Source organism: Microtus pennsylvanicus, chromosome 1 (assembly GCF_037038515.1).
Source record: "Microtus pennsylvanicus isolate mMicPen1 chromosome 1, mMicPen1.hap1, whole genome shotgun sequence".
NCBI classification, from domain to species: Eukaryota; Metazoa; Chordata; class Mammalia; order Rodentia; family Cricetidae; genus Microtus; species Microtus pennsylvanicus.
In genome coordinates this window covers 138,168,918-138,310,174 of record NC_134579.1, presented here as the reverse complement: position 1 = coordinate 138,310,174, position 141,257 = coordinate 138,168,918, and the positions used below count along the sequence as shown (strand labels likewise).

General features: G+C 46.8%; 7 protein-coding genes across 19 annotated transcripts; 3 read left to right on the top strand and 4 right to left on the bottom strand.

Moving 5' to 3' along the window:
• Positions 1-63,053: 63,053 nt before the first annotated feature.
• Positions 63,054-73,730, bottom strand: LOC142854404 (cell adhesion molecule CEACAM2-like). The gene is made up of 3 exons (XM_075979961.1): positions 73,541-73,730; positions 70,532-70,606; positions 63,054-63,316 (listed from the first exon to the last, which is right to left on the bottom strand). Exons 1-3 carry the CDS (start codon positions 73,728-73,730, stop codon positions 63,054-63,056), a joined length of 528 nt encoding a protein of 175 aa, XP_075836076.1.
• Positions 73,731-80,113: 6,383 nt separating this feature from the next.
• On the bottom strand, positions 80,114-81,527 carry Erich4 (glutamate rich 4). The gene is made up of 2 exons (XM_075988298.1): positions 81,348-81,527; positions 80,114-80,822 (listed from the first exon to the last, which is right to left on the bottom strand). Exons 1-2 carry the CDS (start codon positions 81,519-81,521, stop codon positions 80,583-80,585), a joined length of 414 nt encoding a protein of 137 aa, XP_075844413.1. The 5' UTR covers positions 81,522-81,527; the 3' UTR covers positions 80,114-80,582.
• Positions 81,528-86,303: 4,776 nt separating this feature from the next.
• On the top strand, positions 86,304-93,141 carry Dmac2 (distal membrane arm assembly component 2). Of its 6 annotated transcripts, none has more exons than XM_075988246.1 (6): positions 86,304-86,365; positions 87,677-87,870; positions 89,259-89,339; positions 91,286-91,422; positions 91,505-91,667; positions 92,222-93,141. In XM_075988246.1, exons 1-6 carry the CDS (start codon positions 86,348-86,350, stop codon positions 92,397-92,399), a joined length of 771 nt encoding a protein of 256 aa, XP_075844361.1. In that variant the 5' UTR covers positions 86,304-86,347; the 3' UTR covers positions 92,400-93,141. The 6 variants fall into 6 exon arrangements, with proteins under 6 accessions (XP_075844361.1, XP_075844353.1, XP_075844390.1 ...); XM_075988238.1 differs by having other exon boundaries at positions 91,502-91,667; XM_075988275.1 differs by having other exon boundaries at positions 86,341-86,613.
• Positions 93,142-96,090: 2,949 nt separating this feature from the next.
• On the top strand, positions 96,091-97,893 carry B3gnt8 (UDP-GlcNAc:betaGal beta-1,3-N-acetylglucosaminyltransferase 8). Its single transcript, XM_075958383.1, has 2 exons — positions 96,091-96,179; positions 96,564-97,893. Exon 2 carries the CDS (start codon positions 96,596-96,598, stop codon positions 97,760-97,762), a length of 1,167 nt encoding a protein of 388 aa, XP_075814498.1. The 5' UTR covers positions 96,091-96,179; positions 96,564-96,595; the 3' UTR covers positions 97,763-97,893.
• A 578-nt stretch (positions 97,894-98,471) lies between these two features.
• Bckdha (branched chain keto acid dehydrogenase E1 subunit alpha) lies at positions 98,472-123,470 on the bottom strand. The gene is made up of 9 exons (XM_075988225.1): positions 123,352-123,470; positions 109,952-110,131; positions 109,770-109,856; positions 106,901-107,009; positions 101,862-102,023; positions 100,138-100,344; positions 99,852-99,993; positions 99,506-99,677; positions 98,472-98,943 (listed from the first exon to the last, which is right to left on the bottom strand). Exons 1-9 carry the CDS (start codon positions 123,457-123,459, stop codon positions 98,773-98,775), a joined length of 1,338 nt encoding a protein of 445 aa, XP_075844340.1. The 5' UTR covers positions 123,460-123,470; the 3' UTR covers positions 98,472-98,772.
• Positions 123,471-123,864: 394 nt separating this feature from the next.
• On the top strand, positions 123,865-132,692 carry Exosc5 (exosome component 5). The gene is made up of 6 exons (XM_075988139.1): positions 123,865-124,097; positions 127,115-127,228; positions 128,070-128,191; positions 129,402-129,542; positions 130,384-130,473; positions 132,432-132,692. The coding sequence occupies exons 1-6, from the start codon at positions 123,950-123,952 to the stop codon at positions 132,522-132,524; spliced, it is 708 nt and encodes a 235-aa protein (XP_075844254.1). The 5' UTR covers positions 123,865-123,949; the 3' UTR covers positions 132,525-132,692.
• A 2,432-nt stretch (positions 132,693-135,124) lies between these two features.
• Tmem91 (transmembrane protein 91) lies at positions 135,125-140,404 on the bottom strand. Of its 8 annotated transcripts, none has more exons than XM_075988179.1 (4): positions 140,267-140,404; positions 139,009-139,250; positions 136,388-136,537; positions 135,125-135,483 (listed from the first exon to the last, which is right to left on the bottom strand). In XM_075988179.1, exons 2-4 carry the CDS (start codon positions 139,216-139,218, stop codon positions 135,301-135,303), a joined length of 543 nt encoding a protein of 180 aa, XP_075844294.1. In that variant the 5' UTR covers positions 139,219-139,250; positions 140,267-140,404; the 3' UTR covers positions 135,125-135,300. The 8 variants fall into 8 exon arrangements, with proteins under 8 accessions (XP_075844294.1, XP_075844326.1, XP_075844277.1 ...); XM_075988211.1 differs by having other exon boundaries at positions 135,125-135,334; XM_075988162.1 differs by having other exon boundaries at positions 136,388-136,623; positions 140,267-140,377.
• Positions 140,405-141,257: the final 853 nt, after the last annotated feature.

The window sequence follows — 141,257 nt, the reverse complement described above, 5'->3', positions numbered from 1 at the left end:
CTGGACACAAAGAACCCACAGAGAGAGGACTGCTGAACTTGCCTAAAGATGAGATGGTCTTTTGGGGTTCCTGATTCATGAAAGAGTCTACGAGACATTCTGCACAACACAGCAGATAGTGACTGAACTGTCTTTGGAATTTTCCTGCTTCATAGAAATTTCCGCTGGATACTATGGGCCTGAAGGCCGAAGATGGATGCCCCAATGGTACAGAGGAACTTTGGGTGACTGTACAGGCAGCGAGATGTCTCTGTGATTTCTAGAGTTTTATAAGTTGCTTACTTCTCATTTGTTTAGGTAATATTATATCCTTCTGGAGTCTTTGATAGAGTTGAAGAATGGTTAGTTATAGTTAGTTTTCCTTAGTTATGATAAAAGATAAAGTAGATATAAATATTGTAACAGTAATTCTTGCTTGATAACTGTTTTGTTATATGTAATTTTCCTATGTTAAAGTTAAAGCCTTCCTTTTTTTGTTTAAACAGAAAAAGGGAAAATGATGGAGGAAGATCATTGGCTAATAAAGAAACTGCCTAGGCCCATTTGATAGGCCAACCCTTAGGTGGGTGGAGTAAACAGAACAGAATGCTGGGAGAAAGAAGCCGGGTGAGGAGTTGCCATGATTCTCCCACTCCAGACAGAAGGAGGTTAAGATCTTCCCTGGTAAGCCACCTCATGGGCTACACAGATTATTAAAAATGGGTTAGATCAATATGTAAGAGCTAGCCAATAAGAGGCTGGAATTAATGGGCCAGGCAGTGTTTAAAAGAATACATTTTCCGTGTAATTATTTCGGGTATAAAGCTAGCCGGGTGGCGGGAAGCAGCCCACTGCTCCTATTACAACAGGAAATGATTATGTGAGGGAGCTCCAAGTCCCTTGGAATCCGGATGGAGACAAGGCTACAAGACTTGTTCAGGTCTCAGGGAGCTTCCCTGTTGATTATGTAGTTTCTTGTCGCCCCCTGGTGTCCATGAGGAGACCTGCAGCTCATGTCTGTGCTGTCACAAGCTCCAAAGGCTGTAGTGGAGCTGAGCACCAAGTTTCCCAGGGAAGGTCCCAGTGTGCAGCTGCCTTTGAGGACCTAGGTAGACTTTTGCTCGAGACTGTAACAGCTGAGGTGAGACTCACTGCCACTTTGATCTGCAGTTCCCTGAAGGCTGATGGTTGAACCCCTTTTCCCAGATGTTTATTGGCTTTTTGTACATCTGTTTCAGGGATAGGAATATCCAAGTCCTTTGCTCACTCTAAAATAGTTTTGTTATGATTTTTAAGTTTCAAAGGGAAGCACATTCATCTACCCAGAAAACCACACTTTAGAACTAGAACATAAAATAAAATGAAAATCAAAGCAAACCTTATCATGCCAGCTTCTCAATGTTGGTAATTCCTGGTTGTGCTAGTTTTGAGACTCAGGGCCAGTAAGTCAGCATTCCCAGGAGTTCAAAAATTCCCCAATTAGGGGGAGATGATTGGCGGAGGGGGAGGGAAATGGGAGGCGATGGCGGGGAGGAGGCAGAAATCTATAATAAATAAATAAATAAAAATTCCCCGATTATGATGATGTAAGCATACTTTGGACAGCTTTCACTCTCTACAGCTTTTATAGCTAGAATTATTGTTTAGAGAACAATGCACCTAAGTTGGTAGTACTTGTAAGAATTGCACTGTACAGAGACATTTAAAGGATGAAAACCATACCTTCAAACACGGTCCTCCCAGTAAGGTGGCAGCATAGAGTCACATGTGGATATTGCTTGTTAAGGGCCTGTTTTACATCTGAACCATGCACATGTTGAGAGAGCATTCAGAGGACCCACAAAGTACAGCATGTATGTGAACTCATCAGGGAGTGTTTTGTCTCTTTAAAATTTCATGTTCTCCTTCCTCAATGTTGTACTGTACCTCTGCATATTTAATTACTATGTACATGCGTACATCATAGGCTAGGATCCACATACAAGAAAGAACATGTGTTTTTCCCCCTGACATTGGTGATCTCTCTTAACTTTATACAGTTAGTCTACCAAATTTCCTTAAATTTTGTGGTTTCATTTTTCTCTAGAGACGAATAATATTTCATTTGGTATATGCACTAGACTTCCGTTATGCATTCATCTGTTGATTGACATCTAGATTGGCTCCATCTCCTTGTATAGTGAATAGAGCAGCAGTATTCATGAGGGTGCAAATATCTCTATTGCGGGTACAGGATCTCTGGGTATATGCCCAGTGCAATAGCTGTGTCACATGGCATTTCTAATGCTGTGAGGGACTCCCACGAGCTTTAGAGAATGACTGCATCAATTTGCACCCCCTCCAGCTGTGAACTAGTGTTCCTCTTTCTCCACATCCTCTGCGGCTCCGCTGTCAGTTATTGGGGTGACAGCCATTCTACCTGGGTGAGCTGGTGTCTCACAGAAGTTTTATTTTGCATTTCCCTGATGAGCAGGGGTCACTGTTTTCCTGGGTTTTACAGTTGTTTACTCTGAACACAAAAGCCATATCATACATGACTTACAAACATGCTTTTCTGTTCTGTAGGTTGTCCTTTCAGTTTGTCGTTTTAATTCATAAACGTGTTGTCTGAGGGTTGCTATTGTTGTGATGAAACACCATGATCAAAAGGAACTTGAGGGAGGAACAGGTTTATTTAGCTCTTACTTCCACATCACTGTTGATCACTGAAGGACATCAGGACAGGAAGTCAAAGAAAGCAGGAACCTGGATGCAGGAGCTGATGCAGAGACCATGGAGGGTACTGCTTACTGGCTTGCTCCTCATGGCTTACTCTGCCTATCTTCTTACAAGCCCAGGGATGGCTCCACCCACAATGGGCTGGTCCCTCCCCATCTGTCACTAATTAAGAAAATACTCTTCAGGCTTGTCTACAGCCCGATCTTTTGTTCCTTTTATTTCATTTATTTTACATACCAACTACAGTTTTTCCTCCCTTTTCTCTTCCCACTCCCTCCACCTACTTCCCATCCATGCCCCAATCTACTCCTCCTCCACTCAGAACTGGGCAGGCTTCCCATGGGAGTCTACAAAGCATGGCCTATCAGTTGAGGCTACTCTCCCTGCGTCAAGACTGGGTGAGGCATCTCAGCATCGGGGAATGGGTTCTGAAAAGCCAATTCATGTACCAGGGACAGGTCCTGATCCCACCCCTAGGGACATCACAAACAGACCAAGCTACACAACTGTCACACACATGCAGAAGGCCTAGGTGGGCTTTTTCTTTTTTTTTTTTTTTTTGTCCCCGGATCATCGGGCTATCAGGCAGCCCTGTTTAGGTACTGAGGAGTTCCATCTGGATGGGTGAGTGTGTGCTATCCAGGGGCGAATTGTCCCAGAAGAGAGCACAAACCCCCCTCCCCCAGCTCCTTCTGCAGGGCTGTCTTTCTTATGAAAAACCCAGCCCCCCAGCACACCCTCCAACCCTGCCCTGCTGTATGCTAGAACCAGTGCTCAAGAATAGTTTTCTGCTCCTACACTAAGGCAACCCACCCAGAGCGGTGAGTGCCTGCCTACCGGGCAGGCCTCAAGCTCCCCTGTAAGGGAGCCCGGGCACCTTCAGCTTGTGCTCCAGGGGTGCCTGTGCTCTTCTGGATCTCGCCCAGCCTGCCCGGTTTTTCCTTTTGTCCCCATATCATCGGACTACCAGGCAGCCCTGTTTAGGTACTGAGGAGTTCCATCTGGACGGGTGAGTGTGTGCTATCCAGGGACAGATTGTCCCAGAAGAGAGCACAAACCCCCCTTCCCCAGCTCCTTCTGCAGGGCTGTCTTTCTTACACACGACCCTCCCCCCAACAAGCCTGCGTTTTCTGCTAGGTCCTTTGCTCAGGAACAGTTTTCTGCTCCTACACTAAGGCTACCCACCCAGAGAGGCCTACCGGGCAGGCCTCAAGGACCCCCCCCCCCGAAAGGGAGCACGCACACCTTCAGCTTTTGCGGCAGGGTGTCCTGTGTTCTACTCATCCCCGCCCTGCCCCCCAAGTTCTCCCTTTTGTCCGCGGGTCATTGGACTACCAGGCGTCTATGTTTAGGTGCTGAGGAGTTCCATGTGGACCAGATGGTTCTTGCTTCTACACTGAAGAGTTACACCCAGAGAGTCAGTCACAGCAAAGACTGGACCAAGACACCAGGCCTCTCCTGGCTCCATTTGAAGGAAGAGATGGGAAGGCGCCAAGGCAAGAATCCCTCCAACACCCTGAAAGGCAACATGACATCACCAGAATCCAGGGATCCCGAAATAAGAAGAATTGTACACCCTACTCTAGAAGAATTAGAAGAAATTGACTCAAAAGTGAATTATATGAAAATAATAGAAGACCTTAAACAGGAGGTGAAAAACTGCCATAAACAATTAGAGATCACAAACAAAAAGGTAGAGGAAATGAATAAATCACTCAAAGATACCCAAGAAAACCAAGAGAAACAAGAAAAAGCAATCAAACAGGTAAGGGAAGCGGTTCAAGACATGAAGAATGAAATGGAAGTAATGAAGAAAACACAAACCGAGGGAAGGATGGAGATGGAAAATCTGGGTAAACGAACAGGAAATACAGAGACAAGTACTAACAACAGATTACAAGAGATAGAAGAAAGAATTTCGGACACTGAAGATACCATAGAGAAAATAAACACACTGATCAAAGAAAACAGCAAAGCCAACAAATTCTCATCACAAAACATTCAGGAAATATGGGACACAATAAAAAGACCAAACCTAAGAATAATTAGGATAGAAGAAGGAGAAGAAATACAGCTCAACGGTCCAGAAAATATATTTAATAAAATTATAGAAGAAAACTTTCCCAACCTAAAGAAAGGTATTCCTTTGAAGGTTCAAGAAGCATACAGAACACTGAATAGACTGGACCAAAAAAAAAAAAACATCTCCTTGCCATATAATAATCAAAACACAAAACATACAGGTTAAAGAAAGAATATTAAGAGCTGCAAAGGAAAAAGGCCAGTTACTTATAAAGGTAAATCTATCAGACTTACACCTGATTTTTCTGTGGAAAGCCAGAAGGTCCTGGATAGATGTTCTGCAGAAACTAAGAGACCATGGATGCAAGCCCAGACTACTATACCCAGCCAAGCTTTCGTTCACTATAAATGGAGAAAACAAAATTTTCCAGGATAAAAACAAATGTAAACAATACGTAGCCACAAATCCAGCCTTACAGAAAATAATAGAAGGAAAATCACAAACCAAGGAGTCCAACAATAACCATAATAACTCAAACATCTAGAGACCCTTCACCAGCACAACTCAAAGAAAGGAAACACACAAATTCTACTACTAAAAAAGTGACCAGAGTTAACAACCACTGGTCATTAATATCACTTAATGTCAATGGGCTCAGCTCACCTATAAAAAGGCACAGGCTAAGAGATTGGATACAAAAACAGAATCTAACATTCTGCTGTTTACAAGAAACACACCTTAACCACAAAGACAGGCACCTACTCAGAGTAAAGGGATGGGAAAAGGTTTATCAAGCAAATGGACCTAAGAAACAAGCAGGTGTGGCCATACTAATTTCTAACAAAGTTGACTTCAAACTTAAATCAATCAGAAGAGATGGAGAGGGACATTTTATACTCATAACAGGAACAGTTCATCAGGATAAAGTCTCAATCCTGAATATCTATGCCCCTAATATAAAAGCACCCACGTACGTAAAAAAAAACATTACTAAAACTCAAGGCTGCCATCAAACCACACACACTAATAGTAGGAGACTTCAGCACTCCTCTCTCACCAATGGACAGGTCAATCAGACAGAAACCTAACAGACAAATAAGAGAATTAATGGAGGTAATGAATCAAATGGACTTAACAGACATCTATAGAAAATTCCACCCAAATAGGAAAGAATATACGTACTTCTCTGCAGCTCATGGAACCTTCTCGAAAATTGACCACACACTTGGTAACAAAGCAAACTTCCACAGTTACAAAAAAATATTCATAACCTCCTGTGTCTTATCAGATTACCATGGATTAAAGTTAGAATTCAACAACAATGCTACCCCCAGAAAGCCTACAAACTCATGGAAACTGAACAGTCAACTACTGAACCACAACTGGATCAAGGAAGAAATAAAGAAAGAAATTAAAGTCTTCCTCGAATTCAATCAAAATAAAGAAACAACCTACTCAAACTTATGGGACACTATAAAAGCAGTCCTGAGAGGAAAGTTCATAGCACTAAGTGCCCACTTAAAGAAAACAGAAGAAGCACACATTGGAGACTTAAAAGCCCACCTGAAAGCTCTAGAAAAAAAAAGAAGCAGACTCACCTAGGAGGAGTAAAAGACTGAAAATAATCAAACTGAGGGCTGAAATCAACAAAATAGAAACACAGAAAACAGTCCAAAGAATCAATGAAACAAAAGGCTGATTCCTGGAGAAAATCAACATGATGGAGGAAGGTCATTGGTTAAATAAAAAGAAACTGCTTGGCTCTCATTGGTTAGGAGATAGGTAGGAGGAATAAACAGAACAAAACGCTGGGAGGAAGAGGAAGTGAGGTCAGACTCGACAGCTCTCCTCTCGGGAGCAGACGCCTCAGAGAGACACCATGCTCCCAGCTCCCAGGCAGATGCAAGCAATGAAGCTCCAACCCAGGATGGACATAGGCTAGAATCTTCCCTGTAAGCGCACCTAGGGGTGCTACACAGATGATTAGAAATGGGCTAAATTAATATGTGAGAATTAGCCTAGAAGAGGCTAGATAGAAATGGGCCAAAGCAGTGTTTAAATGAATGATGTGGGAGTGATTTCTTATAATAAAGAAACTGCCTAGACCCATTTGATAGGCTAACCCTTAGGTAGGCGGAGTAAACAGAACGGAATGCTGGGAGAAAGAAGCTGAGTCAAGGAGTCGCCATGGTTCTCCCACTCCAGACAGACGCAGGTTAAGATCATTCCTGGTAAGCCAGCTTGTGGGCTACACAGATTAATAGAAATGGGTTAGATCAATATGTAAAAGCTAGCCAATAAGAAACTGAAACTAATGGGTCAGGCAGTGTTTAAAAGAATACAGTTTCTGTGTAATTATTTCGGGTAAAGCTAGCCGTTCAGGTGGCCGGGTGCGGGGACTCAGCCCGCCGCTCCTACTACTACAGAGTGGCGCCCAGACGTGATGGCCTAAATCCACTTAAAAACCTGAGAGGGCTTTAAAAAGGAGAGAGAGAGTGTAACACAGTTTTTTACTGCTTATGGGTGGTGTGCTGCAGAGAGAATTTCCTGACTCAGCAGCCACAACAGGAAAAAAGCTGCAGTTTTAAACCACCACTTTCTGGGCTGTGCCACCATTGCGATCTCTGTCTGGCCCCTGTGGGAGACAGAGCTTTTGAATGGAGCATTTGGAGAAAAGCTCTACGACTTGCTTGATGGCAATGTGGACTGCTGTGTGCCTGGAACTGTGTGTGGCTCAGGGGCACCAAATGGCTCTGAGGCAGGAGCGGCTCAGTTCTGCCATGCTAAACTGTGCTGGTCTCAGGCAGGAACTACCGTAATTACTGTAATAACAGCGCAGTTAAGGTTTAGACTTGGCAGTAAACAGGCAGTACCATATTACCCCTACATGGTGCAACTTAAGTTTTTAAGAACTGCTTAACATTTTAAGAAATGCTCCTGGATAGTAAAAAAATGTTACAGATTCACAATAAAACAGATTCAGACATAAAAGACCACACTGTTGGATGAATGTGCGTAGGCTTGAGAGAGAGAAGAAAATAAAATAGAATAAAGTTAATGGTTTAAAAAAAAGGTAAAGTCTTTAAAGAGACAGAATACAGATAGTTAAGAGATTAAAAGAAATAAAGAAAAATAAGCCACGTAAAAATGGAAAATTCACAGAGAGTCTGGATTATGTACATTGTGTTTTCTTTAAGATTTTTGACTGTAAAGGAGCTAAGTACAGAGAGACATTTCATTATATGGGCTGCTAAGCTGAACCTGAACATATGTTCTAAAGGTATCTTGACTTCGGAATTTGGGTCTAAGGATATGATGCTTTGGAAAGGGTCTTCTTTTATTTTCACAGAGGACCAGACCCTTTGGATTGCATCTATCCCAATTTGGTTTGATAGACCACGACCTCCCGAAAAGTTGCTGTGAACATCTTCAGAAAATTACTTCGCTCAACTGCCAACTGAGATGAAACTACCACACAGGTTATACCATGAAAGACCTAATTAACGACGCCCTCATTCAGCAGGAAGCAGTTTGGAGAGAAAAAACTGCGCCCATGTTCCCAAAATATTGTTTATAAATGTTCTTTTTCACTTAAAGGGGGAAATGATATAGGTATGAGTAATTTGCATTGATGTGGATTTTAAGGTCAATTTTGTTATATGTATATGTATTTTTGATCTTGAATAAGGTGTGATTGTGTAGTTCATTTTTAAAATGTAATGTATAATTAAGAAATATAGGTTAATGGATAATCATCAGTAATAGTCAAGCTTGTAGTCATGTTAGTTAGATTTTCTAGATATATAGAAATATATTTCAGATAGGCATTCTTCATTTCTTTCAAAGACTGCAGAATATGGCATTTAAAATATTTTAATAACTTAGGACTTTTTATGACAATGAGACATGTCTGCTCCTGGCGGCACCAATCTACTTCAAGGGGAAGATGGGCATCAAAGAGGATCCTTATGGAGTTTGATAGCCATTTGGGCAAGAAACTGCTCTTGCCTAGACTGTTGCATAAAATGGACACAGAGAACCCTCAGAGAGAGGACTGCTGAACTTGCCTAAAGGTGAGATGATCTTTTGGGGTTCATGACTCATGAAAGAGTCTGCGAAACATTCTGCAGGACACAGCAGAAAGTGACTGAACTGTCTTTGGAATTTCCTGCTTGATGAAAATGTCTGCTGGATACTATGGGCCTGAAGGCTGAAGATGGATGCCCCAACGGTATAAAAGAACTTTGGGTGACTGTCCAGGCAGCAAGATGTCTTTGTTATTTCTAGAGTTTGAAGTTTCTTAGTTCTTGTTTACTTAGGTAATATTATATCCTTCTGGAGTCTTTGATGGAGTTGAAGAATGGATAGGTAGTTACAGTTTTCCATTGTTATGATAAAAGATAAAATAGATATAAATATTGTAACTGTGATTCTTGCTTAATAACTGTTTTTGCTATATGTAATTTTACTATGTTAAAGTTAAAGCCTTTCTTTTTTGTTTAAACAGAAAAAGGGGAAATGATGTGGGAGTGATTTCTTATTAATAAAGAAACTGCCTAGACCCATTTGATAGGCCAACCCTTAGGTAGGCGGAGTAAACAGAACGGAATGCTGGGAGAAAGAAGCTGAGTCAAGGAGTCGCCATGGTTCTCCCACTCCAGACAGACGCAGGTTAAGATCATTCCTGGTAAGCCAGCTTGTGGGCTACACAGATTAATAGAAATGGGTTAGATCAATATGTAAAAGCTAGCCAATAAGAAACTGAAACTAATGGGTCAGGCAGTGTTTAAAAGAATACAGTTTCTGTGTAATTATTTCGGGTAAAGCTAGCCGTTCAGGTGGCCGGGTGCGGGGACTCAGCCCGCCGCTCCTACTACTACAAATGAATACAGTTTGTGTGTAATTATTTCAGGGCATAAGCTAGCCGAGCAGGCAGCTGGGGTGATGGGGACGCAACCCCGCCGCTCCATATTACTACATCAACAAGATTGATAAACCCCTATCCAAACAAATCAAACGGCACAGAGAGAATATGCAAATTAATAGGATCACAAATGAAAAGGGGGACATAACCACAGACACAGAGGAAATTCAGAGAATCATTAGATCTTACTACAAAAGCCTGTATGCCAAAAAATTAGAAAATGTAAAAGAAATGGATACTTTTTAGATAAATACCATATACCAAAGTTAAACCAGGACCAGGTGAACAACCTAAATAGACCTGTTAGTCGCGAAGAATTAGAAGCTGTTATCAAAAACCTCCCAACCAAAAAAAGCCCAGGACCAGATGGTTTCAATGCAGAATTCTACCAGAACTTCCAAGAAGAGCTAATACCTATACTCCTTAATGTATTTCACAATATAGACAGAAGAGTCATTGCCAAATTCCTTTTATGAAGCTACAGTCACTCTGATATCAAAACCGCACAAAGACTCAACCAAGAAAGAGAATTACAGGCCAATCTCACTCATGAACATTGACGCAAAAATCCTCAACAAAATACTGGCAAACCGTATCCAAGAACACGTTAGGAAAATTATCCATTATGATCAAGTAGGCTTCATCCCAGAGATGCAGGGCTGGTACAACATACGAAAATCTATCAATGTAATCCATCATATAAATAAACTGAAAGAAAAAGACCATATGATCATTTCATTAGATGCTGAAAAAGCATATGACAAAATTCAACATCTCTTTATGATAAAAGTATTGGAGAGATTAGGGATACAAGGGTCATACCTAAATATAATAAAAGCTATATACAGCCTGCCGACAGCTAACATCAAATTAAACGGAGAAAAACTCAAAGCCATCCCACTAAAATCAGGAACACGACAAGGCTGTCCACTCTCTCCATACCTCTTCAATATAGTGCTTGAAGTTCTAGCAATAGCAATAAGACAACATAAGGGGATCAAGGGGATTCAAATTGAAAGGAAGAACTTAAACTTTCGTTATTTGCAGATGATATGATAGTGTACATAAGCGACCCCCAAAACTCTACAAAAGAACTTTTACAGCTGATAAACACCTTTAGTAATGTGGCAGGATACAAGATCAACTCCAAAAAATCAGTCGCCCTCTTATACGCAAAGGATATGGAAGCAGAGAGGGAAATCAGAGAAGCTTCACCTTTCACGATAGCCCACAAATAGCATAAAATATCTTGGGTAACTCTAACCAAGGAAGTGAAAGATCTATTTGACAAGAACTTTAAGGCATTGAAGAAAGAAATTGAAGAGGATACCAGAAAATGGAAGGACCTCCCCTGCTCTTGGATTGGGAGGATCAATATAGTAAAAATGGCAATTCTACCAAAGGCAATTTATAGATTCAATGCAATCCCCATCAAGGTCCCATCAAAATTCTTCACAGATCTTGAGAGGACAATAATCAACTTTATATGGAAAAACAAAAAACCCAGGATAGCCAAAACAATCCTATACAATAAAGGATCTTCTGGAGGCATTACTATCCCTGACTTCAAACTCTATTACAGAGCTACAGTAATGAAAACAGTGTGGTACTGGCATAAAAACAGAGAAGTCGACCAATGGAATCGTATAGAAGATCCCGATTTTAACCCACAAACCTGTGAACACCTCATTTTCAATAAAGGAGCTAAAAGTATACAATGGAAAAAAGAGAGTATCTTCAATGAATGGGGCTGGCACACCTGGATGTCAACCTGTAGAAGAATGAAAATAGATCCATATCTATCACCATGCACAAAACTCAAGTCCAAATGGATTAAAGACCTCAATATCAGTCTGAACACACTGAACCTGATAGAAGAGAAAGTGGGAAGTACTCTACAACACATGGGCATAGGAGATCGCTTCCTATGTGTATCCCCAACAGCTCAGACATTAAGGGCAACATTGAATAAATGGGACCTACTAAAACTAAGAAGCTTCTGTAAAGCAAAGGACACTGTCACTAAGACAAAAAGGCAACCTACTGACTGGGAGAAGATCTTCACCAACCCCGCAACAGACAAAGGTCTGATCTCCAAAATATATAGAGAACTCAAGAAACTAGACTTTAAAAGGCTAATTAACCCAATTAAAAAATGGGGCACTGAACTGAACAGAGAATTCTCAACAGAAGAACTTCAAATGGCCAAAAGACACTTAAGGTCATGCTCAACCTCCTTAGCAATCAGGGAAATGCAAATCAAAACAACTTTGAGATATCATCTTACACCTGTCAGAATGGCTAAAATAAAAAACACCAATGATAGCCTTTGCTGGAGAGGCTGTGGAGGAAGGGGTACCCTCATCCATTGCTGTTGGGAATGCAATCTTGTGCAACCACTCTGGAAATCAGTGTTTCGATTTCTCAGGAAATTCGGGATCAACCTACCCCTGGACCCAGCAATACCACTCTTGGGAATATACCCAAGAGATGCGCTATCATATGACAAAAGCATTTGTTCATTTATGTTCATAGCAGTATTATTTGCAATAGCCAGAACCTGGAAAGAACCTAGATGTTTTTCAATGGAAGAATGGATGAAGAAAGTGTGGAATATATACACATTAGAGTACTACGCTGCAGTAAAAAACAATGACTTCTCGAATTTTGCATGCAAATGGATGGAAATAGAAAACACTATCCTGAGTGAGGTATCCCAGACCCAAAAAGATGAACATGGGATGTACTCACTCATAATTGGTTTCTAGCCATAAATAAGAGTCACGGAGTCTACAATTGGTGAACCTAAAGAAGCTAAATAAGAAGGTGAACCCAAGGAAAAACATATAGTTATCCTCTTGCCTATGGGAAGTAGACAAAATTGCCGGGGAGAGAAGTGGGATCTTGGGGGTGGGTGGGATGGGGGTAAGGGGAGATGGGGAGAGAAAAGTGAGAAGGGGAGGATGATGGGAACTTGGGGAAACAGGATGATTGGGATAAAGGAAGGCTGGATAGGGGAGCATGGAAGCACAATTCTTAGTTAAGGGAGCCACCTTAGGGCTGGCAAGAGACTTGAACCTAGAGTGGCTCCCAGGAGCCCAAGGCAATGTCCCCAGTTAGTTCCTTGGGCAGATGAGGATAGGGAGCCTGAAATGACCCTATCCTATAGCAATACTGACGAATATCTTGCATATCACCATAGAACCTTCATCTGGTGATGGATGGAGATAGAGACAGAGACCCACACTGGAGCACTGGACTGAGCTCCCAAGGTCCCAATGAGGAGTGGAAGGAGGGAGAAGACGAGCAAGGAAGTCAGGACCACGAGGGGTGCACTCACCCACTGAGACAGTGGGGCTGATCTATTGGGAGCTCACCAAGGCCAGCTGGACTATGACTGAAAAAGCATGAGATAAAACTGGACTCTCTGAACATGGCGAACAATGAGGGCTGATGAGAAGCCAGGGACAATGGCACTGGGTTTTGACCCTACTTCATGTTCTGGCTTTGTGGGAGCCTAGCCAGTTTGGATGTTCACCTCCCTAGACATGGACGGAGGGGGGGGGGCGGACCTTGGACTTTCCACAGGGCAGGGAACCCTGACTGCTCTTTGGACTGGAGAGGGAAGAGGAGAGGAGTGGGGGGAGGGGGAGAAGGGTGGGAGGAGGGGGAGGGAAAGGGGAGGCTGGGAGGAGGGGGAAACTTTTTTTTCCTTTTCTCAATAAAAATAAAAAAAAGAAGGCCTAGGTGGGACCCATGCAGGCTCCACAGCTGTCAGTCCAGGGTCTATGAGCTACCACTATCTCAGGTCAGCTGTCTCTGTGGGTTCCTCCAGCATAATTTTTACCCCAACCCCTTGCTCAAACAATCCCTCCTCCCTTTCTTCAACTAGATTCCCAGAGCTCAGGCCAGTGCTTGGCTGTGAATTTCTGAATCTGCTTCCATCAGTTATTGGGTGAAGGCTCTTTGATGACAATAACAGGAGGCAGCTAGTTCACGCACACTCTCCACTATTGCTAGGAGTCTTCACTGGATACATCCTTATGTATTTGTGGGAGTTTCCCTGGCATAGATTTCTCCCTAACCCCGAAATGGCTCCCTCTATCAAGATATCTTTTTTATTATTCTTCCCCTCTGTCCTGGTCCGAACTCAACCCAATCTTTCATGTAACCATCCCCTCCCTACTACTCCCCATCCCCCTGCCAGTTTACCCAGGAGATCTCATCTATTTCCCCTTCCCAGAGAAATCCATGTGTCCCCCTTAGGGTCCTCCTTGTTACCTAGCTTCTCTGGGGCTGTGGATTGCAGCCTGGTTATCCTTTGCTTTACATCTAATATGCACTTATGAGTGAGTACATACCATGTTTGTCTTTCTGGATCTGGGTTACCTCACTCGGGATTATTTTTCTAGTTCCATCCATTTGCCTACAAATTTCATGTTATCATAGTTTTTACTGCTGAATTATACTCCTTTGTGTAAATGTGCCATATTTTCCTTATCCATTCTTAGGTTGTTTCTTAGGTTGTTTGTAATTGACTATTACAAACAATGCTGCTATGAACATAGTTGAACAAATGTCCTTGTGGTGTGATTGGATTGTGCTTCTTTTGGGTATATGCTCAAGATTGGTACAGCAGGGTCTTGAGGTAGATTGATTCCTAATATTTGAGAAACTGCCATATTGGTTTCCAAAGCAGTTGTACAAGTTTGCATTCCTCTCCAACATAGGCTGTCATAAGCATCTTTGATCTTAGCCGTTCTCACAGGTGTAAGATGGTTTTTTTTGTTTTTTTTTAGTTCACTCTGCATTTTTATTTATGGCTAAATAAGCATCAAACAAGGGCCTATATATATAATATAGTGTATATATATATATATATATATATATATATATATATATATATATACTACCGTGGTAAACCCCAGTGATACGAACTCTTGAAGTTCATGTTGACATTATGCAGCTCTGCTAAGGACACCCCCACATACTGTCAACTCTGTCTTTTTTTTAATTTATTTATTTATTAAGGATTTCTGCCTCCTCCCCGCCACCGCCTCCCATTTCCCTCCCCCTCCCCTGATCAAGTCACCCTCCCTCATGTGCTCGAAGAGCAATCAAGGTTCCCTGACCTGTGGGAAGCCCAAGGACCGCCCACCTCTATCCAGGTCTCATAAGGTGAGCATCCAAACTGCCTAGGGTCCCACAAAGCCAGTACGTGCAATAGGATGAAAAACCCACTGCGATTGTTCTTGAGTTCCCATTCTTCCTCATTGTCTGCTATGTTCAGCTAGTCCAAATTTATCCCATGCTTTTTCAGACCCAGGCCAGCTGGCCTTGGTGAGTTCCCGATAGAACATCCCCATTGTCTCAGTGTGTGGGTGCACCCCTCGCGGTCCTGAGTTCCTTGCTCGTGCTTCGTCTCCTTCTGCTCCTGATTTGGACCTTGAGATTTCAATCCAGTGCTCCAATGTGGGTCTCTGTCTCTATCTCCTTTCATCACCTGATGAAGGTTAATATTCAGGAGGATGCCTATGTGTTTGCCTTTGGATTCACCTTCTTATTTAGCTTCTCTAGGAACATGAATTATAAGCTCAATGTCCTTTATTTATGGCTAGAAACCAAATATGAGTGAGTACATCCCACGTTCTTCTTTTTGGGTCTGGCTTACCTCACTCAGGATAGTGTTTTCTATTTCCATCCATTTGCATGCAAAATTCGAGAAGTCATTGTTTTTTACTGCTGAGTAATACTCTAATATGTATATATTCCATACTTTCTTCATCCATTCTTCCTTTGAAGGGCATCTAGGTTGTTTCCAGGTTCTGGCTATTACACACAATGCTGCTATGAACATAGCTGAGCATATACTTTTGTTGTATGATAGGGCCTCTCTAGGGTATATTCCCAAGAGTGGTATTGCTGGGTCCAGGGGTAGGTTGATCCCAAATTTCCTGAGAAACTGAAACACTGCTTTCCAGAGTGGTTGCACAAGTTTGCATTCCCACCAGCAATGGGTGAGTGTTCCCCTTTCTCCACAACCTCTCCATCAAAGGCTATTATTGGTGTTTTTTATTTTAGCCATTCTGACAGGTGTAAGATGGTATCTTAAAGTTGTCTTGATTTGCATTTCCCTGATCACTAAGGAAGTTGAGCATGACCTTAAGTGTCTTTTGGCCATTTGAAGTTCTTCTGTTGAGAATTCTCTGTTCAGTTCAGTGCCCCATTTTATAATTGGGTTGATTAGCCTTTTACGGTCTAGTTTCTTGATTTCGTTATATATTTTGGAGATCAGACCTTTGTCAGTTGCGGGGTTGGTGAAAATCTTCTCCCAGTAAGTGGGTTGCCTTTGTGTCTTAGTGACAGTGTCCTTTGCTTTACAGAAGCTTCTCAGTCTCAGGAGGTCCCATTTATTCAATGATGCCCTTAGTGTCTGTGCTGCTGGGGTTATACGTAGGAAGTGGTCTCCTGTGCCCATGTGTTGTAGAGTACTTCCCACTTTCTCTTCTATCAGGTTCAGTGTGTTCAGACTGATATTGAGGTCTTTAATCCATTTGGAACTTGAGTTTTGTGCATGGTGATAGATATGGATCTATTTTCATTCTTCTACAGATTGACATCCAGTTTTGCCAGCACAATTTGTTGAAGATGCTCTCTTTTTTCCATTGTATACTTTTAGCTCCTTTATCGAAAATGAGGTGTTCATAGGTTTGTGGGTTAAAGTCAGGGTCTTCTATTCGATTCCATTGGTCGACTTCTTTGTTTTTATGCCAATACCAAGGTGTTTTCAATACTGTAGCTCTGTAATAGAGTTTGAAGTCAGGGATAGTAATGCCTCCAGAAGATCCTTTATTGTATAAGATTGTTTTGGCTATCCTGGGTTTTTTGTTCTTCCATATAAAGTTAATTATTGTCTTCTCCAGATATGTGAAGAATTTTGATGGGATTTTGATGGGGATTGCATTGAATCTATATATTGCTTTTGGTAGAATTGCCATTTTTACTATATTGATCCTCCCAATCCAAGAGCAAGGGAGGTTCTTCCATTTTCTGGTGTCTTCTTCAATTTCTTTCTTCAATGCCTTAAAGTTCTTGTCAAATAGATCTTTCACTTCCTTGGTCAGGGTTACCCCAAGATATTTTATGCTACTTGTGCCTATCGTGAAAGGTGATGCTTCTCTGATTTCCCTCTCTACTTCCTTATCCCTAGTGTAAAGGAAGGCAACTGATTTTTTGGAGTTGATCTTGTATCCTGCCACATTACTAAAGGTGTTTATCATCTGTAGGAGTTCTTTGGTAGAATTTTTGGGGTCACTTATGTATACTATCATATCATCTGCAAATAACGAAAGCTTAACTTCTTCCTTTCCAATATGAATCCCCTTGATCTCGTTATGTTGTCTTATTGCTATTGCTAGAACTTCAAGCACTATATTGAAGAGGTATGGAGAGAGTGGACATCCTTGTCGTGTTCCTGATTTTAGTGGGATGGCTTTGAGTTTTTCTCCGTTTAATTTGATGTTAGCTGTTGGCTTGCTGTAAATAGCTTTTATTATATTTAGGTAGGATCCTTGTATCCCTATTCTCTCCAAGACCTTTATCATAAAGGGGTGTTGAATTTTGTCGAATGCTTTTTCAGCATCTAATGAAATGATCATATGGTCTTTTTCTTTCAGTTTATTTATATGGTGGATTACATTGATAGATTTTCGTATGTTGTACCAGCCCTGCATCTCTGGGATGAAGCCTACTTGATCATAATGGATAATTTTCCTAACGTGTTCTTGGATTCGGTTTGCCAGTATTTTGTTGAGGATTTTTGCATCAATGTTCATGAGTGAGATTGGCCTGTAATTCTCTTTCCTGGTTGAGTCTTTGTGTGGTTTTGGTATCAGAGTAACTGTAGCTTCATAAAAAGCATTTGGTAATAACCCTTTTGTTTCTATATTGTGAAATACATTAAGGAGTATAGGTATTAGCTCTTCTTGGAAATTCTGGTAGAATTCCGCATTGAAACCATCTGGTCCTGGGCTTTTTTTGGTAGGGAGTTTTTTGATAACAGCTTCTAATTCTTCGTGACTAACAGGTCTATTTAGGTTGTTCACCTGGTCCTGGTTTAACTTTGGTATATGGTATTTATCTAAAAAAGTGTCCATTTCTTTTACATTTTCCAGCTTTGTGTTATACAGGCTTTTGTAGTAAGATCTAATGATTCTCTGAATTTCCTCTGTGTCTGTGTTTATGTCCCCCATTTCTAATCTTATTTATTTGCGTGTTCTCTTTCTGTCGTTTAATTAGTTTGGATAGGGGTTTGTCGATCTTGTTGATTTTCTCCAAGAACCAGCTTTTTGTTTCATTGATTCTTTTGACTGTTTTCTGTGTTTCTATTTTGTTGATTTCAGCCCTCAGTTTGATTATTTCCAGTCTTCTACTCCTCCTAGGTGAGTCTGCTTCTTTTTTTTCTAGAGCTTTCAGGTGTGTTGTTAAGTCCCCAATGTATGCATTCTCCGTTTTCTTTAAGTGGGCACTTAGTGCTATGAACTTTCCTCTTAGCACTGCTTTCATTGTGTGCCATAGGTTTGAGTATGTTGTCTCTTTATTTTCATTAAATTCAAGGAAGACTTTAATTTCTTTCTTAATTTCTTCCTTGACCCAGGTGTGGTTCAGTAGTTGGCTGTTCAGTTTCCATGAGTTTGTCGGCTTTCTGTGGGTAGCATTGTTGTTGCCTTCTAACTTTAATCCGTGGTGATCAGATAGGACACAGGTGGACACTGATATTTTTTTGTATCTGTGGAGGTTTCCTTTGTTTCCCAGTATGTGGTCAATTTTTGAGAAGGTTCCATGAGCTGCAGAGAAGAAGGTATATTCTTTCCTATTTGGGTAGAATGTTCTATAGATGTCTGTTAAGTCCATTTGCTTCATTACCTCCAATAATTCTCTTAATTCTCTCTTAGGTTTCTGTCTGATTGACCTGTCCCTTGGAGAGAGAGGTGTGTTGAAGTCTCCTACTACTAGTGTGTGTGGTTTGATGTCTGCCTTGAGTTCTAGTAATATTTCTTTTACATAAGTAGGTGCTTTTATATTGGGGGCGTAGATATTCAGGATTGAGACGTCATCGTGATGAATTGTTTCTGTTATGAGTATAAAGTGATCATCTTGGTCTCTTCTGATTGATTTTAGTTTGAAGTCAGTTTTGTTAGAAATTAGTATGGTCACACCTGCTTTTTTCTTAGGACCATTTGCTTGAAACACCTTTTCCCAACCCTTTACTCTGAGTAGGTGCCTGTCTTTGTGGTTGAGATGTGTTTCTTGCAAACAGCAGAATGTTGGATCCTGTTTTCTTATCCAATCTTTTAGTCTGTGCCTTCTTATAGGTGAATTGAGCCCATTAATATTAAGTGATATTAATGACCAGTGGTTGTTTACTCTGGTTATTCTTATTGCTTTTGGTAGCAGAGATTGTGTGTCACCCTTCTTTGATATGTGCTGGTGAAGGGTCGCTAGATGCCTGAGTTATTGTAGGCAGTGTTGGCAGTGTTGGATTCCTTGGGTTGCAATTTTCCTTCTATTACTTTCTGTAGGGCTGGATTTGTGGCTACGTATTGTTTAAATTTGTTCTTATCCTGGAATGTCTTGTTTTCTCCATTGATAATGAACGATAGCTTGGCTGGGTACAGTAGTTTGGGTTTGCATCCATGGTCTCTTAGCTTCTGCAGTACATCTATCCAGGACCTTTTGGCTTTCATAGTTTCCATAGAGAAGTCAGGTGTAAATCTGATCAGTTTACCTTTATAAGTAACTGGCCTTTTTCCTTTGCAGCTCTTAATATTCTTTCTTTAACCTGTATATTTTGTGTTTTGATTATTATATGGCGAGATGTTTTTCTTTGATCCAGTCTGTTTGGTGTTCTGTATGCTTCTTGAATATTTAAATGAATATCTTTCTTTATGTTGGGAAAGTTTTCTTCCATAATTTTGTTGAAAATATTTTCTGGGCCTTTGAGCTGTGACTCTTCTCCTTCTTCTATTCCTATTATTCTTAGGTTTGGTCTTTTTATCGTGTCCCATATTTCCTGAATGTTTTGTGATGAGAATTTGTTGGCTTTGCTGTTTTCTTTGATCTGTTCGTTTATTTTCTCTATGGTGTCCTCAGCATCTGAGATTCTTTCTTCTATCTCTTGTATTCTATTGATTATGCTTGTTTCTGTAGACTCTGCTCGTTGACCTAGATTTTCCATATCCAGCTGGTCCTCAGTTTGTATTTTCTTCCTTGCCTTCATTTCAGTTTTCAATTCTTGAACTGTTTCCATTACCTGTTTGATCATTTTTTCTTGGTTTCCCAGGGTATCATGTACGTATTTACTCATTTCTTCAAACTTTTTGTTATACTTCTCATCCATTTCTATAAGGGCATTTTTTACATGTTGTTTAAGGGACTCTATTGCCTTCATAAAGTCAATTTTTTCCACTTCTTCTGTGTTAGGTTGTTCAAATACTTCTGTTGTAAGATCGTTGGGTTCTGGTGTTTTCATGTTGTTTTTCAGATTATTGGGTGAATTCTTGCCTTGGCGCCTGCCCATCTCCTCCTATTGATCCTATCTAATGGGTCTTTTAAAAACCAGATCAGTTTTCCCTGCTGGCCAAGGGCTCCGCTTACGAAATGCCCTCGCTCTGTTTCCTGGTTCCTGCCGCAGGCCAAGAACCCTCTCACCCCTCCGAAGGGTCTTCAGGACAGGACTAGGCTCCCCGTTTGCCAGTGACCTGGCTAACCAGAGGCCTACCTCTTTGATTTAATTGTAGTAGGGCGATCTGCTCTCCTTATTGCACACCTGCCCCCGCTGCTTGCATCTGCCTCCGCGCCGGTCCCAGCTACGTCTGCCGCTGCGCCGGTCCCCCAAAGCCTCTTCCTGAATGCGGTGCCTCTCCGCCTCCGTGCATCTGGACGCAGCTCAGCTGGATGCCGCTCGGCCTCTCCACCTCCGTGCGTCTGGACGCCGCCTGTAAGATGGTTTTGATTTGCATTTTCTTTTTTTTTAATTTATTTATTTATTAAGGAATTCTGCCTCCTCCCCGCAACAGCTTCCCATTTCCCTCCCCCTCCCTCATCTGCTCAAGGTCCAAATCAGGAGCAGAATGAGACGGAGCACGAGCAAGGAACTCAGGACCGCGAGGGGTGCACCCACACACTAAGACAATGGGGATGTTCTATCGGGAACTCACCAAGGCCAGCTGGCCTAGGTCTGAAAAAGCATGGGATAAACCCGGACTAGCTGAACATAGCGGACAATGAGGAATACTGAGATCTCAAGAACAATCGCATTTTCTTGGTAACTGAGAATGTTAAGCAATTCTTTGTTTCTCTGTCATTTGAGAGTCTTCTGTTGATAATTCTCTGTTTAAAACTGTACCCCATTCCTTAATTGGATTAGTTGGTATTTTTGATGTCTAGTTTCTTGAGTTCTTCATATATTTTGGAGATCAGCCCTCTGTCAGATGTGGGGTTGGTGAAGATCTTTTCCCCTTCTGGAGGCTGTCGTTTTGTCTTCTTGACCACGTCCTTAGCCTTATGGAAGCCTCTTAGTTTCAGGAGGTTATTGTAGAATATTATTTTAAGGTGCATTACTTCTGTTTATACTCTGGAACATTTGTCTAGTGATGCAAAGATGTGTTAGATTAAATAAAATTTATCTGCTGGCTGGAGGCTGTCAGCAACTAGCTGACAGGAAGTTGTAGGGAGAAGCCAGGGGGAGAAGGGTTTATAAGGAGGGGTGAGGAGAAATAGGAGAACTTCTGGGGAGACACAAGGAGGCCGCTAGGTGAGCTGTTTATTATTTAGCTTCTCCGGAAAGCAGGATTTTACTTCAACCTTTGAATCTTGAGTTCTTTAGCGGGACAGAGATTTAGATAAGTTATCTTAGTAGTTTTGAAAGAGTTGGTGCTTGAGGGAACAGAATTTCTTCAGGCAGTGTCTCTTGCAGCCTAGCCTTAGCCATGGAGTTGCACTTGCTGACTAGGATAGACATAGTTTAAAAGGTAGGCAATTAAAAAAGAGGACAACAAGGAGATTCCATTTACTAATTATCTATCTCAGTGCCTGTGTAACTGGTGTTATATTCAGGAAAGTGGCTCCTGTGCCAATGCGTTCAAGGCTAGTTCCCACTTTCTCTGCTATCAGTCGGGTTCAGTGTAACTGGATTTATGTGAGGTCTTTGACCCACTTGGACTTGAGTTCTGTACAGGGTGATAGATAAGGATCTATTTGCGTTCCTCTACATTTGAACATCCAGCTATGCCAGCACTATACATGTCAAAGATGTACAGCCCGATCTTATGGAGGTATTTTCTTAACGGGTGTTCCCTCCTCTCACATGACTCTAGCCTGTGTCAAGTTGACATCAAATTATCCAGTATACTTACTGAGTAAATTTGACTAAAGCATTAAGTTCAGTACTTGTTTACAAAATCAAATTTAGTTCTTTTTTTTCCAAAATATTTATTTATTCACTTATTATGTATACAAATGTTCTGTCTACATGTATGCCTGCAGGCCAGAAGAGGGCACCAGACCTCATTACAGATGGTTGTGAGCCACCATGTGGTTGCCAGGAATTGAACTCAGGACCTTTGGAAGAGCAGGCAATGCTCTTAACCACTGAGCCATCTCTCCAGCCCCAAATTTAGTTCTTAATAGTGAATTCTCCTAGAATTTAAAAGCAAATTAATTTTTCACATTTTAAAATCTTTTAGAAAGTCTTTTTAAAATTTTAAAAGTATTTTTGTATCCTTTTGCTTCTCAGAAAGCCTTTGGGAGGTAGACCAGTTCTCTATTTTTTTTCTCTCTTTCAAGGTTTCAAATAAAGGGCCATAGGAGGCAATTTTGTGTTCTAAGTATTTTTCTTTTTCTTCAAAAAGTAAAGAGAATTGAAACCACTACTTTACAAAATATTTAAAATTTATTATTTGACAATTCCATACACATACAGGTGCACACACATATCAATGTATTTCAGTCATGGGTAACCCCATTACTCACACATCACGCTGCTTCCTACTTCTTCCCATCACCACTCCCCCACACACACCCTAGCCCCTGACTCTGGAACCTTCTATCCCATCCCCTGAAGGAGTTCTTTGTCCAGTGCCAACCCTTCCATGTCCTCTGTCCACACTGGCAGCTGTCCTCAACCTGTGGGTCTTGACCCCCTTGAGACCCAGGATTATGAACACTTTCAGAGGGGTCACATATCAGATATCCCGCATATCAGAATTTTACATTATGACTCATAACAGTGGCAAAGTTATAGTTATGAAAATAATTTTATGTAGCAAGATTAATAAAACCCAGAGACAGAAATCGGGGTTCAACCTGAAGGTCAGAAAAACAAAACAGCCAGCCACTGGCTCTTACCTCTACCTCAGTCTGAAATGGTGCTTCTGCCTCCAGGAATCTCAGAAGGAAACTTTGTGTGAGAGCTGTCTTCTCCTGTCTTATGTTCCTTTCTAATGCTGGGATTAAAGGAGTGCAAACATTATACCTGATTTCTAAGACAAACTAGTGTGGCTTCTGGGATTTAAGGTGTGTGACACCACTGTATGGCCAGTAAGGCCAATCAGTGTAGCTGTTTTACTCTACCAAGTTTAGGAAAACTTTATTTATTAAAATGCAAATGAAATATCACTACAGTTTTATTGTCGGGGTCACCATAGCATGAGGAACTGAATTAAAGGGTCACAGCTTTAGGAGGGTTGAGAAACATTGCTCTAGAATACAAGCATGCTCCTTTTTGATATCATATGACCCTGTCATCCCTGAGACAAGTGTGGCTGCTTTTACAGCCCAATCTCTGTTCTCAGACAGGCACAGTTGCTGACGCACAGGGCCTCATGTGGAGGGTGTGATGGCACAACCTGCTGATGGGGAACCAAGGCAAGACCCAGGTCACAGGGAGGGGCAAGGGTCTAGACACAATGGCTGGACACTCAGAGCCCAGCACTTCTGTCTGTAATTATGAAGCTATGCTCCCTAGGGCTCAGTCACTTCAGATCTGTGTACATGAGTCTGGAAGGGATGGTATGGAATATTCTAGACAGTATCTTAAACAGTAGGAGCACGGTCTTCCCAAGAACACGAAGTAGTACCCTCACCTGGAAGATCAGAAGGATGTGACAGCCACAATGGGACAGATTCTATCTGGGCCTGAGGGAACACTTGGCTTCTGGGTGTCAGGGTCACCCTAGAAGGGGGTGACTTGCTGCACACTCCACCTCAGCAGACCCTGATCTTAGTTGTCTGTGAACAGCTGGGTTTCCCACCACTCCCTTGAGGGCAGAGGAGGAACAGGATCTCCCCAGAGTCAGACAATGGAGAATGCAGCTGAGTTTCAGCAGGTGGACCTGAGGAGTGGCTCCAAGTCCTGGTGGTGGGAGCACCTGACTGATAGTTACCCAGAAGTGCACAGGTTCCTGGGTATTGCAGGATGAATCTATTGGCAGAGTGGCCTCTTTGAGAATACAACCGTGTGCTGCCAACATTAAGGACCCCCTTCCTGCTCAGTGCTTCTGTTTAAGGCTCCCTTGCTCTATTTGAATCCTAGGTACTCTGTCCCCCAACAACTGAGATTCCTTCACAAGTCATGTTCTCCCATCCACTGTGTGTTCTGGGTGACTACCACCTTTTTGCAGACCTTCAAGTCTCCATAATGGCCATCATCTTGCCCCTGTTCCTAGCAGGGTGACTGACTGGTGGCAATGTAGGACAAGCTCTCAGATCCTGAGTCCTTTTGGTAGTTTGAATGTAATTGGTCCCTATAAGCTTTTCAGGGGTAGCACTATTAGGAGATGTGAAATGTGGGAGTAGGTGTGTTCTTATGTGGAGGAAGTGTGTCACTTTGAAGTAGTCTATGCTCAAGAGATACCCAGTGTCTCAGACTATTTCCTATTGCCTGTGGATCAAAATATAGCAGCTCCTTCTCCAACACCATGTCTGCCTGCATACCACCATGCTCCCCACCATGATAACAGACTAAAACTCTGAAACTGTAAGCTGCCACCTCAATTAAATGTTTTCCTTTGTAAGTGTTGCTGTGTTCCAACCTTGGAGAACCTAGACAACAAAGAGGGCCCTAAGAAAGACATACATGGATCTAAATAGGAAAAAGACATGCTCTCTTAAGGAAAGTGGGAGTGTGGGGGGGGTCACAGGAGAGGGTAGAAAGGGAGAGGGAATAAGGTGACAGAAGTGGAGGAAAATGTATAGCACAATAAAAACAATAAAAATTTTAATTTTTAATAAAAAAAGAAGTGCTGCGGTCATGGTGTCTCTTCACAGCAACAGAAACCCTAACTGAGACAGAAGGTGGTTCTAGGGACTGGAATATTGTTGTGATAGGCTGGACCATGTTTCTACTTGGAGTAATATTGACTTGGGGAGTTTGGGTTAGAAAAGCAGTAGGATGCTTTAAGTTGCATAACGGGCCAGACTAGTAGGAGCATGGAAGACAGCAGTGTTGAGTTATTTGAACTGTGGAGAGTTATTGAAACTGGAACAAAGGATTTCAGATGAGAATAATATTAATATGTGGACATGAGATTTTTCTTGTGATATTTTGGTGAAGAATGTGGCTGCTTTTAGTCCCTGTCCAAAAAGTATACCTGAAGCTAAAGCAAAAAGATTTGGATTTGTTACCAGAGGAAATTTCAAAGCAGCCTAGTATTGACTCTGTTGTGAGGTTATTACTAGTCACTCTTATACAAATTTATAATGAAAAAATTATAATGAGAGACTGGGCAAGGAAAAATACAAAACATATAATTTGAGGGGAAAAAAGAGCACCAGAAAGTGGAATAGAACTAATTCCTGTATTCAATGAGATAAACAGATTAAGAAATGAAATAAAGGGAGTGGTGACCTTGGGGCAAGATCCCCACCCCACTAAGTTTACAATCTGTGAACAGGAATTAAAGAAAAACTTAAAGCAGGGTGTGGTGGCGTATGCCTTTAATCCCAGCAACTGGGAAGAGAGAGGCTGGTAGATCCCTAAGTTTGAAACCTGTTCTACAGAGCGGGTTTTTGAGATAGTCAAACTAAGGCAGTGAAGGAACCATCAAAAAACAGAAGATTGATGAACATGGAATAGAACAAGGGGGTCATGTTCCAGCCCCACTAAGCAGCATACTTGGCATCTTCAGGCATGTGGTTCTGGAGTTAAGGACAAAAGAAAGGAGTTTTGGAATTTGCCTCCTTGACTAAGGAGAACAACTGAGGCCAGGCATGTGTCAGGGGTGTCCCTGAATGGAGACCCAGAAAGGCCACTGTGTGAAGCTATCAAGGTAAAGCCTGGATTGACTTGGAGACCTCAAGATATTAGAAATGCCAGAGCCCTGGAATACCTGCTGAGAACTGCTAACAAGGAGTAGAACCAACCCCAGAGAAAGAAGTGTGGTGTAGTAAAAAAAAGCTAGAAGGAATTGGAGATCTGAAGAGCAGTTTAACATAAGACAGCTGGTTTTCAGTCTTGCTTTGGTCCAGTATTTCCTCACTATTCTCCCTTCCTTATGTTTTGGAATGGTAATATATATCCTGTGCAATTATATGTTGGAAGTATGTGATTTGTCTTATTTTGATTTTATAGGGTATTACAGTTAAGATATTGTATGAATCTCACAACAGACTTTGAACTTTTAACATTGTTGAAATTGTGATGGAGTATGGGGACTTTTGATGTTGGACTAAATGTTTTCCATTTTGATATTGTAACAAGCTTGTGGGAGCCAGGGGGTGAAATATGGTGGTTTGAGTGGTACCCATAAGCTCATAGGGAGGTGTGGTTTTGTTGGAGTAGACATGACCATGTTGGAGGAAGTGTGACACAGTGGAGGTGGTCTTTGAGGTCTCCTATGCTCAAGCAATGCCCAGTGTCTCAGTTTACTTTCTGTTGCCTGTGGATCAAAGATGTAGAATCCTCAGCTCCTTTTCCAGCACCATGTCTGCATGCATGCCACCGTGTTCTACCATGATTATAATGGACTGAACCTCTTAAACTATATACAAATGTTTTCCTTTATAAGAGTTTCAGTGGTCATGGTGTCTCTTCACAGCAATGGAAATCCTAAGACAGTCCTGATTATCAATCATCCTCCGAGAGGTGGCAGCACTGGGGCAGGAACCAATGTCAGACACCCTGTGGGTGCATGTCAGGCAAGGAAATGCTTGAACTTGCTCAGTCAGAAGGTGGTGGCTTGTGCTGTAGGAACTTGAAATACAATGGAAAGTGTGAGGTTATCTTCTCTTGCCTTAGATTTACTTCTATTCTATCTCTGTGTCTGTCTCTCTATGTGTACATATAAATAAATGCCATGTGTGTGCAGGGTTCCTATGGAACCACTGGATATGAAGTTACAGGCAGCTGTGAACCTGCTGGGTATGAGCTGGTAACTGAGCTCAGGTCTTCTGGAAGACCAGCAAGTGCTCTTGGCTGCTGAGGATGTCTCCAGCGCTGACAGCTTTTGTTTTATTTTGCATTTGGGAGGTTTTGAGTTTGCAGGTTCTCTTTGCATGGCACTATCGATCTCATTCTCGCCCGCCTGTGGCACAAATCTCACATTCCACACTGTTATTGCTGCAGCCAGAGCAGCCTGGACAGCCGAGACTTGGCAGTGGGGCGCTGGGGTGGAGACACAGAGGCTTCTTTTCAGGTGGAAGAACAGCAACCTCTACTCCTTCTGTGGAGACCCACCGGCCCCAAAGAACACAAACATCCTTGTCAATTACAGACCACAAGGAAGTTCCATTGTCAGTCAGGGAGAGTGACTGGATCACAGCAGTTATGAGGCAGACAGTTGGGCCACCGTCGGCCTGTCCCTATGCAGGGACCATCAGTTATGCCCCTGTCGTTGAAATGTGTTAAGAATAGTCACCTTCCTCCAGGAGTCAGAACTGCTTTCTCACGCTCATTGCAAGCCATCTCCTCTGCTAAACCCAAGGCCACTTCAGCAGTCACAGAGCTCTCTGAGGTGGCTGTCTCAGTGCCACTGGGTTACCGTGTGTTTGTCCCTGGTACTGGTCAAACAATGTATATCCCCATAGGAGAAGAGAAGCTGTGCGTGGCTGCATTTGAATGTGGGTGCATGTACCTAGACACACGTACAGTCTCAGGGTATAAGAATTTGAGGACAACTCAACAAATTATTTATAAGTAAAAATGTGAAGGCTGGGGTGTAGCTCAGTAGGCAGGGCTTAGCTAGTGTGCACAAAGCTCTGGATTTGACCCCCAGGGCTGGGTTCACTGATGATGCACGTAGGAGGATGAGAAGCTCAGAGTCACCCTTGGCTATGTACTGAGTTTGAAGCTAGGCTAGGCTGTGTGAGACCCCCTTGCAAAAAAATAAAAAGAACAAAAAATTAATGAAGAAAGAAAATTTAATAGTAAATAGTGGTCACTGAATGGGTGGTTGACACACTTTTGTTTACTTTCTCCTAAAATGCTTGTCCTTGTCCTTATAGCTCCACCTGCCAAGAGTAGAGCCTGCTCCCCCATACTGCATCTCACTGGGCCTGACCATGAAGCTTGGCCTCAGTGACTAAGAGGACTTAGCACAATCTCACTCTTCCAGTCTGACACAAGAAGCCTACCCTATGATTGGTCCCTCTGTATTTGGTTTATTCACAGTACCTACTGCATGTCACAAACCTGAATTGACCTCAAAGTCATTGATAGCTCCCCTGGAAAGGCCAGAGCACTGGCCTACCTGTGAGTCCTGAGCCTGGCCCTCCCTATGCAGAGCTGGCCTCCCTTAGACATGCTTCCCCTCTAAAGCTCTAGTCCAATGTGGATTCTGCTCCCCAGCCCTGCTCCCCAGCTCTGGCCTCAGATTCTGCATGCTCTGGGAGTCAAGTGGGGGCTCTGTGCTTTTCTGATGTTCCCAGAGGCTAGCCAGGGAGAACGTGTGTAAGAGGTGGGTATGTTGTTAGCAGGTAGTTTTCTTGTGGGTCCTCATTGACCCTGATACTCACTGTATTATGTCAAAGGGCAAAATAATAAACATGGTGAAAGATAGACACTGGCTTCTCTTCCTGTTTCTAGATTGAGACTATCCAGAAACCCATGGAGCTGCAGTGTGCATTGGAGGATTTACAGGTAGGAAACAGGAGTGAGTTATCTAAAACTTAAGGGTCACTTAACCCCATCTGATTCTCGTGGCTAACACCTATGCCTGAGGGAAGCCGGCTTCTCTAAGCAGCAGACATGGGTTCACAGGCAACACACGTACACTACTAAGAAAATTAGTCTGACTTACTGTGACTCCACAGTGATCTATCTGCCTGGGGTCTTAGTCCAAATCCACCGGCTTATCACAATTTTAATGTCATGTTTAGTAGATATCTACATCATTCCCAGGGGTCCCCTTCCTTCAGAATCTGTTTCTTTGGTGCCTAAATCACAGGTGGTTTTGACTCAAAGGCAATTTTCCTTCTTTTCAAATGATCATAGTTTTCTACTTAATGTTAATTTTCTCAAAGGCAGTGGTTGAGTTTCCAATGTTAAACTCACCCACATTCCCAAGGAACATAGTTAAGGTTATAATTCTGAAACACATTTTGGTGGTATTTGATTTAAGGGTTTTCCTCACCTCCTCGTTTGTTCTGGAATGGTTCTGACATGGTTATAAGCCCTCGGGAAATGAGGGCTTGTGTAGGGAGGGCACAGACTGCTCCTTAATGCTTTGTGGAAGGTGCTTGTGGTGGGATTTCAATCAGTTTAGCCGATGACCTTTAGTGCAGCAAGCCCTGGAGCGTGGACACTGGGTATTCAAGGTTCACTGGGAGGCAGCAGACACCCAAGCAGACAAGACACATGGATAGAGGAGTCTGGAGAATGTGAAGAATATTGTGCCTTAAAGAAAAGCAGGTCAGAAAGAGCAGATGTTAAGGTCCAGCATGGTCGGTATCTTATGCCTCCTGGCCAAGCAGACTGACCCTCTTTGCACTGGGCTTCGCACTAGCCTGCCCAAGCAGGCTGGTCCCTCTTTGCACTGGGCTACCTGGTATGGGACAATTCTGTATTCTGTCAATTACGGGGTTTTTTTGTTTTTTTAAAAAAATATTTATTTATTATGTATACAATGTTCTTTCTGTGTATATGCCTGCAGGCCAGAAGAGGGCACCAGACCTCATTACAGATGGTTGTGAGCCACCATGTGGTTGCTTGGAATTGAACTCAGGACCTTTGGAAGAGCAGGCAATGCTCTTAACCGCTGAGCCATCTCTCCAGACCCCCTGTCAATTATGTTTTAAATGAACACTGATTGGCCAGTAGCCAGGCAGGAAGTATAGACGGGACAACAAGACAGGAAGTAGAGGTGGGGCAAGGAGAACAGGAGAATTCTGGGAAGGAGGAAGCCTATTCCTCCTCCAGTCCTGCCCAGACACAGAAGAAGGAAGATGTGACCTGCCCCACCAAAAAAGGTACCCAGCCACGTGGCTAACATAGATAAGAATAATGGCCTAATATATGTTATAAGAGCTAATACAAAGCCTGAGTTAATGGGCCAATTAGTTTATCACTGATATAGACCTCTGTGTGATTTTCTTTGGGACATTCTTGCTGTGTAAACTGGGCAGGACAGAAACCCCAACAAGCAGGCCCTCATGTTACTGGCCAAGCAGGCTGGTGTCTCTTCGTACTGGGCTGCCCACTAGCAGCAGCTTGTCTGGTGCCTGGCAATTTTTCCTTTGGGTGCTGTGTAATTGGTTTGTGCTACCCCAAAACTCAGCCCTCAGCTGATAAAAATGGCTTCCCAGGTCTAGCCATTTGAGAGTGTTAGCTCCTTTTGAAGGTGTTGGAGGCACATGACTGGGAAAACTCTTAAGTCTCCTCTAGAAAATAGGGTATCATGCAAAACAATGGACCAACCCCAAAAATCACCATGGAATTTGGATATTATCTCCTTAAGACATATAGGAAGTTGGGCGGCAGTGGCGCACACCTTTAATCCCAGTATGCAGGGGCAGAGGCAGGTGAATCTCTGAGTTTGAAGCCAGCCTACTGGTCTACAGAGTGAGTTCCAGGACAGCCAGAGCTGTTACACAGAAAATCCCTGTCTTGAACAGTTTTTCCCCCGAACAAAAACTCCACAAAACAGGAAACACTTTGACTTTTTATCTGTAGTAATAGAATCCATGCTGGAGTCATTCTGGGTCTCCCAATCCCGTGATCCCATTAGGAATACAGGAAGAGGAAATTAAAATAGAAAAAAACTAGAAGAGGATTGGGATGTGGCCCAGGAAGACCTAGGAGTGCAATGATCCTCTGAGGGAGCAAAGATACTGGCCAATATTCTGATGATGTCACTAAACAAGATAATGGCCAAGTCACATGGTCACCTCTATCTTGATGAAGTCCCCAGCCAAGATGGTCACAAAGTCACTTGGTTTCTTTCTGTGTGGTAGCTCAGCTCCGTGATACATGAGCCCATTCCTCACCTCGGCATGACTCCACGGGGATATAGAAATGTGAGTGGCCATTCCTTTGTTTCTCAAACAAGCACCTGAGTTAGAAGAGCATGAATATAACAAAAGAAAGTACCCCAAAGAGGGCAGATGAAAGAAAGTGGCCCCAAGCCGGGCGGTGGTGGCGCACGCCTTTAATCCCAGCACTCGGGAGGCAGAGGCAGGCGGATCTCTGGGAGTTCGAGACCAGCCTGGTCTACAAGAGCTAGTTCCAGGACAGGCACCAAAGCCACAGAGAAACCCTGTCTCGAAAAAGCAAAAGAAAAAGAAAAAAAAGAAAGTGGCCCCAAAGAGCAAAGTAAAGAAATGGAGGAAGGGCTTCCACGGTCTCAACCCAAGACACGGGGTGCATATGTATCAGCACAGAGGTAACTGTGACTGCAAACTGGTGTTGTTTGGATCTTCATTTCATCTCACTCAGCTCCTAGGTAGAAGCTAGGATGCATAAGCCCATCTATAGGACATTTACTTAGCGGTCACTTCTCTGTGTTTGTATAAACTCCGTGTGTGTGTGTGTGTGTGTGTGTGTGTGTGTGTGTGTGTGTGTGTGTGTGTTTGGTTGTAATCATGTTGGTGGTAGTGACTATGGTGGTGGTGGTTGTATTGTCGTTGTTGTTGATAGTGGTGGTGGTGGTGGTGGTGGTGGCAAGTATGTCTACGTGTCTATATGTATGTTATATGTCTGGTACCCCCTGAGACAAGATGACATCACATCCCCCGAGACTACAGTTTAAAGATTCTGAGCAGTATGGTCGATGGGGATCCAAGTCCTCTGGAAGAGTGCAGCCAGTGCTTGTATTCACTGAACCGTCTCTCCTGTTCCATCCCTGGCATCTCTTGAGTACGCTCTACTGTATGAGGTCAGGTGGGGACAGGCTTCTAGTCTTCTCAACTGCCTTCTTTGCTGACTCAGCCTTTTCTGTTTCTACTCTCCCACCACAGGAGTGGGGCAGAGGTGTACAGGGAGACAGATGACGTTAGAATGGAGAGTCACACAGAGACTGGTGGTGAGGAAAGTGCAGTGTGAGCAAGAGAACAATCTGGAATATGTGATAGTGCACTGAACATTCCCCAGTAGGAGAAAGAGCTAGCTTCGGGGAGCTGAGGAGACAACAGCGCGTGCGAGGGAGATCTGAGAAGAGAGTGGGTAAATGCCGAGGAGTGCTTCGTGTGCTTGCGGAAGTCTTGGCCTCTTAGCTTTGTGGGACGAGGGAACAAGTCGCAGCTGAGAGGTAAAATAGGACACCGAGTGGACATGCATGGGAGATTGTAGCTCTCCACCATGGACATGCATGGGAGATTGTAGCTCTCCACCATGGACATGCATGGGAGATTGCAGCTCTCCACCATGGACATGTATGGGAGATTGTAGCTCTCCACCATGGACATGCATGGGATTGTAGCTCTCCACCATGGACATGCATGGGAGATTGTAGCTCTCCACCATGGACATGCATGGGAGATTGTCGCTCTCCACCATGAACATGCATGAGAGATTGTAGCTCTCCACCATGGACATGCATGGGAGATTGTAGCTCTCCACCACGGACATGCATGGGAGATTGCAGCTCTCCACCATGGACATGCATGGGAGATTGTAGCTCTCCACCATGGACATGCATGGGACATTGTAGCTCTCCACCATGGACATGCATGGGACATTGTAGCTCTCCACCATGGACATGCATGGGAGATTGTAGCTCTCCACCATGGACATGCATGGGAGATTGTAGCTCTCCACCATGGACATGCATGGGAGATTGTAGCTCTCCACCATGGACATGCATGAGAGATTGTAGCTCTCCACCATGGACATGCATGGGAGATTGCAGCTCTCCACCACGGACATGCATGGGAGATTGCAGCTCTCCACCACGGACATGCATGGGAGATTGTAGCTCTCCACCACGGACATGCATGGGAGATTGTAGCTCTCCACCATGGACATGCATGGGAGATTGTAGCTCTCCACCATGGACATGCATGGGAGATTGCAGCTCTCCACCATGGACATGCATGGGAGATTGTAGCTCTCCACCATGGACATGCATGAGAGATTGTAGCTCTCCACCATGGACATGCATGAGAGATTGTAGCTCTCCACCATGGACATGCATGGGAGATTGTAGCTCTCCACCATGGACATGCATGGGAGATTGTAGCTCTCCACCATGGACATGCATGGGAGATTGTAGCTCTCCACCATGGACATGCATGGGAGATTGTAGCTCTCCACCATGGAACGGCAGCTGTGACCCACCAGGACAGTTCCTGTTGGCAGGACCCTGGATTTTATGGTCCGCATTTGTACAGCAGAAATCCCATGACAGGAAATAGCTGCAGAGTGGATCCCTCTAGACTCCTAGAACTGTACACAAGCCAATCTGCATTGTCACCTTGTAGGCCCATATTTCTGTATGGCACAAGAGCCATTAGCCCGGTCTGAGCTGATCACGTAACTCTGCAGACCAGCTGTCTCTGTTTAACAGTAGTCAGGACATGCTGCTCCTAGTTTCTTTTGTTATAAATGTAAATTACCTGAGAAGAGATGTTGGCTGAAGCCGATGACTTAAGAGTTAAGAGGTTTGGTGCTTCCTCCCTTTGAAATTTGGAAGATGTCTTATAGAGATGCTAATTCATGGCCTAACTGACTGCTAGCATACACGTAGATGAGGACATGACTTGAGCCCATGCTCCTCGTTGCCTAGGAGACAGCCTAATGTGTTTTCCCGCTCATTTTATGTGATGATATATAAGGTATTTGGTGAATAAACAGGAGATCTTTGGAGAGAGATCTGGCCCTTCCATGATGACCGTGTAAACTGTGTCGGTTTATTCCTCGTGACTCCGTTCCAGTCCAGTCAGGGAATCTGTGTTGGACCCACACGGCCTCCAACATCACCCTTCTGATGACAGAGATCACATATCAGGAACCTGCTCACTTAGTCACCTGTCAGAGGACTTTCCCCAGTGGAGGTCACCCCCACCACCGTCCATTATTTTCTGCCACCGTCAGTCTCCTGGTTTCTGCTCAACCTGCTCCCCTGCTACAGTGGACTCCGTAAGCTGCTCTTGCTGTGGTCTAAAGGTGCAGTCCCTCACCAACGATCCCTTTCCTGCTAGCCACCGGCCACCTAGTCCACTGTCTGCCTTTCTCTCTGCTGACTCTGAAGGCTGGGGCTGCAGGGTTCTATCAGTGAGGGAGTCTCCTCCCCTTATCCCCTAGCAAGGGGAAGGACTGGGAATAGATGAGCAGCTCAGCCAATGGGACAGGTCTCATGGTGTTTTTACTCCAGGAGGCTGTTGCTGATGTTGATGGAGATGGGGGGGGGGGCTGAAGTTAGGGGTTTGGGTTGCCAGGCACTGATCTTCAGGAAATAATATGATGTTCCATCCACCTGAAAAGTATGATCATTACCGTCAGTCTCAAAGACAGAGAGAGAAACAGACAGACAGACAGATGAACAGAGGACATGGGTGCATCCCAGAGGACAATTTGAAGGAGGGTCCCTCCGTTCACGTCAGGGTTCAGGAGACTGAACACAGGTGTCAGATTTGTGAACTGCACTTCACCCACTAAACCATCTCATCTGCCCTAATCCTGGTTTGTGTGTGTGAAACACGAGAGAAAAAAAAAAAACCTCAGGGTCAGAAACTGGGATTCAACCAGAAGATTCAAAAAGTAAAACAGTCAGTCACTGGCTCTTACCTCGACCTCAGTCTGAAATGGAGACCCTGCTTCAAGGAATCTCAGAAGTAGACTGTGTGTCCGAGAGCTGTTTCTTCCCATTTTATAATCCTTTCTAGGGTTGGGATTAAAGGCATGCACCACCATCATTAAAGGCATGCACCGCTCAGTTTCTATGGCAACTGGGATTAAAGGTGTGTGTTATTGTGGCTACTAAGATTAAAGCTGTGTGTTACCATAATCTGGTCTGTAAGGCTAACCAGTGGGACTATTTTACTCTCAGATCTTCAGGCAGTCTTTATTTATTAACATACAATTCAAATGCCACTACATGTGTGTTTGTGTGAACCGACTCTTATGTCGCCCAGGAGTCCCCATATTCTCCAGGGCTGTGATTTCAGGTGTGCACCCCCGGTCCTGCTTTATGTGCTGCTGTGGATCACACCTAGGCCAGATACAGCCTAATATGTACTCCAGCAATGGCAACTATGTTTCCAGCCTTTTACATTCTTTAAGTGACTGTCTCAAGTGCTAAGAAGAATATGAAGTTACTAAGTGCAGGAGCTTTCTGGCAAAGAACAGAGACACCCTATAGCCCCCTCCTTTAAGAGTCAACCCACAGAGCCAGAGACCTCTGTGGAACCTGGCCCAAGCCAGGAACCTCCACAGGAGCAGGCCTAAACCAGCAATCTCCACAGGAGCAAGTATCAGGGAACAGCAGCCAAGGGAGCAGGCCTGAGCCAGAGACCTCTGCAGGAGCAAGCCCAAGGCAGCGACCTCAATGGGAGCAGCCCCAAGCAAGCAACCTCCCTGGGAGCAGGTCCCAAAGACTTCTGGGATTGCAGAGTGATCCGTGGGAGCACCCAGCAACCTCCAGAAACACCGAAGTGGCTTAACTGTGGCCCTGACTGCACCACAAGGAACAACCATCTGAGCCTTGGGTCCACTGGCACCTGGAAGATTGATCAACCAGAGACACAGCCCAATCAGAGGAAAAGATGGGTAGACAAGGCAAGAGCACACTCAGTACCACAAAGACCAACACAACACCAACAAAAACTAGTGGCTCTAAAACAGCAAGACTTGAACACAAAAATATAGATGAAACAGAAGAAAATAACTTTAAAAAATAACCCCCAGCACTCGGGAGGCAGAGGCAGGCGGATCTCTGTGAGTTCGAGACCAGCCTGGTCTACAAGAGCTAGTTCCAGGACAGGCTCCAAAACCACAGAGAAACCTTGTCTCGAAAAACAAACAAAAAAAAATAACTTTAGGAGAATGTTTGAGGTCCTTAAAAAGGAAATAAAAAATTCCCTTAGAGAAATGGAGGAAGCCGGGCGGTGGTGGCGCACGCCTTTAATCCCAGCACTCGGGAGGCAGAGGCAGGCGGATCTCTGTGAGTTCGAGGCCAGCCTGGTCTACAAGAGCTAGTTCCAGGACAGGCACCAAAAACTATGGAGAAACCCTGTCTCGAAAAATCAAAAAAAAAAAGAAAGAAATGGAGGAAAAGACAAACAAAAAATTGGAAGAAATCAACAAATCCCTTAAAGAAAACCAAGAAAAAGCAATCAAACAGGTGAAAGAAATGATTCAAGACTAGAAAACTAAAATAGAGACGATAAGGAAAACACAAACTGAGGGAATTCTGGAAACAGAAATTATGAGAAAATGATCTGGAGCCACAAATGAAAGCATAAACAACAGAATACAAGAGACAGAAGACAGAATCTTAAGCGCTGAAGATACAATAGAGGAAATAGACTCAGATGGTATAAAAGAAAATATTAAATCTAACAAAAGCTTAACACAAAACATCTAGGAAATATGGGACATTATGAAAAGATCAAACCTAAGAATGATAGGGATAGAAGGAGAACTCCAACTCAAAAGCACAGAAAATATATTCACCAAAATCATAGAAGAAAACTTTCCCAACCTAAAGAAAGATATGCATATGAAGATAAAAGAAGCTTGCAGAACACCAAATTGACATGATCAAAAAAAAAAGGTTCCCTTACCACATAATAAAACACTAAACATACAGAATAAAAAAAATATTAAGAGCTGCAAAGAAAAAAGGCCAAGTAACATATAAAGGCAGACATATTAGAATTACACCTGACTTCTCACCACCATCAAATGGACCTAAGAAACAAGCTGGTGTAGCTATCCTAATATCTAACAAAATAGACTTCAAACTAAAATCAATCAAAAGAGACAAAAAAGGACATGTCATATTAGTCACAGGAAAAATACAAGGGCACCCTCATATATAAAAGAAACGCTACTAAAGCTTAAATCACATGTTAAATCTCACACAGTAGGATTGGAGAGATGGCTCAGAGGTTAAGATCACAGATCATTCTTCCAGAGGTCCTGAGTTCAATTCCCAGCAACCACAGGGTGGCTCACAACCATCTGTAATGAAATCTGGTGCCCTCTTCTGGCCTGCAGGCATACATGCAGACAGAATACTGTAGATTAAAAAAATAAATCTTTTTTAAAAAAATCTCACACAGGTCGGGTGGTGGTGGCACACGCCTTTAATCCCAGCACTCGGGAGGCAGAGGCAGGCGGATCTCTGTAAATTCGAGGCCAGCTTGGTCTACAAGAGCTAGTTCCAAGACAGGAACCAAAAGCTATAGAGAAACCCTGTCTCGAAAAAATAAAAAAAAAAAACCTCACACAGTAATAATGGGAGACTTCAACACCCCACTCTCACCACTGGACAGATCTGTCAGACAGAAAATTAACAGAGAAATAAGGTGATTAACAGATGTTATGACTCAAATGGACTTAACAGATATCTATAGAACATTCCATCCAAACATAAAAGAATATGCCCTCTCAGCACCTCATGGAACCTTCTCAAAAATTGACCACATACTATGTAACAAAACAAACCTCAACAGATACACATACACACACACACACACACACACACACACACACACACACACACAAAACAAAAAAACAGAATAACCCCATTTATCTTATCCGATCACCATGGCTTAAAATTAGAATTCAACAGCAACACTAATTTCAGAAAACCCACAAACATATAGAAATTAAACAATACTCACCCAAATTAATCAATGGGTCAAAGAAGAAATAAAGGAAGAAATTAAAGACTTCCTAAAATTCCATGAAAATGACCACACGACATACCCAAATTTATGGGACACAATGAAAGCAGTGTTAAGAAGAAAGTTTTTAGGGTTGGCAAGAGCCTTGACTCTAGAGGGGTTCCCAGGGGTCCAGAGAGATGTACCCAACTAGGTCCTTGGGCAGCTGAGGAGAGAGAGCCTGAAATGGCCTGATCCTATAGCCATACTAATGAATATCTTGCATATCACCATAGAACCTTCATCTGGCAATGGATGGATGTAGTAATAAGGAGAGCGGCGGGGCTATGTCCCCAAAACCCCAGCCGCCTGCCCGGCTAGCTTATGCCCCGAAATAATTACACAGACACTGTATTCATTTAATCACTGCTTGGCCCTTAGCTCTAGCCCTTACTGGCTAATTCTGATATCCCAATCAACCCATCTCTAATAATCTGTGGCACCGGTCTTACCGGGAAGATTCTAGCCTAAGTCCATCCTGGGTCGGAGCTTCATAGCATGCATCTTCCCTGGAGCGGGTAGCATGGCGTCTCTCTTGCGTCTGCTCCGGAGAGGAGAGCTGTGGATTCTGACCTCACTCCCTCTTCCTCCCGGCATTCTGTTCTGTTTACTCCACCCACCTAAGGGTGGGCCTATCCAGTGGGCCTAGCAGTTTCTTTATTGCTTAACCAATGAAATCAACAGATTAATATATGACACTCCCACATCACTTCCCCTTTTTCTGTTTAAACAAAAAAAGGAAGGCTTTAACCTTAACATAGCAAAATTACATATAACAAAACAGTTATCAAGTAAAAGTTACATCAGAAACATTTATACATATAACAAAATTGACCATAAATCTCTATCAATAAAGCAAAATCTATACTAATGCAAATTATTCATGTCTATATCATATCCCCCTTTAAATGTAAAAGAACATTTATAAACTATATTTGGGAACATGGGCGCAGTTTTTTCTCTCCAAACTGCTTCCTGCTGAATGGGGGCATCGTTAATTAGGTCTTTCATGGTATAACCTGTGTGCTAGTTTCATCTCAGTTGGCAGTTGAGCAAAACAATTTTCTGAAGATGTTCACAGCAACCCTTCAGGAGGACATGGTCCATCATACCAAATCGGAATTGAAGAAATGAACAGGGTCTCATCCTCTGTGAAAACAAAATAAGAAACTCTTTTCCAAAGTATCATATCCTTAGATCCAAATTCTGAAATCATACCCTCATGATATCCGTTCTGGTTCCACTTGGCAGCCCATATAATGAAATGTCTCTCTGTACTTAGCTCCTTCACAGTCAAAAATTTTAAAGAAAACACAATGTACATAATCCAGACTCTTTGTGAATTTTTCATTTTTACGCGGCTTATTTTTATTTATATCTATAACTATCTGTACTCTGTCTCTTTAAAGACTTTACTTTTATTTTTTCTTTTTAAACCATTAACTTTATTCTCTATATTCTTTTTCTTCTCTCTCCCAAGCCTACGTACATTCATCCAACAGTGTGATTCATTTAGTGGTCTGAATCTGTCCTATTGTGAATCTGCAATTTTTTTACTATCCAGGAGCACTTTTGATTTGCGCCTTTAAATCACTAGGCACTTAAGAATCTAAGCTGTGACATTCCTACGTTAACTTTTTGCTTTTTGAGCTTATATCTGTAGACCAGGCTGTCTTTGAACTCTCGGAGATCCGCCTGTCTCTGCCTCCCAGGCATTGGGATTAAAGGCGTACACTACTACACCTTGAACTCACAGAGATCTGTTTGTCTCTGCCTCCCAAGTGCTGGTATCAAAAGCGTGCGCCACCACTGCCCTGCCAAGTCACTTTGTGTCAGACCAAATCTGCCGCTGTGGCAGCTTTTGTTGCAAAACCGCAGGTACTTGAGCTTCTGCTAATTCAGGCAGTGGGGTTCCGCTGTAAAACTTAGCCAAGGCAGGCAGAATGGGCCTGTGTAGCCGAGTATGTCTCGGACTCGGCACTGGGGCCGGAGTCACGAACTGAAAAACAGCACCCGGGAGGGTGCTGTGTTAGCTAGCGGGCTACCCGTTTGAGTCGGGGGCAAAATAGCCCAACGTTGGACGCCAAAATGTAGCGGCGTAAACGAATGCAGACAGTTTGTAAAAATATATATAGTTTTAATGTAGAAATAGACTTACAGAACCACCGTTCCCGCGGAGACCAGGAAAGTAGAAGAGACAGCTCGGAGCACGCTCACCAAATTTATAGGCAGACATTAGCCCGAGGTGAACACGCCCCCTAAGGGGCGGGACTTATCCCTACATCTCCCCTTTTTGTCTAAATAAGACAGAACTAAACCAAATACAACTACATACAATAACAACAAATAATAAATATAACAAACAATATTGAGAACAAAAGCTTTGCTAAACATTCTATCTCAAGGAGTCCAAATAATGTAAAGAGTAACTACAATTATATAATCTTCAACTCAGTCAAAGATCTGAGAAGGGAATAAACACTACTCAACAAACGAGATATATCCAAAATGTGCAACAATTGACAGAGACAACTGACTACCTGGGCAATCACCCAAAGTCTCGTTTGCAATGTTGAGTCAACCAGTTTTGGCTAAGGCCTAACATAACTGACATACCATTATTAAAGGCAAGGAACTTTTCAAAACTATCTTACCCTGTCTTGGCAGGATATGACAGTCCTGTTTTATCCATTGATGCACGCTCTGTATCTGTGTCAGTGGTTGAAGTATGGGCATTTCTTTGCCCAAAGGCCAGTTCTGCCAAATAGAAAGGCTCCAGGTGGAGTGTCTTTGGTGCTCAACATTCTCTCGGGAATAGAGCGGTGTTGCCAGGAGCAATTGTGTCTCACTATCACGAAACTCTGAGTTAGATTAAAGGCCATTTTCTACAGCTCTTTGAAGAGGTTGAAGATTATCTATCTATACTGAGTATAATCTCTATATATCTAAAGAACCTGATTAGTCTGATTATAAATGACAAACTTAGATGACTATTTATCTATATAATTCTCAATATCTATCTAACTTAAAGACTAAGACAATAAAAAACTGTGTAACAAATGAGGATAATGACCTCCAAATATAAACACTGTACAAATATACATTGCAATATGGTAAATATATATCAATACACAAACATTATATAAATATCTTAATCAGAGGTAGAAATGTACATTGCAATGTGGTAAATATATACAATATATATATATATCAATACAATATATGTCAATACATAAAAATGTTTTAAACAGACATAGAAACATGCATGCATACAATAGTCAATATAATTTAACTTTGTTTCAATATACAAGAATTGATACCAATATATTTGTCTAAAAGCAGTAACTCACAATTATAAATCTATTATCCCATCAGATGGAGATAGAGACAAAGACCCACACTGGAGCAATGGACTGAGCTCCCAAGGTCCAAATGAGGAACAGAAGGAGGGAGAACATGATCAAGGAAGTCAAGACTGCAAGAGGGGCACCCACCCACTGAGACAGTCAGGCTGATCTATTAGGAGATCACCAAGGCCAGCTGGACTGGGACTGAAAATGCATGGAATAAAACCAGACTCTCTGAATACGGTGGACAATGAGGGCTGCTGAGAAGACAAGGACAATGGCACTGAGTTTTGACCCTGCTGCATGTACTGGCTTTGTGGGAGCCTAGCCGATTTGGATACTCACCTTCCTAGACCTGGATGGAGGGGGAAGAACCTTGGACTGCCCACAGGGCAGGGAACCCTGACTGCTCTTTGGACTGGAGACAGAAGAGGAGGGGAGTGGGGTGTGGGGGGGGAGGGAAAAGGGAGGTGGGGAGGAGGCAGAAATTTTTAATAAAAAAATTTTTAATAAAAAAAAAGAGGAAAGTTCATAGTACTAAATGCCTACATGAAGAAGCTGGGAAAAGTCCCATACAAGTGAGTTAACAGAACACCTGAAAACTCTAGGACAAAAAGAAGTAAACTCACCCAGGAGGACTAAACTCCAGGAATTAATCAAATTGAGAGCTGAAATCAACAAAATAGAAACAAAGAAAACAATACAAAGAATCAATGAGACAGAGTTGGTTCCTCGAGAAAATCAACAATATAGACAAACCTTTATCCAAACTAACCAAAAGGCAGAGAAAGAATATCCACATTAACAAAATCAAAATGAAAAGGGTGGCATAACAAGAGACACAGAGAAAATCCAGAAAATCATCAGGTCGTATTTCAAAAACCTGTACTCCACAAAATTGGAAAACTTAAAGGAAATGGACAAATTGCTGAATAAATATCACCATCAAAAGTCTCCCAAACAGATCTTGGGGGTGGGGTGGGATGAGGGTAAGGGGAGATGGGGAGAGAAAAGGGAGAAGGGGAGGAAGGGGGGAACTTGGAGAAAAAGGAGGATTGGGATAAAGGAAGGTTGGATAGGGGAGCACGGAAGCACAATTCTTAGTTAAGGGAGCCACCTTAGGGTTTGCAAGAGATTTGAACCTAGAATGGCTCCCAGGTGCCCAAGCCGAGGTCCCCAGTTAATTCCTTGGGCAGCTGGGGATAGGGAACCTGAAATGACCCTATCCTATAGCAATACTGACGAATGTCTTGCATATCATCATAGAACCTTCATCTGGTGATGGATGGAGATAGAGACAGAGACCCACACTGGAGCACTGGACTGAGCTCCCAAGGTCCCAATGAGGAGCAGAAGGAGGAAAACAAGAGCAAAGAAGTCGGGACCACGAGGGGTGTACCCACCCACTGAGACAGTGGAGCTGATCTACTGGGAGCTCACCAAGGCCAGCTGGACTGTGACTGAAAAAGCATGGGATAAAACTGGACTCTCTGAACATTGTGAACAATGAGAGCTGATGAGACGCCAAGGACAATGGCAAGGGGTTTTTATCCTACGTAAAGTGCTGGCTTTGTGGGAGCCTACCCAGTTTGGATATTCACCTTCCTAGATATGGACGGAGGGGGGAGGACCTAGGACTTACCACAGGGCAGGGAACCCTGACAGCTCTTTGGACTGGAGAGGGAGGGGGAAAGGAGTGGGGGGAGAAGGGTGGGAGGAGGGGGAGGGAAATGGGAGGCTGGGAGGAGGTGGAAACTTGTTTTTTTTTCTCATTTTCTCAATAAAAAAAAAGATTTAAAAAAAAAAAAGTCTCCCAAACAAAAAAAGGCTAGGATCAGATGGTTTCTGTGCAGAATTCTACAAGATTTTCAGAAAACTAATACCAATACGCCTCAAAATGTTCCACACAATAGAAACAGAAGAAACACATTGCCAAACTCTTTTTAAGAGGCTACAATTATCCTGATATCCAAACCACACAAAATGCAACTAAGAAAGAGAATTACAGACCAATCTCCCTCATCAACTTTGACACAAAAATACTCAATAAAATACTGGCAAACCAAATCTAAGAATACATCAGAAAAAATCATCCACCATGAGCAAGTCAGTTTCATCCCAGAGATGAAGGGATGGTTCAATATACAAAATCTGTCAATGTAATCCACCATATAAACAAACTTAGGTAAAAATACATGATCATCTCATTAAATGCTGAAAAATGCTTCAACAGAATACAACATCCCTTCATGGTAAAGGTCTTCGTGAGAGCAGGGATACAAGGAACATACACAAGCATAATAAAAGCAATATACAACAAGCCAACATCAAACTAAATGGCGAGAAACGGAAAGCAATACCACTGAAATCAGAAACAAGGCAAGGTTATCCACTCTCTCCATATCTATTCAATGTAGTTCTTGAGGTCCTAGCTGAAGCAATAAGACAACAAAAGGAGTTAAGGGGATACACTTATTGGAAATGAAGTCAAACTCTCACTATTTGCTAATGATGTGATAGTTTACATAAGTGACCCCAAAAATTTTATGAAGGAACTTTTACAACTCATAAACACCTTCAGTAATGTAGCAGGATACAAGATTAACTTGAAAAAGTCAGTAACCCTCCTGGTACACAGACGATAAATGGGTTAAGAAAGAAATCAGAGAAACATCACCCTTCACAATAACTACAAATAACATAAAATATCTTGGAGTAACTCTAACCAAAGAAGTGAATGACCTATATGACAAAAACTTCAAATCTTTGAAGAAAGAAATTGAAGAAGACACCAGAAAATGGAAAGATCTCCTATGCTCTTGGATAGGTAGAATTAACATAGTAAAAATGGCAATCTTACCAAAAGTAATCTACAGATTCAATGCAATGCCGATAAAAATCCAAAAAAAAAAAACTGATGTGGAAGTGTCATATATCAATCTGTTGATTTCATTGGTTAAGCAATAAAGAAACTGCTTGGCCCTGATAGGTTAAAACATAGGTGGGAGGAGTAAACAGAACAGAATGCTGGGAGGAAGAGGAAGTGAGCTGAGAGACGCCATGCTCCCCTCTCCCGGGTGGACGCGATGAAGCTCCAACCCAGGATAGACGTAGGCTAGAATCTTTCCCGGTAAGACTGATGCTACACAGATTATTAGAAATGGGCTAGTCCAGGTGCAAGAGTTAGCCGAGAAGAGGATAGATATAATGGGCCAAGCAATGTTTAAATAAATACAATTTGTGTGTTGTTATTTCAGGGCATAAGCTAGCCAGGTGGCTGGGGTGCTGGGGACGCAGCCCTGCCGCTCCTATTACAACAAAATACCTCACAGACCTCAAAAGAACAATACTCAACTTCATATGGAAAAGCAAAAACCCAGGATAGCCAAAACAATTCTGTAAATTTAAGGAACTTTATTCTGGAGGCATCATAATCTCTGACTTCAAACTTTACTACGGAGGTACCATAACTGAAAACAGCCTGGTATTGGCATAAAAACAAACAAGAGGACCAATGGAACAGAATTGAACACCCGGATATCAATTCACATACCTAAGAACACCCGATTTTTGACTAAGAAGCAAAACTTATAAAACGAAAAAACAAGCATATTCAACAAATGATACTGGTATAACTGGATATCAACATATAGAAGAATGAAAATAGATCCATATCTATCCCCATGCAAAACCTCAAGTCCAGAATGGATCAGAGACCTCAACATAAAATCAACCACACTGAACTTCATAGAAGAGAAAGTGGGAAGTATACTTGAACAGTATACAGTATACAGGCAACCATTTCCTAAATATAACCCAAGTAGCACAGACACTGAGAGAAACAATTAGTAAATGGGACCTCCTGAAACTGAGAAGCTTCTGTAAAGCTAAGGACACTGTAAATAAGACAAAATGACATGTTCTGGCTTCGTGGGAGCCTAGCCAGTTTGGATGTTCACCTTCCTAGACCAGGATAGAGGGGGGAGGACTTTGGACTTTCCACAGGGCAGGGAACCCTGACTGCTCTTCAGACTTGAGAGGGAGGGAGAGAGGAGTGGGGGGAGAGGGAGAGGAGTGGGGGAGCGGGGAGAGGAGTGGGGGGGGGAGTGGGAGGCTGGGAGGAGGCGGAAATTGTTTTTTTCTCAATAAAAAAAAAGAAAGAAAAAAAAAGAAACCACAAAAAAAAAGAAACTTCCATTAAAAAAAAAAGACAAAATGACAGCCTACAGAATGGGAAAAGATCTTTACCAATCCCACATCAAACAGAGGTCTGATCACCAAAATATACAAAGAACTCAAGAAATTGGTTATCAAAAGAACAAATCCAATTTTAAAAAATGGGGTACAGACCTAAACAGAGAACTCTCAACAGATGGATCTAGATTGGCTGAAAGGCACTTAAGGAAATGTTCAACATCCTTATCCATCAGAGAAATGCAAATCAAAACAACTCTGAGATTCCATCTTACACCTGTAAGAATGGCCAAAGACAAAAACACTGATGACAACTTATGCTGGAGAGGTTGTGGGGTAAAGGGAACACTTCTGCATTGTTGGTGGGAGTACAAACTGGTACAGCCTCTTTGGATATCAGTACGGCAATTTCTCAGAAAATTAGAAACAACCTTCCTCAAGACCCAGCAATACCACTTTTGGGAATATATCCAAAGGATGCTCAATCATACCACAAGGACATGTGCTCAACTACGTTCATAGCAGCATTATTTGTCAATAATATAACCAGAACCTGAAAAAAACCTAAATGCCCCTCTACCAGAAAAACAGATAAAGAAGCTATGCTACACAATGGAGTACTACACAGCCGAAAAAAATAATGACATATTGAAATTTGCAAGAAAATGGACAGATCTAGAAAACTTCATATTGAATGAGGTAACCCAGGCCCAGAAAGTCAAATATCATATGTATTCACTCATAAGTGGCTTTTACACATAAAACAAAGAAAACTAGCCCACAATTTACAATCCCATACAACCTAGATAGCAAAGAAGACCCTAAGAGAGACATACATGGATCTAATCTACACAGGAAGTAGAAAAAGATAAGATCTCCTGAGAAGACTGGGAGCATGGGAACCATAGAATAGGGTAGAAGAGGGGGGGGAGGAAGGGAGGAAAGTGGAGAAAAATATATAGCTTAATAAAAATAATTTTAGAAAAAGAGTTAAGCCACATGTCTGTCGATGTCCTGCACAGGAAAACATGGCCTCAGGAAGGCTGTCTGTGCCAGAGACTTTAGAAGACACACCCAACCTGCTTTATCATGCAGCCCGTGGTTCCCTGGCCATTGTCCCCTCTCGCTTCTTGACGGCCTTCCATCTGCACTGGGCCCTTTGGCTGATGTCCACCCTCACTTGAGCATGCCTCCCGTCATTCTCTAAGCAACCTGCCAGTCCCCTACATGATAGGCTGAGTCTTGTCTGAACCCCTCTGCCAGGTGTCTGGACTGCGGTGCTGGGCAGAGGAGGGGACAGGGTGAGATCCTAGAGCCCGTACCTCTGACTGCTTAGTGGAGCCCTTTTTTGAAGGCCAGAGCAGGTTCGGATGAGGAGTGGCTCGCTCACCCACTCCTTTAACCTCCTTTCTAGTGGGCAGAATGCGGGTGCACAGGCTGAGGACGAAAGCGGTGCAGCTCCTGTCTGCTGCATGAGGAGCTGAGGGCACAAACGTGATCTCACACCTGTGGCTGCAAGAGTGCCCAGTCTCTCCAGAGAGAGCAGGATAGAGGAAGCAGGCAGTGAAAGTGGCGGGCTCACCTCATTAGGAGACTTGTCATGGGGCTGTGACCTGCGGAAGCAAGAGAAGAGTTGCAGAGCGCGGAAGTGCAAAGCTGATCTAAGACTTGTGATTTGGAGCTGAAGGAGGTGGCAGGAGGTGGCGGCAGATGTGGGTAGGGTGGAGGGGGTGATGCCCATGGCCAGTTAGAAGATTTGCATCCTGGAGTCTGCTTTGCAGACACAGGTTTTTAGGACCAGAGGAGAGGTGACAAGGACAGAGCCCTGGATTATCCAGTCCAGGACTTCTCCCAGTTCACAAAGTCTTGATTTTCCCTTCCTCAGTGGTGTTTGTCAGTGACATGCTCCTGTGACAAGGAGGGGCACAGTGCCCCATGACCCCCAGATGCACAGAGCAGAGAGTCTCCTAAGGGAGAATGGATGTCCACACCCTTCACACGCAGCAGGGAGGGCATCAGGGTGAGGAACTTGTTCCTGGATGCGAGGTTCCCTGAGGCCAGTCTAGCCTAGATGGACTTAGTCTCCCTTCAGCACTGACTTGGTCCCCTGAGGGCTGGTCTTGTACAGTGTTGGTTTAACTATGTAAACATGTGCAGCTGTTTTACCTTGTCTGCCAAAGCGCCTGATTGGTCCAAGGAAAGCTGAAAGCCCAGTGGTGAGGGAGGAGGTATAGGTAGGGCTTCTGGGCAGGGAGACCAAATTGGAGGAGGAATTTGGGCTCAAGAAAGAAAGAAAGACCAGGGGCCAGCTAGCCAGCTGCGGAGGAAGCAGGAAAGTAGGACCTACAGAAGGAAAGCAAGGTAAAAGCCCCGAGGCAAAACGTAGATGAAAAGAAACAGTTTAAGGGAAAGGAGCTAGTGGGGCGAGCCTAAGTTATAGCGGAGCATTCATAATTATTAATAAGCCTCCACGTCTTCATTTGGGAGCTGGTTGGTGGCCCAAAGGAAATGGCACCTACAGGCTGGGAAGAGAAGATCTGCTGTGTAAGTCAGACAGGAGACTGGCTGGTGTCCAGGATGCCAGGGAAGGTAGGGCAGGTGACGGAACCTTCTGGATTCCCTAGGGTCAGTGCCTTTACCTGCTGTGGGTTGACAGTGTCCAGTTTTCCTCACTGAGCATGCTCTTATTTCTTGCTCTAAATAAATGGGAGACACGGTCACTGTTGTTCGGCTGCTGAGTTGGGAAGGACCCTGGGAGCCGATGATCCTGGGAGCTGCTGGATGTCCATGCTGTGCATTCACAGCACGGCTGCCACCCTTCCCAGTCTAACCAGGCCCCTTCTCGGGTCTGATCCTGTCACTGTCATGTCTGCTGTCTTTCTAACTGGTGCTGCGATGCTACTTTGGTGGAGTGGGATGCTCTGAGTCCCGAAGATCGCTGCTCTTCCGTGCTCGGCACATCCTACTGCCCCTGCTAGGCTTTCTCAGTCCCTCCCTCCATCCCTGCTGCTATGGTAACAAAATAGAGAACATACTTTCCCCTTTTTCTGTTGAGGTTTCTTCACTGTTAAGGTTTCTTTTGGAGTTTCTTTTGAGGTTTTACTGGTTTTGGTTGGCTTATTATCCATTTGTTTAATGTCCTCCTTAGTTTGTTTTATGCTTCCCTCCTTACTTGGCTTCCTGATGAAAGAGGAAGACAATGCGTTTCTAAACTTCACAGGGAGAGGAGTGACCATGACCAACAGACAGTGAGGTACAGGACACAGGAAGGCCGTGATGTGAGGACCACAGAAATTATTGAGAAGCAGACACATAGCAAAGAGAAGCTGGAGTCCAGACACCAAGTAAAGGAAGCCCTTCACTTTCCCAAGCATAGAGGAGACGGAAGTGTAGTAGAAGATGTAGGTCACTTTACCTGCCAAGGGGGATTCTTGACCGGAAAACCACTATAACGTTTAGTGCTATCAGCCCCAGAAAACATTGAACAGCAATGCCAATAATACCCCACAATGAGAACTGACGTTTCTTTGTGGGTGATTTACCTGTCATGGAGAGAAACGAAAAGAAGTATCACGATAAATTCATCCTCACTGGGCACCTGGAAAAGAACTCTGATAGTGTGTGCTATCTGTCTCTTCCTTGGGAATGCATTTCCTGTAAGGAGGTCGATAGGAGAGGCGAAGCTATAAGCAGCTTATGCTCTCCCAGTTTTCCCATAAGCCTGTGTTCCTAGGTCGTTCATATATCTCCCCTCAAGTCCTGCCTGTGGAGGAGGGGAGTGTGCTTTAGGCTAAATCATATCTACTCCGGAAGTCCTTGCAAGGCTCTGAAGATGGGAGAAATTCACATAGCTATTTTTTATGTTAAAATTACAGGGTTTTTGATGGTTTCATTTGTTTCATTGTCCTAATTATAGGAAATGTATATTCACCTCTATAGTTTCTTGTGGCCAGGAGTTAGTTGAAAGAATATCTAGGCTAAGTGTACTCTAAATGACCACTTTTCCTCACAGGGACTCCGTCTTAGTTACAGTCTCTGTTGAGGTGATAAAAGGCCACAACCCTGGGGCACCTCACCAGGCTTGGCAGTATTCCTAAGGACCTGGACCACTCATATTGGTCATCATTCAAGAAAATGTCCCACAGGTTTTCTCTAGATATGTAATAGGTATGTAATTGAAAATTGATTAAGAGAAACATGGTGCCATCTGTGGGGTTTCATGCCTGTAACCCCAAGAGTTGAAGGACTGAGGCAAAGGGAATGCCATGAGCTCAAGATCAGGCTAGATTACCAAGTGAGTTCCAAGCCCATCTCCAAAATAGCCAAAACAAACACCTGCAGCAAAACCCACCACAATCACAGCAAGAAAGGGCACAAAGTCAAAATATCCCTCTATCCAGCTGGACGCCTTCTGTTTGGATTATCTCTAGAAAAAACTTGTTCCTAGGAACACCTTGTCTACAATCCTTTTCAAGATGCCCTGATTTACCACAATGGAAACATCTGACATTTTGATTTTTCTTAAAATGTCTAGAAATCACTTATCCTATCCAAAAGTTTATCATCATACGCATGAGATCTAATATCAACTGTCTGTCTAATGCATTCAGCTATTGGTGCTGATCTTGCCTTTGCAAGCATCATCACCCTTTTGCATTCTGAATTAGCATTTTCAAAAGCCAAGCATTTAATTAATAGTTGTCTAACTTCTGGATCTGATATCATTCTCTTTGCAGCTGAAGTTAATCTTTAAAAAAAAATCAGTAGGATTTCTTCTGGGCCTTGTATAATTTTAGTAAATGACTCAACTCTGTTTCCTGATTCTTCAACACTTTTCCAAGTGTTCAAAGCTCCTAGATGGCATAGGGCCAAGGTGTGATCATCAAATTTGTCTTTGCAAATCAACATAATGGCCCTCATCGAGAAGCTGCTCTTGAGAAATTTCAATACCTCTATCCCTACTTGTTTGTTCTATGACTTTCCTCTCTCCACTATGTTTTCCATTGTAACTGAGGACCAGCTTCTAATATTGCTTTAACTAAACTTTCCAGTCTTGTCAAATAATCCTGTTTCTAGTTGCCCATGAATTTAACTTCTGTTTCCCAAAAGGTGAATGCATGCCATATGAAACTACTGCTTCCTTAAATATCCTCAAATCTAACATTTCTATAGGATCCAAATTAACTCCTGCATAGCCTTGGGGCAGCTATCATCTGCTGGTTGTTCTTATATGGTAACTGGGCATATTAAGGTTGGCTTCTAAAACTTTGGGCTGCTCCTCTTAGTTTCATAGTGTGATGATTCGGAAGGTTCTGACCTAAATCCTCTGTATCTAAGTATATTTCTTCTTTTTATTAGTAGATCTTCCTAAGACTTTTATCATATCACTTAAATTATCATATTTGGCACAATTATCAAACCATTTTAAGGAGAAAGTATGAATTACCAAGCTGATAACAATTATGATTGACATCATGTCAATCCCAGATAACCTGTGTATCCCCTCATTTAGTTTTTTCCATTTTTAAGTTATCCGTAGTAAGAGTAAACAGGGTCTCCCTGCATTATGATATTCCCAGTTCTTAACATGGTAATTGTTCCCCCCACCCCACCTTTTCTATATATCCTAATTCCCCATTTAAAGATCCCCAGTGTCTTACCACATCAGACAACACTGACAGCATAGATGAAAATAGCCAGCTGTAGCAGCATCACTGAGGGGGTAGGGATGGGGCTTAGAGTGTAGGGTCCCCAAACTGTGCTAATTGCAGGCTTGGGCTGGGGATCAATATGACTGCTTACAGAAAGTAAGATAAAGTTCGGAAAAATACAAGGAAAATGAAGCAATTGGCTGACCCTCTCTCCACCTTCACCGGAGCCTCTAGCACCAGAAATTCCCCTGAATTCCTCCCTAATTTCTTTCTGTCTTCTGTAGCTGCCCTGCAAAGTCCTCTAAGAACTTAATGGCTAATCCCGGTCAATCATTGGCTCCATTCTAGATTCAAGGCTGCTTTATTAGCACGGTGAATTGGGTATATAGACAGTTCTCTTACAACAGCCTAGTTTCTCCACTTCCCTGGTACTCAGACCGATCCCTCCATCCTCAGACCAGAATCTTCATAATCCAGGCTCTGATTGGAGCTTTTGTTGTTTGTTTAGAAACCTTTCCCAATTCAAGCAGTTCAGGGACCGAGTATTCAGCGATCATCATGGTTTCTTGTACTGAACCTCCATTAAGGCTCCTGTGTGCTGACACTTGCAATGCCCTATGTTAGAGGTCAGACCTGGAGTCAACCTCTCCCTCCATGTTCTCTTCCTCCTTACTCACAGTTGATCCCATGGGTTTTCTGTGAAGCTGTAAGCTCTAAATAAACTTTCTTCTATCACTGCCTTGGTCACTGTGTCTTCACAGCAATAGAAAAGTAACCGAGACACCACCCCGCCAAGAAGAAGATGGCTTCTCAGGGATTCTGCCAAACGGACACGCCGTTCTCAGAGTGCTTGGTTTTGGTTTCGTGTCTTACTACCTGTGAGGTGGAATGTGCAACCACAGGTCTATCAGACAGGTGTGCCGTCCCTTGTCCTACGAGGAACGCTAGCCGTCATGTAAATGCTTCCTGGACTTCCCGCCCTCACAGTGGTCAGCCTCGCAGAGGCCTTGCAATCGTCTCTCCTCAACTCATCTTTGGTTCTGTCAGCCCCTGTTCAGATGCCAGTGTGCTGTGTGAATTCTCCAGAGATGTTAACAGATGGCAGATCAACCTGACCAGACTGTTTCCTCAAGTCTAGTTTACTGAGGCAGGGGGTGTTTTTTAGGGCTACTTTTAGGAACATGGGTGCCTGGAAGACAGCCACCTCACAGACGAGCCCATCTGCGCATGGGTGACAGCAATGTGCCGCTGCAGACAGCTTGGCCGGTGGGAAAGCCTACTCTCCCAGACACAGATACTCTCTATACCACCTCGGGGAGAGGTGAGTAGGCATTGTTACATTCAGGAGCTTCCTGAGAATTGTGGGTTTGCTTTCCTTCTGACCTCAACCAAACGTTTATCTCAGAGGAAACAGCTGCCCAGCTAAAGGACTGACCGTCTATGCAGACAGAAGACTGAACGGTGCTTATCAGGGACTGGCTGTGGGAAGGAAACACTGAGGAGCTGTTGGTAGCAGGATATAACCTTCACATTGGAAAGAGGACTAGGTTAGAAGCAACCCATAGAGAGCCGGGCAGTGGTGGCACACGCCTTTAATCCTAGCACTCGGGAGGCAGAGATAGGCGGATCTCTGTGAGTTTGAGGCCAGCCTGGTCTACAAGAGCTAGTTCCAAGACGGCTGGGACTGTTACACAGAGAAACCCTGTCTCAAAAAAAAAAAAAGAAAAAATAAAGAAAAGAAAAAGAAATGCTTATGGGACAGGCATGGTGGTGCATAACTCTGGGAATTCCAGGCCAGTTAGCCATGAGTATATAGTGAGATTCTGTCACAACAAAAACATGCTTAACGCCAGAAGTCATTGTAAAAATGCACATAATACTACTCAAAACAACAAGGAAACCAAACAGAGTCTCTCAGGCGGGGAGTGTTTGATGTTCAGCCTTTGTGGATGTGGAACGAAAGTCAGCAGGGCATTAAAACCTGTGTAGCGGGGCTGGAGAGATGGCTCAGAGGTTAAGAGCACTGGCTGCTCTTCCAGAGGTCCTGAGTTCAATTCCCAGCAACCACATGGTGGCTCACAACCATCTGTACTGACATATGGCGCCCTCCTCTGGCATGCGGATAGAGGCAGAATGTTGTATACATAATAAATAAATAAATCTTAAAAAAAATAAAAATAAAAATAAAAAAATAAAACCTGTATAGTGTAGCTTTTTTTAAAAAAAAGTTTTGTCTTATTATCATTTTTAATTACATGTAGGAGTGGGTGTTTATAAGTGGGTATGTGCATGTAAATGTGGCTACATACAGAAGCCAGAGCATCCCATCTCCTGGAACTGGAATTACAGATGGTTGTGAGCCACCATTTGGTTGCTGGGACTGAACTGGGTGCTCTGGCAGGGCAGTCGGTGCTCTTAACTCATGGAGCCACTTCTCTAATCCCAGTGGAGGTTCTTAACCTTTAAAACTGTCTGTGTTGTCAGGTCTCAGGCCTACAATCCTAACAGTCAGGGAGCTGAAGCAGGAGGATCATTATGGGTTCAAGACCAGCCTGGGCTACATAGTTCCACTATATCCTAAGCTACAGAATGAGACCACATCCTTACAATCCAAAAAAACAAACTAATATTAGATACAGTAAGTGTGTGTGTGTGTGTGTGTGTGTGTGCGTGTGTGTGTGTGCGTGTGTGTATGGCCAGAAGCTAGGGCGCCGTGAGCTCAACAAGCATCTGCTTCTCATCTACAGAGCAGCCATGTTTACAGCAGCCTCAGCCAGGAAGAGCCCAAAAGCCCTTAACAGTTCTGTGAATAACAAAATTATAGTTTATCCACACACTGGAACAATCATAAGACAGAGTAATTTTTAATAAAATGAGAAGTCAGTCATGGTGGTTCATGCCTATACTACCAACATTGAAGAGAGGCTGAAGCAGGAGGATGGAGGCTTGGGATTTCAAGACCAGATAAAAAAATCTTCTAGTCCTTAACTTTAAAAGGAAGGGTGGCATCTGACATGCTGCAGCGTGGAAGAACTAGAAATTATGTGATGTGATGTAAACCTGATTTAAGAACTGATATTGCTTTATTCAACTTCCATGAAAGGTGCAGGGGAGTCAGATAAGCAGGGAGTAGAGTTGTCGTTACAGGGGCTGGAGGGTAGGAACGGGGCAATGTTGTCTATGTGTGTGTGGGGGGGGTGTTCATGTGTGCATGGGGGTGGCAGATGTGCACATGCATGCAGAGGCCAGGACTCAGTGCCAAGAATTTTCCTCAATAGCTTCCCTGCCTTCTTCAGTGAGAGAGGATCTCAGCAACCTCACAGCTGGCTAGAGTCAGCTCTAGGGATCTCCTTTCTCTACCTTGCCAGCTCTGAGTATGACATGTGCTTCCATGCCCTGATCTTTACACAGATGCTTGGTATCTGAATTAGGTCTTCGTGCCTGCTTGGCAAACACGTTACCAGCTGAGCCATTGCCTGGGACCCACAAATATTTATGAATAGGGCTATAGATTTGTATGTTTCAATTTGGACATGGATAGGGACCATAGCTATACTACACTGGATATGTGTAATGTCACTGAACTGTATGCTTCAAAATGGCTAAAACAGAATATATATGGTATATATAGCAAAGTATGTAGGGTGTGTGTGTGTGTGCATGCACACACAAAGAAACGTACAGAAAAGAATCTTGTGTGGGTCACACTCTAAATGGCGAAGCAGAAGAGGAAACAATTCCATTCACAACATTCTTCTCCCTGGATTAAATTAAACTCAGGTAAGGGAAATTCAGAAGAATCCAGATGTGGGGCACACATCTGTAGGAGCAGTACCTGGGAGGTGGAGGCAGGAGGCTCAAGAGCTGAGGACAGTCATCACTTATATACTGTGAGGATACCAGGGCTGCATGAGACACTGTTCCCCTAAAACCAAAAGACCCCAACAAAACAAAACATTCCAGAACGATTGTCCACGCGCTGAAATCGGCACAGGCATTTCCAGGCATCGCTCTCACTAACAGAGTAGCGCTCTCTGTAACGCGTGCTGGAATCTGAACATGACGCGCAGGGTGTGGGACAGCACTGACATTTTTACAAGGAACTAGAGCATCCATCCACGGGTCTGATATCAGTGCTTCCTGGAGCCGGTTACCCATGGATACCAAGGACCTCCTGCCTGACTCAGAGCTCAGCCCTTAACCACTTGCTAATTGGGTTTACAGTCTTGGTTTTATTTGCTTTCAAACACTTTAGAGACAGGGTCTTTTTTGTTTTTTACGTTAAACTGAAATAGTAATTTAATTGATTTAAGACAAAAATCAAAGAAATAATTACTTGGGGTATTCAAACTGCAAACCATGAGGATTTAGCTCTCGGTGGCTTAGCTTTTCCATGGTTTTGTATGTTCTTTCTTTCTAACTGTTACTACCTGTGAGTCTTCCCTGCAACTTGCAGCTTTTCCACGTGAGCCCTACCATTCCCTTTCCTTCTGGTCTTCTGTCCTTCCAAGTCTCTGTAGTGGTTTGTTCTTTCCTAATGAGAGTTTCTTGTCTGCTACCCAAAACTAGATGCAGTGTTTCATGGGGTCTGAACCATGGAGAGTGTGATGGTCTCTATCACTGCCCTGTGACAACAGGACAGCAATAGCACCTGAAATGCAGTCCCCCTTTTAAACAATGCCCATTGTACTTTTGTTTCCTATTGGGCTTGGAATCAACTAAAACTCTCAGGTGTTTCTTATAAGACCAATGTCAAATTGAGTTTTCTTAAGACTCTAGCACAATTGATTAAAAAAGCAAATAAACAAGGATATAAAATGTCAGACTTGCTATTAAATTTCACTTTGATTTCTGCTTACCAGTGATCCAGCCTATTCCGATATTTTTGGATTTTTATTTTCTCTTTTGATTTATTATCTATTTTCCTAGCACTATGCTGAAAGTTAAAAATGCTTGCTATGATTTCATACAAGTAATTGATTTAGAAAAAAAATGAACAGAAAAAAGCCAAAGCTGAGGTTTTCTGTATCTCATTAGAGGGTCCCTTTAGGCTCACATCAAACCTTAGAACAAGGTCAAAAAAAAAATTCCTTTATATTTACAGATGTAGATAAACAACAGTTCAGTTCTAGTGAGCTTGTCCTTGTAAGTAGTTTGACATTTCTCCCTCATCAATTTTATTTTTTTTATTTTTTTTCCTTTCTGGATTTATTTTATTTTATTATTTTTTATTGGAAAAAAAAGTTCATACAGTATATTTTGACAATTTTTCCCTTCCCCAAACTCTTTCCAGATCCCTCCCACCTCCCTACCCACCCAACTTTATATTCTTTCTCTCTCTTTCAGAAAAAAAAACAACCAAGAAACACAAAAATGTAAATCAAAACAATCAAGTGAGAGACCAATAAGACAAAAAAAATGCCAAAATTAAGTAAAATGAAATTTAAAAGTCCACAAAAATACCATTGAGTTTGTTTCATGTGGGCATGAGTCCTGCTCTGGAGTGTGGTTGATAGACCCTATTCAGTGACATTTTCTGTGGCTTATATGCTCAGGGACACTGTGCTGCCGAAAATTCTCTTTACCCAGAAGGTATTAATTGCAGATAGCGTCTTTGTTAAGGGTGGGAGCTGCTGTCCACCTCTTCTCAGTGGGACTCCATCTGGCTCGAACCCTAACGGTTCTTTTTTTTTTAATTTATTTATTTATTAAGGAATTCTGCCTCCTCCCCGCAACCGCCTCCCATTTCCCTCCCCCTCCACCGATCAAGTCACCCTCCCTCATCTGCTCGAAGAGCAATCAGGGTTCCCTGACCTGTGGGAAGCCCAAGGACCGCCCACCTCTATCCAGGTCTCCTAAGGTGAGCATCCAAACTGCCTAGGCTCCCCCAAAGCCAGTACGTGCAGTAGGATCAAAAACCCACTGCGATTGTTCTTGAGTTCTCAGTATTCCTCATTGTCCTCTATGTTCAGCTAGTCCGGATTTATCCCATGCATTTTCAGACCCAGGCCAGCTGCCCTTGGTGAGTTCCCGATAGAACATCCCCATTGTCTCAGTGTGTGGGTGCACCCCTCGCGGTCCTGAGTTCCTTGCTCGTGCTCTCTCTCCTTTTGCTCCTGATTTGGACCTTGGGGTTGTAGTCTGGTGCTCCAATGTGGGACTCTGTAGAGACAGGGTCTTGCTCTGTAGCCCAGACTGGCCTTACTCTCCATCCTCCTGCCTCAGCCTCCCAAGTAGGAGTAATAACTGGATGGCACTATGCCTCACTTTACGGCCCCGTGTCTGTTGTCTATTTTGCAAAGTGTTGGCAAAAACAAATTCCCCCAGTAAGGATCCCGGGGGATGTACAGCAGGAACAACAGCTTATTGCACAAAACTGATGATCCAGGTTCCATCCTCGAAACCCAGGTAGAAGTGGAAGGAGAGAACCGACTTCATTTGACTGTCCTCTGACCTCCACACACGCACGTGGCTCTCACGTCACCCTAAAATTATAATAAAACAGTTCTTAAAAATACAATTCTTAAAATGTGGGGGAGGAGGGGTCACTCACTTAACACATTCAGGTAGAATGGTTCACTCTTGTTGTAAGTGAAGGAATTGGCGGTCTCACACTGATACATCCCAGTGTCCTCCATTTTGAGACTGCGTATAAAAATCACTCTGCTACTTAGTGACGGTGAAATCCTGGCTGAAAGTTGTCCTGCCACTGGATATCCATTGTGGAGCCATGTTACGTGGGTTCTATTGCCATTTCCACTACAGGTCATGTTCATGGAGTCTCCTTCTTTATAAGTCAGGCTGGCAACTATGAGTCGAGGTTTCGGCAGTGGCGCTGTGGACAGAGGACAGGACCAACTGAGAAGTGCCTTCTCTCACAGGTTTGAGCAGCTCTTGGGGCTCACTATGTAAAGTATCAATCTCCCCACGGTTGTCCCCAAATCTCAGAGACCATGAGTCTCAGTTCAGGAGACAGTCTCTAGGGTCTTTGAGGCCCAAGTCACTTAGGGCATCCCCTAACTTAACTCTGGGATTTGTCTGTCAGAATGTATACCTAGGTGTCCAACATCTGCCCCGTGGGATGAGATGTTTCTCCCGCTGACTCACTTATGCTTATCAATGCTTAATTTTCATAAAACCAATAGGTTTCATCATGGCATTTTCAACGTGTATCATCATGCTGTGCTCACTTCCGACCCATCTTTACTCTCGTTTGTCCCCTGCATTCTTTCTTGTTCACTTCATCCTGCAAAATGTCCGCCTCTGCATTTACCTCTCACATACATACACACATACATACATACACACACATACATACACACATACATACACACACACATACATACACACACACATACATACACACATACATACATACACACACATACATACATACATACACACACATACATACATACAGGTACACACACCCATGCACACGTGTGTATGAAGGTCTCTTCTCAGTAGGGCCGCAGTGAACATGGATGTGCCAGTAACTCTGTGAAGTGCTGACTTAGGTGCTTTTGGGTTTACCCCCAGAAGAGTGACAGCTGGACCATGTGGTAGTTATAGAGTTGGCTGCTGAGGAACCTCAGCACTGATGTTCAGGCTACAGTAACAGAATTGCCCACGTGCAGTACACGCAGCGTCCTTTCACTCTGCATCCTAACCTGTGTTTTCTCAGAGGCCAGTCTGGCTGAGATGCTCCACAGTGTCCACACAATTTTCATTGCATCTGGTCAATGACAAAGGATTTACCTGTTTTCCAGTATGCTTTTATGCTTATTTCTATTTCTTCAGTAAAAATGCTGTTTGCTTAATTCACTGACCCATTTTATTGACTGGAATATTTGGGTTTTTGTTTATGTTTCTGATTCTTTTGTTACATGTGTGTGTTCCTGCATACTCACTTGCATGTGGAGACCTGAGGTGGACGTCAGATGCACAGTGCAGCTTTCAGGTGATAGCTTGAGGTCAGAGCTCAGGTCCTCATGCTTAAAAAAAGGCACATTATCCATTGAACCATCTCCTGGCCCTTGAGCTCTTCATATATTCTTAGTATTGTCTCCTTTCGTGTGAAGATACATCGATGCCCCCATTCTGGCTGCTGGTTTGCTCTGGAGATTGCTAGAAGGAATTGCTGAAACTGCACGGACTCCTTGTCATTTTTGCTGTTGTTCTCTGGCTCTGCCACTCATTCTCAGAAAGCCTTTGCTGTACTCATAATGTGAATTCTCCCTGCGTTTCCTCTACTTCTTCCAGTTTCATGTCTTTTTGAAGCAGGATTGGTTTCATGTAGCCCAGACTGGCTCAGACTTGCTAGGCTGGCAAGGATGAGTGTGAACTTGTGAATCCTCTCTTCTCTACCTCCCAAGCATAAGAGCTCATGTGTGCACCTCCGTGCCCAGTTCATGTGCTGCAGGGGTCAAGGCTAGGGCTTCGTGGGTGGTAGACAAGCACTCTACTGACGAAGCGATGTCCCAGAGTCCTGAAAAATGGCTTTCATTTCTTCTTCCTTGTGTGGATATGCAGACGTCCCCACCCCCATTTGTTGAGAAGGTGTTGTTTCTTCAGTGTCTACTTTGACAACTTTGTTGGCAAGCAGGTGGCTGTAGCTGTCTGAGTTCATTCCTAGGCTATCCCTCTATGCCAAGACTTCTTAATATTTTCCAGTCCTGGTCCCGTTTCCCCTGAGAATTATATGACCCTAGCTATATAGCTGTGATGGCTATTCTTGTCAACTTGACTACCAGGAATGGAGGGCACACTTGTGATCTGGATCTTAAGGGGGAAAGACAACACACCTTCATTCTGCACCTTGAGGCTTTTGATCTAGATCGTGAGGCAGGATGACACACCTGTAGTCTGGGCCACACCTTCTACTGGATGCCTATATAAGGATGTAAGGGCAATGGAAGGAGGACGGGTTCATTCCTTCTTGGCCTGCTTGCCCGAGCTTCATCAGCTCATCCATTCCATCACTGGCACTGAAGCCTACTTCTCCAGGACTCCAGCATTTGCAGAGGGCCAGCTGAGATACGCATCCTCCTGGGACTGAGGAACTAGATTTGTAGACTTTCCATCACAGCCAGTCATTGAAGAGCTGCAGCCTGGAACTCATTCCAATAAATCCCACACACACAGAGAGTGGGGGAGGGGAGGACGGGGCAAGAGAGAGAGAGAGAGAGAGAGAGAGAGAGAGTGTGTGTGTACACAAGTGGAGGTGTGTGTGGAGGTCAGAAGAGGGCGTCGGATGCCTTCTGCGACAACAGGGGTGTGGGAACTGAACTTTGGTCCTCTGCCAGAGCTGCTTCACCTACCTCTTAACCACAGACCCCTGTCTCTGGGCCTTAGACTTTCTTGATATGTCTGGCAGAACTGTGGGGAGATTTTCAATGACAGTTTCCCTCCAGTTACACGTTTTAGGTCTGCATGATTTGCTTTTACATCTTGAGTTCATTTTGTCTGGTCACGAGTAAAGGAATTTATCCCTTCTTCCTTTCCCAGCTTTTTAGTATGTATGTTTTCAGGACATTTCTTGGCTTATAATCTATAATTTTATAATTATTTTATTTTAAAAAAATTCACTTTACATACCAAGCACAGTTCCCCCTCCCTTCCTTCTCCCGCTTCCCCACACCTCACCCCTACCTCAAACTCCATCTACTCCTCAAAGGGATAAGGCCTCCCTTGGGGGACCAGCAAAGTCTGACATACCAAGTAGAGGCAGGATCAAGCCCCTCTCTCTGCATCAAGGTTGAACAAGGCATCCTCTATAGCAAGTGGGCTCCAAAAAGCCAATGCATATACCCAGAATAAGTACTGCTCCCACTGCCAGGCCCACAAACAGATCAAGATACACACCGTCACCCACATCCAGAGCGTCTAGCTCCATCCCATGCAGCTTCTCCAGCTGCCAGTCCAGAGGCCTAAGCTCCCACTAGCTTGGGTCAGTTGTCTCTGTGGGTTTTCTCATCATGATCTTGACCCCTGTTGCTCATGTAATCCCTTCTTTCTCTCTTCAGCTAAACTCCAGGAGCTCAGCCCAGCACTTGGCTGTGGACCTCTGCATCTGCTTCCCTCAGTTTCTAGATGGAGGTGCTATGATGACAATCAGGGTCATCATAAATTTGATTACTGGGAAAGGCCAGTTCAGGTGCCCTCTTCACTATTGCTAGGAGTCTTAGTTGGGGTCATCCCTGTGGATTCCTGGGAATTTCCTAGTATCGTGTTTGTCCCTAACCCCATAATGGCTCCCTCTATCAAGATATCTCTCTCATTGCTCTCCCTCTCCGTACTTCCACCAACTCAGCAATCTCCATCCCTCGTGTTCCCATCCCTCACCCCCTCCCCATTACACCCCCTCCCAGTTTACTCACGAGATCTTAACTATTTTCCCTTCCTGGAAAGATCTATGCCTGTCCCTCTAAGAGTCCTTTTTAACCTAGCTTCTCCGGAGTTGTAGCTTGTAGCCTGGTTAACCTTTGCTTTGTGTCTAATACCCACTTACCTATGAGTACATACCGAATTTGTCTTTCTGGGTCTGGGTTACCTCACTCAGTATGATTTTTTTTTCTAGTTCCATACATTTTCCTACAAATTTCATGGTGTCATTATTTTTTACCGCTGAGTAATACTCCATTGTGTAAATGTACCACATTTTCTTTATCCATTCTTCGGTTGAGGGTCACCTAGGTTGTTTCCAGGTTCTTACTATTTGTGATAGCAGGTTTCCAGCTATTATAAATAATGCTTCTATAAACATAGCTGAGTAAGTGTCCTTGTGGTATGACGGAGCATCTTCTGGGTATAAGCTCATGAGTGGTATTCAGCACATTTCTTAACAATCCTCTCAATATCCGTGATGTCTCTTGTCATGCCTTTTACACACGGCGTTTATATATTTATGTCATCTCTATTTTTTGTTTGGTTTACCCCAGGACATGTTGATTTCATGTGTCTTTTCAAGAAACTAACTCTTCATTTACTTGATTTCTTTGTAGGGTTGCTTTAGTCTCCGCGTTCCACTAATTCGTCTTGATTTAATGTCGGCATGCCAATCACTCTTTTGTGATTATTTGCTACTTTTTTTCAATCCTGTATTATATCAAAATAAGTCTTTTGCATTTCCTCTGATATTTTCTTGTTTGTTTTTGTTGAAGCAGTGTTCCCCATAGCTGAGGCTGGCCATACACGTGCTGTGTATATGCAGATGACTTTGAGATCCTGCTCTACCTTCCTAGGCATCTCCAGTGCTTGAACAATAGCATGTTTGCCTCCGGCCTCCATCTTGTTCTCTCTTCATCTTAAGGAAGAGTGTGTTTGACTTCGGGTGCAGGGATGCAGTTCATCCTAATAGGCAAGATGTGCCTGGCATGAGCAGAAGGAGGCTGCCCACATGTGCCCGCAGTTAGAAAGCAGAACATCTGGCTTTCTCCTTTCGACACCATCCTGGAAACCAGTCCACGTTTAGCATGGGTCTTCCTCCACAATTACCCCATCCAGATAATTTCTACACACAAGGCCAGTCATGTTCTTCAGTAATGCCAGCTCTGATCACATTGACACCACTAATCATCACAGCTGCAACCCAAGTTCTTATGATGGTAGTTTTGGTTTTTGTATGTGCGTGGTGTATGTGTGTGCACATGGGTGTGCATCCATGTCCTATGAGGGCATGAGTGTGGAGACCAGGAGTCAGTAACAGGTATCTTTCTCAATTACTCTCCTCCTTCTATCTTTGGACAGTCTGTCACCAAGTCTCCTGAATCAGAGGGTCACACAGGAAGACTGGGATTTGCTTGTCACTGTGAACACAAGCTATGGAGTTCCTTCCTCCCCATTCTTTACAGAAAGCCAGCCACCGCCCCAAAGATCAGCCCTGATGTTCCAAGCATTCACTTACGATAGACTGTAACTTCTCTGGCTGTGGAATTAGTGACATTACTTGTAGGATTAGAAGCAGTGCAGACATATCTTCCAGTATGATTTAATGTGGCATTGTTGATGTTTACTTCTTTTGAAGCATTCCAGGGCTTCCCATTCAAAGTCCAGAAATACTGTGCTTTTGGTTGAGAAACTGACTCGCAGAAGATCCTTATCTTTGATCCTACCTGGAATAAAGTGTCTGAAGGAAACAATGTAGGGGAATCTGGGCCATCTGGAGGAAAGAGAAAGATGTGATGTCGCGAGAGAGTAAAGAAAGATCTTGTTAGTCATTGCCAAACTCCTTTTATGAAGCTACAGTTAACCCTGATACCAAAACCACACAAAGACTCAACCAAGAAAGAGAATTACAAACCAGTCTCACTCATGAACATAGATGCAAAAATTATCAATAAAATACTGGCAAACCAATGCAAGAACACATCTAAAAAATTGTACATTATGATCAAGTAGGCTTCATCCCAGAGATGCAGGGCTGGTTCAACATACGAAAATCTATCATTGTAATCCATCATATAAATAAACTGAAAGAAAAAAACATGATTATTTTATTAGATGCTGAAAAAGCATTTGACAAAATCCAACACCCCTTTATGATAAAGGTCTTGGAGAGATTAGGGATACAAGGGTCATACCTAAATATAATAAAAGCAATATACAGCAAGCCGACAGCTAACATCAAATTAAACAGAGAGAAACTCAAAGCGATTCCACTAAAATCAGGAACAAGACAAGGCTGTCCACTCTCTCAATACCTCTTCAATATAGTGCTTGAAGTTCTAGCAATAGCAATAAGACAACATAAAGAGATGAAGGGGATTTGAATTGGAAAGGAAGAAGTTAAGCTTTCGTTATTTGCAGATGATATGATAGTGTACATAAGCAACCCCAAAAACCCTACCAAAGATCTTTTACAGCTGATAAACACCTTTAGTAATGTGGCAGTATACAATATCAACTCCAAAAAAATCAGTTGCCTTCCTACACATAAAGAACTAAGAAGCAGAAAGGGAAATCAGAGAAGCATCACCTTTCACGATAGCCACAAGTAGCATAAAGTATCTTGGGGTAACTCTAACCAAGGAAGTGAAAGATCCATTTGACCAGAACTTTAAGACTTTGAAGAAAGAAATTGAAGAGGATACCAGAAAATGGAAGTATTTTGTAGTAATAATAGGAGGCGGCGGCGGGGCTGCGTTCCCAACACCCCAGCCGCCTGCCCGGCTAGCTTTACCCAAAATAATTACACGGACACTGTATTCTTTTAATCACTGCTTGGCCCTCTAGCTCTAGCCCTTACTGGCTAATTCTGATATCCCAATCAACCCATCTCTAACAATCTGTGAGCACCGGTCTTACCAGGAAGATTCTAGTTCAGAGCTTCATCACGTTGTGTCTGCCCAGGAGCCTGGAGCATGGCGTCTCTCCTGAGGCATCTGCTCCCGAGAGCAGAGCTGTTGAGTCTGACCTCACTTCCTCTTCCTCCCAGCGTTCTGTTTACTCCACCCACCTAAGGGTGGGCCTATCAAATGGGCCTAGCAGTTTCTTTATTGCTTAGCCAATGAAATCAACAGATTGATATATGACACTCCCACATCACTTCCCCTTTTTCTGTTTAAACAAAAAAAGGAAGGCTTTAACCTTAACATAGCAAAATTACATATAACAAAACAATTATCAAGTAAAAGTTACAATAATCTTTATCATAACTAAGGAAAACTATAACTATAACTAACTATTCTTAACTCCATCAAAGACTCCAGAAAGATACAATACTACATAAGCAAATAAGAAAAAAGCAACTTTTAAAACTCTAGAAATGACAGAGACATCTCACTGCCTGGACAGTCACCCAAAGTTCCCCTGTACCGTTGGGGCATCCATCTTCAGCCTTCAGGCCCATAGTATCCAGCAGACATTTCCATAAAGCAGGAAAATTCAAAGTCAGTTCAGTCACTATCTATTGTGTCCTGCAGAATGTCTCGCAGACTCTTTCATGAATCAGGAACCCCGAAAGATCATCTCACCTTAGGCAAGTTCAGTAGTCCTCTCTTTGCGGGTTGTCCGTGTCCAGTTTATGCAATAGTCCAGGCAAGAGCAGTTTCTTGCCCAAATGGCTATCAAACTCCATAAGGATCCTCTTCGATGCCCATCTTCCTCTTGAAGTAGATTGGTGCTGCCAGGAGCAGAGTGTCTCATTGTCATGAAAAGTCCTAAGTTATTGAAACATTAAAGGCCATATTCTGCAGTCTTTGAAAGATATGAAGAATGTCTATCTAACTGAAATGTATCTCTATATATCTAGAAAATCTAACTAACATGACTACAAGCTTGACTATTACTGATGATTATCCACTAATCTATATTTCTTAATTATACATTACGTTTTTTAATGAATTACACAATCACAATATCTTAATCAATAGCAGAAATATGCATATACATATGACAAAATTGACCATAAGTCTCTATCAATAAAGCAAAATCTATACTAATGCAAATTATTCATATCTATATCATATCCCCCTTTAAATGTAAAAGAACATTTATAAACTATATTTGGGAACATGGGCGCAGTTTTTTCTCTCCAAACTGCTTCCTGCTGAATGGGGGCGTCATTAATTAGGTCTTTCATGGTATAACCTGTGTGCTAGTTTCATCTCAGTTGGCAGTTGAGCAAAGCAATTTTCTGAAGGTGTTCACACCAACCCTTCAGGAGAGCGTGGTCCATCATACCAAATCGGAATAGAAGAAATCCATAGAGTCTCATCCTCTGTGAAAACAAAAAAAGAATCTCTTTTCCAAAGTATCATATCCTTAGATCCAAATTCTGAAATCATACCCTCATGATATCCATTCTGGTTCCACTTGGCAGCCCATATAATGAAATGTCTCTCTGTACTTAGCTCCTTCACAGTCAAAAATTTTAAAGAAAACACAATGTACATAATCCAGACTCTCTGTGAATTTTCCATTTTTACGCGGCTTATTTTTCTTTATTTCTTTTATTCTCTTAACTATCTGTACTCTGTCTCTTTAAAGACTTTACCTTTTTTTTTTAAGCATTAACTTATTCTCTATATTCTTTTTCTTCTCTCTCCCAAGCCTACGTACATTCATCCAACAGTGTGACTCGTTTAGCAGTCTGAATCTGTCCCATTGTGAATCTGCAATTTTATACTATCCAGGAGCACTTTTGATTTGCGCCTTTAAATCACTAGGTGCTTAAGAATCTAAGCTGTGACATTCCTAGGTTAACTTTTTGCTTTTTGAGCGCATATCTTTGACCTGGAATAACCCTGTAGACCAGGCTGTCTTTGAACTCTCAGAGATCCGCCTGTCTCTGCCTCCCAGGCACTGGGATTAAAGGTGTTTGCTACTACACCTTGAACTCACAGAGATCTGTTCGTCTCTGCCTTCTAGGCACTGGGATTAAAGGTGTGTGCTACCACACCTTGAAGTCACAGAGGTTTAACTTTAAGAATTTTAACTTTTAGTCTGCATATATTTTTTACACTGTAAATCATTTAAAATTTTTCTTTGTCTTTGACATTCTCTTTACTGTATCTCTGTTTTTCTGACGTCATGAGCCTTTAATGTACCAAGCAATATCAGTAGGACTAAAGCCGTGGCTTTGACGGCTGGATCCTTAGCTTTCCAGCCTCATGGCTGAGGTACTGGCTGTAGCCATGTTTATAGCCACACCTCTATGGCGTTTCAAGGTCCCTGCCAGCCAGCCAGCTACAACAGACAACACTCAAGTCCTCTCTCTGTAGCCAGCCCTCCTGCCTCAAACAGTCAGAGTTTGCCCTGGCAGGATGGCCCAGAAAGCCGGCATTTTAAATGGCACAGCTTTTTTCCTGCTACGGCTGAAAACCGAAAAGCATGCGTTCAGCTTTTCATCAACACTGTTTAAGTGTTTTGTGGCAGGACCTTTTAATGAGCCGCAGGGTTTTGCAGCTAAAGCTGAGTCAGGAAGCCTCTTGGGGCTACCAGGTAGGAGCGGCACTCAGCACTATAATTCTGAGACTGAGCATGCAGCACAGAAATTCTTTTCATCCAAGTTACATCCAAATCTGACACGCAGAGCACTGCACAGTCTGAAAACACGTCCCTGTATGGCGGCAGGAATCCGCCATGCTCTTCTGCCTGCCTAAGCCCAAAATGAAGGCGTAAGTCACAAACAATGCCACACCAACTTGGGATTATGATTAATAGGGTGATATTTATTTAAAGGGGAAAAAACTTACAGATCACTGTCCCAGGTAACAGCCCTCTACGCAACCATCGCCGGCGGAGCAGGAAGTGAAGAGAGAGAGGAGAGGGAAGTAGCTGCTTTTTTAAAGGGAGAGAGACCACGCCCCAATGGGCTGGTATCTCAGCGGCTATTGGCTGGAGGAGTGGGAGGACCTCCCGCAACAGTATTTCCCTTGCTCTTGGATTGGGAGGATCAACATAGTAAAAACAGCAATTCTACCAAAAGCAATCTATAGATTCAATGCAGTCCCCATCAAAATCTCAACAAAATTTTTCACAGACCTTGAGAGAACAATAATTAACTTTATATGGAAAAACAAAAAACCCAGGATAGCCAAAACAATCCTATACAATAAAGGAACTTCCAGAGGCATTACCATCCCTGACTTCAAACTCTATGATAGAGCTACAGTAATGAAAACAGCTTGGTATTGGCATAAAAACAGAGATTTTGACCAATGGAATCCAATCGAAGACCTGGATATTAACCCACAAACTTATAAACACCTGATTTTCAACAAAGGAGCTAAAATTATACAATGAAAGAAAGAAAACATCTTTAACAAGTGGTGCTGGCATAACTGGATGTCAACCTGTAGAAAAATGAAAATAGATCCATATTTATCACCATGCATAAAACTCAAGTCCAAATGGATTAAAGACCTCAATATAAATCTGACCACACTGAACCTGATAGTAGAGAATGTGGGAAGTAGTCTGCAACACATGGGCACAAGAGACCACTTTCTACATATAACCCCAGTAGTACAGACAATAAGAGCAACAATGAATAAATAAAATACCTCCTGAAACTGAGAAGATTCTGTAATGCAAAGGACACTGTCATTAAGACAAAAAGGCAAGCTACTGAATGGGAGAAGATCTTCACCAATTCCACATCAGACAAAGGTCTGATATCCAAAATATATAAAGAACTCAAGAAATTAGACATTAAAACTCTAATTAACCCAATTAAAAAATGGGGCACTGAACTGAACAGAGAATTCTCAGCAGAGGAAGTTCAAATGGCCAAAAGATATTTAAGGGCATGCTCAACCTCCTTAGCGATCAGGGAAATGCAAATCTAAACAACTTTGAGATATCATCTTACACCTGTCAGAATGGCTAAAATCAAAAACACCAATGATAGCCTATGCTGGAGAGGATGTGAAGTCAGGGGAACACTCACTCATTGTTGGTGGGAATGCAACCTTGTGCAACCACTTTGGAAATCAGTGTGGCAGTTTCTCAGGAAACTGGGAGTCAACCTACCTCACGACCCAGCAATACCACTCTTGGGAATATACCTAAGAGATGCCCAATCATACTACATAAGCATTTCTTCAACTATGTTCATAGCAGCACTATTTGTAATAGCCAGAATCTGGAAACAACCTAAGTGCCCCTCAATAGAAGAATGGATAAAGAAGATGTGGCACATATACACTTTAGAGTTCTACTCAGCGGTAAACAACAATGACATCTTGAATTTTGCATGCAAATGGATAGAAATAGAAAACACTTTGCTGAGTTAGATAACCCAGACCCAAAAAGAGGACTATGGTGGATTCTAGCCATAAACAATGGACAGTGAGCCTACAGTTCGTGATCCTAGAGAAGCTAAATAAGAAGGTGAACCCAAAGAAAAACATATATATATATATATATATATATATATATATATATATATATATATCTCCTCCTGGATATTGGAAGTAGACAAGATCTCCAGGCAAAAGTTGGGAGCAGGGAAGTGAGGTGGGTTGGGGGAAGGGGAGATGGGGAGAGAGAAGGGAGAAGGGGAGGATGGGGGGAGCTTGGGGAAGTGCAATGGTTGAGATGGAGGAAGGGTGGATACGGGAGCAGGAAAGAAGATATCTTAACTAAGGGAGCCATTTTAGGGTTGGCAAGAGACTTGGCTTTAGAGGGGTTCCCAGGTGTCCAAGGGGATTTCCCCAGCTATGTCCATGGGCAGCAGAGGATAGGGTGTCTGAACTGGCCTTCTCCCATAGCCACACTGATCAATATCTTGCATATCACTATAGAACCTTCCTCTGGTGATGGATGGAGATAGAGACAGAGACCCACATTGGAGCACTGGACTGAGCTACCAAGGCCCAGATGAAGAGCAGGAGGAAGAACATGAGCAAGGAAGTCAGGACCGCGAGGAGTATGTCCACCCACGGAGACAGTGGGACTGATCTAATGGGAGCTCACCAAGGCCAGCTGGACTGGGACTGAACGAGCATGTGATCAAACTGGATTCTCTGAATGTGGCTGACAATGAGGGCTGACTGAGAAGCCAATGATAATGACACCAGATTTTTTATTCTACTGCATGTACTGGCTTTTTGGGAGCCTAGTCTGTTTGGATGCTCACCTTCCTAGACCTGGATGGAGGGGGGGCCTTGGACTTCCCACAGGGCAGGGCACCCTGGCTTCTCTTAGGACTGGAGAGCAAGGGAGAGGGGATGGGGGTAGTGGGAGGGAAATGGGAGGATGGGAGGAGGTGGAAATTTTAAATAAATAAATATACAACTATGTAGGAAAAAGAAGAAAGATCTTGTTCTGTAGAAGCGTCACGGCATCCCTGAGTCAAGTGACAGGAGTGTTTTATAAAATGTCCCAAGCAGGCCTGGGATTAGATCATTTGTAAAGTAGCTGCCTCACAGGGGCTCACAGCCCCCCCTCCCTCACACAAAGGATCCCACCTCTCTCTTTGTACTGAAACCATGATGTGTGGCCTCCCTGCTTCCCATCACTTGTAGTCTCAAGTCTCTCGCACAGAAGCACCTCTCCCATCTCTGTGCAGGCTTGGCCTACTAGGATGTGTGTGAACAGACAGCATTGCCAACCTGGGAGTTCAGGATCAAGAGCTGGTGTCATGGACCTGAGCCCTGTGTAGTATGGTCACCAAGCATGTGTGTTTGGACAGCTTTGGGACCACGGGGAAATAGAAGTTACTCACAGATAATCTTCAGTTTCAGTTCTTGGCTCCTATGGCTACTTGCTAGGTTCTTGATTTCACAAACATAGGTTCCATTGACTTCTCTGGTGACTTTAGATAACGTGAGAGTTGCGGAATTTGAAGACAGGATGGCATTTCTACTGTTTACAATCTTCCTACCATTATGCCACCATTCGTAATCTGTATGTGCAACTACAGGCTTACATCTGAACTCAATGGTGTCTTGATACTCCACAGCTGTAGTGCCATTGCTTGTGCAAGAGATGTTTTTGACCCAAGCTGTGTAGACAACAGAAAACAATGGTCAGTGTGGTTCTGGATACCCGAAAGTTTTCTCTCTACAAGTATAGGGTCACTCTCACCACAGACAGAAGCCCGAGGCTCTGGGGACTCAGCCCCTGGGATCCCTGCACTGGGTGTGGGGTGGAGAAGCACTGGCTTTCTCCCGTGTGAACTGAGCTGCAGTGCTTACTTGTGGACTGACCCAGAAACTGCAGCATCCCCACCTGGCTCTCCTGGTCCTCGCTGCCTGACCTTAGGGGGGGGGGGCTGATCCCCCTCCAGCTGTATTGCTCTCCACTGCTCAGCCTGAACAGGAGCCCTCTGGGGCTTTGCTTTTAAAGACTGTCCTACTGGTGGTCCATGGTGGCACTTCCCATTGTTCTTTTACTGAGATGGTCACAGCCTGTCCCGAGGTCTGGACATGTGAGCAGATGTCACACAAGGGAGACATGAAGCAACCCTGGCACTTGGCTCCAATGGTCATCTCAGACCCCAGTGTATAGCATTCACGTCTATTATGGTTATTGAGCCAGGGACCTCTAAAGAGGAGCCATGACCCCAAGAAATTATCAGCAGACTAAGAAGGACAGACAGGCTTCGGAGTATGTCCTGATTCTGTTCTTGGGCCAGAGACCAGGTGGCTCTTTCCAGCACTGCAGACAAATGTTCTCGCATGCAGACATGGCTGGCACAACACAGAGAACAGGGACTTGAGAACGCGGGTGCTCACGTGTCGTGAGTGCTGACGCATCTGGGAGAGAAAGGAAGACCACAGACGTCTCAGTGTCAAGTGATTGACACACAGGCTCTTAAGCCTATTCCAGAGAGGAAGAGCTTCCTGAAGAGTGCAGGAAGTCTTAGACCAAGCTCTGAAGACCTGCAGGGTCACATATGGTGAATGCGCAGTGACTTGGGTCACATGGTTCTTCTGCAGAGAGAACTGCTGGGGGACAGATCTGTTCAGAGACAAGTCTGAGGTCTCTGTCATGGGAAAGGCTGGAGGACTGCCTGGGTTGGGGAAGTGTAGTGTCGTGTTAGTACATTCCCAGGAGTGGATGGCCACAGCTGCTCTGGAGAGTCGCGCAGAGTACAGCGGAGCCAATAAATGCGCGTGAAGTGCTTTATCCCTTTACTTTTGGACCCAGAAATCGCAATTGGGCTGTGTCAATTCTCCCAAGGGGAACAAAGTTAGAATTGGTGTCAGCTTCAGTATGCGACCATCTGAGAGCGCCCACCCTGTTCCACCAGTGACATCTTGAAAAAACAGTTACATGTGGAGAAGGATAAATCCATCTCAGCATTGGTTGGACAAGCTCCCTCTTGAAGAGCCTAGAAACCAGGAAGGAACATGGGATACCTCTAGTGGAATAGGGATGCTGTCCCAGTCAGTAGCAAAGCTGGGAAGGAGCCTGGCCTTTGTGGCTTGCAGGTCTGGCAGTCTGTCTCAGACCTCATGCCTCTCAGGGTAGAAAGGGAAGGAATTGCTCTGTCATGTCTCATGGCCTGCTTCAGCTGTCTGTCACACAGAGCCCTAGATCCGACACAGCCACTTCTGGACATTTACTCATAATTGGCACAGTGACTGCTGGAGCATTGGCTCCCAGGAGCTGCTGCTTCTACTGATTTCTGTGCCATTTGCTATTGCCCTGGAGGGAGTACCTAGCTCAGGGGTCAGTGAATAAAGAATTGATGCTCTGACATAGACCGCAGGGAAGGTCAACATAGGCAGGGATACTTCTGCCTGGAATGAGGAAAGAGGAGGTGAGGGGCAGGGGTCTCACGTGTCTTCCAAGTCCACATAGTCCATGAACTCCACGGATTCTCCCAAACTAAACCAGCAGACCAGCAAGAAGGCTTTAGTGATAAAGGCACTTGCACAAGGCTAATGTCTGAGTTCAATTGCTGGAACCATAGAGTATACGGAGGAATGATTCTCGCCACTTGTCCAATGGGTTCCACACAGGCACTGGTGTTTGTGTGTCCCATTCCCTCCCTCCACATGAGGAGAGGTAATTTAATTGAAAATATATAGCCAAACCAGAATAATCCTGAGAGCCTCCTACATCCCATCAGCCTTAGAGGCAACCTGTGATGGGCTTCTGGGAGAGGGGACCCTAGGAGCAGGGGTCAGAGATTGGAAGAAAGTTTCAGCCTCCAGGCGGATCAGGTGTTGTCAGAATGTCTCAGATTCTGTCTGTTTTTAGTTTCTGTGAGAAGTTCCAGAACATTGTTTTATCTGTTCCTTCATCCACACATCGGTGCATTCACTGCTCATTGTCCTGACTCGTGTGGTTCTGTTGCAGACTAGAAAGGCTTGTGTGTGTGCTCTAACCACACACCAGTCTCTCTCCCGAGCTTCCTGTCTATGGGGAAAGCACCTGACCCAGCAGCTCCACAGGTGCCCCCAGAAGAAACCCAGCCATAGAGGAGGACTGTGCTGTAGCGGACAGCTCGTCCTCTGCCCAGCACTCACGCCCTCCCCCGCCCCCGTGTGGCCCAGAGTCAACAGCTACATTTCCCATGCTTTGGTTTCCTTTCAGCAGGGTAGCTGGTGTGGGGATTACTCTCTTGTTTGTAGATGACCCTCACGGTGCTCACAGTACCTGATCTTGGTAAAAAAGACCTTCCTTCATGAGAACCCAGATCCCTTAGCCAGTGCTCAACTGAGTTCCTCAGGATCTTCCCCAGAGCCGTGGTCCCTGGGACAGGACAGGCGGGGGCAGACTTTCCGCAGTGCGGATGCAGGGGAAGGAGTCTCCTCTTCTCAGGTCTGTTTCCACCATGGGTGTCCTCTACTAAGTGCTCAAAACCTAGAAAGGGACCGTGATGTAGAAAGGACATTAGGTCCGGTCGGGACTGAGAGGCTGTGTGTGTGTGAGAAAAAGGCAATGAGTCCCGCTCAGCTGCTAGGGACCACAGGGAATCACTTACGGTATACTGTAAACCACATAGATCCCTCGAAAAGCTTTCCATTCTTGTCATATACATGAACCATGAAGACTTTTTTCGTGTATTCCAAAGTGATATTTTTTATCTCCAAGCTCCCATTGCTGTATACCATTTCTCTTCCGGTGAATGCTTCTCCCTTCGTTGTTTGGTTAGTTCCTAAGTCTAAACTCATTATTGTTTTTAATTTTGAAACACCACTTAGTCTTCTGAACCATGTTATGTTCTTAGCATTCGATGGTATTCCATGTATGAACTTTATGAAAACAGTTTCACTTTCCAAAGCATATTCTGGTACTGTATCAATATTCGCTCTGTTAGTAGCGTCTATGCTCAAAGCTAAAAATGTGCCTACAGAGGAGAGAGAAACCCATCAATGGGAGACTTTATTATGAGATAAAAGATGGAGCTCTCGATCATGACATGGTGTGCATTTCCTTCACTTGAATGCATGTGTGAGTTGTTAGTGCACATGCGTGTGCACGCATTTGTGTGTGTATACATTGGGCATGTATATGCATGCATGTGTATATGCATGTATGCGCGTGTGCCCACGTGCATGCAAGTACATGTGTGTGCGTGTGTGCATGCGACCATGTAGAACTGTGTGTCTTTGTATGTGTGTGCATGCATGTGTATGTACATATATGCGTGCATGAGTGTGGGAAGCCTCTGTGGTTTCCTACTCAAGAGACCCTGTCTCATATCTTTCTCATCTTTCCCTGATCTCTCTCTTCTCGTTTCCTGTTTCCCTCTGACCTCATCTACTAGATGTCTATGATGGTCTCTCTCTGCTCAGTATGATGCGGCCCCCGTGAGGACAGAGACTAAATTGGTCGTGTTGCATCTGTGGTGTCTGAAAAAGGCTTACACCCCTGTGCAGGTATGAGTGTGTGCACCCCATAACTCTTATGTCAAGAGTTTGATTATCCCAGTTTTATTTGTATATAGTCACCCTGATGTAGTTACAGTACCAGTGTGAAGAACATGGTGGAAAGCAGGAGTTAGTGCTGGAAGAGTGAGAATTGAGCTTTTCAGTTCTTACTCCTAGTTCACTGAAGGGTTCCTATTGCGAGGATCTTCCTGGCTTCCTGTTGTCTCCTAGACACAAGCAGAAGCCCTGCCGCCTCTCTCCATTCTCTTCTCCCCAGGAAACCCTTGCTCATTCCTGCTCATCTTCCCCACTCCAGCCCCAGGGTGGATCCCTCACCTGTGAACAGGAAGATCCACCAGAGGATGTTCCCTGTGTGAGGACAGGCTGAGAGGAGCTGCATGGTCTCTGTGCTGGCTCTGTTCCCCTCTGAGGAGAAGAGCATCAGCCCCAGCACTGCCCTTAGGCCTGCCACTCTGGTATCAGCTCTGCTGTTCTTCTGAGCTTGGTCTCCTCCCAGGGTCACATGAGCTGTGGGGACAGATGTGTGCTCAGGACTCCTCCTTGTCCTCTGCTTCCCTAGTGTTAATTTTCAGCCCTCCATGTCCCACTTTGAACAAGACTGATAGGGACCCGTCTCCTGGGGGGACAACTGCCCAGCCTAGCAATGACCTCTGCTGTGTTCTGTCCTCGGAATGGTCATCACAGAGAGAGGCCCTGGAGTCCTTTTGTGACACAGCAGGCTGGCTGGTTTTCCCAGTGTCTGACACTCTCTCTCAAGCAGGATTCACTCCAACAGGAAGGGACAGACGCTGTAGGATGCTAAGGGACCATCTGAATCACAACTGATTTGAGGACTCTCCTATATGCTTGCCACCGTCATGGCCACTGTCTCATGGACAGACATACAAGATCACATATCTCAGAAGTAGCTTCACGTACTGAGCCTGGAAGAGGAGGTGTCATGTGTGTCCTGGGAAAGATGGGGTCTGGCCAGGTGAGAGATTGGGTGGCCACGAGCTCCACTGTCCTCAGGAGGTGGTTCAGGAAGACACTCTGTCTGTGTGTGGGCAGATCTGTGATCAGGTCGGCTCCTGTTATGGGAAGCATCTCTTCCCTCCCCAGGTAACTCTCTTGAGGTCTATTGCATTTATCTGTGGGAGATGAAGTCAGGGGAGCACACAGGGAGTCCTGATAGAGCAGGCTCAGGTCAGGGTACAACAGGCACTAGGGGAACTTCTAGGATCTGTGGAAACGAAGGCTGGTAAACAGGCTGTGTCTGCACTTCCTTAGCCAGTACCATGTTCAGGTCTCCAAGACTGAATTTAATGAGTGTTGATGCTGTATCCTGATATGTGGCCTCTGGAAGACAGACATGGTGGACCCGAAACACCTCTCCTTGGAGCACTGGGCTGATGTCTGCTGAAGTCCTTTGACACACTTGAAATCGATACTAATACTAATAAACAGCTTTTATCTGCAGTACCGCTTATGTTTATTTTTCTGTATATGAGCAAGAATATCAGTGGGGGACAATGGTCAGTTTGACTCACCAGTTCCCAGGTGTGCTGCCTGGCTGAGTAGGAGATGAACGGTCCTTGTGGGAGCACCACGACCTGGACACTCGGGGATGCTTCAAGGAAGCTCTAGCACCACACATGGGGTGTGGCCCTGGGGCAGCTGTTTCAAACAGCTCTCCCCACCCTTCCCCTGTAACATTTCCTCACAGCCAAGGCTTGTATTCCAGGGAGCCCCAGCAGAGGACCTGTTGTGACTGATGCAACAGGGTCAGTGTCCTCACTGTCAGCATGACCCTCCTTCCGTGAAGGCCTGCTGTGGCTGGGACGCTCATCACTTTCTGGCTGTGTAAACCAGCTCTTCGGTTCTGGTTTTGAGCCACTGGGAGACAGTCCCCTGCACTGCCTCCTCTGCTCCTTATACTCTCTCCTGCTCTCCTCTGCTCTCCCCTGCTCTCCCCTGCTCTCCCCTGCTCTCCTCTGCTCTCCCCTGCTCTCCTCTGCTCTCCTCTGCTCTCCCTTGCCCTCCTCTGCTCTCCTTTGCTCTCCCCTGCTCTTCTCTACTCTCCCCTGCTCTCCTCTGCTCTCCCCTGCTCTTCTCTACTCTCCCCTGCTCTCCCCTGCTCTCCTCTGCTCTCCCCTGCTCTCCCCTGCTCTCCTCTGCTCTCCCCTGCTCTCCCTGCTCTCCCCTGCTCTCCTCTGCTCTCCCCTGCTCTTCTCTACTCTCCCCTGCTCTCCCCTGCTCTCCTCTGCTCTCCCCTGCTCTCCCCTGCTCTCTTCTAGCTTCATCCAGGAGAGATCTCTTGTGAGAATTCCCTTCTGCCCTAATTTTAGTAGTTTGGGCTGAGTTGATATGGTGGTTTGAAAGAAAATGCCCCCCAAAAGAGTGACAGTATTAGGAGATGTGGCCTTGTTGAAGTAGGTGTGGCCTTGTTAGAGGAAGTGTGTCACCATGGGGACAGAGGTCTCTTTTGCTTAAGCTTCCCTCATTGTCAGTTGACTTCCTATTGCCTGCAAGTTGTAAGACTCTCTCAGCTCCTTCTCCAGCACGGTGTCTGCCTGCATGTGGCCATGCTTCCCACCATGGTGACAATGGTCTGAACCTCAGAACTGTACATCACCCTGTTAGATGTTTTCCTTAATAAGAGTTGCCATGGCCATGTGTGTCTTCACAGCAATAGAAGCCCTAACAAAGACAGAGTTGGTACCAGGGTATTGCTGTGATAGGCCTGAAGAAGTGTGTGTTTGGAGGAATTTGGACTTTGGTACTTTAGGTTAGGAAAGCAGTGGATGTTTTAAGCACTGTTTAATGGGCCATTTTAGTAGAAGCATGGAAGACAGTGGTGCTGAGAATGATTTGACTGTCCAGGGCTGGATCAAGAGATTTCAGAGGAGAAGAGTTTTAGTTGCCTAGAAATCATTCTTGGGATATTTTGGTGAAGAATGTGGCTGCTGGGGCTGAGAGATGGCTCAGAGGTTAAGAGCACTGACTGCTCTTCCGAAGGTCCGGAGTTCAATTCCCAGCAACCACATGGTGGCTCACAACCATCTATAATGAAAGCTGGTGCCCTCTGCTGGCCTGCAGGGATACATTAAGGCAGATGCTGTATACATAATGTATAATAAATAAAAAAAATAATGTGGCTTCCTTTTGCCCTTGTCCAAAGAGTCTGCCTGAGGCTAAAGTGAAGAGATTTGAATTAATTCCATTGGCAGAAGAAATCTCAAAACAGCCTAGTGTAGACTCTACTTTGTGGTTATTAGTGGTAATTCTCATGAAATTTATAATGAAAGGGGCCGGCTGAGGAAGGAAAACCATTTGAAGAGAAAAGGAGCACTGGAAGTGGAATGGAGCCAAATCCTGTAATTGAGGAGATCAACAGACTGAGATGGAATGAAGAGTGTGGCAACCTCAGGGCAAGATCCCACCCCCCTGAATTTCTGACTTGTGAAAAGGAATTAAAGAAAAGTTTAGGCAAAGCAGTGATGGCACACACTTTTAATCCCAGCACTGGGAAGGCAGAGGCTGGTGGATCTCTGAGTCTGATTCCAGCCTGGTCTACAGAGCAAGTTTCAGGACAGCTAAGCTCAGGCAGTGAAGGAAACCATCAAAAACAGAAAGCTGGCAAAAATGCAATTGGAGGAGGGGCCTGTTCCAGCCCCAGCAAGCAGCTGAACGTGGCAGCTTTGGTCACGTGGCTCTGACTTTAGAGTTAAGGATGGAAGAAATGAGTTATGGAATTTGTATCTGAATCTATGGAAAGCTGCTGGGGCCAGGCGTGTGTCAGGGGTGTCCCTGAATGGAGGGAGGCCTAGTAGAGAGGCCACTGTGTGAAGCTGTGAAGTTGAAGCCTGGATTGTCTTAGAGAACCCAAGATGTTAGAGATGCCAGAGTCATGGCATGCCTGCCAAGGAAAACTAACAGGGAGTCAAACTGGCCCAAGAGAAAGAATTGTGTTGTGTTTGACAAAGCTGAACAAAGTTGGAGCTCTGAAGAGCATTTTAATATCAGACATGGAGATGTACAGTTGGGGTTTGTCCAGCTGGTTTCAGTCTTGCTTTGGTTCAATATTTCTCACTAACCTCTCTTCTCCACATTTTGGAGCAGTAACGTATATTCTGTGCCATTGTATATTGAAAATGTGTGATCTGTTTTTGATTTTGATTTTACAGGTGACTATATTTAAGAGATTTCATGAATCTCAGAAGAGACTTTCAACTTCAGACTTTTAAACAGAGTTGAGACTGTGATAGACTGTGGGGGCTGTGAGGATTCAGGCATTATGCTGGCCTACTCTGTCATCTGGCAAGACGCAGCCAGGCAATACCCTAATCAGCCCAGGGCTCCCTGGCTGCTATGTGTAAAAGTCACTTTAAGAAGACAAGCCCCTAGTTATTCAACTTCTCTGGGGTCGAGGACTATGGGCTGTTTATCCATTGGTTTACATCTAATATCCACTTATGAGTGAGTACATACCAAGTTCGTCTTTCTCAATCTGTGTTACCTCACTCAGGATGGTTTTTTCTAGTTCCATCCATTTGCATGCAAATTTCAAGATGTCATTATTTTTTACCAGTGAGTACCACTGAGTAAATGTACCATACTACTTTATCCATTCTTTGGTAGAGGGACATCTAGGTTGTTTCCAGGTTCTGGCTATGACAAATAATGCTGCCATGAACATAGCCAAGCAAATGCCTTATAGTATGATTGAGCATCCTTAGGGTAAATTAATTAATTAAAAAGAATCAGGTTGTGGTGACACACGCCTTTAATCCCAACATTTGGGAGGCAGAAGCAGGAAGATCTCTGTGAGTTCCAGGATAGCCAGTACTGTTTCGCAGAGAAACCCTGTCCTGGGAAAAAAAAACATTAATAGTAATAACAATAGTAATAATAATAATAATTAAAAATAAGGGAGGACTGAGGAAATGACTTGGTGGGTAAAGTGCTTGCGGGCGTAAAAACCTGGTTTGAATCCCCAGAACCAAAGTAAAGCTGGATATTTTAGGAACTGTAATCCCCCTGCCTCCATGGAGAAATGAGACGTGGAGATAGGAGAACTGGCAGAAACTCTCAGGCCAGGTAACACGGCATGCGGCCGTAAATATGAGAGACCCTGTCTCAGGGGAGAAGACAAGGCCTGGTGCCTGAGGCTGTCCTCTGACCTCCGCAAATGCTGTGGCGTACAAACCGGCTCTCACACACAAACACACAGCATAAAGGAAAGGAAGAACACAAAGCATGGTGGTGCACGTCTTTAACTCCAGCACTCAGGAGGCAGAGGCAGGAGAATCTTTGTGAGTTCCAGGCCAGCCTAGTCTACAGGACTACACAGAGCCTTTATCTCAAAAAAAGAAAAGAAAGAACAAAAGGAGGCGCCTCCAGTGGCTCAGTGGGTAAGAGGGCCTGCTGTACAGACATAAAGGCCTGGGTTCCAACTCCCAGCACCCAAAGGAAAAGGCCAGGCTCAACTACAGGTGCCTGTAACCTCAACATGGGGATGGGGGAGCCAGGAAGGTCATGGGAACTCGCGGGCCAGCCCAGTCACAGTTGTGAGGTTCAGTGAGAGACCCACAGTGGAAGACAGCCACACGGACCTGCACACATGTGTGCATATAGATCACATAGCACACGTGAAAACGGCTAAAATGGCTTTATGTTACATAGAACCACAAGAAAAGCATACAAAATTTATATTTTATTCCATGTATTCAAAACATCATTTCAACATGTAATCAATTTTTTAATTATTGGGAGGCTTTTACCACACGGGTCATTGACCTTTGCCTCATTCCACATCTCCCTCCGAACTTGTGATGTCTCAGTCGCTTAATAGCCATGACATCTACCACACTAGGCTGAACTGATCTTCCATCCTGTCTGCCAGCATCTCCATCATGTTTGCCAATCATTGGCTCTCCAGGCCACGCTGGGAACATTTCTGCACATAGAGCTAAGGCTTCTGTGCCCCTCCCGAACCTACAGTCAAACCGGCCCACATCCCCAGGCTCCACTGTCAGGATCTCCTGAGAACAGCCTGCTGAAGGAACACCATTAATTCTGTCTGATTGGACCCAAATCTCCTCTTGCTTTTGCATAAATTTGCATTTCATTTATGTGTCAAACTCTATCACCTCAGATGGTTATCTCAAAGTCGGGGGGACACAGGGCTGGATAGGAGACCCCTGGATGTCCCCCCTCCTGCTTCCCCTGAGGCCCTTCATCCTCTTCATCAACACAGCTCTCCTCTTCCTCCTCCACTGCTTCCTCCTCCTCTTCCAGGATGGTGATCAGCTCCTCCCGCAGGGCCCCCATCTCCAGTCCCAGGTGACACAGCTGTCCCAACAGCTGGAAATCCACTCGGCGCAGGTTCCCCTACAGGAGTAAAGGAGCATCGTGGGTATGCTACCCAGAGTAAGCACACCTGCCAGGAGCTTCAGGGAGCAAGTGCCAGCCCAAGTTCCAGCCTGCCTGGCCAGGGACCTCTCTGATTCCGGGTTCTTCATGCCATCTGCTTCTCCCTGTACCTCTTGATCTCTGTTTCTCTGCTGGACTCTGCCTCTTCATCTCTGTGGCCCCTTCTTTTCATCTCTGACCCCGCATCTCCAGCTCCGTTTTCTCAGGCCTGCCCTTGGTCATTCCAGGTCCCTGATGCCTTCCTCCGCTTCTCTCCAGGACTGTCGCCATTCCTTCTTCTCTTGCTCTGTCCCCGCCGCTACCTGTCTCTGCCCTTGTTTTATTCTCACATGTGATGACAATCTGCAGCCTTAAGCTTGAAATTCTCCTGCCTCAGCGCTGCATTACAGACATGAGCCAGCAGGCCTGGCTGAGCCTCAGCCATGTCTATTGCTATCACTCCTTCCCCCACAGTATCTCTCTCTCTAGTGAACTTTCACTCACCAGCTCCTCCCAGATCCACAGCAGTGGCCCCCTGGCACTCCCAAGTTCTGTCCCTGAGGATAGAAGGGTCTGGCCAGGGTTCCCCTCTGGCGGGGGCATCCTTAGCGCCTGGGGAAGTGGACCCAATCCAAGGAGCTCTGGTCCGGCCTGCTTCAACTGCACCCACAGCTCCATGGTCTGAACTATGGACTGAAAGCAGGAAGTAGCAAGGTCCAAGGGGCCCAGTTGCCTGGGAAGCTGTGGGACGGGCGTGGGGGAGAAGAAAGATCCAGGAGGGGCTGGCAGAGACATCCCAAAGTCCATTCTTCACTCTGAGTCGGATGGCCACATTTTTTTTTCTTTCTGGAGTCCAGCCTCCATGATCTCATAGCCTTGGGCAAAGGTCTAACTTCACACCCTTGCCTCTTAGGCTGACTCCCTCGGGCACATGGTGCTTGATGCTCGACACCTGAAGGAGCAGGGCTGTCTTCCTTCCGAGGTCCTCACACCTCTCCAGCCCCCCTTCCTCAGCCTCTTCAGTTGAATGCCCTTGGCTATTCCCCCAAATTGATCCTTGTCTGTCCCCTGCCACGGCTTTGCCACCAGTGCTCCCTGAAGAGTCTCTGTGTGGAGACTGCAGGCTGCCATACAGCAGCCAGTCCTGCTAGCCTTGGGCATGGCTGTATTGTGTGTGTCACTGCCAGGTGGCCAGGACTGGGAAGTGCTCCAGATAGTGCTCTGCCTATGAGTATGCTTGAGCAAAAGAGACCTCAAAGCCCACCCCCACGGTGACACACCTCCTAATAGTGCTCTCCCTTTGGGGGCCATTTTCTTTCAAACCACCACATGCACCAAAAAAATTTTTTTCAAAGAAAAGGGGAAAAAAACCTCACAAGGTTAGTTGAGTATGGTGGGTGACACACATCTGTAATCCCAATAGTTGGTAAGCAGGGGCAAGATGGTCACTGCAAATTTGAGGCCAACAGGATCTATATATTGATTTCCAAGGAAACAGAATGAAATCCTGTCTCAAAACCCAAAGGTGGGGGCAAAGATGTCTGGGAATGTGCCTCGGTTGTTGGAGGGCTAACCTAGCATGCAGGAGGCCATGTTCTGTGTCCAATGTCATATCAAGCTAACTGGGTATGGGGGTATATGCCTGAAACCCCAACATTCAGGAAATGGAAACAGGAGAGTTGTGAGTTCAATGTCATCCTTAGTCACTAGCATGTGCTACATGTGCTACACTAGCATGTGCTTCAGAAACCAAAGCCCACAGGAGACTGGGGGTGTAGCTCAGTGGCAGAGCAGGGCTCTAGGTTCAGGCTAAGAATGCAGCTACATGGTCCATGCTCGCCTAGCATGCAATAAGCTCCTGGCCCCGTCACCAGCACCAACAACATGAGCATATATGCATACACACACACACACACACACACACACACACACACACACACACACACACAAGTACAGCTGGCACATACATACATACAAGCACAGGCAGGCGAACACACACATACACACACACATATAAGCACAGGCAGGTACACACATTAGACACACACACATACAAGCACAGGCAGGTGCACACATTCAAGCACAAGCAGGCACACACATATACAAGCACAGGGAGGCACACACATGCAAGCATAGGCAGGTACACACACATATAAGCACAGGCAGGTACACACATTAGACACACACACATACAAGCACAGGCAGGTGCACACATTCAAGCACAAGCAGGCACACACATATACAAGCACAGGGAGGCACACACATGCAAGCATAGGCAGGTACACACATATAAAAGCACAGGCAGGGGCGCACACACACGTAAGCACAAGCAGGCACACACACACATACACACTTGGGTGCTTCCAGGAGAGAAGCCACACTGCTCTCCGAACTTCCAGACTACCTGCTCCCCTTGCATCACTCCAGTCTTTGCCATCTGGCATCCTGACTCATGTTTTCTGCAGTGGCCATCCTGATAAGACATTCGCGATCCAGCAGTCACCTACAATAAATAACATTCCCATCTCAAGGTCCTTAAGCTGATTGAGCAGTGATGTCAAACACCTTTGATTCCAAGCCGGGCAGTGGTGGCGCACGCCTTTAATCCCAGCACTCAGGAGGCAGAGGCAGGCGGATCTCAGTGAGTTCGAGACCAGCCTGGTCTACAAGAGCTAGTTCCAGGACAGGCTCCAAAACCACAGAGAAACCCTGTCTCGAAAAACCAAAAAAAAAAAAAAAACCTTTGATTCCAGTGCTTGGGAGGCAGAGCCAGGCAGATCTGAGTTCAAGGTCTGGTCTACAGAGAGTTCCAGGACAGCCAGGACTACATAGTGAAACCCTGTCTTGAAACCCTCATGGCCCCACCCCCCAAAAAATCCTTAAACTGGGCCTTAAGGTACACATCTAAGATCCCAGCCTCGAGAGGCTGATGCAGGAGGATTACATGTTTCAGGTCAGCCTGGGCTACTAAGCAATAAATACACTACTAAGATACACTACTAAGAAAAGGGGTAGAACTATCAGAGGTGAGGGGGTGGGACTATCAGAGGTGAGGGGGTGGGACTATCAGAGGTGAGGGGGTGGGACTATCAGAGGTGAGGGGGTGGGACTATCAGAGGTGAGGGGGTGGGACTATCAGAGGTAAGAGGGTGTCTTTACCATAGAAAGTGACATAGTCAGAGTGTGGTGGTTTGAAGGGAATTGTCCCCCATCAGCTCACTCAGGACAGTTGAGTGGTCCATGGTGGCTTGGGGAGCTTTGTGAGGAACCACCTTGCTCAAGGAAGTGCCTCACCCGAGGTGGGCTTTGAGAGTTTAAAGCCCCACCTTTTCCTGTTGCTTTCTCTGCTTTGTACTTCAGCTCTCAGCTTCCTGCTTCTGGTGCCACACCTGCCACATGCTCCCATCCACACCTCCCCACTATGCCCGGACTCAGCCCTCTGGAATGGCAAGCCCAAATAAACTTCCTTCTGTAAATGACACCTCCACCTTTAAGGACTGCAGAACAAGGGCATTTGTGGTTGAGGGCATTCAATCTACCAACTCCCCACCTCGCCAAACCCACCGCTCCCTGCCTCTCCACTTGCATAAATAACACCTTCTGGTTTCTCTAGCAACTTTCACTACTGCCCCCTCCCTAGTTCCTATTCCTCATGGGCCTGGACTATAGCAGTAGCCTCTTTGTTGATCTCATGTCCACCCGTGCCCTCTAAGAGACATTCTCCAGGTCTTCGCAACATGGAAGGCAGATTTTGAAATTCCTCTCTCCCTCTGTAAAAAGATTAAAACCCTACTGGACCTACACGGTCAGCCCCACTGCCCACCTCCCTGGTCCTGTCTCCTACCTCTCTGCAAGCTGGTGCCTGCTTCAGCGCGTCCGCCTTGGCTCTCACCTGTGCCTGAACATTTTCACTCCAAACCTTTAGGTATCTTTTTCTTCCATGTCACTCATTCCAGTTAAATGTACCTTTTGCAAAGGCCTTTGCTGGCGGTTCTATGCCCCAGCCATTCCCTAATATATTGCCTGGCATTTTTCTGCTTCTTATCAAACAGTATTTTAGTTTTTTATTCATTTTTTTTATCCATCCTTTTTCTGCGTAGAATGGCAACTCCCTGAGAAAGAGGCTCTCAGAACTCACTGTGAGAGTTCAGTAAATGCTGGTGAATGAATGAATGATTGTATCCACCAAGACTTCGCATTTGGGAGCTGGGCAAGTGGCTCAGTTGAGAAAGAGCTTACCTAGCATTCATTGGGAAGGCCCTAGGCTTTTCCCAGTGCCCCATAAACTTCTGACCACAGCACACATGTGCCCACACTCATAAGCACATGCGCGCACACACATTCATACTAAACAAGTTTTTAATTGAAAAAAAAATAAAGTTCAAGGCCAGCTTAATGTACCCGAGAGAGACCTTGTGTAAGAAATAATCCACTTAACCGGGCAGTGGTGGTTCATGCCTTTAATCTCAGTACTCTGGAAACAGAGGCAGATGGATCTCTGTGAGTTTGTGGCCAGCCTGGTCTGCAGAGTGAGTTCCAGGACAGTCAAGTGCTATACAGAGAAACTCTGTCTTAGAAATAAATAAATAAATAAATGTCTAGATGTGAACTCCAAACTAAATTCAGTCTTTTATACTGAATTCTAAACTGGCTATCACCTTTCCATTGCCTGGCCCTGTTAGAAACTAAACAAACCAAACAAACAAAACCACAAGAGCATCGACTGCTCTTCCAGAAGACCTGGGCTCCATCCCCAGCACACACATGGTGGCTGGAGACTCCAACTTCAGGGATTCAACGTCCACCTCTGGTCTTCAAGGTATTGCACACATGTGGTGCAGACATCTATGCAGGCAAACGTATCAAATAAAATTCTAAAAATCTAATCACAATAGGGCCAGCAAGATATCTCTGTGGGTAAAGGTGCTTGTCGTGTATTCTAGGGAACCTAAGTTCACTTCCAGGACCCATGGTCTGTTCATCTCTCCAGGTGCACCATGACATGTGGGTGTGTATACACACAAAAAAAATGATATAAATTAAAATAATGATTGAATTTTTAAAAAGGACATGGAGGCTCCTAGGTATGGTAAAGGAGAAAGTTTGTTGTAGATATATGGGAGAGCATAGCCAGAAGCACAGACATGGCCACGTGGGAACAGGGGGAGAAGCGGGGAGAGAGGGAACCAGGTGCAACAGCCAAGGAGGGCAAAGGTACAAAAGGGGCGGGCAACCAATCAAGAGAATTGCTACCGCAGTCAGGAAAAGCAGCTCCCTAAGAGGAAAGACCGCCTCCTTCCTCTTCAGAGGGTGTCAAGACACCGTTCTTTAAAAAGGGGGGGTGTTCTGAACACCCCAACAGGATTAAAGAGTATGTGCGTCTTTAAAAGCAAGGCTAAAAAGAAGGAAAAAAAGGAGGGGTGTGGCCACAAAAGTAGTCGTTTGCGTCTGAACCACGTATTGGGCAGGAAAGTCCCGCCCTTTTACTTACGTCATCGGGCAAGATGGCGGCGCCCAGGGCGGTAGGTCACCGCGGCGCCTGGAACCCTCCAACTGTAGTTCACTTTGCAGCTCCCCTCGAGCCTGCGGGGGCAAAGCGTGTCCGGCCGGGCCTTGCCCTAGGGACGCCAGTGGCACAGAGAGTCTCGGGCTTCGCTGGGCGGAGGCTTGGTAGAGAAACCAATGGATGAGGGCGGACTAGCCAATCAGAGGACTAGGCCTGCTAATCCTGGGAAAGCGGCTTGAATCGGACCTGGAAGGACTGAACGAGGTTCTGGGATTTGGGGGAAATGCAGAAAGAATTAAGGATACTTTTGCACGAATTCCTGGGTAATTTAAGGGTCTCCTAATGCCAGCATTTGGGATTGCGGAGGCAGGGGATCAGGAATCCCGTCGGTAAATAAACAAGTAAACCTTAATAGAAAATAAAAGGACTCAAACCGGGCGGTGGTGGCGCACGCCTTTAATCCCAGCACTCGGGAGGCAGAGGCAGGCGGATCTCTGGGAGTTCGAGGCCAGCCTGGTCTACAAGAGCTAGTTCCGGGACGGGCACCAAAGCTACAGAAAAACCCTGTCTCGAAAAACAAAACAAAACAAAACAACAACAAAAAAAAAAAACAGGAGAGAAGAAAGAAAGGAGGAAGGGAGGGAGGGAGGAAATCAAAGGACTCGATGTTGCAGGCAGGAACCAAGGAGCGAATGTGGAGTTCCGAGAAAGAGTCCGAGGGAAATTCCTAGAACTCCCAATAGTCATTAAATTAGAGAATGTAGTTAGTGCTAGAGTGCTTTGTTGATACCCTAACACTGAAAGTTACATCGACCATGGAGCAGCCAAGAAATTAGTAGTTAAGCAAGACCCTAGAAGGAGCTGGGTAAAATCTGGGTCATTGTTAAAGCTCACGTTGAAGTGCATGACGACCAGAGTTGCTGAAAGCCAGGCATGGTAGCCCACTTGTAATCCCAGCACTGTCCTCAGTCTGACTGACTGAGTAGAGTAGCTGAGTTGGGGTGCTCCAGGTACAAGTGAGAGAGCCTGCCTCGATATATACAGTAAAGGGCAATTAAGGGAGACCTTGGCCTCAACCTCTGGCACAAGAATGCATACTGCATACATATGCTGCCCCCTGCCAAAAAAAGTGAATTGATGAGAAATTAAGGTATAGTGGGAGTTTGGGGCAAAAAAAAAAAAATAAGGATTTGGTGGAAAATTAGAAGATCTTGAGAAAATCAAGACTGGCTGAATTAAGGGGTAAAATTAAAAGTCATGGTGTAAGATTTAGGGGTGGAATCCACCTCCAGGCTCACCCCAATCCTCTCCCTCTCCCCTTCTCCAGTTCCTGCGCTTGAGTGCCCGAGAATGGAATGGGAGGGCCAGGGGCATCCATAGCATGAGTGAGCCCGTGACCCCAGACAGCAGTCGGAAGAAAAGAACACTGTTACAGTTCCTCTCGGACTACTTCCATGACATCCATGCTCTGAGAGAGTACCTGCTTCGGAAGCAGATACTGAAGGGGAACCGGAAGAATCGGTGAGAACCTGTGGCTTGGCAAGGCTCCTGAAAGACCCTGCTGGCCAGATCTTCCAGCAAGAGCCCCCGCTCCTTTTCTAGTCAGTCCCAGGCCAAGCTATGGCTTCCACTGCCAGCATAATCAGCTCACATCTTCCTCTTTGGCCCATCCCTTCTCTGAGACTCCACTCTATAGGCACTCCACCACCAGCCCTGCTTGGTAGTCAGGCTGACTTTTCAGACATATGTGGCTAAAACATATCTCTCACATTTCCCTTTTAAAAGAAATCTTACTCTCAAGCCATCCCCATCTAAGGATGGCTGCCACTGGCCACCCAGTTGCTAAGGGTGAATTTGAAGGCATCGTCTGTGGTCTCTCTCTGCCTTCACATCTAGTCTACCAGTGTCAGAGGATTCCCAGGGTCAATCCCAGCACTTCACTGTGTGTGGCCTGCCCTGATACCTTTCATTTTAAGGTTAGTATTTTGGTCACTGGTCAATTGCTGTGAAGAAAAACCATGACCAAGGCAGCTTTTAAAAGAAAACATTTAAATGGGGGCTTGCTCCCAGTTCCAAAGGATTAGTCCATGACCATCATGATGGGAGCATGGTGGCAGGCTGGCCTGGCACTGGAGCAGTAGCTCCACAGGTTGCAAGCCCAAAAAAAGAGCATGATACTGGGCCTGGCATGAGATTTCGAAACCTCAAAGCCCTCAGTGACACACTTCCTCTAAGAAGGCCACACCTCCTAATCCTTTCCAAACAGTTCTGCCAACTGGGGAGCAAGCATTCAGACACGTGCCTATGGGAGCCATTCTCATTCAAACCATCACAGTTACCACATCCATTCTCTTACTGCTCGCTTTTACCCTGCTCTCTGGAGCTGTAGTTCGGGCGGTTCTGAGCCACTGGATGTGGGGTGCTGGGAATCCAGCTGAATACTCTGCAAGAGCAGCAAGTGCCCTCAACTGAGCTGAGCCATCTTCAGCTTCATTTTTTGTTTGATTTGTTTTGTTATTGAGGGAGATTCTCATAGCTCAGCCTGGCTGGATTGGAGCCCTTATCCTCCTGCTTCTACCTTCTGTGTATGCCATACCTGACCAAGAAATGGTTTTTAACACAAGTCTCCACTGTCAGGCTGCCCCCGATTTTTCGTCTTCTCAGAACTGCTTTTCTGAGATTTGCAATTACTTCTTGCTTTGTTATCTCTCCCCTGCTACTAGATGGTTCCACAGAGGCAGAGACAGTGATGTGCTCTGTCCACTGTGTCCCAGTACACAGCACTAAATAGGCACTCAGGTTTGCAGCCAGCTAGTCAGTACTTGCCTGCTGCCCTGTAGTCTTCCCTCATAGAACTGGCACATAGTGAGAGGCCCCAGGCTTCACCTTTGCTCTCATTTTCTCCACAGATCCTTCGCTGACATCCAGAAGAAATATGGCCCATATGTCACAGGTGCCCTCTTCATCCTGAAGCAGGGAGGCGCAGTGAAGTACGACAGCTGTCATGAGAGGATGTGGGAGGGTGGAGCATCTCTGCTGTCTTAACAGCCCTGTATCAGGACTCAAGTTTGTCGTTTATAAAATGAGATGGCATGCAGAGCTGAGGCGAAGGCTCAGCTGGTAAAGTGCTTGTTACATATGCATGAGGACATGAGTCTAGCGCCCCTGTAAAAGTCAGGCATGTGGGGTACACCCTGATCCCACTGCCAAGGGGGTAAAGGCAGGACAATCCCTGAGGCTCTCTGGCTGGCCAGCCACCTAGCCTAACTAGCAAGCCCTAGGTGAGTGATTCTGTCTCAAGACATGTGGTGGAAAAGCATCTGATGGCAATGCCCGACATCACTGGCTTACATGCATGCACACTTGTAGACACACACACAAAGACACACAAATTTTAAATTAACAGCCAGCCCTTTGATCCCAGCACATGGGGACAGAGGCAGGTGGGTCTCTGTGAGTTCTAGGCCAGTCATGGCTATATCTTAAGACTTCCTCCGTTAAAAAAATAATTTAAAAATTATGTATAGCTAGGCATGGTGGCACATGCCTTTAGTCCCAGCACTTGGGAGACAGAGGCAGGTGGGTTTCTGTGAGTTCAGAGGCCAACCTGGTCTACAGAGTAAGTCTTATGACAGCCAGAATATATATATTGTGTGACCCTGTCTCAGAAACACCATAAATAAGTAAAAGAATTATGTGTGACATTGCTAATACAGGGTTTGCTTTCAAGACTGGGATTTCAGTCTAAACAGCTGTCATGAGGTGGAATGTCTCAGTGCTCAGTCACACCAGGCAGCCAGGTGATGTGCAAATCCTCGATCCCAGATACTCTTGACGAGTTCAGCCTGGGCTACAGAGCAAAACCCCACCTCAAAAAAGTGTTTTTCTGCCTGGTGAGGTGTCACACTCCTCTGACCCCAGCTCTGGGGAGGTAGAGGAGGGCAGACTGAGTGGATCTCCTAGCTGGGCAGGGTGGCATGTCCTTGAGATCCCAGATTTGAAGGTTGAAGCCGAAGAGTTAGAAATTGTAAGCCAACATGGGCTACATAGCGAGACCCAAGACCCTCCCTCAAAAAGCAAACAGCAAAAAGGTCTTTCTTTATGTTCCTTTTTCCCCTTTTAGAAAATGTGTGTGTGTGTGTATGTGTGTGTGTGTGTGTGTGTGTGTATATATATATAACATATATGGGGGTTATTTTTTTATTTTTTTGTGTTTGTTTTTCAAGACATTGTTTCTCTATAACAGTTCTGGCTGTCCTGCAACTTGCTTCATAGAACTTGAACTCAGAGAGCTCAGCCACCCTCTGCCTCCCAAGTGCTGGGATTAAAGGCATATACCACCACCACCCAGCTTTAAATATATATATGAGGGTGTGCTTTTGCCGCTGTGTGTATGTGGCAGTCAAAGGACAACTTAAAGGAGTGAGTTCTCCTTTCACCATGGGGGCCCTGAGGAATTAACTGGCTGTCAGACTTGGCATCAGGCAGCCTTACCCACTAAACCATCTCTCGTCAGCCCCCCTGGGTGTTTTCTTTTCTTCCTTCTGGAAAAATACTCAGTTTCTATAGGCTTTATGTACTCCTACCTGGTCTAAGGACTTCTGCCGACTCCTTAGGATGAGAGTGTCTGAAAATAGCTGTCAGCAGAGACTCACACATGTAGCTCTTTCCTTTAGTAAATGTATGCTGAGGGGTGGGGGTGTCTCAGTCTAGCCCAGGCTGACCCTGAATTCACAGTGCTCTGGTCTTAGCCTCCCAAATGCTGGGCTTCCAGACATGCAGCCATGACCAGCTCAGTTCCTGGCTCTGACACTGGACAGTATCTGGGCTCCTGGTGTCCTGTGTGAAGGAGTGAGGAGGGTGCCGACCTGCCACCATTGCGGGGGTGGCCACACTTGGGAAGCCAGGCAGTGTCATCACCTACTCCTCATTCTAGGTTTCAGGACAAGGAGTGGATCCGTCCAAATGAGCGTGGCCATTTTCCTACCAAGTTCCTGGAGTTCCGGAAGGTTCCTGTGGAGGCTGTGGATGCCAGTGGCTGTGCCATCAACTACCAGGGCATGAGCAACCTCCGTGAGTAGGCCAGGGGGGCGGCTTCCCCTTTGGTGTTGGGCTCCAGAAAGGCCCTGGTGCCACCCACCTTCTCATCCAGCAGTGCCCCTGAAGGAGCTGCGGTTCCTGTCGCTGCAGCGCTGCCCCAACGTGGATGACTGGTGCCTTAGCCGTCTCTACCTTCTGGCTGACTCGCTGCAGGAGCTCTCGCTGGCCGGGTGCCCCCAAGTCTCAGAACGGGGCCTTGCCTGCCTCCACCACCTCCAGTAAGATCTCTGCCCAGACCAACCCTATGCCAGCAGAGCCAGGAGGGGGTTCTGGGTGCTGCTAGCCGTCTGTCTGTACCCTCCCTGTTGTGATCTAGTACCTGTGGTAGGTGAGCACCACTGAGCATTCTGTGTCTTGAGAAAGAACTGACTCCCAGGCTTGCTTCCTTTGTATATGGACAGAAACTCTGTGGGAGTCACACTGTCGGGGTGAGCAGTAAATTTCACATATTTAGATAGCTGTAGAGTTTTACTGGAGGGCTAAGGGTGTGGTTCAGTGATAATAGTTGTTTAGATTCCCCAGTATGTGGCTCAGTGGTGGAGCCCCTGTCTAGAGTCCCCCAGTGAGGGGCTGGGAGCATGTCAGAGCTAAAGTGTTTGCTTAGAATGTACCAGTAAGGGGCTAGGGGTGTGGGTCAGCAGCAGAATGTGTGAAGCCCTGGGGTCCATCCGTTCGCACACACACACCCACAAAGAATAGAAAGAGGAACTATTAGTTGAAATTAGGGTCACACACAGATGCCGCTCTCACAGCCATCCTTCTCACCCTTCAGGAATCTCCGCAGGCTGGACATCTCAGACCTCCCTGCCGTGTCCCACCCAGGCCTCACTCAGATCCTGGTAGAAGAAATGTTGCCCCATTGTGAGGTCCTTGGCACTGACTGGGCCCAGGGCCTGAAGCTGGAGCCAGACCAGCAGCCTCAGAACACACCGAGCCCTGTCTCTCCCTAGCCTGTGGCCCCACTCTTTCAGGATCTTGTGGGGCTCTGTGGAGTGTGATGTTTTCTCACTCTGGCTTCCAGTGAGGTCCATTCAACCCAAAGGAGCATTGGCAAATAAGAAGGCTGAGTCAGGGTGCTGACTGGTGTTTGCCTGCAGATATCAAACAGCTGTCCCCATGGCCAACAGCCCTCCATGGAAAGCTGCTCACAGCGCCACAGTTTCTCATTATCCCTGCTCACCAAGAGCATTCCCCCAAACTGTCCACATACATGTCAGCAGGACCGGCCAACATGAGAGGCTGTTGGTTCTTTACAGTGGTGGTTCCTCCTTGTGCAGGGTGTATCCACATTCATTAAAGGCTAGCAGCACCCCAAGCCCCATGGCATCGCCCATGGATTTACAGGCTTGTGTGCTCGCTTTAGTAGCACATATACTAAAATTGGAACAATTTACTGACTTGTACTTCAAATGTGGGGTTTTCCTGTTCTGTGAAAATGGATCTTAACCCTTGGGAAAATGGTCCATTCATCCGGCACGACAGATTTCATCAGTAGAGGGCGCTGGAGAGAACGCAACGGAAAGGCCAGGACTGCCTGGAGCTTGAAGTGTACAGTGGTTCCCCAGGACCCAGATTGCTGGGTGAGGTCCCTATCGACTGAATGACTCCTGGTACCCATGTTACCACTGACTGTCACAACTCCCAATACACCGTGCAAATGTATGATTCTTTATATTAAATTCCCTGATCGCATTACCTTGTGACTTTTCTTCCCAACTGGATCCAGATGGATAGTTCTAAAGGTTCAAAATTAAACTGGCGGTGGTGGCACACGCCTTTAATCCCAGTACTCGGGAGGCAGAGGCAGGCGGATCTCTGTGAGTTCGAGGCCAACCTGGTCTACAAGAGCTAGTTCCAGGACAGGCTCCAAAGCTACAGAGAAACTCTGTCTCGAAAAAACAAAACAAAAATGGGAGGGCTGGAACTTTGGGCGTGAGCACAACAGTAAGCTCCATGTTGGAAAAAAGGGGGGGGGGTGGATGCTAGAGATTCTGGCATGTGTGCCCTGTAGGGCATCTCTGATGACCGGTGGTGGATACCAACAAGCTGCCAACTGCAATATGTACCCATGGCTCCTATGCTGACAATAATGGCCACAAAGATGGTTTGGGTGCTGGGATTTTTGGGAGCGCTCTTGAGTCCTCAGAGGGTGTGTGTGTGTAGCCAGTCTGAGAACTTCAGAGCTCAATGACAGCCCCAGATCTTCATTCCTGGAATGGGGTGGACCCAAGAGTCATCAGGACTTGACCCCCCCACCCAGCCACTTCAAGGCTCTTTTGCCAATACCAAGGAGCCAACAGAACCAATAGTGGCCCTGGATGCCCACTATTCTTTAAAGATTTGTTTATGTGCCTAGATGTAAGTCACGTGTATGCAGTCCCCATGGTAGCCAGAAGCCGGCATTGGATCCCCAGGAATTGGAGTTATAGGTAGTTGTGAGCTCCTGTGTGGGTGCTGGGAATTAAACCTGGGTTCTCTACAAGAGCAATAATTGCTCTTAACCACTGAGCTGTCCCTCCAGCCCCATGTGTTCATTATTCTTAAGACTTCAAAAGCACTCAGGAGGCAGAAGGCAGGCACATTTGTCTACATAGCAAGTTCCAGGCCCACCAGAGCTACAGTGTGAGACTACCTCCAAGTTAGTTAATAAAAGAGAGTCAGGAGTGTCCTCTACTGCTAACAAAGCCATAAACCCTAGGATCAAATCCACTTCCTCCAGAGGGAGGTACACCTAACTGGATCCCAACTGATAAAAAAAAAAAGACTCTAAGCTGGGGCAGTACTGCCCAGTGGTAGCATGCACGAGGCCCTAGGTTCAATGCTTAGTACTTCCCCCAAACCAGTGTTCCTGCACTAGGGAAGCTGAAGCCAAAGGATCACAAGGAATACAAAAGACAGAAAGAGAAGGGCTGGCAGGTGACTGGGTGGTTAAGAGCACTGACTGCTCTTGTAGAGGGCCCACCTTTGATTCCTAGCAGCCACAGTACACAGCTGTCTAACTCCAGTTAAGAGGATCTGATGCCCTCTTCTTGCCTCCAGAAGCACCAAGCATGCAACTGATCAGAGACATACAGGCAGGCAAAACTCCCATATATGGAAGAAGAGGAATTTGAAATGTGTATAGGTAAAAACCGGAAGGTGTGTGCTGAGGACAGCTGGGCCAAATCTGTTGAACAGGTGTGCCTTTTGGATCTAATAAGTTACCCTGTGCCACAGAAGTGGTCTGGCTGGTTGTTTGGCTGATTGGAACACGGACCCAAAAGTAGCCAAAAACTAGATGGGAGCAGATAGTGAAAATGCTCCAAACCATGGTCCCTAAAAGTAATCTTCTGCCTCTGACCCTTTGTTACTCAATCCTACGTTCTTTGTTAATAGAGGCTTTCTACTGAACTCTGCTGGTTGCAGCAGCTGTATGGATTCTCCCAGCTGGACCGAGGCTGCACTCCGCAATCAGCATTGCTTGCTTCCCGTGAGACTGTAGGCCTCAGGAGGAGGATGCCACAGTCACAGAGCCTCAGTGCCATAGAGGGAGATGAGCCAGGAGAGCCGAGAAGCCTTATCCAGCCTCTCCCAAGGCGGTGGGCTTGACCCTGCCTGGCCCTTGGCTATCTTCCCTACAGGAGCTCTTATCCCATTAGCACTCACCATTTCCTGCATCTGTTCCCATGGGCTCCATTCTTCAAACTTGGAGGGAGGAAATCAGGGCTGGACTGATAACAGACTCAGGTGCTAGTACACTGGGTGCCTGTTATATCTGGACAGTCCACCAAACCAGGTAGGCTGCAAGGGGTCAGCCTGGACTTGGGAGGTGGGAAGCAGGCTTCCTCCCAACCTAGGTCCCTGGAGATCTGAGAAGGCCCCCATCTTGCTGGCCTCCTCAGACTTGCTGGCACTGCTTCAACTACAGAGGCCCTAGGGCAGAGATGTAAACACAGTCAGAAACCCTCCTGCCCCAGGGGTGGGGCATAAAGCCCAGAGCATCACAGGGCGGGGCGCCGACCATCTGTATGAAGATGGTAGGCTGGTAGTGGCTCATGCACAAGTTGGAGGAGGTGCAGGCCCCTAGCTGGGGGCTCTCAGTGCACCTCACTCTATCATCCTTTATTGCTTTCCTTGCTTACGCTTCTCCCTGGCCCTTCCTTTCTTCTTTGGGTCCTCCCGGGCTCCTCTGACTCTTCTCTGGGTAGTTACGCTCTGTTCTGACCCCGACCATCTGTGGTCTGTCTTTCTCTTTTCTGCCTCACCCTTCTCTTCTAGTTGCCTCGCGGCCCCTACAAACATGCCCCCCACACACACACACACAGCAGTCACGACCTGGCGGTGACCTCGAACCAGTCCCTTGGCCTCCCTTCTCTTTTCTCTTTGGGGGCCCAGACTGCCCCTGGATCACTCATGTCAGCTGCCCTTGGCCTCCCCTTCCCTGGAATTCTTTCCCAGGCCCTCGCAGTCCGCAGTCGGGGTCCACGATTTGGCCACCCCTGCACCTTTCCTGACGTCTCACCAGGAAACCAGCCCTAACTCGCCAGAGCGCGTCTCCCCGTCTGCCTCCCCTCCAGCCCCGCCCTGGCTCCTCCCGGCCCCAGGGGCCCCTCCCGCCTCCTCCCCGCCCGCCCGCCCCTCCAGACTCCAGGGCTGGGCCGGCAGCCGGAGGACACACAGCTGCAAGCTGGGAGTCCCGGCAGGGCTTGACCCAAGGACCCCCCCAGAGCTGGCGGAAGCCGAACCCAGAGGTACCTGGGGCGGGCCCTGGGGTGGGGTTACTAGAGGAGTTAGGTAGGTTTCCAAGATGGTAAAAGGGGTTTCCCCGGGGAGCTAGGACTCCTAAAAGAGACAGAAGAGTGGAGGAAAGGGGATAGGAATGGCGTTGAAGCGATGCCGCAAATACATCAACACCTTGACTCCAGGAAAGGGAAAAAATAGGATGCGGGTGTGGAGCTCAGTCTAAGGTAATGTGACAATTAGGTACTATGAGCCAGGCTGCCTAGGGTCAGGGTCTTCGAAGCCATTACCAGCTGGCTGGGTCTGGGTAAGCCCTAGGCTGCTTGTCTGGGCTCAGCTGGGCCCTCTTGGGAGGTCCACGCTGCACCCTCTGTGACTCCTTGTGACTCTTGCAGCACCACTGGTGGCCCTTTCCCTGGGCCGGGTCATGCGTTGCCGCAAGTGCCAGCTCTGCCTGTCAGCACTGCTCACACTCCTGGGCCTCAAAGTGTACATCGAATGGACATCCGAATCCTGGTTTAACAAGGCTGAACCCAGGGGCACCCTGCTCAGTCCCACATCACACAATGCCGAGCCCACCCTGCCCATCAACCTCTCTGCACGCCTGGGTCAGATTGGTCCACTGTCCTTGGCTTACTGGAACCAGAAGCAGCGGAACCTGGGAGTTCTCCCCAGTACGAACTGCCAGACTTGGGGGACTGTTGCAGCCTCGGAGATATTGGACTTCTTGTTGTACCCCCAGGACTTTCAGCGCTTCTTGCTGTCAGCAGCTTGTAGGAGCTTCCCTCTATGGTTGCCTACAGAGGGAGGCAGCCCAGTGGCCAGTTGCTCTGATAAGGATGTCCCCTACCTGCTCCTGGCTGTCAAGTCTGAGCCAGGACACTTTGCAGCACGCCAGGCTGTGAGGGAGACCTGGGGCAGCACAGTCTCTGGGACCCGGTTGCTCTTCCTGCTGGGGTCCCCACTAGGAATGGGAGGGCCTGACCTAAGATCACTGGTGACATGGGAGAGCCAGCACTACGGTGACCTGCTGCTCTGGGACTTCTTAGACGTTCCCTACAACCGGACACTCAAAGACCTGCTGCTGTTGACCTGGCTGAGCCACCACTGCCCCGATGTGAATTTTGTTCTGCAGGTTCAGGATGACGCTTTCGTGCATATCCCTGCCCTGCTGGAGCACCTGCAGACCTTGCCACCCACCTGGGCCCATAGCCTCTACCTGGGTGAGGTCTTCACCCAGGCCAAGCCGCTCCGCAAGCCTGGCCCTTTCTATGTGCCGAGGACCTTCTTTGAAGGTGACTACCCAGCCTACGCAAGTGGAGGTGGTTATGTCATCTCAGGACGCCTGGCCCCCTGGCTGCTGCAGGCAGCAGCCCGCGTGGTGCCTTTCCCCTTTGATGATGTCTACACTGGCTTCTGCTTCCGTGCCCTGGGCTTAGTGCCCCGTGCCCATCCAGGATTCCTCACAGCCTGGCCAGCAGATCGCACCAGGGACCCCTGCACCATACGAGGCCTGCTGCTGGTGCATCCGGTCAGCCCCCAGGACACTATTAGGCTCTGGAAACACCTGTGGGGTCCAGAGCTCCAGTGCTGAGCCTCAGGGACAAGCTAGAGTGGGGGTGGGGATGATGAGCTGTGCTGAGACCCTCCTAAGCCCTTCCCAGAACTGGACGGGCCAGACAAGATGGCAAACTGTGCTCACCTACTTTCAAATTTGAAAATGATGTCCTCCCTACTATGAGGCCAGGAGTTATTTTTTTCATATGTGGGACCCCTGCAGGGAAGGCAGATGTTGTTGCACCCTAAACCTTCACACTGGACACTTTGCTGGACAGCAATGTTGTACCAAGCTACGAGCGAGCTCTGGAGAGCACATGTACCAAAGCTGCCTTACAGCTTGGGAAAGTTTATAGAAGTAGGGATCTATAAGTGGAGAAAAGCCTTTAGCTTTTCTGCCTAAAGCCAGGCTATCCCCCAAAAGGCTGGTGTTGTGGTCCAGGCTATCCCCAAAGGCTGGTGTGGCGGTCCAGGCTATCCCCAAAGGCTGGTGTGGTGGTCTAGGCTATCCCCAAAGGCTGGTGTGGTGGTCATCCTATAAGCCCAGAACTCAGAGGGTGAGACGGGAAGATCACAAATTCCAGTCCAACCTGGGCTACACATTGAGATCCTGTAACAAAAATTAACACCCCCCTCCCTGCAAACAAATCAGCCATACTGGTCTCTCCCCCTGACTCCATATGCCTCCTCACACACACACCCCAGTCCCCAAACTTGAGGAAACAGAGAGCAGGGGAAGCAGAGAGTCAAAGACAGAGCCCCTGGTTTATTCACCCTGCTGACCAGCTCGTACTCTGGGCAAGATCCAGGGCTACCTGCCCAGAGGGTCGTCCCTGGCCTGGATCCTACCCCAAAAAGGCACTGTAACAGGTGAGGGGGGTAATGGAGCCTCAGCAATAGCTGCAAACACTGTGCCCCAGTGAAGTAGCCTGAAGGAGCAGGAATGGGGAGTGGGAGTCACCCCATGACAGTTTGGAGTGCCACCCTGGCCGCTGAGCATGTTAGCAGCTCTACTCAGAGCAGGACCATGTCAGGGTGGCTAGGGCCTCACTTGTCAAAGTGGTCCAGGGGGTAATGCTCCCCGTAGGTCTGCAGATGTCTTGCCAGTGACTCCTGTTGTCTGCGGAGCTGGGCGGGCATCTCCTGGTACACGTCAGAGAACAGCAGGTTTGGGTTGGGCTTTAGCTTCCGCTCAGCCTGTTCAAAGGCCTCCATCACCTGGGAGACACAGGAGGGTAAGAAGTGGCTGTCCCCTTCTCCCTGCCCTCCTCCAAGGTCCAACCACTCCCCTTTGAGGCCTCAGCCTACGATTAGCTAACTCTCCAGAACCCCAGTTCTGGACCGCAGGGGACCTGGAACTACAATGGAGGGAACAGGAGTAGAGGCTCAGGGTGCAGAGACAGGAAGGACTCCTTCTCAGGTCGATGCAGTCAGGGCTGAGCCAGTACCCACAGTGCAGCCTGAGGCTAGACCGTCCTGCCCTTAGCCCACAAAGGATGGACGCCAGCTCCAGCTCCAGCTCAGGTAAGGCTCCCCCACGTCACAAAGACTGAGTTATGAAGCAAATACCCCGGGAACTTAGAGATGAGGAAACCTGCCCTGGGTTCTGAAGACTCACTGAGGCCGTACGGCCTAGGCAGCTTGGCTCCAGGGGTCATTTATGGGGACTAGTTTGCCTGGGTCAATGCAAGCATCCACATCCTGCACTCCCATTCTCCCCGAGTTCTCCCTGTGCAGGAGCCAGTGGAGCACACAACTAGGAGCTCCAGGGGGCCCTCACCTTCTTTCGTGACTGCTTCCGCCAGGTCTTCTCCTGCTCCTCATCCCACCAGCCCTGGTTCAGCAGATACTGCCTCAGCCTCGAGATCGGGTGGTCCTGCTTGTCCCAGTAATTGACCTCGTCCACTGAACGGTATGCTGAGCTGTCGTCACTGGTACTGTGATGGCCAATCCTGCGCAGAGGAGGAGACATGAATCAGCTGGGAGTGGGGGCCCGAAAAGAACAGAGCAGTGACGTAAAGCAAGGAGGGGAACGCAATACGGGGTGACAAGGCAGTGTCTGGGGCACTGACAGAGGGCTTGTCAGAGCTGTGGGCTGCAGTGATGGAAGTGAGACAGGCAGGTACCTGTAGGTCATGGCCTCAATGAGGAAGGGCTGGTTCTCAGCCACAGCCCGCCGCCGGGCCTCCCTAGTGGCATTGTACACTGCAAACACGTCGTTGCCGTCCACACGGATTGACAGGATGCCATACCCAGGGCCCCGAGCCGCTGCAGGGACAAAGAGGGTTCCAGTCAGGCCTCAGGGAGGAGGGAAGGAGAACAAAGCATGCTCATTCACTGCCTCCTGTACCCTTTCCATCAGACACCACAGGAAGAGAACAGGAGGAAAGCGGGTGGGAGCAGGGCCCTTACCGATGCCGTCCCCACGGTACTGCTCAGAGGTTGGTGTGGAAATGGCATAGCCATTGTTCCGGCAGAAGAAGATGATAGGACATTCCAAGGTGGCTGCGAAGTTGAAGCCGGCATGGGCATCCCCTTCACTGGCTGCCCCCTCGCCAAAGTAACAGATCACAATCCGGTTGGCATTGGCCCGCTTGGCAGCATAGGCTGCCCCCACCGCTGCATGGAAACATAGATGAGAGAACACAAATAGGAAGAAGCAGCCACACAGGGACGCACGCATGTGCGCACGCAGCCACACAACCTTAGGCTTGGGAAAGTTGTCACCAGATACCAAGGGCCTGCCCACCACAGCCTTCTCCCTCTCAGCTGACTAGAGTACCATCCTTCCATTTACAGGGCAAAATGTGCATCACCCCTGACTCCCATCTGCCACGCTTGCATCTCCCCCACCTTCACAGGGACAGGCAGATCTGGACCTTGCCCACCAAAGCCAGGCACCAGCACCTCATATCCTAGTTACTAAGCAGCCCACTGCCCCTTGATCTGTCATCCAAGGGACAGCTGAGGGCCTCTCACAGTGTGAGTCTGGCAGACTCTTGCCTAACTCTGGGCTCTCATGCCACTATGGGCCAAAGTCCCTGCAATAAGCAAAGGCCACTAGGCCCCACCTGCTCTGTATCCCCTCCTCTAAGCCCCCTGGTCTGGTCATAACTAAACACATGACTGCCTCCAGGAACCCACACAGCTCCTTCCACACTGCTTCTAGTCTATCATTAAATCACTATGGTGCCTCTGCCACTGCCCCCAGCTGACACTGCTCCGTCCTGGCTTTCCTGTCACCTATATGAAGCACTTAGGTACTGCCTCTTCACTCTCTTCTACCATTCTCCAACCCAACACTAGCATCAAACAGGGCTGCCATTTGTCTCTCTTGTTCAGAAAGCCTAGGGTGACATTTGGCACATGGTGGCCATTCCCTGTATCTGCTGACTGAGGGACTCCAGGGAGCCATAATAGAAGATAAGGCCAGTTCAGAGAGGGCCCTGCCAACCACCTCTCCCAGGAGGCCTGCGGACTCACAAGCCACACAGCTACCATGACACACACCTCCCAGACTCTGGGCCCAGGGGGCCACCAAAAGAGCTAATCCTCCGTCTGTGTGTTGTATGGGCACAGGCCGGGCATCCTGGCAGTCTCTGTAGTATGCCAGAAGCCTCAGGGCACCTACAGCATGCTCCGAGGAATCTACCTGGCTCTGAGAACCTAGGTTAGCCAGGGCAGGGTAGAACTTGGGCTCTGTAGTCCTAAGAACCCATGAGTGAGTTCCTGCCCTCCTCCCTACCACAAGACCCTAGCAAGCCACTTCCTTCTGCACCTTCAATTCCCTGTTCTTTGTAACAGTCATAGTAATCCATGCTAGCATTTACCCCCACAGCAACTGAGTGTCATGAGACAATCTGAGTCTGACAATGAGGTTCCTGGTCCTGCTGGCTTGGAGAGGAGGAGGATCAGATGGAACGGCCCGAGTCTGGGAAGTCCAGTGTAGCCATGATGACTTAGGGCTGCTGAATGGGATGGGACACCATGGAGCCCTCCTCTGAGAGGTTCCTTGAAAGCCCTTGACAAAGGCTAGGCTCTAATGGTAGCACCCAACTAGTAGGCTAGCGAAGGCCTGGGCCAGCACAGAGAGGTATGTCATAAGTATTGCATGGATGGTAAGCGTATGTCCTCACCCTGAGGGATCTGCGTGGCTAGTGGAGAGGAGATGGTGACGAAGTGGCGCTCCTTGCAGCCATAGTGAACGGGCATCTGGCGCCCCTTGCCTGGGTCACTCACGTTGCCATAGCACTGGGCCATGAACAGCTCCAGAGGGTAGTCCCGGTACATGAGCACACCTGGAAGGAGGAGGCAGCTATGAGCCTGTTGAGCAGTGTACTGGAGGAGTGTAAGACCCACCCTGTGGGCAGCTGGGAACCAGCCAGAATCTGCCCAGACCTTCCTAACTAGATCAAAGCGGCAGGTCAGGGTGCTAAGACAGCCTGTGAGCCCAGCCCTCGAAGACTAAGGCAGGAGGATTGCAAGTTTGAGGCTAGCCTAGGCTACGTAGGTAGCAAGATAAAGTCTTGAATTAAACAAACAATAATTAAGAACCGGACTGTAGCAGGTAGGCAAACTCAGGGGCTCACAAAGACAGACAGGGGCCACTGATACAGGCTATCTCGGGAGAGACTTAGGTTTGGCCCAGAAAACTCCTCTTGGTAACTGTCAGTAGGGGTAAATGGTTCAGTACATTAGCATCTCCCGACGCTCATCCTTGAATGGATATAACTGAATTTTTCATATGACAGAGCTGCACTGCAAAGAAAATGGCAGGCAAAGTCTTTCTTTTTGGATTTTTGGGTTGTTTTTTTTTTTGTTTTGGTTTGGTTTTTCGAGACAGGGTTTCTCTGTGGTTTTGGAGCCTGTCCTGGAACTAGCTCTTGTAGACCAGGCTGGTCTCGAACTCACAGAGATCCGCCTGCCTCTGCCTCTCAAGTGCTGGGATTATAGGAGTGCGCCACCACCGCCCCGCTTTGTTTTGTTTTTGTTTTTGAGATAGGGTCTCTCTGTGTAGTACTAGAAATTTGCTCTATAGACCAGGCTGGCCTTAGAGATTCACCTGTCTCTGCCTCCTGAGTACTGGGATTAAAGGTGTGCACCACCATCGCCCAGCTCGAGGTCTTTCTTTGTAAAAGGACCCTGGTTTCAGCCTTCAGAGCACATGGTCAGTGGAGGAAGATTTGTCAGATCTATGTGTGGTTTTAGAAAAATTATTTGGTAATTTCATACATGAGTATAATGCATCTAGATCATCTCCACACCTCCACTCCCTCACCCTGATCCCTACCTCCAACTCTTTCTGTGATTCCCCCCATCCTGTACCTGACTTCATCATGCTTCTTTTTTCCCTTTTATTTTTTTTGGTTTTTCGAGACAGGGTTTCTCTGTGGCTTTGGAGCCTCTCCTAGAACTAGCTCTTGTAGACCAGGCTGGCCTCGAACTCACAGAGATCCGCCTGCCTCTGCCTCCTTTTTTTAAATAACTCACTGCCCAGCCTTTTTCCCTTTTTTTAAATAACTCACTGGCCAGGCATGGTGGTGCACGCCTTTAATCCCAGCACACAGGAGGCAGAGGCAGGCAGATCTCAGAGAGTTCAAAGCCAACCTGGTCTACACACTGACATGCTGTTTCAATAAATATAAAACAAAACTAACTCACTGAGTCCCTACATGCTGATCCCTGCTCAGAGATACAGGGTGCCATCTGTTAAGTCTGGAGCATAGCCCCAGCCCCTGGCATCCATCCCAGCCCCCTGGCCTGGGAGTATATTGTTCTAGACTCCAAATCCCAGAATGCCAAGTCCTGACCCCTCCCTGGGGGAGAGTCAGGATCACTCAGACAGGGTATTTAAGTGGGCTCCCAGAGGACAAACACGTGGTTCCGGGTTTGCATGTGCTCCCCACTTTCCTGTGTCCACACCATGCACTCGGCAACCCGAGAGCGTTGTGTTTAATAAAACGATGGGTATTTTAATTTGGTTTGATCTGACCTAATTGGATTTCTTTGCGCCGGCAGAGCCGCCCCTCTTAGGATTTTTTTCCTAACCCCATCCACTGACACAACAACACTGATGGAGGGAAAGTGGCTCTCTTTCCCTTGGTGGCCCTCAGCCCCTCCCTTTTCCTTCTTTTTTACACTGCTAGACATGGAACCCACCCCGGGCAGGCATGCCAGCAAATATTCTACCACTGACACAGTCCCAGCCCAAGACTTTTTTCCTGGTGAAAAACTAAGATTTGTTTCTTGAATTAATGCGCCTCCTTTAAGTACAGGCCACCAAGTCACACCTGCACAACAGGAAAAGCCTATCTATTCACAGAAATAAAACTTTTTCTTCAAATAAAAGCCCTGCTGGACCCATCAAAGGGGCCCTGTTTGCTGAGTCAGAGGATTGGAGGTGTGGTGGTTTGAAAGAAAATGGCCTCCAAAGGGAGTGGCACTGTTAGAAGTGTTAGAGTGGCCTTGCTGGAGGAAGTGTGTCAAGGTGGAGGCAGGCTTTGATGTCTCATATATGCTCAAGACACATCCAGTGTCTCAGTGCACTTCCTACTGTCTGCATATCAACATGTACGCAGCACCGTATCTGCCTGCATGCTGCCACGCTCCCCACCATGATGATAATGGACTAAACCTCTGAACTGTAAGCCACCCCAATTAAATGTTTTCATTTATAAGAATTGCCATGGTCATGGTGTCTCTTTATAGCAATAGAAACTAAGACAGAGGGGTCTGTGACTGCTTCAGAACAAGCTGGGATTCTCTCAGCATGACTGAAAAGGGTCCCAACTCACACCCATACCATGGGGCAGGGCTGTGGGTCATGACATCCTTTGGTCCCCAGAGCCTGAGATCTCACAGAAACAACTGTTAGGTATCTTTCCCAACCCTTTACTGCAGAGTGGTTCTTAATATGAGAAATTAAAATGGGCCTAAGCATGGTGGCTCATTGCTACTTGGAAAGCAGAGGCAGGCAGATTTCTGTGAGTTCAAGGTCAGCCTGGTCTACAAAGCAAGTTCTAGACCAGCCTTGGCTTCACAGTGAGACATGTTTCTAAACAGAAGAAAGTTAATGGGATCACATGACAAGCAGCTTATTTTTCTTGAGACTGGTTGCACTATGTAGCCCTGGCTGTCCTGGAACTCACTATGTAGACCAGTCTGGCTTCACAGAGATCTGCCTGCCTCTACCTCCCAAGTGCTGGGATTAAAGGTGTACCACCACCCAGCTGGTCTGGACTTTAGGTTGGTTAGGCTCACTCTAAATTTTTAGCAATCCTCCTGCCTCTGCCTCTGCATGTGCCACCATGCCTGGCCTGCATGGTTATCTGCCACATGTCTTTGAATGGGCACTATAAATTTGCAAAGGTCTGGCTACACTTCATAGACAATGATGGAGGAGGAGCTCTGGCAGAGGAGGAAGTACGTCTTGAGACTGTTCCACAAACCCACAAGACACAGGCTCTCGGTTTCTACATGAGAATCACCAAGCAGGAGTGAGAAGTGTTCATACAGAGTCCCAAGCTGGGGTGGAGCTCAGAGGTAAAGTGTCTGTCTGCCTGGTGTGTGTGAGGCCCTGGGCTCCATCTCTATCGCCACCAAACACAAACAAAACACACAGCCTTGGTTGCACACAGCAGCCAGGTGGATCTGACTGCACCAGGGACTACGGGTCCCATGGGAACCTACTGCTTTGCCTTAGCACCTGCTGCTGCTTCACAGTCCTGACCAATACCACTCCCTGTTGCTAGACCAGTTGGGAATGTCCCATATGGTTATGGGAGAGCAGCCAGAAAGACAGAGGGGGCTGTCGCTGGGTCAGATGTGAGTGAAGAGGACTCACTAAGCCCCACCCCTTGGGAGGCAGATGGCCTGCTCCCCCCCCCCCCCGCCCGCCCCCGGGACCTCATTCTGTCCCTGCTGCTTGCTTGACTGGCTTTCACAATTAACAAGGAATTGCCTCCTCCGCTGGAAGTCACCCAATCCACGTCATCTCCAGAGTGCCCAAGTTCTGCAGCAAGGATTGGATAAGACAAAACTCCGATGCAGTTCCAGAGATCAGTGAGGGCCACCTGCTGCTCTGAGACCTCTCATCTCCCCACATCATAGTAGGCTGTTTTGGGGTCTTCTCTTTTTATGGACCGATTCTTGCTATGTAGCCCAGACTGGTCTCACACTTGCAGTCCCCCTGCCTCGGCTTTCTGAGGACTGGGGTTACTAGCACATGCTACCACGCCAGGCTCCCAGTGAGAAGCAGCTCAGCACAATGGGCGGGCTGCGAGCTAGGAGATGGGTGGCCTCACTTCTCTCCCTGCATTGTTGCCTCCACACACACAAGAGCTTACAGGTCCCTGGTGCCTTGGAAGCCCAGCTTTCCTTGCTCAAGATGCCAAGCCCCAACTATCCCAATCCAGAACAAGAGGGGCTGGTTCAGCTGTAGAATGATGCCCAGCTTATCCAAGGAGGCCTCTGGACAATCATACTGGCTACCCCCACTTCTGCTAAGCTGTCCCTGGGAACGATTCTAACAAGGTCCTCTAACTCCAGGTGCTCAGCCTACGCCAGGCTCATTTCAGCATCCAGCTAGAGCTGCCACCTCCTTATAAACAGGACAGCATGGCCAAGCAAACTGGCCCAAGATGTGGCAGGCCTTCCTAAGCTCAAGATTTGCCTGGCTGGTACCTCCAGGGGAAGCTTCCTGCAGGACCCCAAGCAACCACATCTCCACGCTCAGCAAGCCTCTCACTCAGCCCACACTTGTGTGTAGGGAGGTGCTCGACTGCCAAGAACATCCTGGCTCCAGAGAAGCTCCTGCCTTATTCTCTGCTCCTTCCTTTCACTCTGCATCTATCTGTCGTGCCAAAAATAAGCTCCACACTGCACTCAGGACCTTCCCAAGGAACACAGCACTTCAGGAGAGTCCACAAGTGCCCAGCACTGGATAGGCAGGTGTCCACAGAGTGTGCCTTGCCTCCAGTCAGGCCTCATCCCCAGCAGCCTTCTAGAGGCTTAACTTCAGATACCTCCTCATGGCCACTTTGGAGATGAGGACATGGTGGCTCAGAGAAGACTAATGACTTACCCTTCTCTGCAAGAGACACTGCCTACACTTCTGACTCTGATGGAAGACTACCTCTTGGACGGGGATCCCAGAAGCAACTACCAGCAAACATACCTGCCTCCCGGTATTGGCCAAACACCAGGTCTGTATGGTCCAGGGCGGCAGCACTTCCCACATGTGTCCCCTCCTCACCATAGTTGGTCATGTAGAAGGAGATCCGGCCCTGGGGACGAAGGGGCCCGGGCTTGGTTAAGGCAGTCCTTGACAGAGAACCCTGCCTGACTTTTTGTTTTGTTGTTGTTGTTTTGAGACATGGTCTCTCCATAGCCCTGGCTATCCTGAACTCACAATGTAGACCAAGCTGGCCTTGAACTCATAGAGATCTGCTTGCCTCTGCTTCCTGGGTGCTAGAATTAAAGGCGGGAGTGCCTAACTTGTACAGATATGAAGCCATCACTGCAGCCATCACTAAACTGGGCTGGGCTGCAGGACCTCCTGCCTCCAGAAAAAACTGAGTGGGAAGTTAGGGCTGAGTGACAAGAGCCCAAAGGATGGCACACACAGTGCCCGGCGTAGAGAGAAACTGCTGCAGTGGGCAAAGGCAGGTGGAGTGGAAGGCCTAGACAAAAGGACAAGGAAAGACCTGAGGCCAAAGAGCCATGACATGAAGATGAGGGAGATGATGTGCAAAGGCACCCCTTGGGCAACAAGGACAAACGCCTGGACTGTCCTCTAGGGTACTCCGCAGGAGCTGCAGCCACCTCTGCAGGGAAGGGATGGAGAACAGGAAAGACTGCAGCGACTCAGGAGAGGGGGACCAGGAGGGATAGATGATGACTCCTCAAAAGCCGAGTTAGGGGGGCTGGAGAGATGGCTCAGTGGTTGAGAGCACTGCCTGCTCTTCCAAAGGTCCTAAATTCAATTCCCAGCAACCACATAGTGGCTCACAACCATCTGTAGTGAAATCTGGTACCCTCTTCTGGCCTGCAGGCATACATGCAGACAGAATACTGAGAATACTGTATACATAATAAATAAATAAATCTTTAAAAAAAAAAAAGCCGAGTTAGTGCTTCTATGATTGACCCCACAGAGACCAACTAGCTTCTCTATCCTGGACCTGGAAAAGACATGGGGGTTCCCAACCCCCCTTGCTAGTGAGAAGTGGTTGGTCAGGGACAGTTTAAATCCCAAGCTTCAATGGAATCTGCTTATGGGTTAAGGGAAACTCCTGCTGGCACCACCCATACCTCTACTTTCTTCCTGCCTTGCTCAGAGCCATGATGCCTGGACCTGTGGCAGCCATCCTGTGAGCCTAAGGCAACAGGCACACAACAAACAGCATTCTGTCCAAAAGGATGGAGTAGAGGGACAGGGTGGGTTTCCAACAGTGCTGTGGAGCTGCTACGAGACTCAATGTGCCAGGGAAGACAAGAAAGGTGGCTGGCAGTGCCTATCACTGAGAAACAGGTTAGAGGAGGAAGGGACACAGGTCAAGTTTGGGCAGGCTGTCTGCTGTGGGGCATGAGCAGAGATGATGCCAACTAGGTCTAAGGCACCAAGATGGAAGTCAGGCTAGAGAGATGGGGAACTCCTGGTGTATGATGAAATCGAGATCACCTAAGATCATGTGGAAACGCTCTTCCCAATTGCCCCTCAGGACCCCCACCCCTGTGGAGCTCAGCATTGCTCCGGGAACCTGGTTTTCCAGCTGCCGGGGAAAGTGATGAAGAAGGGCTTTTCTCTAAGTGGGGAGCCAATTAAAAGTTAATTGACTTTCTGGTGCCAAGTGGGTGGGCGGGTAAGGGATGTGGAGGTCCTGCAGGGCTGTCAAGTTCAGCATGTGGAGGAGCCTGAGATGCACCCCCACCTGGGGCTAGTGGCAGAGCCTGTCTACCCAGAGTCCTCCCCACCTCCTACACTGCCACAGGCAGGGGCTACTCAGATGAAAGGGCTAGTGCCAATCTCCCTGGCAACCAGGAAGGGCTGATGAATGCCCGAGAAAGCTCCACAAAGACTGCTCTACAAAGACATGAGTGAGGAGAGAGATAGGATGGGCCGTATTTGGCCTTCCTTCTACTTGCTGCCTGGAAGGAGACTCCAACAGCCATCTAGACTGTGAGAATCATAAGGAGACCATGAAGAAAGAGGCCAATACTGCACAGCACAGCAAGCAATGGAAGGAGGAGACAGGACATGCACTGACACTCACCGGCTGCTGGAGGAGTTCCAGGCCCCCTAGCCCTAGCTTCTTTTATCCAAGAGGACAAACCTGTCACATGTAAAGCACTGCTTTGGATTTTGTTTCTTAAGCTTTCCTTTGGAGTGGGGAATTCTACACCTCGCGCCTGAGCATAATCCTCAAACACAGGCTGTCCTGCGTGTAGTAGGTAAACTCCTTTGTGATAATTCCTTCCCATCCCAACACTACAGGTTAAAATACCAGCTCTCACTCGGATTTATGGGGTGGTGGTGGAGGGGCAGCTCTGAGACGGTGTCTTACTTTGTAGTTTAGGCTGACCTGGAATTCTTGGCTATCCTACCGCCTCATCCTCCCAAGTACTGAGATTACAGGCATGTATCACTATGCCTGACTTTTTAAGTATTCTATTCTATTCTCTTGTGTATTTACTTACTTATTTGTAGAGCTAATGACGGATCCCAGAGCCAAGTCAAGAATTCTACCACTGAGCTCTGTACCCAGCTAACACACAGTGTGGAGACCAGGTCAAAGACAAGAGAGATGTCCTGCCTGAAGTCATGACTGTAACTAGGTACTTCTGGAGCTCTTCTCTGCTGTGCACATGGCAGATTATTTTAGTGTTGCTTCCCACACTCTTCCAGCACCCAAGAACCCCCCCACGAACTCTCAGGACACCATAGAATGGATCCCCATACCACACCCTCCTTGGTGCATTCCTTGTATACAGCCACAGGTAGGACCTGAGGTGACCCCACCCTGCTCCAGCCTGTCCCCGTGTACCTGCCGTTGGGATTCATAGAGAATTCGGTCCATGGTGTTGAGCAGTGTCATGCTCCTGTATAACTTCAGTACCTCCTCCTGGGGCAGCTGCAGGCAGAGGCAGACAGATGGGGAAAGTTGGGACCAGAGGACTCAGGCAAGGGACCTGGGCATGGGGGCCTGGGACAGGGGAGCAGCCTCACATGGGGGTCTTCACTGGGGTTGATGATCTGGCCCTGGCGGTCCATGACACGGTAGATGGGGATGCCAGAAATGACATTGGGTTGGATGAACTCAAGCTTGTCTACAAACTCTGCCGAGGCCCCTGGGAACTGGGGCTTGTCGTCCAGGGATGGGAACTGTTGCTGTTGTCTGCTGGGGTGCTGGGAAGAGAAGCAGAGAAGTGCTGCCATCAGGAGCAGTGGAAGCTTCAGCAACCTCAAGCCTCCCTGTTGGCTAGCACTATGGTGGGTAAGGAGCCCAGTTAGTCTCAAACTTGCTTCTCTCTGAGGCTAGCCTTGAAGTCCTAATCCTCTCGCCTCCACAAAGTGCTGAGAATATCACCCACCTGGGGCCAACCTGGGCTATAGAAGACTCTTGTTTCAAAATGAAAAACAACACACACACACACACACACACACAAACCCACAAACAAACTAGTTAGACTGTAAACTGGCTATATAGAAAGGAACAAATCTTCCTGCCTTCCCCAAGCCTGCCCTAGAGCCAAGTTCCAGGAAAGTGCCACCTGCCAGAAAAAGTTGACCACAGCAAAAACCAGACTCAAGACTTCTCTCATCAACACAGAAGCTTCGGCTATCTGTCCTCAGACTTCCTGGAGGCCCACTCTCCTCCATGTCCATGAAGGAGATAAGATGTGAGCAGCCCAGTCTAGAAGTTACCAGGGTAGGGACTACTCCAAGACACAAAAAGAGGCCCCGCTGTCCAGGACCCACCTGTATCCCCACATTATCTTCCCTTACTGAAAACCCACAGAAACAAGTCGACCTCGGGGCAAGAGGGAGAATGGTGGAAGGGATAGACTGCCATCTTCCAACAATGCCAACTTGTTGCTAACTTCCTGGGTCATTCTGCCACAGCAGGTAACAGAACCTCAAGAGGCTGCCATCAGAGAAGACTAGGCTGGCAAAGCCATGGAGAAGCCCAAATGCTCAAGAGGTGCTAATGAGCAGGGTGCCAGGCTGAGCTTCACTTCCTTGGGGCATCAGTGAAGATTAAATGCCACTGCCAGGAAAGAGGTGAGCTAGCAGACTTAGGGGGTAAACAGCCCGTGCCAAGCCACAAGTCGAAAAACATGCGTCACAAGTGAATACTTCCAACCTGGCAGGGCCGTGATTCCAAGCCCAGAGCCCTGAGCCTCAACTGCCACAGCTTGTTCAGTTCCCACACATTGGCGTCTTTGCTGCCCACAGCAGCCAGGCTTCCCTTCAGGTCAGCAGTTGTGGCTTCACATCTAGGGAAGCCACAGAAACAGTGGGTTCTCCTGAAGTTCTATTTCACGTGTGTCCCCTCCTTCTTTTTAATTGTAGCGGCCAAGGCGCCGAGGTTCCAGCGGGCAGCAAGTTTCCTGTGCATGAGTATTGGCTTTGTGGCTGTGAGGAAATTACCACTCCCAGCGGCAGGGCAGGTTCAGGCTGGCACCACTCAGGCAGACTCCTCCTGCTCCTGTCTGTGCAAGGAGGAAGCAAGCAACCTCTCCTCACCCAAAGCTCCCGGCACAGCCGGACCCTGATACCTACCTGGAAGGTTCCTTTGTTCTGTGTCTGTCTCCCCGCACACACCACAGGCAGGGGAGGTGTCCGAGTTGGCTTACACAACAAGCACTCCATAGTAATCACCAACCACATGGGTGAGTTCAGCGGCCCTTGAGTCAGACAGACCTGGGTTCCACTTTCTGAGTTCACAGTGTGGCTCTCCACAAACACTGAATTTTCTCATGTCTAAAATGTTGCAGAGGGCTGCGTGTAAAGTTCCTAGGGTGATTTACACAGGGGTTCAAGCAGGCCTGGGCATAATGTGTGCTTGAAAAGTGGGGGAAAGCATTGCATGGCGGGGTCACTAATGCCAGCGCTAGAGAGGAGAAGGGAGGAAGATCGCAACCCTAAAATCAGCCTGGTTTAGACAAGCTCTCAAAAACAAAGAAAGACAGGCATGACAGAGCAGGCCTAGAATCTGAGTATTCTCAAGGCAAGAGGATCAGGAGTTCAAAGCCAGCCTGGACTACATAACAAGACACTATCTCAAGAAAAAAAAAAAGTTTTTAATTAAAAACACAAAAGCAGGGCTTCAGATGTAGTTCAGTCTGGCTGAGTAGTGACTCAGTATGTACAACCCTAGATTTGATCCCTAGCAGAACAGTAAACTATCGTGAGGGTAACTATCGTGAGGGTACCTCAGGGCTCTAGAGGCAGAGGGCAGGGTCAGTTCAAGGTCACCCTCTGGTATCTAGTTAATTTCAAGCTCTCCTGGGACACCTGAGACTATCAAAACAAATAAAAGAAGACACAGCCTAGAACCCCACTGTGGTGGTCTGAATGAGAATGGCCCACACAGACTCACATTTGAATGCTTAGAAAGTGACATTAGAAGGTGTGGCCTTGTTGGAGGAAGTGTGTCACTGGGGATGGGCTTTCAGGTTTCAAATGCTCGAGCCAGGCCCAGGGTCTCTCTCTGTCTGTTGCCTGTGGAGCCAGATGTAGAATTCTCAGTTCCTTGTTCACCATGCTGCCCACTATGACAATGGGCTAAATCTCTGGAACCGTAAGCCAGTCCTAATTAAACTTTATAGGCGTTCCCATGGTCATGGTATCTCTTCACACCATAGAAACCCTACCTAAGACACCCACTGAGGAGGCTGAAGCAAGAGAATAACGAGTTCAAGGCCAACCTGACCTACATACTGAAAACTTTCTCAAAACCAAGTCAACCCCACCAAAGACCCTAAGTTGCAAAGGTAAGAAATCAAGAAAGCCAGAGACCACAGACTCCTTGGGAGGAAGGGGAAGAGAGAACCACTGCACCTGAGGTTGGAGTTTGATACCAGACTCGGGGGAGGAAAGCAGTCACCTGGCCGTGGTGAGGGTTAGCAGGGCAGAGCTCAGGCTGAAAATGAGCTAGGGTATCCAAGCAAGACACAGAGATTCAACGCAGCCATCCAGGTGTGCTTTACATACTGGAGCGGGCCCAGAGCATGCTCTCCAGCCCCTTTACATACTGGAGCGGGCCCAGAGCATGCTCTCCAGCCCCTTTACATACTGGAGCGGGCCCAGAGCATGCTCTCCAGCCCCTTTACATACTGGAGCGGGCCCAGAGCATGCTCTCCAGCCCCTTTACATACTGGAGCGGGCCCAGAGCATGCTCTCCAGCCCTTTCTAAACCTGTGCCCATGTGTTTTAGCACTGTGCCAATTCTGTGAGTTCCAAAAATGCCCAGTAATAAAGATGCTAGATTATGGGATGGGTGGCAAAATGTTTACAGAGAAGGGATATGACCACATCCAATTTTTGCTTTGCCTTTTCTTGAGGGTGGGGGTAGTGTGGTGGTCAGTAACATAGAATGGCAAAGCTGTTCAGGCTGGAACAAGCCCTGAAGCCACAGGAGACCCTGCAGAAGTACCCTCAAGACCATTCCCGAAGGCCTAAGGCACCTTGGATAACAGCACAGTCAAAAGCAGAGTGCTGCATGACAAAAATTCCCTGAGCCTTAGTTTTTTCCAGTGCACAGTCTCATGGGCTATCATGAGGGTGGCATGAGCTGACAGGTACACGATTCAGCCTGACACAGAAGGAATGCATGGCAAACATGAGCCACGAACAGGTGTGTTTGATAACTGTTCCTGTCAAACAGGTAGACACAAAGCATTTGCTCTAACTGAGGCCTGGATGAAAGTTCGCACAGGGTCGGGCAGCAGATGCTGAGGGAAGCAGAGTGTCATCATAGCTACAACTAACCTGCTGGCTGGAATCCCAGTTCCATCCTGTCCAAACATATGATAGCAAATGGGAACCCACTGCTCTGAACCAAGCCCCATAAAGAGAAGGCCTGCCTTAAGGGCTGCAGGGAATAATACACCAATAAAGCCCTTAAAGAAGTGCCACCAACCACTCTACCTGGAGTGACCGAAACATTCTCTGAAAAAGGAGAGTTAAGCAAAGCTGCTTGTCAGGCAGGGAGAGGCAAGGGGGAGGAAATACTTTGGGCCCGGGGAAGAGCAGACTCCAGAGCCTAGTGTGGTTGCACAGGTATGTCAGGTCAAGCATCAGGAAAGTGAGGCAGGAGGATCTCAAGTGCAAGGCCAGCCTGGGCTACAAGACAGGACCCTCTCAAAACACAAACTAAACCAAACCAATGAAAAGGCTCTGGGTCTGGCACTCTGGATACTGGAGACCAAGATGACTAAAGCAGGTCAATAAGAGCCAACTGCGGGTGGGGCTGGAGCAATGGCTCAGACGTTAAGGGCACTCGCTGCCTTTCCAGAGGGCAGGATTTGTTTCCTGGTACCCATGTCAGCTGACTCACACTGCTTCTAACTCCAGCTTTAGAGGATCCCACACTCTCTTCTAGTCTTCACAGACACCTACACAAATGTACACACAAGTACACACACACAAATAAAATCTTAAAAGACAAAAAAAAACAGCAGTGTGTACACCATTAGTCCCAGCACTAATGGAGGCAGAGGAAGGCAGATCTCTGAGTTCAAGGCCAGCCTGGTCTACAGAGTGAGTTCCAGGACAGCCAGAGCTACACAGAGAAATCCTGTCTTGAGAAAACCAAAAACAAACAGAAAAAGAGCCAACTATGAAACTAGGTGCCATTTGAAGAACTTTATTCTGTATTTACTGAACCCCACCTCCTAGTGAGGCACCTCCATCAAATAAGGTGGAATTTGAGGCTCATGGGGCTAAGCAACTTGTCCAAAGCCACACAGTTGACAAGTGGTGCCGTTGGCATGTGCAGAGCTGCCTGACCAGAGTCAGCAGGGTTTAGAACAGTGTATCATCTGGGGTGGGCCTGCTAACTTTACCTTCTCTCTGTGGAAGAAGGGCAAACGCAAACATCCACACCCACTGAGCCTTGAACTGAGGCGAACACAGCAGAGAGCTACAGCTCCCTCTAGGATAAGGATAGCGCTTAGGCTGAAAAGCAATCAGGCTCTCTGGGCCTCGGGGACCCAGCTTTCAACTCCAGCCACCCGCCTTGGTGCTGCAGGTGTAAAAGCCCAAGAGGGCATTTCACTCTTTCCCCGAATCCGTCAACATCAAAGCGGTTACTGTCCCTGGAGAAAAGCAGTGGCTGCCATTTCTAAAATCCTGAGTTACTCAGTGCGGGGAATACAGAGTAAGTGCCCCTTAAGAACTTCCTCTCTCTTGGGGCTGGACAGAGGGCCCAGAAGATAAAAGCTCTTGCTGCTCTTTCAAAGGACCTAAATTCAGTTCCCAGCACCCGAAAGAAAAAAAGCCAGGTATGCTGCACACTTTTAATCCTCACTCAGAAAGGAGGGGCAGGAGGACAGCATGCCAAGACCTCTGGGAAAACAACAAACCCACTCTTTACCTAACCCACACCTGTAATCCCAGCCCTTGGAGGTGAAGGTAGAAGAATCATGGGTTCAAAGCGACCCTCGGCTATGAGACATTCTGTCTAAAAACCAAAACAAAACATCCCCCTTTAGCCCGTGCCAGCAAGTTCTAAGGGAAGTATTATTCTGGTTTTATCAATGGATAAACTAGCAGAGTCTGAAGAACTAGCAGGTCAGCCAGCCAAAACAGGCTTCAGGGCCCTGATGGTGGCCACCACTTGGTTTCCCCTCCACTGTTATGCTCCTCTGTCCCCTACAAGAACATCACTTGATCCTTTGTTCCTTAGATCTGCTTCCTTCAGCCTTGCATTGTCTATCAAACAAAGCTGTTCCATGGGACGTCTTCTCTATCCTGGGTGGAGCTCAGCAGTAGCATACTTGCCTAACACCCTCTATGGTCACGAAACTAAAGTCAGGCCTGCTAGTGCACACCAGTAACCCAGTGCTCAGGACGTGAAGGTGAAGGTGGGAAGGTGAGAAGTCCAAGGCCAACCAGGCTACAAGAGACCCTGCCTCAAGAAATATTTCATCTGTTAAAGCCATTTGCCAACAAGTTTGACGATGGACTCAAGTTTGATCTCCAGGACCCCAAAGTTGTTCTCTGACCTCCACAGTGGCAGGAACATGCCAGGTCTTCCTCAAAATGTAAGTGTCTTGTTAGGTCAACAATATTGTACTAAAGGTATTTCAAAACAAAACCCCTGAGTGTGGCAGTGCACACCTTTAATCCCAGCTCTCAGGAGGCAGGGGCAGAGGCAGGCAGGTCTCTGTGAGCTTCAGGCCAGCCTCGTAGTCTACAAAGCAAGTTCAAGACCAGCCGAGGACTAGATAGTGAGATGAAGAGTCAGAAACAAAAGAGTGCCCAGTGTACATGAAGTGCAGGGAGAGGAGGGCATGTGGGGCCTGAGCCCAGCTCTTCTGATGCTAACCCTGCCCAGGAGAAGCAACTGTCTTGGACAGACGCTGGTGGGAGGGACAGGAAGGGATGAGTGTCCAAGTGCTGTAAGACTGGAACATGACTAAGCTTCCTCCCCTTCCTGCCAGCTGGAAGGGAGTTAGGCTTTGGGACCCAGGGTGCCAAACTTTCTATTGCTGGACCTCAGTTTCCTAATTTTTAATGGCAAGGCCCAAGCACTCTGTGTGCTGAAATTGTCAGTCACAAAATATCTCATGATGTAAAAACCCGGTCAATTTTCTTAAGACATCAGCCACTCTCAGGGATGTCCAACCATGAAACACTGTAACATAGTGCTGTGGTCTACAAAGTTTAAGCTTAGAACTTCACCCCAGTTAGCAAAACATGCACGTACGCATGCGTGCGCACACACAAACACTGATAACCCCCATCTCATCATGTTTTAGCTAAGTTTATGATTTCATGTCTAGCTGTTTTCACACCATCTTTGGCAACATTTGGTCTCCAGGCCAAAGGGTAAATACAACAGGAGAAAAATCAATTAAAAAAAAAAGTCTCCTCTTGGCCCACAATATCCACTGAGCATGGACACATCACTTAGATAGCCAGGACCATTAGCAATGGCAAGCAGAGCCCTGACTTTAATCACCCCCTTACTCCAGTAGGAAATCTGCCACTCCACAAGTGAGGGTCAGAAGAGAGTGGATTTGTCTTGTAAGTTTTTCATTTTTTTAAGTAATTTACTTTTATTTTATGCGCATTGGTGTGTGTCTGTGTGAGGGCAGTATCGAATGCCCTGGAACAGGAGCCACAGACAGCTGCGAGCCGCCATGTGGATGCTGGGAATCCAGCCCAGGTCCTCTGGAAGAGCAGCCAGTGCTCTCAAGCACTGAGCCAGGCCTCCAGCCCCAAGTTTTTAATTCTTTAAATTACATTTTTATGCACTGTGTGTGCATACATATAGAAGTGTGAGATCACTTGTAGGAGTTGATGCTCTCTCCACCACGTGGGTCCTGGAGACAAATCAAGTCACTAGGCTTGATGGCAGTTGCCTTACTCTCTGAGCCATTTCAACAGCCTTAAGGGTGAATCTTTTTTTTTTTTTTTTAACTTTCAGGGTCATGCCATGTAGACCCAGCTGGCCTGGAGCTCGATACAACCCTCCTGTCTCTGCTTCCTGAGTTCTGGAATTATAGCCATACACTACCATACCCAGTTGGTGCAGTGCTGGCAACTCAACTCACAGCTTTGTGCCCACTGGGCCAGCATCCTGCCAAATAAGGAGACCAAGAGAGAGTAGTTAGGTCTTTGCTTTTTGAGTGTGTGTGTGTGTGTGTGTGTGTGTGTGAGAGAGAGAGAGAGAGAGAGAGAGAGAGAGAGAGAGAGAGAGAGAGAGAGGTTCCTCTTCCTCATCCACCTGCCCCAGCAACCCCTCTCACTGGTCCACAGCAGACAACCTCCCCACACGCCTCCAGATCTCCGCTCCCCATCTCCATCTGGATAAAACTGCACCTTCCAGCAATGGATGATGGCTCGCGCCTGCAATCCCACCACTTGAGAAGCTGAAGCAGGAGGAATGTCACTAGTTTAAAGCCATCACAGGCTACACAGTGACTTCCAGACCATCCTGCACTATGGTGAGATCATGTTTCTAAAGCTAAAAAAAAATTATATGAAAAAGGATTTTTGTGTTCCCAAACTGAGTGTGTGGTCCCTTCAGCAACAGGGTCTAACCATCAGTCACAGTAGGCAACCGAGAGCAGCAGGAGCCTGGCACTGAGGTCTTCACTCAGTGGTTCCTTTCTTTTGGGACCAACAGAGTTTGCTACTGTGAAGTACTTCCGTTGAAACATTCTTTTAAGGAAAAAAAAATTATTTTAATTAGCTTACAAACTAATGGGACTTCATTCTTCAGACAATCTTAGTTTTGGTTAACCCACCCTACTTCCTCTCCCCCACCTCCCTGTCTCCCATTTGAACTGAAACCTTTAGCCCCCAGTACCTTCCCTGTTCTCTCATAGCATGTAAGTTCCACTGTCCCTGCTTACTCTATTTTTTCATTTGATTTGCCAAGATCATAGGTTCTGCTTCAAGCACACTTGGTTTAGTTTACCTTTGCCTGGCCTCTCATCTCCCCATCTCTGCACAGCTACCTGTTTGAGCCCGTGGAGTTGACCCCCAGTGCTGCCCATCTCTACTTTCATGTCCCCTCCTTTCATGCATCCTCTCCTTACTCGCTCCTACCTTCCTAGCTTCCACACGCTCTTCATTTTAAAAACATAGAAGATGTGAAGCTAGAACCTTCATATGAGAATCTGCATTGCTTGCCTTTCGTGGCCCTACTTGGTATAGTGTTTCCCCAGCTCCATCCACTTACCTGCAGATTTCATGGTTTCGGATTTCTTTACACTTGAGTACATGCTACCGTGTGTGTGTGTGTGTGTATGAGAGAGAGAGAGAGAGAGAGAGAGAGAGAGAGAGAGAGAGAGAGAGAGAGACAGAGAAAGAGAGAGAGAGAGAGAGAGAGAATCCATTTGTCAATTGATCCCATGTCTAACTCGTGTGAACAGAGCACTGATGAACACAGATGTGGAAGTCTCTGCAGTAAAATGGCTATCAACCCCCCTTCAAAGCTCAAGGAGCATTGTGAAAGAGGGGAGAGAGGGATCATAAGAATTGGAGGCTAGGAGGCGTTGCTGTAAAATTCGTGTCCTTGTGACACAGCTATAGCACACACAGGTCACAGCAGTTGTGGTCACTTACAAAAGATCTGCACAAGACCCAGGCAGCTAAAAGTTCCAGCAAGTTCTGGGGAGGGGTTCTCAAGACCCCACTACCAGATGAAGAGCTATTAAGTTGCTAGCTTCAGGGGAAGGGAGACTCATTTTTCTTTAAGCCACTGGCAGTTTCCCCATGCCCTTGCGATGAGTCTGCGCCCATTCATGCATGGCAACATTAGCTGAACTCAGTGGATTAAAAAGCAAATAGACAAGTGAACGTCTTTAATCCCAGCACTCAGAAGGCAAAAGTAGGCAGATTTCTGTGAATATGAGGCCAACATGGTCCACATAGTGAGTTCCAGGACAGGGTTCTATAGATAGATGTCATCTTGGAAGCAAAAAAAAAGACAGATAAATAAACAATTTTAAGCGGACATGAAGTTGGGAGGGATATGAGAATCTTAAGGGGAACTGGAAGTGGTAGAGAGAGGGTATAATCAAAATATACTATATGCAGGTATGAAATTTTCAAAGAATAAAAATTATTTTAAAAGAACAATAAACCTTCAAGCTGAGCACAGGGGCACACACCTATAATTCCAGAATTTAAGAGCTGATCTAAGAGGACCACCAGGCTGAGACCAGCCTGGATTATAGTACGCAAAGGATGACCCTGTCTCATAAAGAACAAACCCCACAGCCCTCATGTTGCAATAGCAACACTCAAAGCGTTGGGTAGGCACGCATGGCTGGTGCAGCTACACTGTCTGGGAAAGCTCTATGGGATAATTTAGGTCGAAAATCTTATTTGGCTACTACCCAAGCCTGTTGCTACCACTCAAAAAGGTAAAGGGGTGGGCACGGCAGCACATGCCTGCAATCTGAGTACTCTGAAGGCTGAGGCAGGAGGGCCGAAAGCAAGAGGCTTGTGAGTGAGAGCCTGGCCTAGAAAGTCCTAGGTGAGCCAGACTGCACAACAAGACTAGGCCTTGAGAGGGGGGAGCTTTTAAAATCCTAGAACTAGCAAATGAAAACCAGGTAGAGGCAGCACTGTGAGATATGATCAAAGTATACTGTGTGAAAAAAATTAATAAAAATATAGTTTTTAAAAGTCAGAGCTGGGTGTGGTGGCGCACACCCTTAGTTCCAGTCTTGGGAGACAGAAGCAGGCAGATCTCTGTGAGTCTGAGGCCGGCCTGATCTACAAATTAAGTTCCAGGATAGGACAGCTACGGTTACATAATGAAACCCTGTCTCAAGACAGACAGACAGAGAGACAGAGACAGACAGAGAGAGAATATAAAGTCAGGCATGATAACAAATGCCTGAAATGCTAACATTTGAGAAGTAGAAACAGGAGAATCAAGGGTTCAAGATCCCTCCCCACTCCCTTACTTCACCCCCCCCAAAAAGGAAAAAATGAATAAAAGGGGAAGAATGATAAAAGAAGGGAGAGAAGAGGGAGGAGCTACCTCAGGAGGTAGAGTGCTTGCCTAGCATGTATAAGTCCTGGGCTCAATCCCTAGCACCAAATAAAACCAGGCATGGTGATGAACAATTTTTTTAAAGACATATTTATTTATTTATTTATTTATTTATTTATTTATTTATTTATTTATTTATTTATTACGCATACAGTATTCTTCCCACATGTATGGCTACATGCCAGAAGAGGGCACCAAATCTCATACAGATGGCTGAGAGCCACCATGTGGTTGCTGGGAATTGAACTCAGGACCTCTGGAAGAGCAGTCAGTGCTCCTAACCTGTGTCATCTCTCCAGCCCCTGTGAAAAGTAATTCTAATCTAAACACTAAGAGGGAGGCAGGAACAGCCAAAGTTCAGCCAAAGTTCAAGGTCATCCTTAGCTACAGAATGGGCTAGGAGGCCAGCCTGGGCTATATAAAACACTATCAAAAAGGAAAAAAAGGGCAAAAAGTAGAAAAATTTAAATACACAAACCAACAAAAGCTAGAGACTGCTCCCTCCTGCCATTTTCCCCAACTTCCTCTCAAATTAGTAAAGAAATAAAAGGGACAACAGAGGCCTGAGCCAGCAGCAAAACAGATTTAACCAGCCTCAATGACCTTTCCCTAGGACCTCACTTTTGCTCACTGCTCAGCCTACCTGCCCAGCTAACGACTTCAGGAACTGAAATTAGCTGTGAAGGATTTGATTACAAGGGGAAAAAAAACAAAGAGAAGAACAGCACAGTGCCCTACCTCACCTGGCTCCCACAACCTTTCTGTATTTGCTCGCCTCTACTGACAACCTTGCTAGGTAACCACGCCTCACTCCTAGCTCACCCTGATCATCTAGGATCCAATTCCCACCCCTCAGGTCACCCTTTCCTCTCCCAAATCTCTGAGGTTTCTGTCCTCGCCACTAACGTCAGGGCAACATTCCCATTGCCCTTTTGTGCTGGGACCAATTTGCAATGCTTCCACAAGCAGGTATTTCCACAATGACCTTAATGAAGTGGCCGCTATCAGCACTGTACAGAGAGGTGAAGGTAGCTCCTTGCCCAAGGCTGCACAACTGGAAAGAGGAGGAGCAGAGAAGTGAAACCAAGGGCTCCGGCTCCAGAACTCAACCATTTAAGCAGACCTGTTTTCACTAGATTTTTACTTCAAAAACGCTCTAACCAGGCACGACCAACAAGATCGTTCTTTCTTTTTTTGTTTTGTTTTTCCAAGGCAGGCTTTCTCTCTGTAGCTTTGCAGCCTGTCTTGGAACTAACTCCTGTACACCAGATTGGTCTCGAACTCACAGAGATCCACCTGCCTCTGCCTCCCGAGTGCTGGGATTAAAGGTGTACAACACCACCGCCTGGCTAAAATCTTCCCTTTTTTAAGAGACAATCTCACTATGTAGGTCTGGCTAACTGGAACTCTACATAGACCAGGCTGACTTGAAACTCACAGACATCCACCTGCTTCTGCCTCCTAAGTGCTCAGATCAAAAGCATGCATCGCCACACCAGGTCCTCAGTTTCTTTCTTCAATCTCTTTGGTTTTTTGAGACAGGGTCTCATGTGTAATGGTTTAAATAAAACGCCACAGGTCCCCACAGGTCCCTGACTGGCGGCAGTGGGCAGCGGGCACGAGACCACTGCGGGCCACAAAGGCAGCCAGGTCCCAGGCGGGAGCCCCCGAGCAGCCTACAGGCCATGAGGGCCAGCGGGTCCTAGGCAGGGAGTAGTGTGGCAGATGAGAGATCAAGAGCAGCAAGGCCCAGACAAGGAGCTGTGTGGCAGGTGAAAGACCCAGCCGGATAAGCACACCATGCAAAGTGAGGTTGAATATTTATTTAGTGGACTATGGAAGGGAAAGAGGAGAAGGGGAAAGAGAGGCAGAGAGAGAGGGAAGGAGGGAGGGAGGGAGGAGCTATGACAGCAGATACCTGAGAGAGAGAGAGAGAGAGAGAGAGAGAGAGAGAGAGAGAGAAATGGAGCTGAAGACCACCTTGCCTCGGAGGAGGGGGAGTGGGCGGGGCTTGTCTCTTAAAGGTACGGGACAGACCATTACATCCCGTAGCTCAGACTGACCTCAAATACCTGACCTTCCTGCCTCTAGCTCCCAAGTGCTGGAATCTGTCTTTCGTCACCACAGCTAGAGCACACAGTGTTAGGAGCTAAATTGTGGATGCTGGCAAGCACTCTGTCACCAAGCTACCTTGCCAGGCTTCAACATCATTTTTGGAAGTGTTATCTTGCCCTCAGTAACAATGGATCAAAAGATGACTCTTGAGTATTCTCAAGAGTTTTCAAGGAAAGTGGGCAGCTGAACTTGGTGGCTCACAGCTGTGATCCCAGTACTTGGGAGACTGAGACCGGACTGTTTCCAGTTCGATGCCAGTCTGGGCATATGAGTGAGTTAAAGGCCATCTTGGAGTACTCAGTGAGATGCTGTCTCTAAAAATAACGTGGACAAAGGCTCCTGTCTGGACTTCTAGCTCTTTGTCTTCCTTCATAAAGTCAACAAACACATTCTAATCTCCTGTAAACAACAGTCATGGAAATGTCCCCGGCCTTAACTTTTGATCAGGGGACAGAGGAGTCAAACCAGTTTCTTGCTCAACTCGCTTTGCAATCGAAATTAAAGTAAAGGAATAAAGAAAGGTTGGACCTGATCCTGTCCCATCTCACTCCCCGACTTGCTCCCTCCGTGCATGCCCACAAGGAGCTGCCTTGCTTTTCCTCTGAAGGGGATCTTCCCTTGAATTTCTCTCCAAGGAATCTCCTGCTCCTTTTCTTTCTGAGTTGGCCCTTCCTTGACAGCCCGCGGTGACCGGCATGCACTGTAAAAATAACCTTTACGTTCCTATTCCTCCTCAAGAAAGGCCCCATGGGGCCCAGGTACTCACGAATCTAGCCAAGCCCCGAGCCCCAGGCCGCCCCAGCAGCAGGAGAGCAGCCTGACCCAGGCCACCGCTCGGCCTCCAGATCTTGGCCATACACATCGCTACCGCCATCTTGGCTAATAACCACGCCTCCTTTCTCACGGGAGCGAGATGGGCTGACCCATCAGCTGCCTTATTCAAATGGCAGCACAACTATGTCAACAAGCTATCTAATTCCAACCACCCTGAATACGTAAGTTCATATGGAAATTCTTGTTATATGAAATTGCTCCAGTTTTCTACTTATAGTTGCTCCAGTATCAGGCAGAAAAAGGACAACCTGACTAGAGGCTAACGGGTTTAGGACCCGGGGGCCTTGGGCAAGATGGGCCCATTCCAACACCCGCCTCCTATTTTTTTATTGTCCAATGGCTTTGCCAGAATTAGGAGGTGGAGCTGGGCGGAACCAGATTGTTAGTAAACGTTAAGCCACGTGCGAGGGCCCATTCGGGCGTGCCCCAGGCTGGCGCATGCGCAGTAGTTACAGTAGTTGCGCGGCCGGTACGAGCGCGCGCGCGGCTGGGCGGAAGCTACGGTAGGGCCACGCGCATGGTTGGCGGCTATGGAGGTAGCAAAGTGTGCAGACGCCCGGGTAAGTACTGACACCAGAACAGAGTCCAGCCCTCGAAGTCCAGTCTGCAGCCTCCGGCATTTTGCTTGTGAACAGAACCTGCTGTCCCGACCGGATGGATCTGCTTCTTTTCTGCAAGGTAAGAACCTAGCCAGGGTTAACTGCGCGCGCCATCCTCACCCAAGTGGGGTTTTTGAAGAGCCTTTACCGTGTAGTGTGCAACCAAGTGCGCCCATCTCTTTGAAAAAAACTACTTCTAGAGGTTGGAGATACACACCTCCTCCGACTCGAAAAGATATGATACGTCCAGCTTGGTAAATAATCTGTCTGGGAAGGAATCAGGGGCAAGACCACCCTAGTAAGAATGAATTTCCCAGAGTAGGTGTAAGTTCACCAAGGCAAATATTCCCTTTGGCTAGATTTCCCAACACACGCTTCTGGATTCATACATCACCAGCTGAGGCTCAGGTGTGCATTTGCACACATATCCTTTGAGAGAGACTTGTCACCACCGCTGGTTTAAGTGTAATTACCGTGGCAGATGATTTATCCAATTCTCATCCTAGACTGACAAGTATCTCCCCTTCTCCCATCCCATCATTTGAGTAAACGTCCCCTTGCTTGGTATACACATCCCATCAGTGTATATGAATGTAGAGAGAAGACAGGTCTCATGGCTGACGCCCACACAACCCTATCTCCAGTGCGGGTCAGCCACCTTTGAGGGGTCTTGGGAGTGTGAAGAACTATCAAAGTAGACAGATTGGAGAGGGCAGTGAGTTGGTATCAGTACTGATGGTGAGCTGTGTTTGAGGTGTAAGGGCTGACCATTTTAGAGCTAATCAAGTCAGAGGCCATTGCTCCCAGTGCAGTATAGTGTTGGGATCCGAGAAAGGGAGAAAAGAGAAATGGAGTGGAGACAGCTCTTCAGGAGTTTGCCTGTGAGAGAGTCAGGTAGATGGGGCAAGAATTGAAGACCGGTAGGAGGCTAGAAAAGGCAAGAACTGGAAGCTGGAGAAATGGCTTGGTGGTTAACACCTATTGCTCTTGCAGAGGGCCAGAGTTAGTTCCCATCATCTATGTCAGGTGGCTCTCAACCACTGTAACTCAGCTCTAGATCTAGGAGATCAGAAGCCCTCTTCTGACCTCTGAAAGCCCCTACACAGAAGTGTGCGCACACCCCATACACAGAGGCACCCCTCCTGTGTTCCCATGGGGCTCTAGAGCAAGTGAGACACCTTGCAGACTGTCAAAAAGTATGTTCCAGACCCTTCTTAACTCAAAGTCTATGGTGAGTTTAGAGAAACTGCAGAACTGCCCCCCTCATCCCTTAGGGAGGGCACAATGGCAAACAATGCAAAACGGTGGGTATATTTAATAATGACAAAACGAAACCCATTACTTTGTATGTGTCCATAGGATTCTATGGCTGAGATAAGGGCCATGACCAAAAGCTACTTGGGAGGAAAGGGTTTGTTTGGTTTACATATCCCAATACATAGTCCGTTGAGGGAAACCGAGGTAGGAACTGCAGCACCATGGAGGAACCCTTGCTTCTCGTGGCTTGCTCAGCTTTCTTTCATATACAGCCCAGGGCTACCTGCCCAGCAGTGGCACTGCCCACAATGAGCTGGGCCCTCCCATATCAATTACTAATCAATAAAATGCCCTGCAAACTTGCCTACAGGCCAGTTTGATGGAGGCAATTCTTCAGTTGAGATCTGAGCTCCTTTCAGATCTGTCTAGCTTGGGTTGAGTTGACAAAACTAGACAGCATAGTATCTTAACTTAAAAACAGAATTAATTAAAAAAAAATTAATGGTATAGTCCCCTAATCCCAACACTTGGGAGGTAGAGGCAAGAGGATCAATTCAAGGCAGACTCACTCAGCTACACTGCGAGTTCAAGGCCAGCTTAGACTATATAGAGCCTGATCTCAGAAAATCCAACCGTGCAAACCTACAGCACCCAGGAGCTTATCTTGCCTTTGTTGGCTAGCTCTCTTGTTTTATTTTGCTTTGGACTTGGCACATGTTAGGTAAATGCTCTACCACAGAGCTCCATCCCTACCCCTTGGTTTTTAAATTACTGTTTTATGGATCTCCCTGGTGCCTGAGGAGGTCAGAAGAGGCTGTCGGGTTCCCTGGAACTGTCGTTACAGATGGCTGTGAGTTATCCTCTGGCTAAACAAGAAGTGCTCTTAATTGCTGAGCCGTCTCTCCAGCCCCAGCCTGTGATTGATTGACTTACACACATAAATTTTCAGTTTGGAGGTGAGCTGGAAAGTGTATTAGTTATTGAACATTATGGTCAGAAACATGTGGAAACCACTGTTTGTAGATGACCCAGAGAGGTTTTATCAGTCACACAAGGGCCAGGAATAGGCAGTCAGGCTTAGAAGCCAGACTTTTCCTTCTCCAGACCCATTCATGTTCATTCTGGGAAGATGAGCAGAAATTAAGATCCCTATCCATCACAATTATAGACCCCTTTGTTTTTTGTTAGGCCTTTTAAAATATTTTTATTAGTATATATTAACTATATGTAATAATGGATTTCTTTTTGGTTGGTTTATAAGATAGTCTCATGTAGCTCAGGGCCTCAAACACAGTTTGGAGCCAGGGATGACCTTGAATTCCTGACCCTCCCGTCTTTGTCTCCCACCTCCCAAACGCTGGTTGTGTGAGTGAAAGCCACGCGTGCAGTGCGCGAGTGGTCATGCAGGCCAGCAGAGGATGTCAACCCCTTGGAGCTGGGTTACATGGCGATTGTGAGCAGCCTGGTATGGGTGTTGTGAGCTGGAAATTGTAGTCCTCTATAAGAGTGGTGTGTGTGCTGGCCCACTGAGCTATCTCTCCAGCCCCAACTCCTTGTGAGAACTTACTAGTAGCTAAAGTCTGTGGTGAACTCTATGTTCACTATGTTCCTATATGTTTCAGGTGCACTGTGTCTTTAAAAACTGGTTTTCATTTCATCTTCTTGTGTGATGCTGAGAGACTCAGGGCTTCCTGCTTCTGTGAGCCATTGCCATGTGCTCTTCACAAAAAGGTCACGAGGGAGGGACGATAGTGGCCCCCACTTGAAGATGAGAAAGCAGAGAAGAGAATTGGTGAGGGTGGCATGGTCTGGCAGAGGCCTCCGCTGATGTCTCCCCAGGTGACACCTCTGTCCTGGCTGGAGTGTACGGGCCAGCCGAGGTGAAGGTCAGCAAAGAAATCTTCAACAAAGCTACACTCGAAGTGATCCTGAGGCCAAAGATTGGGCTGCCTGGTAACTGGACTCATCTAAACCTCCAAAGATCTATTAGGACCTCGCCCAACTCCTCCCTGCTGCTTGCTACATCCAGTCTCCACTGCCCTGCTCATCTCCCTCTGCCCAGCTCTTTGTTTTGTTTTAGTTTTTGCTGCTTTGGGAATGGAATCCAGAGCCTCACACCTGCTAGACAGATGCTCGCTAGGGAGCCTGGGCTCTCACTGGTGCGTTCTGGTCACACCCTCTTCTGGGCTCAGGCCTCCCAGGTCCTCACTGCTGGGCTCCAGGCAGGCATTCTAGTACTGAGCCACAGTACTTTGCCTGGTGAACCTCAGGTTATGTGGCTGGGCCACACCACCAGCCTTATACTTTTTAAGATGGGTCTCAAGTTGCCTAGGCTGGTACTGAGCTCTCTGTAGCCTAGACTGCCCTCAAATTTGTGATCCCCTCTCCTGAGCATTTCCAGTCCTGAGACTGCAGACCAGCACCACCAGACTCGCCTTCTCTTGAGCTGCTTCTTTGTCTCCATTTCTTTCTTCCCTTCTCTGCCTTCATTTCTCCTTACCATTAACTTGTTTTTCTGCCCTTTTACTGAATCTCCCTATGTACAGTGGGATGGGCCCACTCTGATGGGGTCAATACGGCCAGTAACATAGGACATGAGCGCTCCTGGGTATTCACCCTTGGGTGGCTGACTGGTAGACCCTTGGGAAGTTGTGGGCCCTGCCTTCTTTCGCCTGGGAGTATGCATGCCATCCTAGGCTGACTGACAGCCCCTTCCTGGAGTCTCCCTCGGGCTGGATTGAGCAGAACAAGATGATGAGGTAAGAGTCTGATAACTTCCTGTCTCCCTCCCCAGGTGTGGCTGAGAAAAGCCGGGAGCGGCTGATCAGGAACACGTGTGAAGCAGTGGTTCTGGGAGGCCTGCACCCCCGCACGTCCATCACAGTGGTGCTGCAGGTGGTGAGCGACACCGGCTCCGTATCCTTTCCCGGACACTCTAGGACGTGCTCGGAGCCTCCCTTGGCTTCCCTCCTGGTGACCCTGTAATGTTCCCTCAGCCACGCAGAACCCATGCCAGGAGGCAGCTCAGAGAACTTAAAACAACGCCAGGGCCAACAGGATGGTTCATTGGGTAAAGGTGCTTGCTGCCGAGCCTGACGGCCGCACGTGTTAAAAGGAGAGGACCAGTTTCTGCAGGTTGTCCTCTAACCATGTGAGCACACAGCACACACCTGCCCACGGGCACACAAACAAACAGATGCGGTTTTTAGAAATTAGCTGGCAGGACTCGCGTGCGGGACACTCAAGCACTTGTCAGCGCTGTCGTCTAGTTCCCACAGGACTTGTCCTGGGGAGCATTGTAATTCCCCTGTAGCTCTGAAGGCCTGGTCTCGGGCTTTCCAGTTCGAGAGCCTAAGGGCTCCAACATGTTTGTTTCTTATGTTGCCGAGTTTGGGGTAAGGAAACTGGAGCTCAGAGAGGGGCTGTGTTTTGCCCAAGGGAACAGAACAGTGGCACAGAAGGCTACAATGGTGAGGCTCAAGCTCAGGCGTGTCCAAGCCCAGAGCCTGAGCCAATGACTTCTTCTCTGCACATTGGCATGAGTTTCTGGCTCTACTGGGGAAGCACCAAGCTGGCAAAATGGTCATTGGCTCCATACTGCCCACCAGAGTCCCAGGTAGTGGACCTGGCTTTGCCAGTGTCTTCCGTAAGAGACTGGGAGATTTCCTGTCTCTGTTTTTGTGTGTATATGTTTTGTTTTGTTTATTTGGTTTTTTGGTTTGGGGTTTTTTTTTGTTTTTTGTTTTTTCTGAGACAGAGTTTCACTGTGTGCAGTCTTGGAACTCACTTTATAGACCACGCTGGCCTCAAACTCAGAGATCGCCTGCCTCTGCCTCCCAAATTCTGGGATTAAAGATTAGGGCCGCCCCCACCCATCTCTAAGATCCTTGGTACATCCTTTAGTGTATGTATCTGTTCCCTAGCATCATCTCATTTAACACAGGGAGGGAGGTGCTTATGCCCAGTATGGAGCACTGGCAGAACCACTTAGCCATCATACCATGCTGCTGCTCTGTGATCAGTAGCGGTGTCTGCCACAGGCATCAGCAAGTAAAGGGAAGTGTGGATGTGTTCTGCTGGCCAGTCCCACAGAAGACACTCTTCTTAACCTCCCTGTGATGCTCAGCTCTTGGCCTGCTGCTTGAATGCTGCCTGCATGGCACTGGTGGATGCAGGTGTGCCCATGCGGGCTCTCTTCTGCGGGGTCAGCTGTGCCCTGGACTCTGATGGCAATCTCGTGCTGGACCCCACGACCAAGCAAGAAAAGGTAGGTGTAAAAAGGTAATGTTGGCAAAGAGCTGTAGCCAGGTAGGTCTGCTTGCCTGCAGGCCTTACTTCTGTGTGAGTCAATTGGCTCATGCACCCTAGTCCATCTGGCAGCTTCTGTCCCATTCATCAAGGTTCATTCAGCTTTAAGTGCTAGACACCCAACTCTCACTTGCACTAGCCAGAAAAGAAACTTGCTAGCGTTCACTTCTGAACTGTAGAACGGATCTGTGCTTCTTGTGCCCTGTGCTGGTCATGGTGATGACAGTTCAGGAAGCATGTTCTTTTCAGCACTTTCTAGGAAGGCTTTAGGCAGGGGTAGTGACAGCAGTGCAGCCTGGGTCCCAGCCTGGCCCTGCCACGACATCATCACAGTTGGTTGCAGGTGTACACACAGGAAAATCCAGGGGTTCTATCTTGGATGTGGAAGTTCAGAACCCTCCTCGCGACTGTCACTTTTACTGCAACTACTGCTGTCAGAGTGGGGACCTCGATGCTTCTCTCGGGGCTTCCTGGGCCCCCCTCAGATAACTGGGGAAACAAGGGAAGGGAGCCATGAGGACTGGATCTCTGGCTTGCCTGTGTAGTGCAGAGCAAGGAAGGGAGAGTGGGCAGTGGAGAGGCACTCAGGAAATGACCAGCACTGTGGCTCCCCCTATGGGACAGGAGAACAGTGGTCAGAATAAAGGCAAAGAAGAGAAACAATTACCCAAGAGTGGAATCTAACATACAACTTCAGTTGACCTAGAGGCTGAGGGTTCAGTTCTCCCTGTTTGAGACTGGCTGAGATCTTAAAGAGGAGGGCCCCAAGACACTTACTACCTTCTACTTTTTGCTTCTAGGAGGCCCGGGCCATCCTGACCTTTGCTCTGGACAGCGTGGAGCAGAAACTGCTGATGTCCACCACCAAGGGGCTCTATTCTGATGCCGAGGTATCCACAATTTTTTCTCCTGTTGACATAACATCTTGTCCCAGCTCACAGCAAGCCCTTCTCTGCATCGCTGTTGGGTGGATGGATGCATGTTTGGGACTTAGTTCTTAAAGTGCTTGCCTGGCATGCCCAAGGTCCTGAGTCACGAGTTTAATCTCAGCACTTGGGAAAGAAAGGCAAGCATAGATGAGTTCAGAGCCAGCCTAGTCTATATGGAGAATTCCAAGCCAGCCCGGGCAACATTGTGAGATCCTGCCTTATCAAGCAAAAAGACCAAAACGGTGTTTTTATGTAGCAGTTTTAAAGGAATGCCTGAATAATGAGATCAGAAAATAGGGTTCACCTTGAATGAGGGGGTGTGTCTATTTTTTTAGAATTTTTTTATTAAAGATTTATTATATATACAGTGTTTTGCTTGCATACCAGAAGAGGGCACCAGATCCCATTAGAGATGGTCGTGAGTCAGCATGTAGTTGCTGGGAATTGAACTCAAGACCTTTGGAAAAGCAGGAAATGCTCTTAACCACTGAGCCAACCCCCAGTTTTCTATCTTAAGGTCCCCAGTCGTCAGCACAGAACAGTGCCACCTAGAATTCTGGGTTTCCAAGGAACAGGGTTTGGAAACTAGGCTGCACCTGTATTTCTTCTCTGGCCCTGTGGCTCTAAGCCTATGTGGTGGTAATGATTTAAATCTCTAATTTCATGGCTCTTAAGGTTATTTGGGTTGGACATGGTGGCTTGCTGCTGTGAACTCCAGACCGGCCTGGACTATATAGTAAACACTTGTTTCAGAAAGGGAGAGGAGGTGCTAGGTAGGTCTAGTGGCTTTCACCTTTACTCTCAGCACTCTGCAGGCTAAGGCAGGAGAATCACTAAGTTTGAAATTATCCTGAGCTACACAGGTCTAGGCCAGCCTGGGCTATATAGTGAGTTCCAGGCCAGTCTGAGCTATGTAGTGAGACCCTGTCTCAGGCAAACATCAATGAAAAGGATTTGAGGGTCAAAGGGTTATGGCTCTAATTCTTGGGGTCTCCAGCTCTCCGAGTTCCTCCAAGGTGTTAGGACTCTGATCTCAGGTGGCTTTCAGAGTCTGGTCCCCAATGCCCTTATGCTCTTTTCATTAAGATAAAACTTAAGGGCTGGAGCCGGGCGTTGGTAGCGCACGCCTTTAATTCCTGCACTCGGGAGGCAGAGGCAGGCGGATCTCTGGGAGTTCGAGGCCAGCCTGGTCTACAGAGCTAGTTCCAGGACAGGCTCCAAAGCCGCAGAGAAACCCTGTCTCGAAAAACCAAAAAAAAAAAAAAAAAAAAAACTTAAGGGCTGGGAAGATGGTTCTGAAATTAAAGACTTGCTGCTAGGCCCGACTACCTGCCTGACTTTAGACCCCAGGACCAACATGGTAAAGGAAAAGAATCAAGTCCCCAAATTATCCTCTTATTTCCACAGGGTATGCCTGTGTGCAAGTGCACAGGTGTTATAAATTACATACTAAAAGAGGGAAGTAGCTGGGCAGTGGTGGTGCACGCCTTTTATCCCAGAAGGCAAAGGCAGGTGGATCTCTGTGAGTTCGAGGCCAGCCTAGTCTACACAGTGAGTTCCTGGACCTCTAAGGCTACATGAAGAAATTCTGTCTCAAAAAAAGAAAAAAGAGGGAAACAAGCTTAGAGGAGAGGGACTGAGGATGTGACTTTATTGGTAGAGGTTTGTCTAATGTGCATGAGGCCTGGGTTCCACCCCCAGCACCATATACTGTACTCTAGAAACTGAGGCAGGAGGATTTTTCAGGGCCATTATGTATGTATGTCTCATTATGGGTATGCACCAGCACCATTACGGGTTGGGAGTTAGGCGGTGAGATAGGAAATGGCTGTTGTGAGGAATAATGGAGGGGAGGGTACTAGGTTTAGAGGCTCATTTAGGGAGTAACCCTGGGTGCTAACTGGCTTCTTCCTTCCCAGCTCCAGCAGTGCCTGGCTGCTGCCCAGGCTGCCTCACAGCACATCTTCCGCTTCTACCGGGAATCGCTGCAGAGGCGCTACTCGAAAAGCTGAGACAAGCCAGGGCAGGGTGCACCTCCTGTCACCACGCCCACCGCCTCCAGCCGTCACATGCCAGCTCCTCACTTTACCTCATACTGTGCCCATGTGACCTCCAGTCCTGTAACAGCAGGGGCTCCTGTGCCAGAACACCATTAAAAGGAGCTCACCTGTGTTGAATGAGTCATAGCCACCTATTCTGATGTCTGGTGAGCATCCATTCATCAGGCCTGCTGGTGCTGAGAAGCTGGCACTAAACGAGAGACCCAGACCGCATGTTCAGGGTAAGATATAGGCATGGTGGTACGTGCCAACAGTCCTACCTGGCATAGTGAGGCCAGCCTGGGCTACCTAAGAAGGTGATCTGGAGAGGACTCAGCAGTTAGGAGCACCTGTTGCTCTTCCAGTTTCCAGCACTCAAAACAGACAACTCACAACTGTGACTCCAGCTCTTGGGGCTCAGACATCCTTTTCTGGCTTCTGTGGGCACTTGGACACACACTCTAAAGGAGGGATCAGTTTTGAGGGGAAGTAAATTCCGTATCAGGATACAGGCAGGGGTGGTACAGCTGAAGCTATCCGTGAAGGAGGAAAGTGTGGCTGTGAGCTCTGGAGTAGCATGGGAGAGCGCTCCAGAGATACAGGCAGGGAGGAACACCTCCACATGGGGCTTTGAGGGCCACCAGCAGTACACTCGAGGTCCATTTTCACCCCGTGAAATGGGGTGATAGAGTCCTCACTTGAAGATGACATAAACAGAAGAGCCCAGAGGTCACCAGCTAACCTGCAGAAGACCAAAGGACCATGAGATTCCTGTCCCAGAGACCAGGCTGTTCAGGGTAACTCCAGCATTCTGGGAGCACCAAGTCACTGGAGCTCATCCAGCTGGTGTTCCCATACTCTTGGTTTTGAGAGGACTGGAACCAAGCATTTAAGAACTTCTGTAAAGATTAACTCCCACAACCTGTCAACATGGAGCCAAATCAGCAGGCCCCAGACGCTTGTTTCCATGTGCTGCGCCCATTCTGCCTTATACTTCACATGCTAGATCTAGATCCTCACACTCCACTCTCCACCACCACCCGCTGGACCGGTTTCTTCACTCCTGAGAACCGGGAAAGAAATGCACAGGTATCTTTAGCTTGGTGAGTGGAAAAAGGGTTTTGTTTTTTGGGTTTTTTTTTTTTTTCATTGTGGTGTGGTGTTTAACAGCCAAACCCCGCCTCTTCATTACTTGATGTTCTCAGGCCTCATTTTGCAAATACTCCCTGTGTCCCGCCAAGTGCTGAGCAAGCTGCTCACCTACTCAGTACCACCAGCTCTTTGTGTCCTCAGGGACCCACCCCTTACATAGCCAGGCAGCGCTGGTGCACACCTTTGGTCCCAGCAATCTGGAGGCAGAGGCAAGTGGCTCTGAGTTGGAGGCCCATTCTGCAGAGACTTGGTTGAAGTGGGTTTGGAAGGCCATTTTGTAAGGAAGGTATTTGGTCTGTAGATGATTTGAGCTGTCAGTCAGGATTCTCCCCCCCCCACACACCCCCAAGAGAAGTTGTGTCTGCAGAGGGAGCTATGTTCACATCATTGAAACCCGGGTACAATTTTTTTCATGTTTTGGTAACTCTAAAACTTTTTTTTGTTTTTGTTTTTTTAGAGACTGCGTTTCTCTCTGTAATAGCCCTGACTTTCCTGGAACTCACTCTGCAGACCAGGCTGGCCTCAAACTCACAGAGATCCACCTGCCTCTGCCTTTCAAGTGCTGGGATCAAAGACATCTACCAGGCTTATTTGGTTTTTTGAGACAGTCTCACTACGTAGCTCTTGACTGTCCTAGAATTCATTTGTAGACCAGGTTGGCATTGAACTCACAGAGATCCTCCTGCCTCTGCCCCCCTCCCTCCCAGTGCTGGGAGTAAAGGCATGCATCACCACCCCTAGCTGATTCTGGGGTTTGAACTAAGGGAGTTGTAAATTCTGAACAAGCATTGACTGATGAGCCATGCCTCTGGTCTTCTTCACCACAACCACCGTGTGACTGGGTTTCACTATGCAGCCCTGGCTGGCCTGGAAACTTACTAGACCCACCTGCCTCTCCCGGGTGCGGGGAGTGCCGGCTTCTTTCGTGTGTTGTCAGTCTCACTAAGCTGCCATGGCTGGCTCATCTCCTGGGACCTCGTATGTACTAGGCATAGTTCTGCTGCTAAGCTCATCTCTAGGTCAACTTGAATTTGTGATCCTCCTGCCTCAGCCTCCTGAGTTACCAGTATACTAAGCATGGCTCCGAGGTCTGGCTCTACCACCACACTTTCCTGTTGATTTTGGACAACTGGATGATTTCTCCATCTGCTGTGGGAAGAGCTCAGAGGGAAGCAGCAGGCCACCACACACACCTGGGATTCTTTGGACCTTGCTCGGCCCGAGGGAAGGGTTAAGTGAGACCTGGAAGCCTGGCTCTAATTCTGCTCACTACTGTGGAGAAGAAAATACTACAGTATCACACCCCAAGCTCTGAGGTCTGATGTCAGCCACAGCCTGAGGCTGACCTTGCTGGTCAGTCCTTCCTACTCTTGGGCACCCACACCAGTCCACCCTGGACACATCCAAACACACAGACAGACTTGGGTTTGGCTTCAGGGACTCTTTAATCTCTCACGTTGCTTCCTTCTGGGTAGGGGTGGCCAGGAAAGTAGCAGACTCTCATTTCTGGATGCTGTGGTCCTCGCTGTCACCACCATTTGCACCAGGATCATTCGTTCCTCTCATGGGTTCACTGGGGGGCCTCTGGCCTCTGCATTCACAGTGGGGGCTGAAGGGCAGCTAGGGCGGGTCTCGGGAGGCAAGGTAGGCAGCCAAGGTCACCAGAGCAGCAGCATATGTGCACAGGCCCAGCCCTACAGCAAGGACCCCCAGCAGGAAGGCATGGCGGGAAGTGGCCCCTGCCCCTTGGATGTCCCCCTTGGCCCAAGCCTTGTTTGGTCTGTAGAGGCAGTGGGCAGTGGTAACCAAAGTGTCCCTTGACACTCCACCCTGCTTCCTGTGGCTCTCCACAATCCCAATCTAACTAATTCATTTATCTAGTCTAAAACTACAGTTGGGGCACCAACTGAGCAACCAATAAAAGCGTTTCCCTGTGTGGTGGTGACCACTCCTTTAATCCTTGCACTTGGGAGACAGAGGCAAGTGGATCTCTGAGTTTGAGAACAGGGTTACACAAAGAAACCCTGTCTTGGAAAAAAGAAAGCCCAAAAAACAAGTGTTACCACATGCCACTAATTTATGCCTGTGTTTTCACTCAGTTAATCTGTACAACGGCCCTGAGATGGGGGTTATTTCCATTGACTAGTGAGGGAGACCTACGGCTTTCGCTGGCTTCCCAGGTCTGACAGGGACCGTTGTCAAAGCCACCACTCTAGGTTCCTGGCGGCATCTTGGCTCCCCCACACACACACTTCCTTCCTCCCTTTGTTTTGTTGTGACAGAGACTTAGGTCCTTTGTAGCCAAAGATAAATTTGAATTTAGATCTTTCTGTCGCCATCTCTGATTTGTTGGCCATCGAACCTAGGGCTTCATGCATGCTAGGCAAGCAGTCTGCCAACTGAGCCATAGCCTCAGCTCTGTTCCTTTGCTCTTCATTCTTTTGAGACAAGATCTCAGTTTGTAGCTAGGTTGGCCTTGAACCTCCTCCTCTGTCTCCCAAGACTACCTGGGATTACTGTCACCACCGTATCAGGTTACGCCTTTGTGTTTCTTTGTGAAGGCTTCTCTCCAGCCACCTCCCCCCACAGTCCCCCCACACACACCACCAAACAGTGTGGCTCCTCCTTGTTCCCCCCCCCTTTTTTTTAACCCAGCACCCTCCCAGTCCCAAACACAGACTAACCTTGTGGGCCAGACAGAAGGCAGCAATGCCCACAGGCCAAAAACAACACAGGACAGAGAAGACTGCCAGGCCAAGGTGGTCATGGGGCAGAAGAGGTGAGAGGCGGCCACCTCCATCATAATCTGAGTCACTGTCGCTGGATGATGTGTCCTATGGACAGGAGAGAGTCTGGGTGGGGATATCCCCACCTGTCTTCTCTGCCCCATCACCCCTGAGGACCAATGCTTCTCTGCGGCCTTTCCGGAGACAAAAACATTCAACAAGGTGGGCTTTAAACTTCTCAGTCTACTGGATCCCTGGAGGGGCGGGGGAGCTATTGATACTGCGGGTTTCTAGAGAGATCCACCCTCCTGGATGCTGGGTTCATTCTCAAGGGTCTAACTATGGGAAGATTGCTTGTAATCCCTAAATGGGAAGTTGTGAAGTGGGGGCAGACTTTGCCTTGGGTAGAAGAACCTGCATGAGAGATGGGGGTGAATGCTCTAGTGTCCTGAGTTGCTAAAACAAACCTGCCAGCCAAAATTGATCCTAAAGCTGGGTATGCCCATAATCCCGGCATTTGGGAGGTAGAGGCAGGTGGCTCAGGAGGCCTGCCTGCATTACATGACACCTGTGAGGGGAGGGAGGACACCAAAATCTTTCACTGTTTGTCTCCAGGTAGCTCAGCAGGAACAAAACAAATCCTCTCTGGAAGATGGCACCTTCATTCTAGGCCTCCAAATAATTGATCCTAAAAATACTTTCTTCAAGCAAAATGACCAGCACACAGTCAAATATAACAGACACACAAATGCTGAGCAGGACCTTAGAGGTACAATGTAGTTCTTCAAGTCTTCACTGCTAGGGCCAGTCAGAGATGGTAAAACTGTGGCAGGATGTTTTCCACCCCACCTGCTTGTGTTGTCTTTCTGTGTTGCCCCAGGCTGTTCTGTAAAGCCACAAGCTTCAGCCTCCTGAGTGCCCAGATTATAGGCAGGCACTTAACCTGGCTCCAAGTGCCTTTTTTTTTTTTTTCTTAAGACAAGGTCTCTTTTATGTAGCTCTGGCTATCCTGGAACTCATTCTGTACACCAGGCTGGCCTTGAACTCAGAGATTTGACTGCTTTGAGTACTGGAATTAAAGATATACACCAAAAGCTCTTCTGAGATGACTGATGTTCCTTCCCCACCCCCCAGCAGCTGTGCGGTAGGTTCTTCCTCCCTTGAATCTGGCCAGGTCTGCAACTCCCTCTTCCTTAACAGAACGTCACATAGTAACTCTACAAGATTTCCTAGGACAAAGTAAGTAAATCAGATCTGAGTCCCGAGGGTTGAAATTCCAAACCTTGCCTGGACTATAGAGTGAATTCAAAGTCAACTTGGGCAATTTAACCAGAGCCTTCCTCGAGTAAAATGGGAAAGAGGGGTGGTGGCTCCTGCCTCTAATCCCAGCAAGTGGGGAGGTGGAGGCAGGAGGAACAGAAGTTCAAGATCATCTTCGGGTACCTGGTAAATTTGAAGCTAGTCTGGGCTATGCAGTGAGACCATCTTACAAAAGAGAGAAACCAGATGGATGGCACAGGCCTGCATTTCCAGTTAGGAAGCTGAGGTCAAAAGGCGAATGTGAGCTGAGGCGTTCAAGGCCAGCATGAAGAACAAACTTTGTCTCAAAGAAAATTAAATTGGAAAATAAAAATGCAAGACATGTTTCACAATATGTGCAAGGAATATGACAGCATTCTTGGCGGTTGAGGTGGAAGGGTGAATGTAAAGCCGGACCCTGTCTTAGAAAAGGGGGGTGAGGATTAGAGAGATGGCACAGTGGTTACTGCCCTTGTATATGACCTGAGTCAGGTTCTCAGCTTCCTTGTGGGGACGATTCCAGTGCCCTGTACCTCCAACTCCAGGGGATCTGAATAGCGAGAAAATACAAGCACACACACAGTAGTGGGGGCTAGAGAGATAGCTCGGTTAAGAGCACTGATGAAGGACCCAGGTTCAATTTGCAGCACCCACAAGATGGCTCCCTACCATCTGTAATTCCAGTTCCAGCAGATCCAGCTCCCTCTTCTGGCCTCCACAGGCACTGCATGAATATAACGCACAGGCATATACACATAAAAATAAAAGCTTAAAAACAAAATGAAAGTCTGACATTTTTTAAAAAAACTTTGAAAGCATGGGGAAGGTCAGCAGTGGGATGGGTCAGCAGGTAAAAGCGAAGTACTGACCATCAACCCTAATGATCTGACTCCAGGTCAACTGCATGTGTGCCCTGGCCTCATTCCATACATACGTGCACGCACAAATAACTTAAAATATTAAAGACATTAACTTGAAAAACTGGGTCAGCAGAAGCCAAGCATTTGTGGGTTCTGGAATGAGAGAACACAGTCAGAAGGAAGACAGCAAACAAAGATCAAGGGACAAGGTGAGTGGTCTGGAGAAAAACAAAACTGCACTCTAGAGCCAGGTGGTGGTCTCTGAGTTCAAGGCCAGCCTGGTCTACTAGCCCTGGCTTCACAAAGAAACCCTGTCTCAACACAAAACAAAAATTCCAAGACTCCCAGTCAGGCCCTGCATAGTCAAGTGAGACTCCAGACCTAGACAGATAACACCAGCAAGCTGCCCTACACCCCTACCTCAAGGTCAGGGGTCTCCGGCTCCCCCAGGCCAGCACTCTCGGAAGAAAGAGGTGAGAGAAGGAACTGCCGGCCTCTCAGTGACTCCACAAAGACTGTTTCTGGGAAAGGGGGTCCCAGCTCTGCTTTGTTAGTCTTGGGGGACAGGAGGTCCCAGGCTGTGCTTGGCAGCAAGGGTTGCTGGAGTTCCTGTATGCTGGGGTTGTCCATGGCTGGGGGAGGGGCGCTGTTGTAGGGGGTTCCTGAAGACAGAGGAAAACAAATTCAAATTTCAAAAAATCTTGCCTTTATCCATCACCCTCTGACTGTTGGCTTCAGAGTGAGCTCAAAGTCCCCCAGAGTCATTTTAGAGATAGAAAAACAGACTGGAGAACAAAACAGGTTTGTTTAACTTACAGATAATTCACAGTCCCAGGCGATCAATTCTGGGATTCTCTCAATTACATACCTGTTGCATACTCACTGTAAACCATGTCTTACGCAGTTGTTTGTTCCATGAGCCCTCTCCACACACACATACACACAGACTCCATCCCCAGGCTCACATGCCCTTACCACCCATTCAGGCCCACACCCTTCCTCCTATAATATGCTCATCCATCTCCTACCCCCAGTGACCTAGGAACTCCACCCTAGTGCACACACACTAAGTCCAGTCCTCACACTAAGTTCCCAGGGTCCTCTCAAGGTAAGCCCGCCACACCCACACCCTGTCATCTGCCAAAGGTCTCCTTGAACACTTGCTGGGAATGACAGCGGCTCCCCTCGGGAACGTGTCTGAGGCAGGCAATATTCTTATGTACCCCTGAGCCTCCTTGCACAATCAATCCTCACCCTTGCAGCATTTGAAAACGCAAACACCTCCAACATACAGAGACCTCCCACCCCCACCCCCACGCTTCTCAGCTCTTATCGCTTCCATTGCACACCTATTCAACTCAATCTGTACCTTACCTTGCCCCTTTTCCACGGCGCCATACATCTCCCCATTGACCTGTCACCTTAGCCCTCCTGGTTCATTAACGCCGCCGCCCTCAAACTCAGCATATGTACTGTTCACACTCAACCAGAAAGATCTTTCTCGTTCTACTATCCCCTGCCCCAGATCGTTCCAAACCTCCTAGTCCAGATCCTCGCCAAAGATTCACCCCCATCCATTTCTCGCCCCCCCCCCACCCCGCCGCAACGCCAGGACCCCGGGGGAGGAGCAATGTTCTCATCTCCTCTCCGCCCACGGCCAGTTTCATAGGACGCCCACCTTGCCCTGCCGCCCAGAGATGGGCAAACCTGAACCCTGCGATCGGGCTCAGGGGTACCTGGCGCGGGGTCTGGCAGCTGCGCTGCGGTCTGGTCTCTGCGCCCCAGCCCCGCAGCGCACAGGGGAGGGGAGAGGCGTAGCTACAGCTCCAGACTCCGCCCCTCCGCTGCTCCTCGGGAGGGGGCCTTGAAGGCAGACTCCGACTCTGGGGGGGAGGGGGGTGTGAATCCCAGAGACAGCAGCTTCTTCTCCCTGAGCCCAGGCTCAAATCTGTTGGCTGGAAGATGGAGCACCCCCACCCCCTCCCCCCCATTATCTAGGTCTTTCCTGGCTGGATCCCACCTCTCCAGAAAAGGTGGTCCAGTAATAACCAAAAATAATAACAGTAACATTAGCTACAGCTTTGTGACTTGTTCTAGGTGCTTACATTCACAACCACGGAACAGTTCTAAGAAGCACTGTGCATGGTCGTCTTTACACGACAGCAAAGAGCACAGAGAACTGAAGTAACTAGTCCAAGAGCACACAGAAGAGCACACAGTTCACGAGGCCCTGTGCAGGGCGCTTTCCCTCTGCAGCTCCGTTTTCACCCTGCTGGGCAGGTGCGGAAACTGAGGCTAAGACCCTGGTTCCGGTGCCGAGGTAAGCCCCTGGGACCTGCAGCAGCAGACTGTAACCCAAGGCAGAATCCCTTGCTGACCCCAGCGGAAGGAAAGAAGCCAAAGAAGGAAGGTTGAGTGACGCTTCTAGAGGACAGAGGCCGAGGAGTGGTCCAGGTCCTATAGTAATGCAGGCGTGCTCGGTGGTTCAGGGTCGGACTCTCCACACACAGGCAGGTATTTCAAGGCACTTGATGTGTAAACTTTGGACCAGAGCTTCACCTCTCTGAATCTTTATTTCTTCATCTGACAACTCAGGACATATGCCCAGCCTTCTAGACGTGATGATGACACACATATGTTTATTTTTAAAAAATCTTTAAAGATTTTAT

Excerpts from the sequence above, each read along its gene's own strand:
- LOC142854404 (XM_075979961.1), bottom strand. The coding sequence starts at position 73,730 with ATGAGTTTAGACTTAGGAACTAACCAAACAACGAAGGGAGAAGCATTC. Across the intron at positions 70,607-73,540 it reads TATGTGGTTTACAGTATACC|CTTGGGTCAAAAACATCTCT; the intron begins GTAAGTGATTCC and ends TTGTCTACACAG. Across the intron at positions 63,317-70,531 it reads AGACACCATTGAGTTCAGAT|ATGGCCCAGATTCCCCTACA; the intron begins GTAAGCCTGTAG and ends TCTTTCCTCCAG.
- Erich4 (XM_075988298.1), bottom strand. The coding sequence starts at position 81,521 with ATGGAGCTGTGGGTGCAGTTGAAGCAGGCCGGACCAGAGCTCCTTGGA. Across the intron at positions 80,823-81,347 it reads TGTGGATCTGGGAGGAGCTG|GGGAACCTGCGCCGAGTGGA; the intron begins GTGAGTGAAAGT and ends TTACTCCTGTAG.
- Dmac2 (XM_075988238.1), top strand. Across the intron at positions 87,871-89,258 it reads AAGGGGAACCGGAAGAATCG|ATCCTTCGCTGACATCCAGA; the intron begins GTGAGAACCTGT and ends TTTTCTCCACAG. Across the intron at positions 91,668-92,221 it reads GCCTGCCTCCACCACCTCCA|GAATCTCCGCAGGCTGGACA; the intron begins GTAAGATCTCTG and ends CTCACCCTTCAG.
- B3gnt8 (XM_075958383.1), top strand. The coding sequence starts at position 96,596 with ATGCGTTGCCGCAAGTGCCAGCTCTGCCTGTCAGCACTGCTCACACTC.
- Bckdha (XM_075988225.1), bottom strand. The coding sequence starts at position 123,459 with ATGGCGGTAGCGATGTGTATGGCCAAGATCTGGAGGCCGAGCGGTGGC. Across the intron at positions 109,857-109,951 it reads ACCCCAGTGAAGACCCCCAT|CTGCCCCAGGAGGAGGTACT; the intron begins GTGAGGCTGCTC and ends CTCTGCCTGCAG. Across the intron at positions 98,944-99,505 it reads GGAAGCAGTCACGAAAGAAG|GTGATGGAGGCCTTTGAACA; the intron begins GTGAGGGCCCCC and ends TGTGTCTCCCAG.
- Exosc5 (XM_075988139.1), top strand. The coding sequence starts at position 123,950 with ATGGAGGTAGCAAAGTGTGCAGACGCCCGGGTAAGTACTGACACCAGA. Across the intron at positions 127,229-128,069 it reads GCCAAAGATTGGGCTGCCTG|GTGTGGCTGAGAAAAGCCGG; the intron begins GTAACTGGACTC and ends CTCCCTCCCCAG. Across the intron at positions 130,474-132,431 it reads GGCTCTATTCTGATGCCGAG|CTCCAGCAGTGCCTGGCTGC; the intron begins GTATCCACAATT and ends CTTCCTTCCCAG.
- Tmem91 (XM_075988153.1), bottom strand. The coding sequence starts at position 139,990 with ATGTATGGCGCCGTGGAAAAGGGGCAAG. Across the intron at positions 136,624-139,008 it reads CGGAGACCCCTGACCTTGAG|GCCGCAGAGAAGCATTGGTC; the intron begins GTAGGGGTGTAG and ends GTCTCCGGAAAG. Across the intron at positions 135,484-136,387 it reads CCTTCTGTCTGGCCCACAAG|ACCAAACAAGGCTTGGGCCA; the intron begins GTTAGTCTGTGT and ends CTGCCTCTACAG.